Genomic DNA, 144,179 nt, shown 5'->3' with positions numbered 1-144,179 from the left:
CTTAGGTGAGGGTGAGGAGCGCAGTGGTGTGGCGGGAGCGCGGTAGTGTGTGGTGGTGTAGTATATTATGTAGTGTGTGGTGGGTGAAGGAATGTTATGGTGCGTGGTGATGAGTGGTGTGTGGTAGTGTGTGGTGGTATGTAGTGGTGTGGCGTGTGGTGTGGCTTGTGGTGGCATGTAGTGGTGTGTGGTGATGTGGAGAGATGTCGAGACGTTTGTTAAAGATTTGGTGTGTGGTGTAATATGGTGTAGACGCGTGTACTGCGGTACATGTGTATATGGTGTAAAAGTGTCATCAATAATACCACAGTAAATAAAGAAACACACACACACACACACACACACACACACACACACACACACACACACACACACACACACACACACACACACACACACACACACACACACACACACACACACACACACACACACACACACACACACACACACACACACACACACACACACACACACACTTCAAGAGTATCACGTATCTCCAGCCGTCACTCATACTCATGATGATAAGATAGTAAAAGATAATTGTGGTAAGCATGATGATAAGCAAAAGACTTCATAAATAATGATAATGATAACGCTGATGAAGATACTACTGCTACTAATAATGACAACGCTGATGACCAAATAATAATAACAATAATAAGAATAATAGTAATAATAATAATAATGGTAGTAATGACCCCATCCTGAACTCATTTCCCACCAAAGTATTAGGCAAGGATGATAGAAAAAAAAGATGATGATGATGATGATGATGGTGGTGGTGGTGGTAAGAAGAAGAAGAAGAAAAAGAGGTTGAAGATGATGATGATGATGAACCGCAATAACATAAAAAAGCGTAACAGGAAGAGAGTGGACGAGAGAAATCACACCTCAGCCTTGCACTCCTGAAAGAGTTATATTTTAATTAAGCTTTATGGCTTTTAATTCCACGCGGGCTGTCAAGTTTTTGTGGGTAGCCGGGTTATGTGGAGAGAGAGAGAGAGAGAGAGATTGTAGGTGACCAGTTTCTTTTGTGTGGTGGTATCGAGTGACGGAGAAATAAATACGTAGATCGACAGACTTATATAATGGTATGTCAAGTGGTGGGTACTTTGATAGATAGATTGAGAGAGAGAGAAACGAGGGGGGAGGTGTGAGAGAGGGGAGGATTGACAGATGTGTACGCCGGTAGACCCAGTCCTCCCCCTCCTTGTAACAGTGGCCTCACACACCAACCTGAGTTACCTAAAGGGGGTCCAAGTGGGACCACTGATAACTTATACAATTGCGCATCTAATACCTCCACTTCACAAATGCCACTTGTACCTTTTTTTTTAACCTTTTGTAATCTCTTTGCAACAGCGACAGTTCTTATTTATTTCTTTATTTATATAATTATTTTTTACTACCGCCAGACCTTTATTCAGGTAACGAGGGACCTATCGTAGTGAAATATTAGAAAGAGAGAGAGAGAAAGAGAGTGAGTGAGTCCGAGTCTGGCCTCTCCCTTAACCTGAATCCAATCATCCTGGTACGGCAAGAATAATGTTTAATAAGACGACATCATACTGAAAGGGTTAACTTGTTGATAAATATGAGATTGATTCTATTTCGTTATTTCCATATTAATTTGTAAATAAGAAGTTGTTTACGTGCTTGTTTCTTATACTTATTTGTCAATGGAAGTAAATGCAGGACCTTTTTTCTTAGATCAGTTTGCGCATTAGTTTGTAAATAAAGGATGTTTAATTATACTTGTTTGTTTACATTATTTTGCTGGATTTTTTTTTATAGGTATAGACATTTTGAACCGCCATTTTGTGTGGATCATTTTGCCTTTACGAAATGAACTTTGAAGGCTTTATTGATCAGCAGATGGGGGCGGGGGGTGTCCCGTTTTCAGTGGGAACTCTCAACTTCTGGATGATGATGATGATGATGATGATGGCTGTGTTTAGTTTCACCTCACTGTAGGTATGAGCCTGGCTGTTTCTACCCATTAATTTAAGACATGGAACGCCTGGTGGTCTAGTGGGTTAGGGTTTTCCAATCAGATTTTCTCAGTGGATTGTTGAGGTAATTGTTCACATAATGTCACTGAAGGAAGTATTGATTTCTCTCACCTTAAATATCCGGAATAAGTAACCTGTCATCAAGAAACTACACTCCTGATAAGACAACCAAGGCCTGGGGGGAGGTTGAGGGGGGAGACCGAGGATGAGATGGAGGGATGGAATGAAGAGGTATATGAAAGAGAGGGGGTGACAGATGGAGGGAGGGTAGAGTAATAGCAGGAAACAAAGCGACATGGAGACGATTTGTTTGTGGCCACCCCTTACGGGATTAAGGCGTCTGGCTGTAAATGAAATAGAGAGTAAATATAAGGTTCTTTGTAATACTTTAATTTTCGTTGCACTATTAACAGCATACCCTTTGTTGAATCCGTCTAGCTCTTGTCTTTCTTTGCACCTTATTTCATTTGCGATGGTGCTCTTGTTGGCCTTATGTGTCAACCGGATACAGCTTTGGTCTGGGTTGTATCTGTGTTTGTTTGTGTCACACGGCCGTATTATGAAAGCCGAGATCACGAAGGTGTAATAAAACCCCTAATTATGGACGGGCCACATAGGGAAGACCTGTATTTTTTTTAGCGTGATTACGATAGAGAAAATTCCAGCCTCTACTCTCATCATCATCACCTGCGTCAGTAACTAGTATCAAACGATGGGGCTTCTCCACACTACACGTCCATATCTTTCAAACCCTTCCATCCTGTGACCTAGTTTTTCTATTGGATTCTTGCTACCATCAGACGATTTTATTCACCTTAAAAGTGGGAATCAGTGAATGCTGCAACTAACTCCTCTAGATCTCCGCAGCTGAGCAAAATCGTCACATGTCATTCTTGTTTTCCCCAGACTCCTTTACTAGGCCTTAGAGAAAGTTTTTTTTTTACACAGGAGAGAGAGAGAGAGAGAGAGAGAGAGAGAGAGAGAGAGAGAGAGAGAATAAATTATTATACAGTAGGCTTTATTAACTCCTTCAGTACGAGAGATCTGCCTTACCTTGAATAAAATCGTCTGGAGGCAGCAGGAATAAATTACAAAAACACATCACCGGACTGAAGTGGATCATAATTACGTCATGGATCCCTTCCTTTCGATGACGTCTGTCGTATTTTAATCCTCCCTTCTTTTGTATCTCTTTGTATTCTGTTCCTGCCCTTGTAATCCTGTCTTTATGATTTAACTTTGTACTCCCATGTTTTTGTATTCCTCTGTGTTCTCCTTATATATTTCATACTCATTAGAAAGCTTATTGTTAATTTGTATTCCGTTTTAAGCTTAGAATAGGCGGTCCGTTCCCTCAGGGCCAGCAACCCCCCCCCCACACACACACACACGTTTCAGTCTTGATAATATGGATATACGGTTGGTGTTGTATCTTTAAAATTCAAGTCGTAAATGCCCCCAAAACAGAAATGTCTCTCTCTTTGAAGAAAAAGAAAGACATACCTGTAAATTGGCAGGCAGGTAAATAAATAAATAAATAGACAGATATTTACAGGTGGACAGGTAGATAGGGACAGTGATGAGAAATGAGTGAAAAACTGACATAAATGAGAGAGAGAGAGAGAGAGAGAGAGTGAGTGAGTGAGAGAGAGAGAGTTGATATGCTTCCTGAAGAGCCACCTTCCTCTGACCCCTCTTCCTCTCCCTCTCTCTCCCTCAGCCATCTACCTTCTTCCTCGCCGTGTCTCCCTCTCTCTATGTCTTCTTTTTCTCTCTCCCTCCATCATCTTTCCTCATCTCTCTCTCTCTCTCCTCCGTATTTCCTTCTGCTCCTTCTCTCCTTTCGTTCCCTCCCTCTCTTTCCTTTCTCCTTCCTATCCCTCTCTCTCTTTCCTTTCTCCTTCCTATCCCTCTCTCCTTCCTTCCTACTCCTCTACTCTTCACTACCTTCCCCTCTTCCCTTTCTACCCCTCTCTCCCCAGCTGTTCCCCTTTCTCCTTTTATTCATATATACCGGTACCGGTGTGTATAAATGTCTGTGTGTGTGTGTGAGTGTGTGAGTGAGTGAGTGCGTGCGTGCGTGCGTGCGTGCGTGTGTGGGGGGGGGGCAAAATATAGAAAATACAGCAAAGAATAACAAAAAAATATAGTCCTCAGCCAGCGTCTCCTTCATGTTCCTCGCTGCTATTCATACTTGGCCTCCACCTCCTTCTCCTCCTCCTCCTCCTCCTCCTCCTCCTCCTCCTCCTCTTCCTTTCTTAACATCCTCTTCCTACATATCTTCCCGTATCTCTCCTCTATCGGCCTTCCTTGTCTCTCTCTTCACACACACCCTCCTCTGATCCATATCTCCCTGGCCATTACACTGTGACGCACTGCAACACAACACTCTATTCTTTATTAGTCTATTCTTGTATACTTTGTCTCTTCTTTATTGCTCCATTATTCTCTCTCTCTCTCTCCCTCTCTCTCTCTCTCTCTCTCTCTCCTTATTCTTCTTTTTTTATGCATGGAGGGAAAGGGGGGAGGAGAATAAGGAGGGGGGAGATGTGGAGGAAAGAAAAGATAGTGCATATTCTCTTCTTTTATTACCTGTTCTTCTCATTCTTTTCTTTGTTTCTTCTATCTGTGAGCAGGGAGAGGAGGGGAGAGGGGTAGGAGAGGTTGGGGGGGATGTAGTGTTGAGGAGAGGGAGACAGAAAAGGGGGTAGGGGAAGGAGGAGGGGAGGGAACGATAAGGAAAGGGGAGGGAGGGAAGCGAGGACATTGATGGGAAGGGCAGGAAGAAGGATGGAGCGGGCAGGGAGAGGGAGGGTGAGTTGTGAAGGAGGGAGAAAGGTTAGAGAAAGGAGGGAAAGGGAGGAAGAAGGGTAGAGAAAAGGAAAGGGGCGCTACTGAAATAGAAGGGGCAAGTGGGAGGAACAAGGCCAGAAAGCTGGAAAAGACAAAAGGAAAATAGGAGGGAGTGAGGGGGAGAGACAAGGTGCGAGTAGTAAGCGAAGGGGTGAGAGTGAGAATTAGTCGCCATACGTGTTATCAGCAGCTCTTATCTCAACAGGTGTCACGCTACGGGGCCGGAATCTAGCACAACACCAACACCTGCAAGGACAACGGCTCGGCTCTGAGTAACAAGTCTCGGTCTGGTGAGTATCATGAACTACTTGTAAGATTAATTTCCCCACTCTGACAACACGAGAGCTAGTATATGTTAAAAGTTGGTGCTGTTTTGGCATAAGTAAGTCTAGGCCGAAATCAAGAGATGTATCAAACTCCCCTCACTCCCGTACGTTCATAGCAGCCCTCAAAACCCGTATTCTGGTTGGTTTTGGAACCTTCGTAGCGTCACATCCTCAGCGATTTATTTTGTCTTTATCACCGTGATATTCTCTCGTATGTTACAGGTGCCATTTATCGATAGTGAAAAGATACCAGTCGCATACATGAGAATATTCAGGCTTGTGAGCTGGAGCCAGGATTCCGTGGACTTGAATGGTGTGTGAGTGACTGTGTGGCTCATTTCACTGGGCATGCTGTTGGTAGTTCTCCCACTTTCGTACATTCTCTTTGATTTTTTTGGATCCTACCTCATCCCGTCTTCAAATGGGAATAAAGAGCAAATTAATAATGAGGAGGAGGAGGAGGAACACGTTAAATAAATCGCCTAGAAAATAGTGTTCATTCCCCAGACACAATACTGCAAAATATCGTCAGAGTTACAGGGTGGCCAAAAGTGTGCCTAATTATCGTCAGCATTCTCGCATACCAACACACTTCTTCACCCTCCCCCCATTTCATTCTTTATAGAACGAAAGACCTAAGCTGAATGAGAGTATTGTATTACCAAAAAATATAATGACTGAAAAAACTGCCATTGTGAGGAGGTTACGCGAGCCTCTCTCTCTCTCTCTCTCTCTCTCTCTCTCACACACACACACACACACACACACACACACACACACACACACACAAAAAATGCGATGTCCCCAAAGATGAATAAAATCGTCTGGCAGTAACAAGAATAAATCGAAAGACATCACTACACTGCAGGGGTTACGGGAGATACTGTTAACCAGCTCATAACGAGAGCCCTGCATAAAACTGAACAAAATCGTCTGACGGTATCAAGAAGGAAAAAAAAAAAACACTCCTTAGCTGAATAAAATCGCCAGGCGTTACCCAGAATAAATTTGTGGAAATTCCTATCGCCGAGAAAGAATTTGAGACTGTTCTTTACCATTGGTACAAATATTTGTTAATAAAAATCTTAATTATTTCTCTCACGGCAAAGGCACACTCTTCCTTCAGCTGAGTAAAATCCTCCAGCGACAGGCCGCCGTACTGTAAGGGTTAATCTCTTCACTACGATAATGATTTTGTTATTCTTGCTACCTCCAGGCGACTTTGTTCCGCTCTGGAGACACTGCTCGAACTGGAGGGGGTTATACAGAATGGGCCTTATATAACACCCCCCCCCCCTCCTGTGGGCGATTTCTTGTGTGTTGCGGGTACGGCTCAGTCAGCGTTTTCGGTGTCTATCCTGCATCATTCATTCATCTTCTACTCCCTCCCACTGCCACACCCACGCCCACACCACCAGACTGAACCGCTTCCACAACACGAAAGTTACTGCTGGATAAGTTATTCATGAGCTACCCTGTATAGTCCTAGTTAACCCCTGTAGTACAAGATGTCTTTCCTAAGCCATGTAAACTCGCTTAAAGACAGAAAGACAAAAATGCAAATAGACGTCATAATTATTAGTGCATGGGTTAATAAAACACGTAATTATTTCACTCAAGGATAACACGGCCTCAGAAACAGTGTTGCCATGTCGAGTCTTTTCCGTGTCGCTGTGTTTGCTTCCCAGAATGTCAGTAGAACGGCTGTGGACGAGATGGTAACTGTGTGTGTGTGTGTGTGTGTGTGTGTGTGTGTGTGTGTGTGTGTGTGTGTGTGTGTGTGTGTGTGTGTGTGTGTGTGTGTGTGTGTGTTTTGTTTCGTTGCGATGGAAACAAATCAGCCATGGAAGCTGCCCATAAACACCACATGAAAAAAGTCAAGTACAAATGTACTGGATGTGGGACGTTCATGGTTCTTTCGGTTAATGCCCTTGGTGTGGTGTGGTGTGGTGTGGTGTGATGTGGGAGGGTGATTTTGTGAGGTGCGGTGTGAGAAGGTTATGTGTGGTGTGGTGTGGTAGGGTGATTTTGTGTTGTGCGTGTGAGAGGCTGGTATGATGTGGTGGTGTGGGAGGGTGATTTTGTGTGGTGCGGTGTGAGAGACTGGTATGAAGTGGTATAGTGTGTTGTGTGATGTGGCTTCTAGTCGCTAAATTTTATAGGCGTGTAGCACCTCGCGTCCGAATATCGTCAATGAGAGACAGACAGATGGGGCCGCCCCTAGAGATATCCCCGAATCTAAAAACAGCTCAAACACGGAAATTTCACCAACGTTATCACATCAACGAGAAACGTATTGCGAAATAAACCCTCTTTCGTAACAGCGGATCTGTTTACGTGAGCCTAGTACGTCTTCTGGGGAAATATGTAATGAGGTGTATCGAACTATGCGTGTCCTGGTATGTGAGTAGTGTGCTCTGTTTGGCTCAGTGGGTTACGTGACGAACTGAAATCCTGCTGGTCTAGCGTTCGATTCCCTCTTTTGATTTGGACTGCTAAGCCTTGTGTTAAGTCATTACGGACCTGTATACTGCATTAATTGAAAAGAGGATGAAAACGGAAATCAGTGGCTATGTTATCAAACAAACAGCAAGCGAAGTTCTAGGTAAGCCTAGTTTTGTAACAAATCTTCAGTTTATATTAGACTAGCAAGGGTAGCCGGCGGTGCCAGGCCAAAAAGGCGAACACTCTAATCCTATCTGTTTAAGTTCAGTCTTTCTTTCTACTACAGAAAGACCATGTATGAAGAGGGATTATATGAGGTCCAGGAACTTTCTATTTCAGCTTTCGCAGACTAACGCACAGTATCTGTGCCCACTAGTATACTATTACCGGTGACCTCAAATAACCTCCGACCGGTGACCTCAAATGACCTCGGAGGTCAACCTCACATAGCCTATATCCGAACTGGAGGTCATGCGAGTCTCCATGCCAAAAAATAGGCTGCTGGGTCGTCGTTCGAGCGTGTATTACCGGTGACCTCAAATGACCTCCGACCAGTGACCTCATATGGCCTCGGAGGTCGATCTCACATACTCTGTGTCCGAACTGGAGGTCATGTGAGTCCATGCCAAAAACTGGGCTGCAAGGGTACCCGGCGTTGCCAGGGCTAAAAAAGCGATCACTCAACTGGTGACCTTGAATGACCCAGATCTGAATTTTGACATCCATAGCACCATTCTTGGGTCACAAAGATTCAGAATATATATGGGTCTGGGGGTCTCTGGCCCATGGTTTGGGCGTGATTGGAGGACAGACAAACAACGCGGTTCTTTTATACACAGGTATACATACAGTAGATTACAACGTTTCCTGTGCAGATAAGTTGTGGGTGTAAAAGCACGTGTATTACTCTGCTTGGTCTGGGGTTAATCTGTGGCCAACTGAAATCCCGCGGTGTTGGCATTGATTACCCTCCTCCCACCCCACCCCATCATCACTGAGATTGCAGTATTTACACAATCATTGCATGTGCGAGAGAGAGACTGACACTGAGGCTGTGAAGGAGCGCTGTGGTGTGGATGTGGATGTGATAGGAAGCGTTGGGAGAAACACACTGAGGCGGTTTGGTTATGTGGCAAGGATGCAGAGCGAGAGACTGACAAGGAGAGTGTATCTGAGTGAAATGGAGGGGTAGAGAGGAGGGGGAGGCCAAGGATGAGATGGAGGGATGGAATGGAGATGTACTGTATATGAGAGAGGGGGGTGTGAATTGGGAGCAGGGCAGTGAAATGGCAGTGGACAGGGCGACGTGGAGGCGATTTGTTTGTGGCCACCCCGTATGGAATTATATATATACTGTACACACACATGAATGTCTGTACTTAGCAATTAGTCCAGTTGCACAACTCTTCAGTTTACGTTAGACTACGTTATCTGAATGGGAAAAAATGAATAACGTGAGAACGTACAGCACTGCTCCACATACGCTGTTGCAACTAAAACAGACATATTCAATGGTATGCCACATATCGAAGGAAGACTTTAGTTCATGGTAGAGGTTAATAACAGAGATAATTTACTCTATAAAGCTAGCAAATGATATGCAGAATGAATATCACATGCACACTAGACATGTTTACAGTGAAGTCCAGTGTCACAGCAATTCTTCACCTCACTGTAGATTGCGAAGATACAGTTGGAGAAAGATTGAGACTATCACTACACTGCGCCGCCTTCATACTACTGTCACTCTCCAGTCTGGCGTACTCATATCATATTATAGAGTATACAGGCATTTACCTATGTGCAAGGGTATATACCATGCCTTTCAGCACTTAGAAACAGTAACCAGAAGCGGAGAATGAGAAAATGAAGTGGTGAAATGTCGGGCGAACTTTTAACTCCGACCGTACCGGAACTGATACAAATACAACGCATGTAACCTCACACTTCCACCCCGACAGTTATAATTAGTACTTAGCCCACTACTGAAATACTTTAATTTACCCCCCAAAAAAATCACTATTGTACTCGAGTGTATAACAAAAGTGAGATGATAAACGAAGTCTACGTTGACACTGTTTCGGCAAGTTTACGTTAGCTGAATTAAATCATCTGGAGATAGCTGAAGTTCTTGATTCTCAGCCAAGACGTCCCTTACTGATGCTTTAACCTCACTGTTTATGTTACTTTCTTATAATCTCTACCATATATATATTACCTTATTGACAAGGAGATATTAACTTCACAACGACGACGTCATAGTTTGGCATACATTCCGTCCAGACAATTATTATTATTATTATTATTATTATTATTATTATTATTATTATTAGAGACCACTTGCAACAGTGAGGTTAATGAAGGATATATCTACCTCCACCAGCTCAAGTCTCTCATAAGCTAACTAAACTCGTAATAAAATAACAAGAATGATAAGTATGAGATGTCCCCGGGCTGAACGGGTAAATAAATAATCGGGAAACAGCAAGAATAAAAGATAAACACATCATCGTAGTGAAGGTGAGACAGATAGTGATAATGAAACCATAAATAGGCACCATTATTAATCCTTCAGTTCGAGGACGTCATTTATATCTTATTCATTCTATCTTCAGACGATTTTATTCAGCTTGAGATTGACATTTCGAACAGGAGGGTTTAGTTATAGCCATCGTTATCTTCTCTACTCTGAGGTTGCCCTGAACTGCATAAGAATGTCTTGTAGTGGCAAAAAACAAAAAAATCTGAAGGCGGGAGCTTCAGGGTCCTTTGATCAATGGAGTTTATGTGTGGTGTGGGAAGTAGTAGTAGTAGTAGTAATAATAATAATAATAAATGATAATAATAATAATAATAATCAGTAATCATAATAGTAATAATAATAATAATAATAATAATAATACAGTCTCAGTACCGAGTATCAATGAAAATTATAACATCTGGACTCGTACAGACGGTAACTCTAGTATCGGTGCTGGAAAGGGACGCCTTCACGTGGTGGCACTGATATGACCGGCCTTTGGAGCTGCCCAAATATACAGATTTCCTCTAACCTCCACACCACCCCCTAAAAAGGAGGATGGTGGATTGCAGAAGGCAGCTTCGGTCTGCAGTCTACCGGCTTCATGTTCAATTGAGGCTGAGGTGACGACGACGACGACGACGAAGAATGCGCATCTAGATAATAACTAAACACTCTCAAATGGAAACCTGCCTTGAAGCTACAGATAATCCACGTTATTAAACCCACATTCATTTCCGATCAACCCCATTATCGTAACAGTATCCTAGTTTGTGGTAGAGCTTCTACATATTACCAAAACAGTAATAACAGTACGAAAAAACAAAATCTGCATTCAAGTGATCAGTCATTCACGATACTGAATCCACAACAAAGGTATTTTCATTTGTCAAACCCACAGCAAAGGTATTTTTATTACGCTATGAAATGCCCAGCAAAAGGGTTGATATTTACGTTGACAAATCCACAGCAAAAGCATTTATATTTACATTATTTCGGTCTATAGCAAAGGAATTTATAGTTACCCCAGTATCGTAACAATATTTTAATTATACCCAGTTAGACAAAGCTACCTGATCATTGCAAAAACTTGTGGAAATATTAATCTGCACTTGAATTATTATCAACCCATTTTATTAAATCTACATCCAACGCGTTTACGTAAAAATAGGCGATTGAATACTAACTTAAAAGTCCTCACTTTATTTACTGGTAATTTGCACTTTAAATCGCAAGCCGACGCAACACTAGTATCACAAGAATGCTCAAGATAGGCTGTAGATCCGTTACCGTCCATTAGTTGGTCATGTTTGCTAATGAAAGTGTAATATTCGAACTGGCATTGTAGGGAATCAATGTCATCACATCTGCAACGAAAGCATCACAATAACCTAGGTTATAGCTTCACATAATTACTTGATCACCTGAAAAAGTCGGGAGGGAGAGGGGGAGGCACAAAGTTATAAATCTGCAGTAAGTTATTCGCGATTCACAGTACGACATCCCCAGGAAAGGCGTTTACGAGTGACCCAAGCACAGTACAGCGACAATGCCTACACCTCACGTTACCTAGAGAGCTCTGGGCGAGAGGGAGGGCTGGATGCGTATAGCTGTCCTTCTGGCGCGGGGGTTGGTGAGAGACTGAGACGGGTCGGGGGGAGACACAGTTGATATGGGTGTCACTGGGGGACTTGGGAGGCTCACATGATAACTCGTGGTCTTAGAGTAATGGCTAGCGCGTTACGTCATCCTTACAAAGGCCTTAATGCCTTTCCGTTTCGTTGACATGGAAGTGTGGCAGATTACAGGATCAGTTTATCTAGTAACCTAAAGACCCAGTCCTGTCTCAGAAACTATCACTCACCAGATTTCATGTAATCACGACGTAGTATTCAAGCTGTGAGAGTGATTCAGTTCCGTTAGGTGAAAACAGACTATAGCTCGATTTGTCTTGGTAACACAGTGCTGCTCAAACGGACGACTAATACCCACACTTGGAAACATTGCTTATGGGGAGATGAAATTTGCATTGACAAGTTTAGCAAAGGATGTAAGTTGGGGGGAGGGGGGCAGGGAACACATATCTCCCCAGGAAACATCTCCAAAGGTCGAGGAGATTATTTGATTCAGCTTAGGATAGGCTTTTGGAACTGGAAGATTTAGATAACGCCTTCGTGAACTCTTCTCCACAATGGAGCTCTCCTAAGCTGAATAATTCGCCTGGTAGCATCAGCAATATACAGAAAATAAAAATCACGGCATTGAAAGTGTTAATAATCGCTTAATTTTTAAATGCCGGGGCATGTCTGAAGAGCGGCTTTCTCCATCTATCGTTCACTAATGTTTTTCGGACGCTAGGTGCATCATCCTCGTAGACTATAGCAGTCTTACATTGCGCCCCTAGTGGAACCGCAACTGTCTAGTCCTTTTGCCATTGTTTTCAGTATAGGAACATCTCAAAGAGCGGTCGTGTTCACTTGTCTCTTACTTTGGAACGAAGTGCTTCATTCCCGTAGAATTTTACGATTTTAGCGGGGCCACGCCACACCAAACCTGTCTCTCATACCACACCACACAAAATCACCCTCCTACACCACACCACACCACACCACATGAGATCCTTTGACGCCACACCACATCTCCCTCCCACATCATCCCACCCCACCTTCCCACACCACACCACAACACCCATAATCACCCTCACACACACACACACACACACCACACTATCCTTCCACACCACCCTTCCACATCACCCTCCCGCATGTACAGTACTGTAAAACTTTAGTACTTGTTTCATTAGTTACACAGTTTTGCAAAAATAGACACCATATGCATTACCAGGTATGCAAGAAAATCGGAAAATATTAGTGTTGCATATGTTATACTTGATGTGCTCTTAAAATACGTAGAATCTGGTAATGCGTGAGAGTAATATTAATTTACTATCATACCACAAAAATTAACGGTACAGTTGCAGACAATAATCTCTCCAATTTTTAGCTGAGCTATAATGAAACGCAAGCAATGTTCTGAAAATTTGCTTGTACGACGAAAATCGCATCACTGGATTTCAAAAGTCGTTACTCGCCCCCTCATTATATATCGTCCTTCAGTGGTGAGGAAATGGAAAATGTGAGTACGTTTAAGTACTGTGTGATCCCAATGATCCTCGTATGATCGACGGGCATAAATGTAAGTCATTTTCTTCCTTACTTTGCTCCGAGAGACGAGACCAGTAATATAAATTAGGAAACAAGAAAATATGATTTTCTCTTCATACCCAAGGGCATCTTTCAAGAGGTGAGTAAAATCGCCTGGCGTTGCCCACGAAAAAGGAGTTTTCAGAGCAAAGGTGCATCCACACTGAGGCCAGAGCCGAACATATTCAGATGCAAACTGTCCTATCTTGTAGGTCAGGAAAAAAAACAAGTAAGTACTGTGTCTCGCTTCATGGACCATGTTCTGCACACATTTTTTATTATTGGCACACGCGGTATATTTGCCACTCAGAAAAGGAATGGCCAGACAGTGAACCAATGAAATAAACTCTTCTTTGTCCATATTTTCCCCAGTCTACATGATCTGCCAGTTTGCGTCAGATAAGGTACTTTCTGGCCGCCGTGTGAATGCACCCTTAGGGCTTTAGCTGCAGTGGAGTAGTTATATGATCGTATATGTAGCTGACCATGACTAATTCGTGACGCCTTTTCCCCTGCTATTTACTTTGCATATCACATTTTAAATATCCTCTTGTCTATAACTGACGGAAAATGTTGTCGATGTTAACACCTGTGGTACCATCCGATGGCATAATGTTCTATTCTGGCAACCATTAGAGGATTTTATTCTGTTCAGGAGAGACTTGTGGAACTGGAGGGGTTAGATGCAACCTTCACCAACGCCTTCACTGAGAGAGGCTCCTTCTAAGCAAAATATCATCGTCCCTGGAAGCAAGAATAGAATATTAAATACGTCATCGGACTGAAGGGGTTAAGCAGATATACAAAACATGCAAAAGAACGTTAGGCGCTGATGAAAAATAAATCGGTAAGATGGTCTACTATGCCAGCAACACCATGGTCAGTGGCCCCGCTTGGCCGTCATAAGGAATGCACTGAAAGCCAATCAAGCGTAGCATACATTCAGAGGACGTACAGCTGCAGTGTGTGTAGTGTGTGAGATCACCTCAGTCGGCGGGTTTGTGAGGTTTTATAGAGCTTTTTATCCATTAGCAATTTTTTCCATTGACATTTAACATTTTTATTTATTTATTTTACTCTAGTGTGATTCAGCGACTTCCAGAATCAGCGACAGTGTCACCGTTACTCACCTGTACAGCTGTTGATTTGGCGAGTTAGGCAGTCAAGCGTAGTAAGGCAACGTGCAGGTGTGAGTGTGGAGATTACCATGGCTAGTGGTACGTCAGTAACAGAAACGCCTTTATCTGTTTCTGTTATCCGCACCTGTTGGCTTGTCGCGTTAAGGGATGAAGCATTTCATGTATACTGACAACGTGCAGGTGTGGCGCGTGGAATGAGGAGCGTACCTGGGCCAAATATTTGCAGTCCAAAGAGTCTCACCGTTACCTGTTACCTGTAGCTGTTCACTTAATGATTTAGGTGTTGATACGTGATATACATACAGTCAACATGCAGACTTGAAGATTACCCGAGACAACAATACGCCATCAACAGAGGCTCGTCATTACCTGTTACGTGTACCTGGGCGCATAACCTCTTCAGATGAAGCATTTTTTAAGTTCATTTTTTCTACTTTCAGACGATTTAATTTAGCATTAGGGGAGACGTCTATTAGTGAAGGGGTGTATGGAAGTTGTATTTAACACTTCCAGTTCGAAAATTTTGTCCTTCAGTGAATGACAAGTAAAAAAAATCACAGAACTGAATGAGTTAATAGTTTTGGTGTGGAGGCGATACATACTCGTATATAGTCAACGTGCAGGCTTGGAGGTTCGTACGCCAGCATCAGAGAGTCGCCGTTACCTATTCCTGTTTGGAGGACCCCGTGACTCGGCGAGTTGGGTGGCGACTTTTATACCTGCCTCTGCCATGACCCGCCAGAGTGACCACCATAAGAAGAGGAAGACACGCCATTTTCTTTGCAACACCTTAAATCCGGCGGTGTACTTATCACTTTTTTTTTTTCTCCAAACGATTTTATTAGCTTAGGAGAGACTTCTCGAACTGGGTGTGGTTACCCGTTCACTGTATGAGATCTTTCCTGAGTTGTATAAAATAATCGTTTTTCTTACCTTGAATTTTTTAAAGTATGATATGAGATCCAAGGGATTAAAAAAGAAACCTGAACCACTAACTAGGACTCGACAAAAAGTATTTCTTCTAAAGAACAGAGGACATTAACTCCTTCAGTCCGGTGACGTATTCTTGGCTTATTCCTGCTACTTCCAGACGACATCTTAAGCTTGGATGAGATTTTTCAAGCTGGAAGGGTTAGATACATTAAAGAGTTCATTTATTCTTTCACCGAAGGGCCTTCCCCAAACTGATTAAAATCATCTGGATGTCGCAAGGATCTTAAAAAAAAAAAAAAAAATCCTCGAACTGAAAGAGTTAATGTCCTGAAGGAAGTGAAATTCCTAAAGTCCGGGGTACGTCTTACCAAATCTGAATAATATCGCCATATGTTAGCCTGAGCAAAAGAGCAGGTTCGCTGACCACGTGTGCCTGACCTTCAGGAAAACATGACTACGTGAGAAATCGGTTGATGCTTGGTAACACCCGGTCTGCACGACACACTCTAGTCCCACGGTACAATAACACAGGCTGTGCGTGGTGCCCGGCTGGCTTACGTACGTTAGTCTCTCAGTAATTCAGTGACATAGGCGTTTCTAGATAGACTCCTGGGAGGGTCCGGTAAATATAGGTGACGTATTCGAGCTGAAATATTTAATGAGAATTCCAGTCACCCTGCAACCTGCTTTGCCTTGACTTCGGGAGCAGTGTTGCAAAATTTGAAACACATAATTGGTTTTGCACCAAAATTATCACACACACACACACACACACACACACACACACACACACACACACACACACACACACACACACACACACACACACACACACACACACACACACACACGCACGTGTGTGTGTGTGTGTAACGGAAAGAGAGTTTTTAATTTACGCATGTATTCAACACTTACTTACATTCACAGAATACAGATACCGCAAAGAAGAAAGGTGGACGTCTAGGTTAGAATATATTTACAGCGCATATTTATTCACTTATTTTTTTTAAAGTTGAGATTTATTTTATATGTACTTCAAAACTTTCCCGTTTAACCTAATACTACATACCTGAAGACTTTTGTTTAAATTAGAATATTGGTACTAGTTCTGAATGGGTGAATCTCTCCCTCACTCTTAATGGGTGAATCTCTCTCTCTCTCTCTCTCTCTCTCTCTCTCTCTCTCTCTCTCTCTCTCTCTCTCTCTCTCTCTCCTAGCTGTAATCCATAGTTTTTGCTAAAATCATAAAATTATCGTGCAAAGCGTACGACTAAGAGAATCGCTAACAAAGTATGGCAACACTGGGCGGGAGTTCTACCCTCTCTTTAAGGGGGTTTACGAAGATGAGGTGGAGAGAATGAGGGAGATGAAGGAGAGGGGGAAAGAGGCAGGGAAATGAAGGAAGGAGAGCCAAGGGCGTAGAAGAAAGAGGGAGAGGGGTTAGGAAAAGTGGAGAGAGCGAGATGAAGAAGGGAAGAAGGAGCAGGGAAAGGAAGAGAGGGGCGGGGCATTATGAAAGGTAGAGAAAGAGAGAGAGAGAGTATAAGACAGAATGGAATGCGGCCACTCTTACCCCTAGCATGACTTGGAAGGAGAAGTATATACTGCGATGGTGGATTGCGTAGATAGGCGGGTAAAGTGTACGTAGAGGATGGGAAAATAACAAGAAAAGAAAGGGAAGAAAACAATTGGAGAGCGAAGGTGAGTAATTGGCATGGGTGGGATGTGGGTGAAGACTTTGCTGGGTTGCAGGATAGAGACGAGCACACCCTGTAAAGATGGGCCTGTATGGGGGGCAGCTTTGGCGGTGGGAAGGTGTTAGTTACAGATATTTCCTGTACAGAGTCTCGATGTGCGAGGAAGGGTTAAAAATACTGTATGGGTGATAGTGAGTGAAAGGGACGCGTTGGGATGGTGGAGGGTGATGGGCCCCTGCAGGGATAACACGTACTTTAAAGCTGTATCTAGGTTTACTGTAGACACACACACACACACACACACACACACACACACACACACACACACACACACACACACACACACACACACACACACACACACACACACACACACACACACACACACACACACACACACACACACACACACACACACACACACACACACACACACACACACACACACACACACACACACAGGGGGAGGGAGGGAGAGGAACAGCAGGTTATAATAAATACGAGTAAATCGGGTCATAAGCGAAAATCTAACACTACCTTACTAGATTACACCACCACATTGCACGTTAATACCGGTATTTCTTCCGTGTGTGCCTCATGCAGATACCGTCAGTATCAATTTCAGGGTTTAATATACACAGAAATAACTCCAGTCAAGAGGATGCGCCACGGGCATCTTAAGCCCACTACATTACCGCTTATTGACTAAAGTTACACCACTTTTCTCTGAAGGCCTGGGGCATCCCACTTCTCAAACACTATTGCTTTATATAGCAGTGTCGGTCGGCTGAGAACCCAGTGAAAGAAGATGATAGCTTTTAAGTTCCCTCTTCCTCCTCTCCTCACTCCTACTTCTCTTTCAGCAACCAACTGTCTCCCTTCCTGCTCCCCCCCTCCCTCCTATTACCCCCTCCCAAGATGGGGGGGAGGGGTGTTCAAAGGAGGAAGAGGTGTGTGGGTGGGTGGAAGGTGTGTGGGTGTGGAGGAGGTGTGGATGAGTGAGATGTTTATACATTACACGTATGTGTGGGTGGGGGGGAGCGTGTATTAAGGGGAGGAGGAGGGAGCATCTGTGTGGGTGGTGGGAAAGCGAGGTGTATAAGTAAGTGTTTGAGATAGAAAGGAAAGAGAAAATGCGGCAGAGCGGAGCTGAATAGTTCAACTAACCAAGTAAAGGAGGTATAAGGACGGCACGTGCCATTAGGGAGGGGAGAAGAGACTGTTGAGAAAACACAGCAAACCAGGGCAAGGCAAGGAATCCCAGAGGAGGACATGGCAGAGCTGGGCAGGGCATGGTAGGACAGTGCAAAGCAGACCAAAGTATGACAAGGCAGTACAGGACAGAGCAAATCAGGACATGACAGAGCAGAGTAGGGCACACAGAGGAGGGCCTGATAGGAGAGTAGAGCACATCAGGGAAGGGTAGAGTATGGATCGGCAGGACAGAACAAAGTATAGGATTACAGGGTAGAGCATGGAAGAGCAGGTCTAGTAAGGGCTGACCACGACAGGATAGAGCAAGACAGGACAAATTTTACATACAGTGGAGCTAAAGTATCCTGCAGTAAACTGTTCTACTGAGGTGAATCAGCTGTACATTTGGACAAAGTAGAGCACTTTTCAGGTAGGGCACAATAGGGCAGAGCAAAGCAGAGCAGAAGACAAGATGGCAGCAGCATCAGGGAGAAAACAACTAAGTCTGAAGAGGGGTCGTATTGCGAGACAAGGGCAAGACGGAGTAAGTCTGACGGCGTGGGAAGCGTCAGGTCAAGGGAGGCTAGGAGTGGGGCAAGGTCAGTAAATATACGACCCTGGAACGAAAAAAGGATCAGGTTGTGAAGAAAACGGGCTGTGAGTAGCCCGGGCCGTATTCACCATTTGTTTTTGTTTTTTCTTTTTGTTTAGCTGATTTGTATCAAAGATTATCTGTTTACAGTTTGTTTACCCACACAGCTGCCAAATACTTGATAACCAAATTAGAGAGAATATTAAAGTGAAAATACGCTCAAACAAAATGAGCTTTGAAAGTAATTAGATGTTAGAGAGACTTATTTGTTGAAGAAATAGCTTAAAATCTTTTATACCTATTTCACCTGATCCAGTGGCGGGATGCGGGATGTGTAATGTAATCCGTGACTAGTCGTGACCGCAGCCTCAGATTTTTTAAATTTCCCTTGTGACTGAACTTGGGATGCAGTAAAATTATATAAAATATTTGACAGGTGAAACACTGGATGAAATTTAACAGAGATCGGACTGAAACGTGGTACGATGCAGTCTTTTGGAAAATTAGTTGTGTGGTCGTGGTTCATAGCTTCGTAGAACCGAGATATTATATATATATATACTCCAGTATATATACGTGTGTGTGTGTGTGTGTGTGTGTGTGTGTAAACAGAGCCTTATGTCAGAATTTCAGGTTGCCTACAGCCAGACCATTTTACTTAGATAATGGAAAGCCTTTCCAACAAAAAACTGCAAAACAGTCTTGATTATTCCTTGAATGGCAGGACGTCATGAACTGCACGTGTTCTGTTTTGGTTACAATTAAAAGAGATCCCAGCCTTACAGAGGGTTAAGTGAGCTGACTGATAGACTAGTTTTATATGTTTCAGAAAAGGAAAACCGAGAATGAAGCTGAAGGATAAAGTAGTGGAATGTATAAGGATAGGCGGCTTGACCTGGTGGGAGAGACGAGGTGATGAAGTGTGATAGTAAACACTGTAGATGATTTTGTCAGGGTCACTCAACATGATCTCTGTGACTGGATGTTTGGTGATAAAAGAGACATTCAGACACTAACACCTGTCCCTCCCTGCCTTCCACTCTGGACCATTGTACTTGAAATCGGAGGAGGAGGAAACTTGAGGGGAGAGGAGGCAAGAGGGATGGTGTGGGAAGAGGTGAAGGAGGGTGATGATGGCGGCATGATAGGTGGAGGGTGGTGTTAAGGTCACATTCCCGTGCACATCTCACGCCGGGCAACACGACTTAAAAGATGGAAGGCTGGGACGCAAAGATGGTACTGCTTGCTGAAATATTTTAAGTGATGTTTGGCTAGGGTAGACTTCGTTGGTTTAAAAGGAGGTTGATTAAGTTAGGTGGAAGTTAGTTAGGTGGTTTGGCTAGGTTAGATGAAATGGTGAAGTTAGGCTAGGTTAGGATAAGTAGATAAGTAGATGAATGTTAGTTACTTTGGTTACATTAGGTTAGTATAAGATAGGTTTAGTTAAGTTAGATTAGATTTGGTTAAATTAGATAAGGTAAAGTTAGACTAAGTTAAGTCAGGGAAAGTTATGCTATGCTAGGTTAGGTTAGGTTAAGTCAAGCCTAGTTTGAGGCTACGTTAGGCAATAAAGGGTTAAGTGATGTTAGTTTTTACAAAAAATCATTAAAGTAGATTAAGGGAAAATGCTAGATAATGGCTAGACAACATAATAACTTCTTCAATACTTGTCATCATGAGGGATTATCGCAGTAACACCTGAACTCATTATCATCGTAAAGGCCTCTTCCTTTCACTTCCCGGCCCCCATAGCGACGAGTCAGTGCTGGAGTTGACCCATATTTGTGTCATTTTCTGTCTCCTCACGATCTGATTCAGCTTAGGGGCTATATGCTGTAGGGGAAGAGATTTAAGGCGATTTTTTTCTGATCTCCATATATTGTGGAGTTCAGCATAAACTAAATCAGTTTACCTTGAGTTGGCCATAGTAGGAAGGCAGATAGTAAGACAAACATACAGACAGGCAGACGGATAGAGTGGCAGATAGATGGATAAATAGGTAAATAGATATATATAGACATAAATATTTAGAGAGAGAGAGAGAGATACACAAACACAAATTATAAGAACCAGGTGAAGAAGGTCCACCGGAGGGAATTGTAAGGTAAAGACATAATGTTCCTAAAGATACGGGATTTCCAGTGAGTACTACATCAGTCTGCTGACGTCTTTTGTTTACATCAGTCTGGATACTACCGGATGATTCTGTTCAGCCCGAGAGTGTCCTGGGCCCGTAGTCTCCCCAGCATCTCTTCCTTAGCGATTTATTTTGTTTATTACACGTTGCTCTCGCTTTCCGCGTTATATAAATCCTCCCATTATTGTCATAGTCTGCTTAAATAACGTACAAAATGGTGTTAACCAGCCATATCCAAAAATTAATCGCTCAGGAAGAACTGTTAGTGAGCTTCCTTAACCAAAGATAATACGAGCGCTGGAAGTGACGAGGTTAATGAAGGTTATATCCAACACCTTTAATGTTAAAGTATCTCCCTTTAAGTAAACACTGTCAAGCTCCTATGACTCACTCTTATCTGAATAAAATCATCTGGTTGTAGATGTTATAAAATAAAATAGAGTTGTTCGGAGCGTAAGAGGGTTGATGGCACCAGTATCAAACTAGTATTAAACTCTCAGGTTCCTGTGCACTTACTCGTAGCTGAATAAAGTCTTAGTTTTAGCTGGAATACAATACTAGAGTTGCCCCGACCATGGGATGATTAATGAAACCGTCTGCAGCAGGCATGAAATAAAAAGCCAAGCCTACGTCACCGGCTTCACAGCGTAACATCCTCCGTCACATCGCGTAACAGTTAGGTAATGGTGGGGTTGTGGTGGAAGATGACTATCGTAGAGGGTAAAGGAAGGTACTGTGCCTGTGGTTTGAGCCTGTTTCAACCCTTTCACCACGAGAACGTCTTATTTATCTACTTATTCACTCATTTATTCACTTATTATTCTTGCTGTAGCCACTCTAAGCAATGGCTGGAGGTTTTTGGAGCCCGTTGAGCTAGGAGGGGCTTAGGTCAGTCATCTACCCTCATCTCCTTACTGCCTGAACTGCTGCTCGTGGAACATTGTAGGCTTCGTACCGTAATCAGCGTACCGCCCTTCGCTTACGGGATAATAGTCGCAAAAAGCATTTTCTCCCCCTTGTGACCCTCTGAAAATGACCCCAAATGGCACCTACTCCTACCGTTAAGGGGTAAGGAGTTGATATGGTCTGGATTACGACAGCCTACTGTAGTCCCGGACCCCTACACTTTGTAAGGGGTAGTAGACCATTGGAACTAGGCGTTGCCCCTACACACGATAGCACAATACTGCAAACTTACGGTACAAGGTTCTCTCTCTCTCTCTCTCTCTCTCTCTCTCTCTCTCTCTCTCTCTCTCTCTCTCTCTCTCTCTCTCTCTCAACATACATGTAGGTAGACAAGTACCTGTTAATGAGTGCAAGCGGTCAAGGGCACGTGTCAGAGGTGCCATTGTTTGTGTGTGTGTGTGTGTGTGTGTGTGTGTGTGTGTGTGTGTGTGGATGGGTGGGTTGGTGGGGTGTGTACAATACATATAGATAGATAGATAGATAGTTAGATAATATTAACAATTACGGCAGACGGGACACTCTCACCTCTTATCTGTCCAACTCTAATAATGCAAGACGAAACAAGTGTTGAGTCTGAGTCGTTCATGCACACATCTGGTCAAACTCGGGAAATGTCTTCCTCAGTTTGTCTTTCCCACCTTCCATGACCTTCAGCCTTTAAAGCACACTGTCTCAGGCATCTCGAAATGAACGGATCTTAATTTATTTTACTTTTGTTCACATATGGTGGGGACTTGTATGCAGAACTTCAGCTTTTAATATTTCATGCTCTTTTTTCCATGATAAAAGATCTACGGATCTTTCCAAGAAAAAGAAGTAGAAGAGGAGAGAGAAAATGGGGAAGAGATAAGGAAAAGAAGGAGGGATAGAAGGAAAAGCGAAACGGGAGGGAGGGATGGCAGCAAGGAGAGAGGGTAGGGAGAGAAGAGAGGGATGGAGGGAAGATGAGCAAGGTGAAAAAGGGTGAGGGAGGAGTCCATGACACAGAGCAAAGGTCACGTTTGAAATTTCCAGGGACTTTACCTCTCTTATCTCTCCCACCCTCCCCATCTTCCTGCTCCTCTCTCCCTCCCTCTCCTATCCTTCATCTATCCCCTTCCCCCTTCCTTCTCCTCTCTCCGTCCCTCTCCCATCCTTCATCATCCCCCCTCCTTCCTCCTTCTCTCTCCTTCCTCTCCTATCCTCTCCTCCTCCTCGTCCCTTTAAGGAGTACAAAGGAGTGCAAAGGAAAGCAAACAGCAGATAAGTTATTGATCCGTTCCAGGCAAGTTGTCAAAGTAGACGATTTCTGTATCATCTTTTCTATGACTCTGACATAAAGACGCCAGTGCAATAATTCTCCCCCTCTCCCACCACTCACCAGTCCGTTTAGCCGAAGCCGAAAGGAAAAAGTGAGAAGGACCACCACACTACACAGAAAAACTGTCATGGAAACTTTATAAGAAAGAGTGAATGGAACACAATATCTGCAGTTTTGGATGATCTTAATATGTAAGGGAATATTAATAATAGCATCTTGACGTTGCTGTATTTCTGTATCATGCGTGAACTGGAGGAAAGAAAAACAGTTATAGCTTCCTCACCTTAACTTCGCCTAGATTTTCGTCGTTTTGTAGCTTATTTCAGGTAGCTCAGACGTAAGAATAACCTTCTAACTCTGTAACCACTTGTAATACAGTAGTATGTAAGTATTTTGTGAGTACGTTCTACCAGTAGGGCGTACATGAACTAAATCCCTTACTTAAGGTCTGGCCTAGTTCAAATTCTGCTTACATAGTTTTTTCAAGAGGGAGAGCTAGGAGCGAGCCAGCATTCTGCCCAGAGACAAGACAGGAGTGGTGGAGGCAAGATCTGTGGTTAACGTGTACAAATACATAACCGTAAACTCACCCAGGGCTTTGAATTAGCCTACAAGTGACGAGTGGGGGATCAACAATTGGTGGCAGCGGTGGGATATAATTTCTTAACCACAGCCCCCCCCCCCCAACACACACACTTGGTTGTATAATACGGAAGTTATCTCTAACCTGACGATAATTTTGCCATTCCTTCATCTTAACTGCTGACTTGTACACTCGCTGTGTACCCATCTACATCTTTTCCATACCACTTCTTCGTGACTTGCATCATACTCTAGTGCTAATCTTTTCTTACAAATCAGCAGTTAAGATGAAGGAATAGCAAAATTATGGTCAGGTTAGGGTTAAGAAAGTAAATAGTAACTTCTGTATTATGCAACCGACTGTGTGTGTGTGTGTGTGTTTGTGGGTGTGGGTGTGTGTGTGGGTGGGTGGGTGGGTGGGTGTGGCTAGAAATTTTATACTGAGTCAAGGGAATTTTTAATATTCATACAGTAGCCTTATGAATCACTCGGCCAGGTGATTCATTTCTTCAGTCCTTATTCATAATCCTCCTCTTCCTTTTTCTCGCCTTCCACAGTCCCCACCTCTCTATTCCCTCCTTCTTCTTTCTTCTCTTATCTCTCTCTCTCTCTCTCTCTCTCTCTCTGCTGCCTTCCGTCGTCTCGCTTCTTCTTTGTTCTCACTACTTTCTCCTCTTCATTTCTCCTTTCCTTTACCTCTTTTTCCCTCTGACTACTCCTTTTCTACTTCTTTTTCTTCGTTCTCTTATTCTTTTTTTTTTTTCGTCTTTATTATTATTACTGGATAATAATAATAATAATAATAATAATAATAATATTATTATTATTATTATTATTATTCGTTTCGTTTTGTTTCGTTTTTAAAGGCTTCAACGTGCTAGCGTGGGTCAACCTTGTTCATCTAATGACGGCTGTCCATGCTGCTCAATCTCTGGCAGCTTCCCTATTCAGTCCCCTATCCCTGAGGTCACACTCAGTGACCTCTTCCCAGGTCTTTTTCGGTCTACCTCTCTCAACCCTACTCCGAAGGTTAACACTTTTCTGCACCCAGTTATCATCCTTTCCACATTATTATTATTATTATTATTATTATTATTGTCGTTAGCATTTGTATCATTATTTATCTCCTGGACAGGACATCATAAACACTCTAATGAATATTAAAAAATAGTTGTGGTTTCCTTTGTTCTCCCTCCATTGTACTCCTCCCTCCTTTCTTCCTTGCTTCCTCCATTCCTCCGTCCCTCCTCCCACCCTTCTCTCATTCATTCTTTTTTTTTCCTGATCCATTTTGCCTTTCTTTATTCCCTCCTTCCTCCGTTCTTCTTTTTCTTCCTCCTCCCTCTTCTCATACCTCCTTTATAAATTCCTCTCTCCTTTCATCATTCCTTCCTCCCCTCTTTTCCTCCCTCTTTCCCTCCCTCCCTCCATTCCTTTTTCCCACACTACTTTCTTCCTTTCATTTGGCACTACCCTTTCCTTTCCCTCTTCTTTAATCTTTTCTCCTCTTCTCCTTCCTCCCTCCCTTCCTCCTTGTCCTTCCTCCACTCCTCCATCCCTTGATCACCTGTTCCCTCTTTCTCATTTACCATCCCTTTCTCCTCCCTTTCTAGTTCTCCTTCCTGCATTTCTTCCCTCTCCACCTGCTCATTACTATTTTTTCAACTTCTATGGGACATCCGGTGGTCAGATGCGTGGCGTGTTTGGTTGCTTTATGTCTAGACCTGGGTTCGACTCCACCTTGGGACGATCATTTAAGTAAGTGCAGTTGTATGTCCTTGCATGTTGTCTTACTTGCTCATTCCCTGTATAGTCTTTCGTTAACATATACAGACTCTCTCTCTCTCTCTCTCTCTCTCTCTCTCTCTGACAGCGTTAATTAGTAAGCATAATAATGATTCAAGCAAACTTAAGAATCCTCGGCCTTGACTTCGACGTGATAAATACAGAATGAATAAAATAAATGCAAGAGCTCTCTCTCTCTCTCTCTCTCTCTCTCTCTCTCTCTCTCTCTCTCTCTCGCTCTCTCGCTCTGACCATTATTGATCTCTCCTCTCCTCCTTAATCCCATAATCCGATGATACATTTCTTATTTATGTCTTTATATTGTATTTATTTACCTGTCTGCTTCTGCTGTCTCTGGGCATGTTTACAGGTTTGACCGAGCCCTCGTAATGAAGGGGTTAATGAAGGCTGTATCTAAGTTCAGTAATAATAATAATAATAATAATAATGTCAATGTGTATGTGAATAATAACTCCTCAGCTGACTAAAATCGTCTGGAGAGTGCAAGAGTTAGTTTTTAAAAAGTCATCCAGCTGAAGGGTTAATATGATTTTCTCTCCTTCCCGCTCTCTCTGCTCTCTCTCTCTCTCTCTCTCTCTCTCTCTCTCTCTCTCTCTCTCTCTCTCTCTCTCACACACACAAAATCTTCCCTCCTTAGCAGCCTCCCTCTCTTCATCAATTCTCTCTTTTTCCTCTCCTTCCAGCATACCTTCCCTATCATTCAGTTCTCTCCCTTCCTTTCTCCATCATTTATATCTTCCTTCTTTTTTCCTTGGCTAACCTTTCATTTTTCTTTCCTCTCTTTTTTTCTTTCCTCATTTCTCCGTCTCTCCATCCCTCATACTTTTTACTCCCTTAAATATCTTGTCTTCTTCATATAATATTTTCCATTCTTTCCTGGCACTCCCTCCCCCGCTTCTCCTATTTCCTTCCAATTCCTCTCTCCACCCTCCTCCTCCTTTTCCTCTTCCTTCTCCTTCCTTCTACCCACTTATTCCTCCATCTCTCTCCTTCCGTCTTCTCTCCTTCCGTCTTCTCTCCTCCTTTTCCTCCCGCCTCCACTCCTCCTTTCGTCAAGTCACAGTGTACACAGTGACTGGACCAGCCAAGTTCCCCGGGCGTTCTCACCACTACGCTACTCACCACCAGCCTGGATTGAGAAACCCACAGGCACCTTTTCCTTTGCTGTTTCTTTGTGCCTATCTTTTTAGAGGTTAATGAAAATATATAAATAGCATGCAAGTGAATGTTAGTGTTACAAATGTCGTCGTTTTATGGAAACTATATTTAAGCACGTGGCACGTTTAACCCCTCGTTGGCTACCAAAAAATGTTAAAAACTTCATTAGAATTTGAATGAATATATGATAAGTAAATTGCTGCATATATACCAGAATAAGTAAATGACGTTAGTATAATACAAGTTATTAATGCAGGCGGCACTTGATGGTCTCTTATAAGCTATTAATGCAAATTATGTTGATATTAATCTATACAGCTCAAATGATGGGTATATTTTACTCTGGCTTACGATAGTCGGTTTGACTCTCCTCTGGGTAAATTACACACACACACACACACACACACACACACACACACACACACACACACACACACACACACACACACACACACACACACGGTCTCGGTTAAACTCTTCAATCGGCAGACTTATTTCCATATTCTCTTCTTACTGCCACCAGACGATTTTAATCAACCTATGACAGACTCTGATAGTGAAGGGGTTAATGAAGCCTGTGACTAACTCATTCAGTTCATAAAGGAAAGCTATATTTAACTCCTGCAGTTTGAAATCTTTCTCCAGATCAGAGTAAAATCATCTTCAGTAGCAGTAACGAAATATAAAATGCATACTCGAAATGAAAGGATTAAGAACTTGGTGTACAAATAACGTATATAAGAATAGGTGCCTGTAATTATATCAAATGCATCATTACCTCATTAATTTGTTTTATCATAATGCACTTTAACAATCCCTTCTATCTTCGTATTACAAACTCTATAGCCATTACTAAGGTAAAAATAAGAGCGTGCAAGATAATGTCAGTGATTAATGAGTACAATCGCTATCTTATCAGTTTACCTTGACCCATGACGCGTTAACACTCCCTTATACTTTAACTCGCTCAAGCTCCCATGGCTCACTCTTAGCTGAATAAAACAGTCTGGCTGTAGCTAGGAGAGAATTCTAGAGATGTTCCGACTGTGTAAGGGTTAATGACGTCAATATTAACCTCTTCAGTCCGATAACGTCATTCACATTTCATGTTTGTTGCCCTTAGACGATACTGTTCAACTTTGAAGCGTTTCGAGCTTTACGGATGAAAATAACTTCCATTAATCTCTTCACTACAAAAAAATCCGTCCTGAGTGAAGCAATAGTTAAAACAAAAAGTCATTGCAGTGAGCAGGCAAACGCATTCGGATCCTATACTCACTCTAAAATGCATTATGTCGTGTGGGGTTAGCTGGATTTAGATACTAGAGCTGTCTTTGCCATGAAAGGGTTACAGGTATAAGAGAAACAGAAGCCACCCCATCATGCGTTTTGGGATGCGGAACCATCTACAGTAGGAGCGACTCTGTTCGTCCGTCACACACTATCATGTCACTGGGTGTTTTATTCCAGTAGACTGTAATGGCTGTAGTGACGCCATATCACACTACACCACATCACACCACACCACACCATATCACACCACATCACACAACACCATATCACACCACATCATACCACACCATATCACACCACATCACACCACACCATATAACACCACATCACACCATACTATATAACACCACATCACACCACACCATATCACACCACATCACACTACACCATATCACACCACATCACACCACACCATATCACACCACATCACACCATACTATATCACACCACATCACACCACACCATATCACACCACATCACACCAAGCCGAGAGGTTAAATGTGGCGAGTTAGATCCCAGGTCGGGGTAAGGAACACTTGATCAGCTGAATTTCGTTAAAATAGACTTTGCTGATATTCTTCAAGACTCACAGACATGTCATACAAATGTCCCCTCTAATAACCAAGCATTAGTTTCGACTGACAAAGCCCTAGCTCGTGTTCGGTATGGACGGTAGTTATTAGTGCCCAAGTGGTGACAAGTGAAAGTGTGTGGTATGTAAGAGGACTGCTATGCAAAAGTGAACTTGGCGTTGGACACATAGGCAAAACATATACTGTATAGTTAAATGATAGTTTTCTTTAGCATCTTCACTACTTAGGTCTCTTTGAGCCGAAGATATTGATCGGTAACATCAAAAATGAAACGCAAATTATGTTCTCCAGGTAAACAGACGAAAAAATATCCAAGAGAATACCAAGATGCAGAAGAGACGCCTGGAAGCCTCCTAAGTACACGAGATCACGGCCACGGGTCGTTTCTCTCTTCCTTTTCCTCCTCCTCCTTCTCCTCCTCCTCCTCCTTCTCCTTCTCCTCTTCTTCTTCTTCTTCCTCCTCCTCCTCCTCCTTATTAGTCTCAGTGTGTCCTTGCAGCGCATCTATTTTTTTAAACAATTTGAAATGTTTCTCTAAGTAATTCAGTGACTTCTCTTTAGGCATGTTATGTACCAGTCTGCATTTATTCACTTGTTTTCTAGGCTCTGGGTCGGAAAATATCCCTGCGTAAGTACCAGGTCATTATCTGTGTAATTTTCTAAGTACTGTCTAAGTATTTGGCAAGTTTTTCGTATCTCTCTTCGTATCATTTTTCCCTTTGTTGTGTTTTCTATTACCCTTCGTCAAAATTATCTCCATGCAACGTTTCTTGACATTTTTCTCATTAAACACCCATGTAGTTTTCTGATTGGCAGCTGCAAACACCATGACCTTCTTAGTCTGCTTTTCTCCGTTTTCTTTGCGTTGTTCTTTGTCTGGCATCTTAATTTCTTTGCAGCATGTAGGTTCATGTATAGAAATTTCTGTTAATCATAATTTATGGACTCCAGTAACTGCTTTTTGGTCGTGTTTTTACAGTTATACTATTATTTTGCTAGTTTTCCTTACCTCATACCTAAATATCTCCCCTTTCTTAGTAAATTTCAGACTGATTTTATAGCGAGGTCCCTTTACACTACCATTTTCCTGTTTCATTTGCTATATTGTCCTTACTCTGGCTTATACATTTTTCTGTGCTGGACGTTTAAGTTTATTTCCTTGTAAATTTCGAAGGATAATAGTGTTCTAAAGTTTTGGTAATATTAACCAAATCATTAATATTTTCGTTGTCGCTACCAGACAAGTTTATTTCTTTTGAAAGGGCCCCGTGCAAGAGGACGAATTCTTTGACTATTGTATATTTAACGCCTGGAATAAGCTATCAGAAGATGTTTAAAATTGAATAGAGATAACACGAATACACAAAGTACAATATGCCTTAGGTGTGGTATGGTGTAATGTGGGAGGGTGCTGTGTGGTGAGGTGTAATGTGGGAGGGTGCTGTGTGATGAGGTGTAATGTGAGAGGGTGCTGTGTGGTGAGGTGTAGTGTGGAAAGGTGCTGTGTGGTGAGGTGTAATGTGGGAGGATGCTGTGTGGTGAGGTGTAATGTGGGAGGGTGCTGTGTGGTGAGGTGTAATGTGGGAGGGTGCTGTGTGGTGAGGTGTAATGTGGGAGGGTGCTGTGTGGTGAGGTGTAATGTGGGAGGGTGCTGTGTGGTGAAGTGTAATGTAGGAGGGTGCTGTATGGTGAGGTGTAATGTAGGAGGGTGCTGTGTGGTATGGTGTAATGTGGGAGGGTGCTGTGTGGTGAGGTGTGATGTGGGAGGGTGCTGTGTGGTGAGGTGTAATGTGGGAGGGTGCTGTGTGGTATGGTGTAATGTGGGAGGGTGATATGGTGTATTGTGATGTGTGGTGTCATATGTCTTTGCTAAAGTCGCTAAAGTCTACGGGAATTAAGAACCTCTCATCCGAGAATCGTTGGTGAGAGACAGACGGGCAGAGCCGCTGGTAGAGACAGTCCCGCATCAAATAATGATTACGTACTCTGGCAGAAGGGGTCAGATTCACCCTCCTTCATTTTTTTTCTTCTTCTGGCCTTTGTTTTTTATTACTCTTCTGAACTTATCTTCCTGAGGAGCACCTACTATCCATTCACTCGCTGTAGAGCTGCTTTAAGGTGTGTTGACAACAGTGAGTGACTAGACACATGACTTCCATTAAACCAGAAAAAAAAAAAAACAATAAGTGATAATCATATAAGCAATGGCTGGAGGCCTGGTAGTCTAGTGGGACAGGGTGCTGCTAGGGGTGGGTGGGTGGGGGTTGTAGTCTTGGAGTTCATTACACAACTTTCCCCTCAGCGATGAATGACTGGTCTTAAATGTATGGATTAAAGCCTCGTTCCAGGCCCCAGGTTTCCCTATGGCACAACACTGGCTTGGGTGACAGATGAATGATGTTCTCTCTCTCTCTCTCTCTCTGCATACATACAGTATATATATATATATATATATATATATATATATATATATATATATATATATATATATATATATATATATATAGACAGGCTGATAGATCGTGTGTGTGTATGTATGTATCTATGTGTGTAATGTATGTATGTATAATGTGTGTTTGTTTATCTGTCTCGCTCAGCATTCCTCCTTCCCACCATCATTCCATTTTCTCCTTCCTCATCCTCTTCCTTTCATCACTCATCCCCTGTCACCCTCACGCCGTGGGAGCCGGGGGCCAGGATTACTATGCTTGTTTGCTTAGGTTAACGACGCACGTGTTGTCGGGAAAGAGCAAGGAAGGGAGCACATAGCCTCACAGATCTGGAAGGGCTAGTTGCCGCCTCATGCCACATTTTGGAGTACTGGTAATATAAAAGGGATGAAACTAATGAAAATAAGGCTTTTAGATAGATGCATTATTTCTACCTTCATGTGCGTGTTGAGCCTCTGCTAACGAGAAGGGTGTTGGAGGAAAGGAGAGAAGAGGGTGCACGCAGCTTCTCACTGATCCTGGAGTTACGGTTCGACGCAATGTACAGCATTTTGGAGTGATGTAAATGATATTGGAGGCAGAATTATGAAACTTCTGGTTTGCTATGAATATTGTGCTTATGGTAACAGTCTCTGGTTTCAGAATACTGTCCCGAGTATTGGATGTGTGCGTGTTGCGCAAATCTTAACAAGAGTATAAAGTCTCGAGGTCTGGGTTTAGGGTATGTGCAGTCACGGATACAATACTGATCCACCTCACCACGATAAGTAAGGAGTCAGTGAGCAATGAATATCGAAATCCAGTTTTGCCAGCTACGGACTCCGTTAGACATCTCGATATATTACGTAAGAGTTTCGTAGATAAACTAAAAAACTGAGCGAAGTTACTGTCCACAAATCATACACTTTGCTCCACTCCTGCGAGCACTATTTAACATTGCCAGTCGTATTAATCTAGATATGTGAACTCCAAATCAATCGCACGACGCGTGAAAACATTCGAACCTACTACTGATAACGGAGGAAGAGAGGGGGAAATGTGTGTGTGTGTGTGTGTGTGTGTGTGTGTGTGTGTGTGTGTGTGTGTGTGTGTGTGTGTGTGTGTGTGTGTGTGTGTGTGTGTGTGTGTAGAATTTTTCACGTCTAAGCTGCCTTCCGACTTATTAATTTGATTTTTATTTACTTATTTTTTCTAATTTTAGTTACGTAATTATTAAAATCTTTTTAAATTATTCATTCAGTACTGGAAGCGGAAGGTCATCATCATCATCATCATCATCATCATCATCATCATCTGTACAGTCAACTGGGTGCGTGAAACGTTAGGTCAGGAAGCTAGTTAACGATAACGTGCCAAACACTGATCCGGATTTCCTGTTATTCCACTTTTTTTGGTATCCATGTGCTGATAACTGTGGTCGGCGAAGTGTGGGAGACTGATAACATTGACTTGGGCTGTGGGAAGAATCATGACAGTATTAGAAAACCTGGGTACGCGATGGGATAGGTCAAAGTTGGTCAATTGTATAATACCTGGGAGGGTAGGAGAGGTATTAAGACTATTCCATGTCACATAAAGCAATTAGCGGCGCTGTGGTTAGGCCGAATTTCTTATATTTTCTATCATATGTTTCATTAAGGATATCAAAAATCAGAGAGCCACCTTCCCTTTCCCGATCCAGAATTTAAAACCGAAACTTCTGTTTCCACATGTGAAAATGGTGTTTTTTGAGAAGGTAAAACAATTTCAGCTCGACCTTGACCATCAGGTATGAAAAGAAACGTAATACTGTATATGTATGTTTAGGACAGTGTATGTGAGTAAGGTGGAGAGGAGGAGGGGAAGGAGGGAGATCAAGGATGAGGTGTGGCGTACGTATGAGGGTGGTGTAGGCTGGAGGGAAGGCGACCTGAGGAGAACAGGGTGATATGGAGGCGAAATGGCCTCCCCCCCTGAGATTCAGTCGCCTGGCTATAGACAGACAGATCTAGAGGGAAGTGAGAGCAGGTAGAGTGAGGTAAGTTAGGGAAGGTAAGGTGGAGAAAGGAAGAAGAGAAAGACTATAAGGTCACCCCTAAGCAGAAATAGCCTGTGGTATAACAGGAACATATTAAAAAAAAAAAAAAATCAAGTATTGAAGGGATACAGACAAGAACTACCGTGAAATCTATTATAAGGAAATAATGCGATGCGGGATCCACTCCACCCCGATACGCAGCCCTTCCCGGAAAACATTTTGTACCTTAAAGATTAAATCTGAAGCAATCACACTGTCTTTCACTACGGTGGATTCTGTTTATGTTTTATTCTTCCTACCTGCATGTGGTCTGATTCTGCTAAGGGAAGGCTTTTCGTGGTATGGCAATAGATCTTACCGGGGTTCGATCTGTTTCTTTTTCGAGAAGAGCTAATGTAGTGTAGATTTTAGAGCAGTCTTCATCTACGCTTTCAGTACAATTAATTGCTTTTGCGTTATTGCCTTACTCTTGCAGCCAAGTTGTTTTGTTTAGTTAGAGGATACCTCTTATAGTGATGAAGTTAGGAACACTCTATCATGGGCATCATTGGTGTAGATCTTTGCAAGAGGGAGAGGGGGGGTAAATCCCTACCTAGAATTGGACTGGGGGAGGTTTTCTGTTTTATCATCCTACCCCCCTCCCTAAATCTGCGTGATCCTGGAAAATTAAAGTTAAACATACAGTTGCTGTCAGAGCATTTAGTTTCTCACCGAAAGAGAAGTTATTTGAAAATTAACAAAACTGAAGTGGCAGAAAGTGTGATAACATAAGGAAATTTGAGTTGATTCAAACGTAGGGCTAGAATGAGCGCCAGTGTACATATGCAGTGGTACCAGATTTAGCTACAAGTGAAGAACTGAGCCACACCTCTCATGACGTTTTGTCGCTGATACATGTTTTATACAAGCAAGGGTATCAGATCACTTCATTCTGTGGTGGCCTTATCATCTCTCAGCATCTAACGACACTTTAGTCTCAGGAGTCATTCCTCCCAGAAAATACGCTCCATTAACTCTTGGTGATATCTTTGTTATATTTTTTGCTAATTCCGGATGTTTTTATGCAACTTAGTCCTCCCCTTCCCTACGAAAGACGATGGAAACTTTCTCTGCGAGCTCGTTTGTTCCTGTTACAGCCACATGGTTTTACTTAGCTTACGGGAATCCTTGTTGTAATGTGGCCAGAAACAATTACCATTAACCTTTGCAACAAAATAACTAGTTTGTTTGTTTTTCCTTTTTGTTTACCGTCAGGCGATTTTATACATTTAAGACCCGATATTTTTTCTCTCTTTGTATTCTTGCCATCTCCTAATGATTTTACTCAGCTTAAGATAGACTTTCCAACTGGAGTGATTAGTTGTAGCCTTGTACAGTATAAACATCTTTGCAAAGGTAAATACAATTGTTTGGTGGCATTAAGCTGAGAATGACGTCAGCCGAATTCAGGGCACGTAGGGCAGTAGTAGTAATAGTAGTAGTAGGAGGGCGCAGTAGTCGTAGTAGTAATAGTAGTAGTAGTTGTTGTTGTTATTGTTGTTGTTGTTGCCCCAGGTTCATATTGAAATGTGAACCTAGTGGACTATAGGCTTAAACTTCCCTTCCGCACTCCACCATCCCTCTTTCGGAGGATAAGGAAATAGCCGAGGGATTTCAGTGTAACCAGACAGTTGAGCTTCCAGGTTATATCGGTGCCATCACATGAAGGCGTCCCTATTCATCGCCTCTCGTAGAGTGGAGGTTTATAAACAGTCTTCATTAACCGATTTTTTTTTTTCTTTTTCTTTTTACATCAAATGATTTTAGTCGATGTTTTAAAAAGTCAGGTGACAAACTATCTAGTTCAGTAATTTGGCGGAGAATTAAAAACTTTCCATTCATAACCCAGCCAACTCTACACGATTTTATTCAGCTCACAGAGACATCGTAGCCAAATAGTCAACCACTTCAGTGCGATGACGTCTTTCCTGCTTTGCTCTGGCTACCCCCAGACGAATCGCTTCAGTTCAGAAGAGAATTCGAACTGAAAAGGTTGATACGTCCTTCATTAATCCCATGAAGGCGAGATATTTTCTTAAGATTTAAAACGGAGAGGGGGAGGGGATGCAAGAATAAGCAAGCATGCCAACATTTCCAAGGGGATGCAACATGGTCTCCACACAGAATGAATTCACTAGCAGATTTCTGTGCAAAGTACCATAATGATTAATGAACATACAAAAACATAGGATCTCAAAATGTGTGTTTATATGGCATGTCGTTTGATCCCATCAATCCATTTAAACACGTAAATTTAAACAATGAAAAAGATTTCTGGGGTCTGGTGGCCCAGGGAACAGCTGTGCCACATTTGAAGCGAATTGGTAAATAATTAATGGAATGGTACCAATCTGCAAAACTGTGTGCAAAAAGAACGAAGGAAATACAGTATGTCTATGTACTTTGATGCGGAGACAATAATTCCACGGGACTGATAGTGATTGTGGTCGGTACTCATTGTTCTGTTATTCACTGTTCATTACGCTTCGAGGCAGTTGGGATGGTGCAGCTAACAGCCAAGGGACAGTATTCTGGGAGGCATAGAAGTCTTCATACCGCCTCTTTTCTTGCCGATATAGTATGCTCATCACACCTTAGTATTCTCTTGCATGTTACTGATTCAATGTCGAGGTTAAAGTAATAAATATATATAACATACAGGAGAATGTTGAGATGCAATATGTACAAAACAAATCGCTAAGGAAGTGGTGTTACGAAATTTAAAGTTACTTAGAATTCAGGTCAGTGTCTCATTGAGGTACCCTGCATCATAGAATCACCGCCGAGTAAGGTAAGATCAGACTCTCAATTGCCTTCTGTCTTCATATAGCTTTGTAATATCACATCCTGGATTCCTAGTGCTTAATTCTGTGTCACTGGGTGATTTGATGATGGGGGTAGTTGTAGTGACGGGGGTAGTTGTGGTAGATGTGATGATGGAGGTAGTTGTGATAGTGGTGATGGTGGTGGTAGTAGATGTGGATTTTTTTTTTTTTTTTTTTTTTTTTTTTTTTTTTTTGCATACTGAAATCTTGTGCCTTTGCTTGATATGCTGTTGTTGTGACTGGATTGGTAAGGGTAGTTGTAGATGTGGTAGTGGTAGAAATAGTGGTAGAGATGGTGGCGGTGGTAGTGTTTTTGAGTTATTAATACAGGTAGGTTTTTAAATCATATTTAGGAATCTCATGCCCTTCTTTGGCAGTGTATACAATTGTGGTGATAGAGGTGCCGCGGTTAGTGACAGCTGTAGTTATGGTTATGGTGGTAGGGGTAATTATGGTGGTAACGGTGGCGGTGATAGCGACGGCGATTGCAGTGATGGTGGAAATGATAGTAGTGGTGGTGGTGGGAGCGATTTAACAGTCATTAAAACATATTTTCTCGTCAGATTTGAATTCCTGCGGTATATTGTGCTGGTGGCAGGTGTGGTGAGGTATTGGTTGGGATGGTGGAGGTAGTGGTGGTGGTGGTGGTGGCAATATTTTCATAGGTCTGAATACAAAAGGGATTTTTAGATATCATATAGTACAGTATTTTTATTCCTGTAACTTCGGTGTGTTTTAAGTGCTGGAGAGAGACACCTACACGTGGTGGCCCCTAAATAACTGAGTGGTTTGACTGTCCGGTTTATACTGACATCCCTCAATTCCCTCCCTATCACCCAAAAGGAGGATGGTGGACTGCAGGAGGACAGCTTCTGCCTGCAGTCCACTGATTTTACGTTCCAGATGAACCTGGGGCTGCTACTACTACTGCTACTACTACTGCTACTGCTACTGCTACTACTACTGCTACTGCTACTACTACTGCTACTGCTACTACTACTGCTACCGCTACTACTACTTCCACTACTACTACTTCCACTACTACTACTACTACCACCACTACCACTACTACTAATACTGCTTGATATGTTATGATGGTAATAGGATTTGTGGGGGTAAACGTAGCTGTTGTAGTGGTAAAAGAAGTGTTATAGTCGCGGCGCGCGACTCTGAGGTTGTTATTATCGTGCCCTGGCAACTACCATTCAAAAGTGCGTCTGATTTCGTGTATAATGAGACGCATGTGATTCGTGTATAATATGTTTGTGTATAATAGTATTCGTGTATAATATATTCGTGCATAATAATGATTCGTGTATAATATGATAAGAAATCGGACGCACTATTGAATGGTAGGTTGGCAGGGTACGATAATGACAACCTCAGACTCGTGCGCCGCGACTAGAATAGTCTTAATACAGATCGACTGTGGTATGTATAAGATTTTCCTTTCTTGTGACTTTGGTATGCTGTAGTGGCGATTAAACTGGCGGGGGCTGTGGTAGTGAAGGTGGTGGTGGTAGTAGTGGTGTTGGTGCGAAGGGTAGTGACAGCTGTGGCGGTGAGGGGAGGGTAATAGTAGTTGTTCTAGTAGTGGTGGAGGTCCTTTTATCCTCATAGCCATTGTCTGGTACGTTATGACGACGGTGAGGGTCGCGGTAGTGATGATGGTAGTAGTGATGCCATGGTTGCAATAGTGACTATTGTGTCAGTGATGGCTCTGATAGTGGTGGGGGTAGTAATGATGATGACAGTGATGGTGGTGACAGTAGTAATTTTGATGATTGTAGTGGTGATGGAGGACCTAGTGGTAATAGTGGTGGTTGGTGATATTGGTGTCAGTGATGACAATAATAGTATTCACAGCAGCGATTATGATGTTGCAATGGTAGTAATGATGGGGATGTTGGACGATGGTGGTAATGGTAATGGTGGTAGTAGTGGTAGTAGGCTGGTTGTTCTTGATGTTGATCTGACCGAGTAGACCCATTAACCGCAGGCAAGCAGTCGCCCCTGCGGGACCGTTCCGTTCAGTGAACTAATCTCTTGCGGCTGACAACGGCTTGTTGTTGCAAGGCGTAGGTAATAGTGTCGAGGTTTCGTTCCTGGACGGAAGCCGCATTTGCGTCTCTCCACCCAGTAAACAGGGGCACCATAACAGGCTCCACTTCACCCCATAATTTGGTTATTTTGTTACCACCCAGCGTTGTATATGATTTCCTTGGTCACTTAGTGCACGGCCACCTGAAATGGAAAGAATAATAGAAACTGACAGGAAGGAAAGGGAGAAGTAGGAAGAGGAAAGGCAGACAGAGAATGAGAAAGGGGAAGAAGCAAGCAGCACTACATTATGTGAGTGGATGATGGTCGTCACCACCTACCACCTGATAGGTATGGTCGCAGTGAACAGTGTTGGCAGTAGTAATAGTGAATGTTGTGAGAGTAAAGGTAGTGGTAGCAGTGGATGGGAGAGATGATGGAAGTGGTGATGGTGTGGCGGTGATAACAATAGTATTGACAATGCAAGCGGTAGTGAATAGTGATGGTAGTTATGGTAGTACAGGCAGTGATGATGGTATAGAGTGGTGGTGGTGGTAGTAGTGGCAGTAGTAAGAGTAGTAGTAGCAGTAGTAGTAAAGGTTGTGAAAATTGATGGTAGGCTAGTATTGGCCATGGTGGTGTGTAAGAGAGGGCCGCTGTCATTATCAGCAGTAGTGATGATGGACACCCGAACTACGTAACAGCACATCATCACTCAGCTGCGACACCTCGGATCACCTCCCCTCTGCCCGCCAGTGCATGCCAGTTACTGCCCTGTCCTGTCACTGTCACGGTGGCTGCGGGTACCCACTGCGCAGGACAAATAGGCACCATGAGCAACATCCTCAGTACCTGCACTTAGTTGAATCAGTAACGCGCAGGATCCATTGAATGTCTACTATAGCTGCGTCATGAATACTGTACCCCCACACTGAACTGAGTCTGTAACACTTTTTCCATAGGAGTTGAATAACACCATCTGGTGGTTGGAAGATGATGTCACTGCATCTGGCTGTCTCCAAAGGACTATTACTGTACATGAGGGGACAGCAGAAAGAAAAGCTTTGACAATCGCAGCCACTGTAGCGGTATTATAAGGGGAAGAAAATGATTATTTACTTGTTTAAGTCCTTAATGGCATTCTTCTGGCTCACAGGTTATCCCAGTACATCTAGCCGCCCAGAGTTCTGCCCTGCCCCTCCTTGCAATATTTACGGATTCCGGCACAACTCCTTGCACACCATGCACCCCAGACACGCCCCGGCAGCACACCAGACGCACTGCCAGCACCTACAACCCATCAACACACATTCCATCCTTCGAAAACTACAAGGGCCTAATGAGTAAGCATCTGACAGACAGGCACTGGATTTGGCCGCCCACATGGGTGCGGAAAAAAATGACAGAACTGCTGAAGCGGCTAAACAAGATACAGTACATATTTAACAGAGATAAATTCACACACTTCCTTTGTCATCTTTCAAGTATGTGTTTAGAATGAGGAATACTGTTAGTCATTATTGTTATTCTAGCACTCCTGTTTAAAATACAGAGATAAGCAGATTACACCGGAAAAAAAAAAAAAAAATGCTGAATGGAAGATGATGATGCGTCCTTCTTTAATCCTGCAGGTGATTCGTGGAGAGGGCTGAGGTGTGGCTCTGTGGACCAATGAGGTGTGAGGAAGGACAGATAACAACAATACGGCACCGTGAACCAGCTTTTTTGACCAGGCAGTATTGCCAACTCCAACAAGCCACCAGTAGGGGCCTGTCGCACGTGTACACATAAGGTAAGGTTGGGGATGGTACTGGCAACGCTAAGGCAAGGGATGATGTTGCAGTTCCATTTTAATGACGTTCTATGTTTTGCCTACCCCTATTTTTTTTATATTTAAATCTTTTGTCCCATCTACAGGTGGGAGGGGGCTTCCAAACCCTGTGTGTGTCCCTACCTGTGTCACTTACTCACTCACCCACTCATACACACTCACACACTCACTCACTACCGTTTTGAAGGATGGGTTCCAGGCCTTATAGAGGAGGGTGTTGAGGGGTGGAGGGTAGTGGTGGCGTGTCTGGAGTGTCAGAAGTGTGTTGTACAGCTCACCTGGTCGACTACGAACCTGCACCATGCAAGTCTTTAGATATTGGAATAGCCATAAATATTACACAAAGGAGCACGGCAAAGAACTGGACCGTTTGCTGTACTGAGACAAGCTGTGTGTCAGAAGTTTATAATTTGAAGCGTTTAACCTGTAAATAATTCCTTCCTTTAAGAAAACTGCAAGGGTAGGTGTGGCTGTCTAATTGTTCTTGTTGGATATTAACCACTTTTTGCTACCCACGTTGCGAAGCGAGCGGAGTGGTAATGTTTTTATCTGTGAGGTTGGCTGGCTGGCTGGCTTTGTTTGTGTGTGTTTTACATCCTGAATTTGCGTCAAATCAGAAATGGAGGTGCAAAATAATGTGCCGAGGAAAAACTCCGGCTTCTAGTTTTTATTTATTCTGGTTTCTGTTTTGTTTTCAGTACTTTTTAAGGTACTTTCGTTCGTATTAATCTTTTGTATATTAAACTCGTTATTTCTTTGTGTTAAGTGATTTTATTTACTAATTTTCACTTCGATCCTAGTGACTTTCGAGATCTTTGTTTGTATTTAATCTCCTGCTTCTTGAGTACAATTTTTTCATGTCTGTTCTACTATTTAGTCATTGTCTTCGCCTTGGCAAATTTCTCAAACTTTAATGCCACCTACACCCACAAACACATTCCATTATCCACACACACACGCACACGCACACGCACACGCACACGCACACGCACACACACGCACACCGCTCGCTGGTGCAGTGGTAACGTTCTGGCTTGCCAACTGGTGGACGGGAGTTCGCGCCTCGCTCAGGTTGCGAAAAGTTTCACTGACGAAGTGGGTGGTTACTGTCCCCCTTGAGCAAGGGGACGGGTGTGTGCGTGTGTGAAGGTCACAGCCTTGCCCTTAGATCGGACTATATGAGCTCTCAGCTCCCTTCCGGGAGGGTAAAAGCTGACGATCACGACTATCAAGTGATCCTGACCGACCCGGTGAATTACACACACAGTCACCCATACCCCCACTCACACCACACCTACACCCAGTAACCCGTACCCACAATCACACCCAGTCACCCATACCCCACCCACACTCACACCCACACTCACACCCACACAACACCCCCACAACACCCCCACCCAGTCATTCATACCACATCCAGCCACTCTTCTTATGTTAGAACTACTCTTACCTCGATCCTGGAGAGCATGGGGTGGAGTCTGGGTACCGAAAGGTTTACGAGGATTACCATCAGTAGAGTCTGGTGTATCATAGGGTATTTTACTACGAAGTTTTAAGTTAAGAACATAATCATCCGCCAGAGTAGCTGCCTCAGAGAGTTCACTGACCCCTTTGTCTCAAATGATTTGCTACATGAGGTTCTATTTTCCACAAAAAGTTTTCCATTAACATTAAGTCTTTAAGAAAATCAAAGTCACTAACAGCCTTACTTTTCAGCCAATAATGGAAAGTAGTAGTCATGTCGCTAAGAAACTCCACATGAGTCTGATCAGCCCGTTTGTGTGTTTCGCGAAATTTCTGTCTATAAGCTTCAGGCCGTAACTGTTATGCGGTTAAAACTGCTAACTTTAAGCGATCATAATCCCGCCTCTCAGCAGGGTCCACAGACACGTAGATACGAGCGCGAGCACGACCAACCAGAGCAGTTTGAAGCATAACAGGCCACTGCACTTTCGGCCAACTCATGCCATTAGCAACCTCCTCAAATAAGAGGAAGAAATCATCGACTATCTTCCGTGAATCGTGGAATTAGATTACTAGTGGTGATGGACATGGATGATGCAGCAGTGGTAACAGGTTGGTTAAGTTGAGCCATTCGGTATTCATGGTCAAGCTCAAGACGCCGTTGTTCGAGTTTACGATCTAGGCGACGTTGCTCTAGTTGGATTTTGAGCCTTTCTTGATCAAGGTCCTCGTCAGAAAGAACAGGATTCACCTCAGTGAAGTCTCGACCAGTAGCCCCCTCGCCGAGATCTTCATTTCCTTGACGTCCATCTTGTTCCATTTGCTCCACTTCTCTCACGTTACCCCCGCTGCATGTGTTTGCTATCCCCACGACTTCCTTTTTCACCATGTTAACTAGAGCGGTTTTACTCATTGTCGAGAGTGCAGGCAAATTTAAGTAGGATGCAATCACAAGCAGTTCATGAGCAATTAAATTATCAGATTCAGTTGGGTCACTGTCGATAAAACTTTTCGCATCTTCATTATTTATAATATGCATCGTTACCAAATTAAGCAGCTACATACACGAGACGATCCTGGTCACGGCACCACTCTGTTACGTGTGAGAGATGTCCTTTAACAATTCTGTCCCCAAACACCCTACACAGTAACACTTAATACCCAGGTTCAAGGTTAACAAAAAGTAAACTCACAAAAAAATTCAGTGCGTGTAATTATGACTAAATAAAATAAAATAAACAATGCAAGAAGAACACACAAATTAACTCAAGATCGTCCCGAATATAACTGCATAATTTATCACCAACAACACTCCAAAATATAACAGAAATATCACAACAGTAAATTATCCACAAAGTTAAAATCCTAACTTAGTTTCCAATACAAGGGTTAACAAGCACTGGCACTCTCTGGTGGATGATTAAAAACCCAGCTCCTCACTCTGCCCCGTCCAAAATCACACTCTCGATCAATCTGTCGACTTGTGTGAAGCCACGACCGGTAGGACTTGACGTCACCTTGGTAAATGGTGCCTCGTCCAATCACACGTGAGAGATCCTTCAACCAATCATCACGTTCCAGCGTTGACAGTTGTATGAAAGTGAGAAAGGAATCTCAGAGTGCCACAGGCTCTGAACTGACGTCCCACTCCGATTAACTGAAGCCTCAGGTGAGCGTAGGTGATGAATGAAGCAGAAGTTGAGGTACCTGATGCTTCAGGTGAATTCGTATTGGCAATTCACGTCACAATATATATATATAGATATATATATATATATATATATATATATATATATATATATATATATATATATATATAATTACATCACCGTAACGAGAGGGTTAATGTTTTTTAATGATCAAGTATTTACATAGCATCTTCCCTTCATATTTGCCAAGCCAGGTAGTTTGTAGACTTATGTTTTTGGTCACGCCTATTTCTTCTCCCCTCCCCATTTCATTTCCTAATTTCCTTTCCCCTTACACTCCTTCCTCTTCCCTTCTTCCCCTCCTCCCCTCCCCCCCTATCTCCATTTCCTCCATTCCCCTCATTTCCCATACCATCAGCTTGTCTCCTCCCCTTCCCTCCCCTCTCCACTTCCTCATCACCCTTCCCCTTACCCCCTCTCATCCCTACTCCCTTTGCTTCCTCTCCTTTCATCTCGTTGCCTCCCCTGCCCATCCTATCCTCTCCTCTCCTTTAACTTTCCTTCCCCTCTCATGCCCTCTCCTCCCTCCTTTCCTATCCTCTTTTCTCCTCTCCTCAGCCCTTCTTTACCCTCCCTTCCCTCCCTCTTCCCCTCTCCCCTCCCTTCCCTTCCTCTTCCCCCTTCCCATCCCTTCCTTTCCTTTTTCCCCCTTCCCCTCCCTTCCCTTCTGCTTCCCCCCCTCCTCTCCTTTCCCTTCCTCTCCCCCTTTCCCTTTCCTTCTCTTCCTCTTCCCCCTTCCCCTCCCTTCCCTTCCTCTTCCCCCTTCCCCTCCCTTCCCTTCCTCTTCCCCCCTCCCCTCCCTTCCCTTCCTCTTCCCCTCCCCTCCCTTCCCTTCCTCTTCCCCCCTCCCCTCCCTTCCCTTCCTCTTTCCCCCTCCCCTCCCTTCCCATTGCCTCGGTAGCAGTATGAATGACACACAAGTGATGATTGACATGAGTAACTGACAGCCAAAAGTCTCTCTCTCTCTCTCTCTCTCTCTCTCTCTCTCTCTCTCTCTCCATTTACATGTACTTTTGCTATAATTTCTGCTGTTCTTAGTGTGTTGTGAATGTATGTACATTTGTATGTATGTATGTATGTATGTATGAGTCAATAACATGTACATAGATATGTATGCATGCACATATGTATGTTTCTATGTATGTATGTATGTACGTACGTATGTATGCATGTATGTGTGTATGATGTATGTGTGTATGTATGTATGTCTATGGGTCAGTGTTCAAGTCTATGTGCTTGTATTTGTGTGCACAGGTTGTATTTGAGTGTATGTGTACGAATGTATGAGTGTGTACGTGTGTGTGTGTGTGTGTGTGTGTGTGTGTGTGTATGTACCGGTAGAGGACAATGCCATCAATGTCAGCTTAACGACCCTGATAGCCTTTTAACTATGTTCCTCTCTCTCTCTCTCTCTCTCTCTCTCTCTCTCTCTCTCTCTCTCTCATGTAGTCAAGTCATAGCCAGGTACCAAGTCATTGAGAAATATGATGTATTAGTAAATAAAATGCACTGAGGTCAGGATGGATATATCCCTTCAAAAGCGTTTAGAAGTAATATAGGACCGACCCACATGGTTAAACAGAGGGAGTATTTATACCTAGATCATCTCAGCCTCTTTACCCACCTATTGATGGGACTGAGGCAGGGTTCAGAAAAAAATGGAAAACTAAACAACATTTCCTTCGTTTGTTTGCAAAGTCTCAAATATGCTTGTATGCGTCGGCCTTGATCAGTCAATGGCACCTCTTCATCCTACTTGATTCCTAGCAAGGGGAAGGCGGTTGCGCAATCGGTAGAGAGGTGGCCTGCAGTCTTAGCGGACCCAGGTTCAAAGCCCCGCTGAGGCTGGGGACAGTTTAAGGATTTGAATTTCATTAAATCAGACTTTACTGATCTACCAGAAGACCCGCCACATGTAAAAATTCCCCCGCTAATACCAATACACCAGTCCTGTATGAGACAGCCCTAGCATGTATTCAATATGGACGGTTGGTGCTAGTGCCGAAGTGGTGACATGTACAGGTGTATGGTATGTAGGAGGACTACTGGGCCTTGGTAGCAGGCTGTGAAGACTATGCCCAGAGTCGGACACACACACACAAAAAAAATCGATCCAGTCCCTTGTCAGTGAAGTCATACTCTATTATTTTTTTTTCAGGTATCTTTTCAGTCTGCTTCTTGCAACTCTACCCTCAACATTCACAGCTCACCCTTCCCACTCACTTATCCTACATCCTCTCCACATGCCCAGTGAAACTTGCCACATTAAATTTTTATGGCAACATCTACGCTGGATGAAACTGTTGGGCCTCAAAGTTTCAATGACAACCTTTTTCTGACATTATCTGAATAGTCTATTGTATGCTTCAACTTGAGCTAACATCAGTATTTTAAAGCTTTTGATACTCATAGAAGTGTTATGGCAAAGATGTATAGGCGAGGTAGTCATTCTGTCATTATGTTAAAGGAGCAACAAAAGGACAAAAATCTGGACCAAGTTAAGGTGGATAAAAAAAAAAAAAAAAAAATGCACCCCCATCTCATTCTAATTTCTCAACCCAAGAAAAAATTCTCTTACCACTTGAGAGTTCTTAGTGCTTAGCTGTACTGTAGTTTGCTACCCACCTAATGGAAACAGGCCACTCCGAGAACTTTGGATTAAACACAGTTTTATTAGCTTTATCGTTATGAGGTGGGAATAAATTTCCTTGGTTACTATAGACAATTTCTTTTAACTGAACAACTAACACTGACATCATTACTTGTGGTTGCATTAATGAGAGACTGCCTTACAAAGGGTATGTGATTGAAGTTGAAGGAGAGAGGAAGAAGAGAGCTAGGATGAGATGAAGGGATGGAGTAGGGAGAGAATTGAGAGAGAAGTATGATTTGGAGAGAGTGCAACCATATGGCAGAGGACAGGGCAATGTATAAGCGATTTATGTGTGGCCACCCATTACTAATTGGGAGTCTGACGATAGACTTAAATCTGTCCTCTCCCTCAGGCCAGTCCGCCTTGCTGAGCAAGGGGCGTCTGACTAAGAATATTCAAATATTTGGTTACGTAATTTATGAAATTTTATATCGTTCATTTCCTGTAATAAAGTTGCACCTTTATTAGCTATTTCCCTACTATACAGATAGCTCAAACCGATATTAAGATTCATACCTATTCATAGCTGCTACATTTACACATTTGATTCTAAAAAAATCGATTGGGTAAAACAAAAGGAATTGAAAATTATTTTAATACATTTAAAAGAAAAATATTTAACTTTAGGCATGTTCATGCACACTGCACCTTCTGCACGTTGAATTTGTTTGTTGACGCTCTCGTGGAAAAGGAGTCGGGTACTGCGTTTGGCCATGGTAAGTAATACATACCGTACGGCTTGATTGTCGCCTTGTCATCAGTTGTAATAACCTTTGGGCAGCATAATAGCCACAAAGAACATGAACTAGTCACTTAAAGATAAAGGAGGTTGTGGCAATTACTAGGAACAACATGTAACTGGATGAGTTTGAATGCTGTGTAATAAGATATATAGTAGAGCCAAAAATATGTCATTATATAGAAACTTACAGGGTAATCATGAAGGAGACATGTATATATATATATATATATATATATATATATATATATATATATATATATATTTATGTATGTATATATATGTATGTATGTATATATATGTATGTATGTATATATATGTATATGTATATATATGTATATGTATATGTATATATGTATATATATAAGCACACACTTACACCTAGACAGCTATATCAGGATGTTTTTTATTTCTTATAAAATGGTTACATACTAATAAAAATGACTGGAAAAAACAGGACTTACTATATCAATACATTTAAAAAGAGCAGTAATTACACCTCCATTCACTTTTACACTTACATATCAGGCAGTTCACTTTACTTCATGAGGATGACTCGTCAGCATCAAGACTGAAACTGAATGCAGGTGAAAGTTAACCTTTAACTACCCACAAGTCACAAGCAAGTCAAAATTGCATTTAACTTACGGAATATCCAACCCGATATGAGAGATAGAGGTGTGAGTTGGAGACATCCTGGTGGCAAATGACAAAGCTATATGGAGGCAATTCGTTTTGCTTGTAGCAACTCCTTAATGGATGAAGGTGTCTAATGAAAAACAGACAGATCAATAAAAGTGGCATGCAGTTACTACCAGGCTGGGTTCTACTCACACAGTACAATTTCAGATTCACTGACTATCCATGGTGTTCATTTTAAGTTATGTTGTTATGTGACTCATATAACTATACAGTTTTACAGCACCATTGACTTATCTGATGGAAAGTTGTAGCCTAATCAATGTTTTCAAAACACACAACAGGAATACTGGACAAAGGATTAAGTACAAATCATTATATTTACTGTATTATATTTCAAATAAAAAGTACAATACACATAAAAGAAAAATCAGAATAATGTAGCCTTATATATATATATACCTGCACTAATATATTGACCAAAGCAGAGCTTAATTTTGTTAATTATATAAATGGGAAGTAAAACAATGGTATGTTCTATCGCTATCCTGCATAGCTATATTTTATAAGAAAATAAGGTTACAAACACAATACAAAAGTTGGGCATTTTTCAGGGTACAGAAAATTAGCTGTCAGTAACTTTTACATTGACAAATTACTCTTGATAGCTTTGTAAGAGCAATGACTAATGCATTTACATCAAAATAAAACCAATGGTCCAATATAATACGGTACTTATAATGCCAGAAAAAAAAAGTAATTTTCCAGGAAGCAGCATATGCTACTTAATCTGCCTCATGATTGCCTTCCTCTTCATCATTAGTTGAGGAATGCCAAGTAAGGCGCTCCTCATAAAACTTTATCACGACTTGTGGACAGCGGATATTGGCTTGTCGTGCAGGTACCAAGTCGGCTTCATCTGTGCCCCGCCTGGAAAAAAGAACAAAAGTTTAAAGACTGTTGCTGGGCGGAGGCAATAACCATCCACTCATTTGATGCGAGTGACTACACCAAATAACAAACCAAATTAAGATCTTGCTCTCAATATACTCTTCTCCTTTCATCAGCAATCCTTCTTTTCTTCCACTGCTCTTTCAATGTCCTTGTCTCAACAAACTGTCCCTTTCATATTAGTAGATACCCTTGTAAGACCACACAGTTTCAGTATTTCTCACACTACACTCTCTCTATGCACTCTACAATTTTCCTGACCAGTTTCCTCCAAATTCAATGACCCAAACTCCACTGCTACCTCAACCCCCTATTTGCTCAGCAGGGTGTATGAAGACCATTTTCATACTCACATTTCATTTCAATATACCATACTCTCCCCTACTTTCATCATTACTCATTTCTTTCATCCATGCTCCTCATAATTATCCTTTCTTCTATTGCTCTTTCAATCTCCCCATCTCACGAGACTGTCCCTATCATACTAGCAGATACCCTTGCAATAGCAGACAGGTTCTAAGCTGGATATTTTGAGTACTGGTACCATCCCAAACTGAGTACAAGGGACACCAAGATTCCTACAGTTCTGTCTTTGCTTCTTGTTGCTGCTGCTTACCCACAGTCATCTTGGCCCAGTTTTGTTTTGTTTTCCTTATACAGGCTCAACATGCTTGCATGCTTTGGCCTTGGTCACCTAATGGCAGCTCTCCATGCTGCTCTATCTCTGGCAGCCTCCCTATTCCGTCCCTTTATTCCTGAGGCCACACCATATCACCTCATTCCAGGTCTTTTCTACCACTAATGTTCACGCTTCTCACATTCTGCATCCAATTATCAGCCCCTATCCTCTCAACATTCCCAAACAGTCTCAATCTACCTCTCCTCATCACAACACTAATACACTCCAATCCCATCCTTCCTCTTACCTCTTCCATCCTAAAACTAGCCTGGCCTTGCACACTATAGTCGCGGCGCCCGATTCTTAGGTTGTTATTATCGTGCCCTGGCAACCTACCTCTAAACAGTGCATCTGATTTCGTGTATAACATGAGATGCATGTGATTCGTGTATAATAATATTTGTGTATAATATATACGTGCATAATAACATGATTCGTGCATAATATGATACAAAATCGGACACACTTTTGAGTGGTAGGTTCCCAAAGTACGATAATAACAACCTCAGAGTCATGCGCTGCGACTACAGGATGTACTGCACATCCATGTAACCAATGTCTTCCTTGTTGTACCCTTTCAAGCACTTCACCCTCCAAACTTCCATCCTTACTCATCACACTACCCAAGTATTTAAATGTACTCACATTTTCCATTTCCTCATCATCCAACCTGACTGTACATTCACTGACTTCACCTCTCTCAAAGACTATAACTTTACTCTTCCCCACATTCACCTTTAAATTCCGTTTCTAACACACTCCCTCTCTCATCAGGGCCACTCCAACATCCACTGCCCTACCTTGTATCTCTTTTATAACCCCATCCATATACAGATTGAACAACCTTGGAGACATGACACATCCCTGTTTCAACCCAACCTTCAAATAGAAAAACTCACGCAATTCACCACCCACATGCACTGCAGCCTTAGCACCCTCATACATACTCTTCACAGCATTCAACAACTTCCCATCTACTCCATATATTCTTAATACTTTCCACAATCCTTGTCTATCCACCCTGTCATATGTTTACTCCAAATCCATGGCACCCCACCAGACTAAAGATCTAAGAATGAATATCTGATCTACACAACCTCTTCCATTTCTAAAGCCTCCAAGTTCTTCTCCAACTAATTCCTCTGTTATTTCCCTGACTCTGTCAATAAGTATCCTACTGTATACTTTCCCATTACACTAAGAAGACAAACGCCCCTATGATTACCACACACTTCTTTTTCCCCTTTCCCTTTGTATAAGGGAATAATTATACCCGACTTTCAGTCATACGGGACTTTACCTTCCTCCCAGGCCAATCTGCACATCTTCCACACCCATTCTACTACTACCTCTCCCCCATGCTTCAGCAATTCACCACACACTCCATCAATTCCTGGGGCTTTCCCCATTTTGACTTTCTTCATTGCTTCCACAACTTCCATCCTACTGATTTCTTCCTGTCTTCTCATCTCCCTCCTTCGTCCTGCCATTCCCCAGCCACTTATACTCGCATTACTTTCATTCTCTATGTTCAACAATTTATTACAGTGTTCTCTCCATCTGTTTACTTTTTCTCCCTTCTCAACTGATAATCTACCATTTTTAGCTTTCAGTCCCCTACTAACTTCATTGCCACCCTGTCTGACTCTCTTCACCTTCTCCCAGAACATTTTCTTACATTCCCTCCACTTGACACTGAAATTCCTTCCAAATTCCTCATCCACTCTCTTCTTACTCTCTCTCACTAATCTTTTCATCTCTCTCTTCTATTCTACATGTAACTCTCTCTTCTGTCTCTCAACTTGTTCCACGCCTCTCTTTCTCATCCACTCATTATATGCTTTTTTCTTTTGTGCCACAGCCTGTCTCACCTCTCCATTCCACCATGCTGTTCCTTGCACTCCCTTTCGTCGTCTCTTTACCCCACACTCCACCTCACATGCTGCACATATTTCCTGTGTGAATATCTTGGATACACCTTCCACGGCCCACATCTGCTCTAATTCAGCTGATAAGCTGACTGACCAAAACATTAAAGATGATGGAGGCTGCCTGGTGCAGCACTGATTGAAGAAGTTTGTTTGATGAAGTTTGTATGCTTGTGTCAACAAAACTCACATTTAACATATTAATCATTCTTATATACAGTACGTGATGATGATGGAAGGCATTATATTTTGTCTTAGAGATAGCTGCTTCATCACTAACCAGTTCATACCGGTTCTACAAATGACCATATTATGCCCAAGTAGGCACAAGGCTGATCACCCTCCCGTTTTTTGTACCTGTTGTTATGTGCAATACGTGCACTGACTGACTGCTTGATTGTGTGCCTGTGTAAAGTGAGGGCAAATGGGGAAAAGTGGGGTGATAAGGAGGATTTTGGGAGAACGTCCAGAACCAAATTCCATTTTTCCCATGAGCTTACTTATTTCGATGGCACGGTTTTCTATGGCGCGGGAGTGTTCCAGAACCAATTACCCATGCCTTAGGCGACTTGACTGAAGTTTCTGGACTGAAGTTTTTTTTTTTTTTTTTTTTTTTTTTAATGCAAGGAGGAAGGAACCAAAGGCCATGAGCCCGGAATAACAGTTCCCTCCAAGAGAAAAACAAAATACAAGAGAGCCAAATTCAAGATCCATTCATTTCCACTCTCTGTACTCCACACACATTCCTCAGCAGTCTCATCTCCACTGCTCTCACTCTTGACATTTCATTTTCATGCCACATCATAGTCTCATTTCATATCACACCACAGCCTCATTTCATAACAGACCATATTCTCACATCAATGTGTTAAAGATGGCATTAAAACTCCTTCATGTAGGCCTTGTGCAGCTGTAACAAGCAAGACTATGTTTCTTATCAAGGCCTTCATAGCACCAGCTGCTTTTCTTCCATGTCACTCTACTTTCCACTTTCTTTGCACATTTTCCTCTCTTTTCAATCACTGTACCCAGGTATTTGAACTCACCAATTCCAGTCTCTCTCCATTCACTGTAGTATCACACTGGGCGACATTCTTTCTCGATTACCATTACTTTACTCTTTTTACATTTACTCTCAAGGCATGACACTTAAAGACATCAGCAAAACTCAGCACTAATCTACCAAGCTCTTGTCCGGTATCTGCAAGTAGCACTGCATCACCAGCATACAATAAAACTGATATATTCCATCCATCACCATTAATTACCAACTCTGTCCCTCTCTCCAATACTCATGTTTTTACTTCTCTCATCACCCCATCCATATATACATTGAACAATCATGGGGACATCACACAACCTTGTTGCACGCCCACACTGATCGTGAACCATTCACTTAGATGCCCATTTACCCTAATACATACTTCACTACCATCATAAAAACTCCTGACGGCCTAGCAGCTTACAATCTACATCATACATGTGCAAAACCTTCCACAACCCTTCTCTCTACTTTGTCATATGCTTTTTCCAGATCCATAAATGCCATAAACACTTTATAGCCCTTCTCACAAGCCTTCTCCACTATCTGTCTCACTGCAAATATTTGATTCACAAATCCTCCGTCACTCCTAAAGCCACCCTGTTCACCACTCGCTAAGACTTCTCTCTCTCTTACTTTGTCTATAAAAATTCTTCCATATACCTTCCCTACCACACTCAGTAAACTTATGCCACGATAATTCTTGCGCTCATGTCACTCACCGTTGTTTTTGTACAGGGGTACAATCACCTTTTTCCACTCTGCTGGCAGAGTTTCACTCATCCATGCCTTCTTACATATCTCAAACAAGCACTTCATTCCACTCTCTCCACTACACTTAATCATCTCTACATACACCTCATCAACCCCAGCTGCTTTCCCATTTTTCAGCCACTTCACAATGTATTTCACCTGTGTGTCACATATGACATCACTGCGTTCCTCCTCTACACACCCTTAAACCCGATCATGTTTACAGCAGCTCTGCTCTCTCTATCCCCATTCATCAGGCTTTCAAAATATTTTTTCCATCTGGTCCTTACTTCATCCCTACTATCACTTCTACATTTTCGCACTGCTTTCCAGAATAACTTTCTATTTTCAGAGTAATTTGCATTAATTTTTCTTCCTAGATCATTATTTACCTCCTTTTTCGTCTTTACTAGTCTCTTTACATGCTGCTTGCTCTCAATATATTCAGTTCTTATTTCAATTGAACCCCTGTCCAGTAACCACTCTAGCAACTTCCTCCTCTTTACCTCCACTACTCTCTCAACTTCTTCATCTCACCATGCCATACCTTTCTTCTTTGTTGTTACTCTTGCCACACCACACACCGCTTTAGCTTTCCTAACTAAGCAATCCCTATATGTATTCCACAAGCTGCCCACATCCATTTCATTCCGATTCACTGATTCAAACTCCTCCCCAACTATGATCCTGTATTCATCTGCCATTCCTTTGATCCTTAGTTTCTCGACTTTCAGTCTTTCTCCCTGACTGCTCCTTTCTCTCCTGGTCTACTTCAATTTAAAAACAATCCCCACATTTAAAACTAGCAAAAATAATAACAGAAGATAACACTACTCACCATTTCATGAGGAACATTAGTTCACCACTGGAATCTGTAGCACCAATGATTCTTTCTGCATCCAATCCTCTTTCAAATCCTCTTGGGCGGCTATCCTCCTGTATGTCAGAAAAAATAAATAAATGTGGATGATGATGATGATGATGATGATGGTGATTGTTGCCATCACCATTCCAACTCTGTTTACAACTAAGTCAGTAATTCCCTGTTTATCCAACAGTATGCAGTCACAGCCCTGTCAGATAATGCATGTTTTAGGAAAATGTCACAAATGAGTGTGCTATTCTAGATGACTGGCAGAAGAGCGTGATTATAAATGTGAACAAGGGGAAGGGAGATGCCCTGGAAAGAGGAATTTATTGAGGCATAAAGCTTTTAGACCAGTTAATGAAGGTAATGGAGAAAGTTCTAGATGGTATGATTAGAGAAAGTGAATACTGATGAGATGCAGTTAAGGTTTATGCCAGGCAAAGAGACCCATGATGCCATAATCAATGTCATACAATTTTAGGAAAAATATATAGGAAAGAAATGGGATCTGTACACTGTTTTTGTTGATTTGGAGAACACTGACAGAGTCCCTAGGGAGGTGGTGAAGTGGGCAAAGAGAAAGGTTCGGATCGAGGAGTAACTGTTTAGAATGATTATGGCTATGTATGTGGGTGTCTTGTACCATGGTGAGAGTGAACGAAGATTTGAGTGATGAGTTTTCGGTGCATGCTGGCATGCACTGAGGGTCAGTCTTCAGCCTCTTATTCTGTCATGGTGCTTGAAGCTCTCTATATGACTTCAAAAATGGATTCCCATGGGAGATGTTGTATGCTGATAACTTGGTGTTGACTGCAGAGAATTAAAGGGAGGCAAAAAAACAACTTAGGAAATGGAACAATGGAATGGGGTACAAGGGTTTGAAAATTAATGTGGATAAAACAAAAGTGATGATATTTAGGACTGGTGGCAGCACTGTCAAAGAAAGATAAGAGGCTATTTGCGGTCTGTTCCCTACTACTTGATTTTTGAACTTGCATATCTTCCTCCTGTGTATGGCACTCTCACTTACCTTATTTTTTTCTTGTATATATTATTTGGTATAAGAATAGGGCATAGGGCTTATTTCAATGGATGAAATCAGTGAAAAATTCCAGGGAAGATTTACTTAGCGTAGCACGGCCAGGCAGGCGAGAGGATAGGGTAATGGAGGGGCGGTAGGGAGGGGAGTCAAGAACGGGGAGAAATGGCTAAATTGTCAACAACGGATGGGAGTACAGATGAGATTAGGAGTGCTGACTAGTGTTGGACATTGGCAGTACTGATAGATGATACAAGCCCCCACTTGGAAGCCCGGGTGAATTCAAAATAACACAATCACAAAAGCGACGCCCCACGGTATGATCCCTTGCTCCCAAGCGTCACGAAAGTGACGCCCTGCGGTTAAGGGGTTAAAGGGTGGATGTGACTTGTGTGTACTGGTTACTTAATGATGGGCAGACTGAGATGGTTTGGGCATGTTGAGAGGATGGAGCATGACAACTAGCCTAGGTGTGGAAGGTGAGAAGCGTGTGACTGTCAAGAGGCAGGATTGTAAGAAGCAGACCGAAAAAGACCTGGGATGAGATCAAAGTGTGTGATCTCAGGGATATGGGACTTAATAGGGAGGCCACCGGGGATCAACCAGCGTGCAAAGCCGCCATCAGGTGATTAAGGCAGACATATGCATAGAAGTTTGAGCCTTTATAAATAATACAATGAAACAAAACAATTAATTATCTACAATGGTGGATTCTAATGCATAATGGGAGAAAAACCATCCATGGCTTAGCAACAAGGATGATGATATGACAATGTCTACACTTATCAGGATTGCCAACAGCACCAGCAAGTTCCATGAATACTATACTCATTTTTTTTTATTGAGGCGAAGATGCAGTTGACAGGTTGGTAATGAGTGGCTGAATGCAACATGTCCGAATAACATTTACTAACCCAAATTTTCCCCTCAGATACATGCTGTCAATTAATAGAGCTAATGAGTAAAGAGATAATGAGGTAATGTTTCATTCAGCCAGTTATCACCAATCTGTCAAGTGCATCACTGCCACGATAAAAACTGAGTGTAGTATACATTTGCAAGTCTGAGCTCCTTGATAATACTGTACTTGTCACAAGTTGTGGGACTGAACAGTTTTTCTTTGGCTGCAGACTACAAATGAGTGAGATCCCACTAACAGATTCCGTCAGGCTTAACTGTAATCAAGTTGTTAACTACTATAAGGGTTAAACCACAGGTCAGATCTTCTGTACTTACCTCTACAGCTTTTTTTGTTTTTCTCTTGGAAGCATCATCTGTCGTTTGTGACTTTCGTTTTTTTTCTTCCTTCTTTTTTGCATCTTCCTTCTTCCTCCTCTCTTCAAACTCAGCAATAAGTTCTGGACAATCAAGGTGAGACTCAGGTTCCCATGTGTTGTCCTCACTGTATCGGAAACTATTATCAGACACCAGAAAATATTAAAAATTTTATAATCTTCCTAGCTAAAGATTCACTTATATAGGATCGAGTAACAAGACAGAAGGTACCAAAGCAGCAGAACTATCAACAGTATACCTGCTGAAATGGCTCAGCCAATTATTTACATGTCATTCAAGTTAATCCTGGCTCCATCTTGCAAACACACACATCTGGACACATATTTTTCCTTATAGGTGACTTAAAATACACTTATATTTACTTAAAAAACTGTCCTATGTTTCTACCTATATACAGTATTTCTTGTCAGTTCCTCTGAGTCATCAGCTTCTATACTTTGCTTTCTCACACACTCATTTATGTACCATTTTCAACTATCTTCTTTTCTGGCCTTTCTTAAACCTCCAACTTTCAAACTTGCTGAAAATTTTATACCTTTGCAGCACACCAAGTTACTTACATACATACAAACATCATCCAATCCTGTGTTGCCCCATGAGGAACACAGGAGCCAAGGGCTATGCAAGTTGGTCCTGACATTAAAGATGTGTGACAAGCCTCACTCATCCCTAAGTGGCATTATGTGAGCAATAAAACCCCAACCACTCCTTGGATATAAACCATCACAGGATCAATCCGATGGGAGCGCCTTAATTACCCACTAAACCACCAGGCACCATAATTTGGTTATATGGTTACCACCCTGCTACCATATTGGAACCTTTTAAACAAAACTAAATGTAACAAGCTCGAGAAATAAAAACACATTAGCCTTCGGCCCCCATCTCAAAGGGGGTAAACTGGGACTACTACTATAATCATTATTACTCAATGTACTATAGTATGTTCCATAAGTTACTAACATACACTAATTAATGTCAGGCCATTCCATTAAAAAAAATAAGTAAAATAAAATATAATAAAATATAATAATAACTTACTCTCCATATCCTTTCCATTTGAGGTAGTACTCGACCCGTCCATTGCGCACACGTTTATCTAATATTTTCTCTACAGAGTATTCCTCCTCCTCTTCCTCTTCTTGGGGTTCAGGAGTGTTGTCTTTGCCCTTCTTACCCATTGTGTCTGTTTCACCTGGAAAGGAAGTTCTGTTAAGAAACTCTCACAGAATAAAAATGAAAACTTATCCGACCTGAAACTTGAAACTACAATACAGTACAGTACTGGTAAATTTACTTGGCATGACCCATTTTTCCTGCCTATCCCATGAAGCAGCTGTCATGGGATAACACTTCACCATAAGATTGTTTCTGACGAACTGTCATGCCACTTAGTTACTACCCAGATGCATCAATGATGTTCTATTCTCAGCCAGGCCAAACTATGAACTCATCATACCATTCTCCTTTGTAATTTTATATAACTGGGGCTAAACGCTCACCCCTTTCAGTTGCTTGACAAATTCGTCAGGCCTCAGGCAAGCCACACGTGCTGCTGCGTGCTGACTGGGTGAATCTCAGCCGGGCCACACTTACTCAGCTGTAGCAAGTTCCTGGATGAGAATTTGCCATTTTTATTTATTCATTTTTCACCCAAAACACTTAGTTTCTAAGGTACTGTAAAATCATATATGAGTGAATTACCATACCACTAACCTACTTCAAACAATATTTTAATATTCTTTGAACTGGATTGTATGTAAATCTACGTAAGTCCTTAACCCGCAGATTGCGCAATTACCTTTTTTTTTTATCCCACCCCGTGGTGCGCAAAAAATGAATTTTTTTTTTGTTTGTTTCTTTTTATTATAAACTTGAAGATAAACATCCAAGGCATTACCTGGTGAAAAAAAAAAAATTCTCTCTCTCTCTCTCCGTCTTTGCATAGGGCCATGCGTAAATTTTAAGGAGGGGAGTGGTGGGGGGAAAAAAAAAAAAAAAAAAAATCCAGGGCATAATCTGGAGAAAAGAAAAAAAATCTCTCTCTCTCTCCGTCTTTGTGTAGAGCCATGCATAAGTTTGAGTAGGGGTGGAGTAGTTAGCAGTGATACATGGCCAGCACAGCCTGAGCTGTGGCTCGCAACGCCACGCTACCCAGTCTGAGCTGTGGCTCACAATCCTTGGGTTAATGATTTGCTACTACGTGTAATTTTCAATTATTTTAATGAACACTGCTAAAACTAATCATTATTAGTTACCATGATATCTCAGGTACAGAATTTGGGTCCAATGAGTATATAATTAATGGAGAAAGGTACTATATTTACAATATTTCCAGGGAGCTTACAAGTATTTTCCATCCTACATGCTGTAAAATAAAGTCTAAAGATAAAATGGTATATACAGATAAAGCAAAAAATGATCAGAACACTGAATATATTTCAAAAGTTTGAAGCTGAGATTTTAGTAAAATACTATGCATACTCATTATATTTTGTTCATAGCTATATCGAGATTATAAAAAGTTAAATTACCACACACAATTACAGCTCTAAAAAATAAAATTTTTCTTCTATATTGAATTATTGAAGGCAAGCCAAGGAAGCAGGCTTTACCACAATACTGGAGCATATTGTATTGACTGTAGGACTGCACAAAGATTCTGACTGGGAGAGAAAGCAGTGGGGTTTGAAATTTATGATTTGTCACCCAGTTATATATATATATATATATATATATATATATATGGTAGGTGATGGCGACCATCATCCTTTCACTTGATGTGGTGGTGCCTACTTCTTCCTTAGCCTTTATCATTCTTTTTCTGTGCTTGCCCTCCTCTCTTCCTATTTCTTCCATCTTTCCTGTCACTTCTTATTGCTTTCCTTTCCTTTACAGGTGGCTTTACATTGAGTGACAAGCCAAATGGTTTCCTGTAAACCAAGAAACCATTTACAACCATATAACCAAGCCATACATGCTCCCTACGTGTCAACAAGTGGGTTGGTGAAAGGTTAGTGCCCCTCCCTGTAAAATAAATAACTCAAAGTCAAATGGCCACCCCTTACCGGATTACGGCATCTGGCAATAGATATAGATAGATACTGTGTGTGTGTGTGGTGTGTGTGTGTGGGGGGATGCTTAACATCCACTCACTCGATGTTGTGCTGCTTTCGGGTGTCTGCCCTTTCCTCTCCTCCATCCTTCTTTCTTTCCATCTTCTTTCTGTCTTTCTTTCCTTCATTCTTTTCTCGTCTTTCTGCCTACAGGTGACTTTACACTCCCTCTTCTGTCTTTCTTTCCTTCATTTTGTCCTCTTCCTTCTGCCTGTGGGTGACCCTACACCGAGTGACAAGCCAAATGGTTTCCTGTACATCAAGAAACCATTTACTATGCTAGGTGGTAACCATGTAACCAAATTTTGGCACCTGGTGGTTTAGTGGGTAATTACAGTGCTCTAACTGGATTGAGCCTGTGCAGGTTTATATCCACAGGGTGGCTGGGATTTATTGCTCACGTATATGTATATATATATATATATATATATATATATATATATACAGTAATCCCGCATTATATGATGCCTCTTTATACGATATTTCGCTTATACAATGTCAAAATTTTAGTACCCTATGCCCACTATACAATGGGAACGATTTGCTACAACGATGGATCATCCGCAGCTCAGTGAACAGCAAATGTGCAAACGCAACACAAACGTCCTCACATTGTCAGCAATGGACCACACACACGTGTCCACCGGTCCAGCCTCATTAGCTAGCCCTGCCCAGCCAGCCAGCCCTACCCAGTCAGCCAGTTCTGACAGTGATGAGTGAGGGCTGTGACTGTGAGGCCGAGTCGGGACAATTCGCCGTCAAGTCAATTTGCCGTCAGGATGATTCCCCATCATTTATTTACGTATCAGTTTATTTAGCAAGTGCACTAGTTTTTGAATTATGTTAAGTTATAAAAGTGATGGTGGTTTATTGTTTATATAGTAAATGTAAAATATGGCATCAAATCATGGGTATTAAATGAAAAAATAATATACTGAAACATGAATCAGCTGATTTACGATCGTTCCTTCATCTTAGCATAAGACTACATACGAGACATTGGCATTTATATTAATGCCTAATGACCTTAAGTGAACGATCGACATACTTTGGAATTATACAAATAATCTTCATATTACGTCTACATAAACGTTTCGGGACAATTCGTCATCAAGTCAATTCGCTATCACAACAATAACAAGACAATTCGCCATTGGGACTTTTCGTCATCAGGATGATTCCCCGTCGTTTATTTTCATATCAGTTTATTTAGCAAGTACACTAGTTTTTTAGTACTGTACTTGTACCTCTTCAGAGTCGTTTTAAAATATGCCCAGGATGTTGTAGTACCAATGGAAATTAATGAAAACAGCTATGGGTGATGCTAGAACATAATTCAAAGTCAACTACAGCAAGGTAGAAACAAGTTAAATATTGTCTAGAAGAGAAACTTACAAATGATATCCAAAGCCTACGGTATTGAATGAAAATAGACTTTGATAGATCCCCCTGAAAATTAGTTATTAAAGTATCAGTTAATCAGTAATAAGTATATTTATAGAATGACGGGAAATTGTCCTGACGGGGAATCGTCCATATTATGACAGCGAAGTCGACTTCATGGCAAATTGTCTAGGAACCACATAAACAACCCTTGCTTGCTTCAGTAAAGGTAAGATCTACTGTATACTGTAGTTTTCATGTTTTTTTCTCTTTATTCAATATTAATGTGTTACTTTAAATGTTTAAACATAAGGACATTTCATGTATGTGAGTGCCAAGGTGTGTGTATGTGAGTTTAGGCAGGTCTGGGAACGTATCCCCATTGACTCCATGTTATAATGGGATTGCTATACGATGGATCACTTTACGATGGGGTTTTCAGGAACGGAACCCCATCGTATAATGAGGGATTACTGTATATGTATATCTTTGCCACTAGGAGGAGTCAGCAGCACCCCTTGTGCACCAGTGTGGCCCTGGCCATGTCTGTGAGCGGATATGTTGTTGAGCTACGCTTACTATTGTAATGTGGTGTGTAGGTGGTTTGGCAGTTTTGCAATGGCGGATCTCATGGAACAAAGAGCCTGCATCCAGTTCTGCTTCAAGATCAACAAGACAGCTGCAGAAACTCACCAGTTGCTTCAGCAAGCCTTTGGTGACAATCCCATGTCCCAAAGCAAAACATTTTTCTGGTACAAGTGGTTCAAGGAAGGATGAAAGTCCGTCAAAGACGATGACTGTTCTGGACGACCGTCAACAACAACAGAAAACGTATCAAATGTTCGTCAGGCTTTCCTTGCAAATCACAGACAAACTATCCATGATATTTGTGATATAGTTGGACTGTGGAATCAGAGGGTGCAATCCATTTTGTCAGATGTGTTGGGCATGAGACGCTTCACTGCAAAATTTCTGCAAAGACTGCTGAGTAACGAGCAGAAGGCACATCGTGTTGCAGTTTGCAGGGAGCTCAAGTATCAGGTCAGAGATGCTGCCACCTTCATCTCCAAGGTCATAACTGGTGATGAATCATGAGTTTATGGTTATGACCGCAGACAAAGCAGCAGTCATCACAATGGAATTCTCCCAATTCACCGAGGCCGAAAAAAGCACGTCAAGTTCGCAGGAGTGTTAAGTCGATGTTGATTGTTTTCTGTTCAAATAAAACACACATTAATTATACCAGGTGTAGCTTTTTCTGACCTAACTTCATTTAATATAAACAGAATAGTTTGGGCCTGGATTGACCTGCTATCTAAATAAACATGATCAAGGGAAGTGGACAGTTGTCCTAACTCATTCTGAACTGTGGCTAGTTTTTAGCTAATCATACAAAACTGAGTGGTGACAATTACTATTTACTCTGGAAGAAACACACACAGCCAGGTTCACTGTGCTACGTGTGTTCAGATGTAGCTTAATGAGTGAATCATGTGGTGACTCCAAGCCTGGTGGCAACAGAACTGAATGAAATCTGAAATTTATGTCTAGGTAGCCTAGTAAGAAATGAGACCACCAGTTTGGGTACACTGATACAAAACGTCTATCTTAACATAAACTACCTAGAAGTAGCAAAACTAACCCACACAAATATGATCAGAAAAAACGAGCTACCATGGCAAATGATCTGGATAATGTTTACAAAATCATAACACCAGATTCCTAAGAAATAACAACAGGAATCAATATGTTGCACAGGTCTAAGACAACTTCCTTCTGTGATGCTTCTTTTGCAAATTAAAATTAAGAAAGATATTGTGGGGTCATTAATGTATAACTGTGGTGTATTTTTGTTTGTTTCATTATGGTCATAGGCAGTATGCTTGTTTTTTCCTGGTGCATTATGGTCCAGATTCAGCCAATCAGAGGGCTGGAAGTGGGTCTCTCTCTGTTTTTGTGACAAATAAGTCAAGATGGACTCAGCCAACAACAATGGATGAGACTGGAAATTGTTCTCGGTTAGGCTTGAATGACACGGATCTAGGTTAGGTTGGGTGGCATTTGGGTAGGTTATTGCCTAAAATGGATTGAAATTCATATGTATCTATTTTCACCATTAAGAAAAAACAATAAGAGGTGAAATTATAGTTTCAGCCAAAAACATACCATACTATAATTATGAAATTCTGATTCAATTTAAGGTATTTTAGACAATATATAATATTCAAAGACACTTTTCTTCTATGGAATTTTTGTCACAAATTATTTTTATTGGTCAATACAGTATTTGGAAAACTACATTTCTCGATCTAGGAAATCTAACACAACCACGTTGCAGACCATGTTATTGTGAATCTATTCCACTATATACATTTGTTTTCAGAAATGTACAGTATATTTAACATAAAATCCCATCTAATATGACCTTAGATCTCCCCTCAGTTTCAAACTTTCGCATCTGTCTTTCTCTCTGTCAAGGGAGCTCCTGGGCATGACGTCATGCCACCACAGAGCATGCTCGGACATCACAGACAATGAAATTAAATTCAGCCAAAAGGCAGGCCAATCAAATCATTGATAGTGTTAGGAGATTTTCAAATTTCAAACATCTCTTACTTTAGTCAGTTCCAAGATGGCTTACACTTGTAGTGGGTGTGTTGTGACTGAATATGAGGCCATCGTTCATTTTTTAAAGAATAATCAGGAAAGTGTGAATTTCCTGCGCAGTCACGGTATTCTGCCTTCCCCTCCGATGTGTAAGGAAGTGTGGAAGTGACTTACATTATAGACAGGACCTTCATCGGTGGTAGTGTAAGAATATTAAGTTATGCAAATTCTTCCACCTCATCCTCCAACGACATTTAAGGTACCGTAAGGTTACGTTAGGTTGGGTTTGGTTATGGTTAGGTTAGGTTAGGTTAATAATATGGGGAAGAGTCTGAGGGGGCAAAGCCCCCCCAGTTAGGGTATGCAGTTCAACCCATACATTTTGAAACCAAAAATATTTTTTCTGGTCAATTTTAGTGTGATCTGAATGAATTTGACCTTTGTTTTTGTTGGAAATCACTCGTTCTGGAGACAGGCTTGGGAAGGCCTGTCTCCAAAACTAGTGATTTCTGACAAAAATGAAGGTCAAATTCATTCAAATCACACTAAAATTGACCAGAAAAAATATTTTTGGTTTTGAAATGGAGAACTGTAGTTTTCCAAAAATTGACCTTTTTAATTTCCTCTTAAAGATTACCTAATCTAACCTCACCTTCAAGAGTAAAATAAAAATTTGCGATGAAAATGCCATAGGAAAGTTTCTTAGAATTGTCTAATACCAAAAAAAATATAGATCAAAATCTTGTAATTCTGTTTTAGGCTGAAACTATAATCCATCCATCCAGCCATCATCCAATCCTACGTTGCACCATGAGAAGCGTAGGAGCCCGGGGCTAGGCGGTTGGTCTTGACATTTAAGATAAGTGACCAGCCTCACTCATCCCTGAGTGGCATTACATGAGCAATAAACCCCAACCACCCCTTGGATATAAACCTTCACCAGCTCAATCCAGTTGGAGTGCAATAATTACCCACTAAACCACCAGGTGCCAAAATCTGGTTATATGGTTACCATCCACTGTAGTACATGGGTTCCTGGTGTACAGGAAACCATTTGGCTTGTCATTCAGTGTAGAGTCACCCACAGGCAGAAGGAAGAAGAAAGAATGAAGGAACGAAAGATAATACTCAAAATGGCAAAGTGAGGTAAATGTTTACAAAACCATAACACCATATTAAAAACCCCACGATATCTCGCTTATTTTTTATTTGCGAGAGAAATGCCACTGAAGAAAGTTGACTTAGAACTGTGCAATGTATTGATTCCCCTTATTATTTCATATGCATCCAGTGTCATGGCTTGGTAAACATTTACCAAGGATCTTGCCGATATTCACTTATGGTTAACCCTTGCCAAGCTGCTGACCTCCTTAGGAACAATGAATGTCTGCATGTGCCATGATGCAAGCCTCATATACAATTTCCATTATTTACAAAACAATGACTCGGGGAGGTTAACTTCCTTGAAAAGAATCAGCATGGCAAGGGTTGAATAGAGTCAACCAAAGTAACCTAATTATACAACCTACTAATTACCCTCTTAATATGAACTAACAAATATCGCACTAGAACTTCTAGGCACCTTCAGTAAGTGAAAATAAGGTTTAAATTTAACGAGGTAAACAAAGACATCCTGTCACTACATTGTTGTAACAGGACACATGAAAACCTGACAGCCGTCTTAAATTCAAGTATTAAATAGCATGCACAGCCTAACAGTCATGTAATGCTATCAAACAATGCCATGAAGTACCATATACAAATACTGGTGTGCTAATGGTTGGCGGTTACCCATGCTTCCCTCCCTCGCCAAGGTAACACATGCAGGCCCAGTCTTGCACCCTTCACCAAGCTTGTAATACTCTGTAACAAGGAAGTTCTAGGCTTGGATGATTTAGTAAAGGCTACAAACTTTTGAAAGGGAGAGGACTGACGTACCCATGTTCAGGAACGCCAGGAAGAGCTCCTAGTAACTACCAGCGTTATTAGTGCTGAGGAGAGCACAAGCAATGTCGCCCGTGTCGTGTGTCCGCCCAGGGAGGTGTTAGGGTAAATTAGATGTCGCAGGTCAGATCTTTTCACTAGGCTGCAGTTATGACTCTAGATCAAAGACGTACGTTTATATATAGACTTGCCTGAAGGGACCTTTGACTGGCGAGGCTTTGAAAGCAACTCTCGGTAATGGCGTAAAACAACCAAGCGGCTTTAATATTAGTCAAATGACCATTATTATCATAAAACTAGTTGCTATAAATCAATGGAACAAGGAAATAAATAAAATTGCGTTTAAAATTCTAAAAAATACCCACTCTAACTCGAAAACTTTCTTAATTATAATTATATACACTTTGAAATTAAACGTTTGGAAGTATTTTGACTATAGCAGCCTTTCCTTGCCCGCGAAATGGTTTTGGATAAAACAAAGCTAAATATACGAATTATACTTCTACACGTTTTGCTTAACGTTTATTCGCTGTGGAAATGTTTGCTATTTCATAGTGTTAAATATTTTTAACTTTTATGAACAATATCCCCAAACATATATCAGCTTGTTTGATCAATATAATTCCAGTAACAACTGATCTGATTAGAGACACTGAAATAATGAAAGGTACATATATTAGTGTCAAAATACACTGAACTTCTAATAACCCTTGTTCGAAAAGGCTGTGACGGTCTATTGGCTAACCGGCGCGCAGTTTGAATGACCATCTTGGAGAGTATAAGTTGTGACAGTATTTATTACTGTCTGGTGGGTAATCTTCGAGAAGACATAATAGTACCACCTCTAAATGTTGACATTATTATTATTATTATTTTTTTTACCTACCTGTGAACTGACTCATCGACTGCGATGAGGCTTTATCAATGAACAATCAATCAATCAATCATTCATTTTCTGTGGCACCCCACGGGAAGGAAACACTAATAAATAGGAAATGCCAGCTTCTATCTATCTATTGCCAGATGCCTTAATCCCGTAAGGGGTGACCACAAACAAATCACCTCCATGTCGCCATGCCCCCCACTAGGATAGGTTAGCACAAAACAGTTTAGGGAAATAATAGGAACTAGTTGGAGAAGAGCAGAGAGGTTTTAGGAAGGGAAGAGGTTGTGTAGATCAGATATTCATTCTTAGATCTTTAGTGGAAAAGTTTCTAGAGAAGGGAATGAAGCTGTCTGCAGCCTTCATGGATTTGGAGAAAGCACATGATAGGGTGGATAGACAAGGATTGCGGAAAGTATTAAGAATATATGGAGTCGATGGGAAGTTATTGAAGGCCATGAAGAGTACGTATGAGGGTGCTAAGGCTGCAGTGTGTGTGGATAGTGAACTGAGTGAATTTTTCTATTTGAAGGCTGGATTGAAACAAGGATGTGTCATGTCTCCATGGTTGTTCATTCTGTATATGGATGGGGTTATAAAAGAGATACAGTACAAGATAGAGCAGTGGATGACTCCCCACATACAGCTCTTCTCAATAGGGTGGAGTCAAAGGCTTTTCGTCTCATTAACTTTCCTCCTCTTACTGGCTCCCTTCAACCTTTGTATCTTCACCGCACTGTTGCATCTTTATCTCCTTTCTATCGCTACTTCAATGGTCACTGCTCCTCTGAACTGTCTGCATGCATCCCTCCACCTCATCCCTTTTCTGTCCAACTCTCTAATGCAAGAGTTAACCGTTACTGTACTCCCAGTCCTTCATTTATGCAACAGGTCAACTCTGGAACTGTCTCCCTCTGTCTGTATTTCCTTCTTCCTATGTTCTCAAGTCTATCAAACGCGGTGTGTCCAGGCATCTTGAAATGAACAGATCTTGAATTGGGCTCACTTTTGTATTTTGCTTTATTTTTTCTTGGAAGGAACAGTTTGTGGGCTCCTGGCCTTTCGTTCCTTCTTCTTCACATTAAGGAAAAAAAAAACATGTATATACTGTACTGTACAGTAATACCTCAATATACAATATCCCTAGATGCGATACCCTGGCTTAACGATGGGGGTAGAAATACCACCATACCCCGCCTAACGATGGCCAAACTCCAGTTTAATGATGGGTTTTGATTTTTTTTACTGATTTTGATGACATTTTGGACTAAAACTGTGTTTAGGTTGATTAATAAACTGTTTTTAGACTTAGATTAATGTGTTTTAGCCACAAGTGGGGTGAACATTGTCATTTCGGGATACAGTTTACTAAGCCTGATTTTTTTCCACACTTATATTTGATGATTTTCAGTTTTATTTGTTGGTTTTAATGAGTTATTTACAGATGTTTCGCTTAGGTTAGCTTCCTTGACAGCTGTTAGGCCATTTAGACTGGTTTTAAACTTGTTCTGGGGCTCATTTGGGGCCCATTTGGGTGGGTTTTGGGCTTGGTTTGGGGGTAAACCCAAGGCTGGTAAACGCTCCACATTACATGTTAAAAGTATCCCGATATAAGATAACCCACCTAACAATGGGGTTTTACCTAACCAGTTACATCATTAAACCAGGGTATGCCTGTAGTTACAAAAGCATATCGCTCACTGCCTGCCTCTTGCGTCATACCACACATCACACACATTTTCTTCTTTCAACTAAGTTTATTTTGTTCTGACAAATGATCATAAATTACCACTAATAAAACTATGGAATGTAAAATGATCTGTTTACACTCAAACAGCTACACCCCTCCCACACACACTGCCTACCTCTCACCTCATTGCCACCAGTCACTATGTACCTTTTCTTCTTTCAAATAAGTTTTTCATTGAAACAAATGGTCATAAATTGACATTAATGAAATTATTGGATGTGAAATGATCTGTTGCTGACCACCCACACACACATCACTTGCTCTCTGCTCCTTGTCCCTGTCACTTCATTGCCGCCATTCACTATGTACTCTTTCTTCTTTCAACTAAGTTTTTCATTTCTTTCTGCTTAATAGTTTTTCACCCAACTCTAGATAGACAAGTTCTCATCTGAAGATATTCCCTTCTCTGACAACTAAACATTGCTCTGTAATCATCACTTATTTACCATCTGCACACTCTCATTAATCCTTTTTTATGCACATATGGTGGTATTCCTAGAGGTTGCATGTGCTCTACGATGAATGTCTGATATGATCAGAAGAGGGTAAAAATTTTTTAAAAGGGCAAAAGAGGGAGACTGGAAAAATTTGGGGGGATTTCTCCATACCAGTTAACCATATAACATGGGTTTCAATGTCATGCTTTGCAAGTTTCAGTTTGCAGAGTAAATTCCCAGATACATTAGACCTGCAAATTGAGGGTGTACTACGTAAACTTTATAAAATATCCAACTTTATTTGAGCTACATCAGAAACAGTGAAAAACAATACAAAATTAAAAGGCATGTGTAATGAAAAATAAAACTGTACTTTTACAGTAAACCCATTTTAAGCACCTATACACATATAAAGTTATAGGTAGTACAGTAAAGGAATGTTCTGAAGCATACCTTAATTCTTAAAATTTAAGAGAATCAACATTGGAAAGGAAGTTGAGGGATAGAGGATGTGAGGGATGGAAACGACAATTATAAATACACAAGAAGAGACAGGTGAAAAGGCTATTACAACAGAGTAAGAAAAGAGTGGAAATTTTTTTGAATGTAAAGAACGTATGACAGGGTGATCAGGGATGTACCGCAGTGGAGGAGCAAAAGGTGAAAATGGCCAAATGCTGGTGAAGGAGGGAGAGAATGTGAGCAAATTGAGGGAACACTTTTAAGGAACTGTTAAACATAGAGAATGAAAGTAGTGCAAGTATAAGTGGTTGGGGAATGGCTGGAAGCAGAAGAGAGATGAGAATGGAGGAAGAGATCAGGAGGACAGAAGCAGCTGATGCAATAAAGTCCAAATGACGAAAGCCTAAGAAATTCAAGTAATGTGGGGTGAAATACTGACATATGCGGGAAAGAAAGTGATACAAAGGATATGGAAAATATGTATACTGGCCTGGGAGGAAAGCAGGGTCCCAGAGGGCTGGAAGCCAGCCAGGTATAATAATTCCCTTATACAAAGGAAAAGGGGAAAGGGAAGTACAGTATATGGTAACCACAGAAGCACCACTGTATTTTTCTTAGTGTAATACGAAAAATATACGACAGGATACTTGTTGACAGAGTTAGGGAAATATACAAAGTATAAGTTTAAGAGGAACAAGGAGGTTTTAAGGAGGCAAGAGGTTGCATAGATCAGACTTCTGTTTTGAAATGTTTTAAGGAAAAGTATCTTGAGAAGGGAAAGAAGCTGTATGCTGTCTTCTTGCATCTGGAGAATGCATATGATATGAGCAGATACACAAGAAATACAGAAGGTTCTGAATATACTGAATATATGGAGTAGATGGGAAGTTGGTGAATGCTGTCAAGATCATGTAATATGGTGCTAGAGCTGCAGTGCATGTGGAGAGTGAACCTAGTTAGTGCTTTGATCTGAAGCTTGGATTAAAACAAGGATTTGTCATGTACAGGTACATAATTTTACATTTAATAATAATAATAATAACAATAATAATAATAATAATAATAATAATCTGGTCTTTTGTTTCTCAAAAGCGCCAGTTCTCCCATTAGGAATTCACTGGTGCTCGACACACATATATGAGTTGATCAAGTATGGCCCGCTCAATAATTGTGGATAAGAAAGACAGGTAAGAGACAGCACAGTGATTTGTCAAGCTCTCGACATCAAGGCCAGGTTTCCTGAATAGAAGCCTATGCAAGGCACGTAAGTTATTTTGTGCAGTTTGAATTTCTCAGACTCCACAAAATTACTTTCTAAGAGGCATCTATTTATTATGTTGCTGATAAAGTCTGCTGTATAGTTGTAACACATCAGGCAGTTGTGACAATTACATGGATCAAGTGGGGAAAATGTTTTGTTAAATTCTCTGATGTAATATTTGACTTTATGTGCATCTGGCGGATGAAATGTTGAAAGCTAATGACCCCCTGTGTGCCATGACTTGAAGCCAACTGAGTACACTTCACTAAAGGAACTGTTGTCTAAATAATTTCTCATGCAAGATATCTTACTTGTAAAGAATAAAGCAAAATTGAAAGCCAATTGGGCATCGGATACATAAGTCGGTTTAACAATTACATTCCTCTGGCCAACCAAACTGTTCACAACTGTAGCCAGTTTATTTATCACCACCACATGAATCAACTCTGTTTTGATAATACCCTACCTTTTCGGCTTTTACAGCGTGAACAACTGCTCTTCTCGCAGAAACATAATGTAAACAAATCAATTCAGTCTGCCGCACGTGCCACTCACGTTCTGCCTTTCTACACTGTCTACACAAAGAAATAATGGATGGACCATACCACAGAGAATTATCGTGTACAAAAATTGTTTTTACTACCTCAGGACAATAATGGTCAAAAATTGACCTAAGCTCATTGTTATATACTGTACATCAACAAATCATCAGAAGAAAGATTTGAAGAATCAATGTAGTTTAAACGCTGATCAGTTTCATGACACATTGAATGGTGGTCAACGTTCCTGTAATTTCTGAACATGATGACCTTTTTACAGGAGGAGGGTTTTGATATCAAAACTAAAAGCGATCAGAGCATGGTCAGAGATGAGGGGGTCAACTGAGTCAACCTCCGAATCAGATATGCACCTGCAACCAACAGGGGACAATATTAAGTCACCGACATGTCCCGAGACATAAGTTGGATCACTCACATGACTGAAGAAATTATTCTGGTTGATCAACTCAAGGAATTCTGAAGAATGTGGCTTTGACTGCGGATTGTCAACCCAATAGTTGATTACCACAAACAAGAAGTTCTATACATTTAAGAAAATACCTCAAGAAACTGCCCACACTCCTCCATAAAACCTTGATCTGTGCCCAGATGACCAGGATGATAAACAACTGCAGTTCTAATGGTATGAGATGAGCATGGTGAGATACATAGATACATATATACAGAGAGAGAGAGAGAGAGATGAGGATGTGAAAGAGCATTGTGTTGATGTGAATGTGATTAAAAGTGTTGAGAAATATTCTGGGATGGTTTGGCCACATGGAGAGGATGGAGAATGAGATACTGGCTATAATGTGAGTGAGGTGGAGGTGGAGAGGGGGTGACCAAGGATAAGATACATGGATGGTGTGGAGAGCTAAATGAGAGGGAGGTGGGTGAGGTGAAGGGAAGGAAGCTATATAGCAGAGGACAGGATGACATGGAGGCAATTTGTCTGTGGCCACCCCTTTAAGGTGTTTGGGTATACTCTGATAAAGAATATCATGAAAGCTTTCCAGTTCCACAACCAGTATGTGTTAACAGAGGGATTACTGATGAAGTCAATGATTATTATTTAGTCCTTGTACAGTGGACCACAATCTACATCCTCCATTTCAACATACACTGTGCGGGTCTGTGTGAAGTGGTCCACCACAGCCAAACCATTTTCCCTTCCTACACCACTGTGCTTGTAGCCTCCAAAGGGAACTTCGGTTGGGTACAGATTGTAGGTGTTGATCCAAACTGTTCCTGCCTCAATTGCACTGGCTACTCGGTGTCCCCGCTGGATGTCTCTGTAATTAATGTAAAGCTGAGGCAATTCTATACTTTACTTCACCGGTAATAAGAAATGTTGTTTTACATAATTTTTTAAACTCTGGGTGTCCAATATTTTTGCACTGAATTTCATTCTGCAGTCTGGATCTGGTGATAGAAAACAGTCCACACACTTCAAAATGGGGCATCACACCAAAACAGATGAGAGCTGTCCATTCTATCTTTATCAGATCCCCTCTTGGGTAAAATTTACATTCCTTACTGTCAAAGGGACAAATCTCATCCTGATCTATGAAGGTGAGGTACAAAATGGGACATACTGTATCTAAGGACTGAGCTAAAAGTGCAAATCTGAACTACTTTTAACCCCTCCAAGAAGCTCCTGAGACCCTCTCAGTTCCTAGTCTTACCTATCAATAAGCTGAGAATTTCTACTGAAACCATGGACTATGGTAGAAAAACGCACAGAACTGGACACGAGAGAGAGAGAGAGAGAGAGAGAGAATCTTTTTTCTCTCTATGGGTCAGGAACCATATTCATCATATTCTGTATGATTTTTCACAAGTAACCATGCACAGCTTCCCAAATAACTCACAGTTGTAACAAGTTCCTATAAGTTATTCATCAATGCTCCAGAGAATTTTACAACTATGAACAGAAGCACTCTTAGGACCTGCATTTGGGTGTGAAAACATGTTACAGTTAGGGAAAGTGCTTGTCAACTGACTGCCAATTTGTCTTGTCTGACTGCTGTTTGGGAAAAATACTGACTTTTAAATATAAATAAATGTAGTTATAGGAAAATCTAAGCTTAAATATAAATTTTTTAGTAACTTTCTGCATTTTATTTTCCAAAGTCAAATTCTGGGAAGTTGCTGCATCTGTCTTTTGGGCTATTTTTTAAAGTAGTTGTGGGGCACTATATTGTTACATTATGTTCCTTGTAATATATATTTTCAAGCAGTTTATGATAATAAACCTATGTTTAGAATAGGGATGGATAATATATGTAGTGGTGGTAACGGTGGCAGATGAGGAAAAGTCAAGTTGGCCCACAAAATCTGGTTAAGTCAGCCAGGATATCAGGAGACTTGTCTTGCTTCATCTCAACTCACTCACTGACTCCCCCAAAAGATACAATACACACGCATGCATACATAGGAAACGTTTTTTAGAAATCATTTATTCCAGAGTCAGCAATGCAATCATTCTTGTATTTCCATGGTGGCTAACTATTTCAATTTCAATGCAACTTCCATCACTGAAGCTGCTATTTAACTTCTCTTAGTGTAGCTGCCTACCATTTCCCATACCAGATCGGTAACACACACAATGTCAGAAAAATTCAATACACACATACATACACATGCACAAATGCATGCACACAGACATACAGACAGACACACACACACACACACACACACACACACACACACACACACACACACACACACACACACACACACACATTTAAAAATGATTTTTTTAAAAATGATTTTTAGGGCCATGGTGATTCCATGCCCATGGATGAAGGGTCTGGTTGATCATAATTATTGCCTGGCTGTGGTTTACAGGTCTGCTTGATCAGATATAGTGTAAAAGACCAGGAATAAGTGTTGTATGATGTACTGCAGTGGCCTTTCACAATGGCTTTCAAAGTAAAGATATACACAAAGGGGGGGGGCAGGGGAGAAGTCCACCATCTGGACAGAGTCACTAGCAGGAAATGCTTTTGGCTCTACTATGTCAAATAATCGAGGGATTACCGTATTTAGGTTATCCAGTATAAATCTCCAATACTCAGACTGTGTCCTGGATACAGTACCCTGTATACAGTACCGTGGATTGCGGGCCACAGCTCAGGCTGAGTAGCATTGTCCTGCGAGCCACAGCTCAGGCTGTGCTAATCTTCCAGTGACCGTGAATAAACCGCTAACTACTCCACCCCTAAGCTAACTTACGCATGGCACTATGCAAAGATGGAGAGAGAGAGATTTTTTCTTTTTCACCAAATGATGCCCAGGATGTTTATCTTCAAGTTTATAATAAACAAAAATGAAAACAAAATTTTTTTTTTTTTTTTTCATGTTTTCACTACACCCCTACAAAAACTTATGCATTGCACTATGAAAAAATGGAGAGATTTTTTTTTTCACCAGATGATACCCTGGATGTTTATCTTCAAGTTTATAATAAACGAAAACAAAACCAAAAAAATTGTCATTTTTTTTTTTTGCACCACGGGGTGGAATAAAAAAAAAAGGTTATTGAGCAATCCAAGGGTTAATTTACTTTAATTAAACAAAAAATTATTAAGAATACTGCATCCAGGAAATCTGTGTGACAGGTCAAAGACTGCAGGGCCTGGGAGAATAACTGCTCATGGAAAAAAAAAAGATGTAAAAGATGTAAAGGAAAACACAGAAATCAACTAAGGCAATGTGTTAGAGGTTCATTAACAAATTAGTTAGAAAATATATACTGGCTATTAATGATACAGGTAGTAAAATCCCAACTACATGTTGAACTCACTTTGTAAATACAGCTCCAGCCAAGCCGAAGTCAGTATTATTGGCTCTCATGATTGCTTCCTCTTCTGTCTCAAACTCTAGCACACAAGCCAATGACCCAAATACTTCTTCTCTCACTACCTGTTAAATAGTAATAATAATAAATTGTGATAGCAATATGTAAATACTTCATTATGAAAAATTACTGATCACTGTTGAGTCACAGAAAAATTCTTTTAGATCTGTATGACTGGATATTAAAGAATTCTAAATTAATACTAGCACCATCCTCTGAACTACTGTATTTACAATCAATGTGAGACAAAAAAAGTAAAACTATTAACAATGACCAATGAAACCGACCATACATCCATTCACTCATCATTCTCATCTTCAACTCACAGGCAATCTCCATTCACACACTGTGCTTCATTTATTTAAGCTGCTTTTGCAGCATATAAGGTCATTCCACACCAAATGCTTGGTAGCACAGGCAGTTGTGTCCAAGGGTTTTGCATCACTGTAACCAATACAGTTGGCCTAACTGCAGTCAACGCCAAGTCAACAGCATACAACATCTCCCATGGAAGTCCACTTCTGAAGTCACATGCGAAAGCTAGCACCACGGCAAACAATACACGGCTCTACACTGACCCCATGATAATGCCAACATGCTCAGAAAACTCATCACTCAAACCTCCATTTACTCTCACCTGGGTGTGAGCACCCAAAAACATAGCCACAACCATTCTAACCAGGCACTCTTCAATCCCATGCTTTCTCATGGCCCACTTCACCACCTCCCTGCGGGACATTATCAAAGTCCTCCAAATCAACAAAAATGAGGTACAGCTCCCTTTTCTTTCCTCTTTATTTTTCCTGATGCTGGCAGACAATGCATATGGTATCAGTGGTCCCTCTGCCTGGCATAAACCCAAACTGCATCTCAACAATATTCACCTTTTCCCTTATCATACCTCCTAGGACTCTCCATTACCTTCATTATCTGGTCAAAAAGTTTCTGCCTCTACAATGTCCTGTTCTCAGGGCATTACCCCCTTAAACACACTTGCAATCACACTCTTCAACCAGTCATTTAGGACAACTCATTCACATATACTCAAATTTATGAAATCAGTAGGTAAACCCACTCTTATATTTCCTGAGACCTTCAACATTTCAGCAGTCAACCCAGACACATCTGTCACCTTCCCAAACTGCATCCCGCTTATTGTTCTGCTCACAATAGCAGTACTGAAGGTGAAGGGCCAAACACTAGATCCAAAACAAATGAACTAGGTAAAATGTCCATTACCTTCATATTATCCATACAGTTGACCACAACAGCTGGGGACAAGTACCATCCACCTGCTAGCTTGCCAGGCATCAGCACCCGCTCTCCTCCACACAGTATGGTAGCTCCCTACAAACAATACGTCGATTAAGGAATATTGTAGTATGACAGCTCTGAAAATCATACATATATGACAATGAACAACTTTTTAATTATGATACATTACAGAGCAGCACAAGTGAATGAAGGTCACAGGTAGAAGGAAGGTCAATATATTCTGGTAATGAATCACTTAAGTCCCTGTCAGCCTGCACTCTTGTACTGATTGAAAAATGACATTTTCTACTACGTATACATATACATTCCGTGTATATCACAATTAGGTATATTAGGTAAATACATAAATATTTGGAACGACTTAGACAAAGAGATGGTGCATGAGAAAAACATTCATGTGTGTAAAGGTAGACTTGATAAATGTGGATATGGAGACAGGACAACATGAGCATTGCTCAATTCCTGTATACTACAAATAGGTAAATACAAATAGGTAAATACACACACACACACACACACACACACACACACACACACACACACACACACACACACACAAATTCTGACTTCAAAACAGTTTTATAACAAATCACGAGAAACTTCCTCCTCAAGTATAATTATTCCCCTGTACAATGGAAAAGGGGAAAAAGAAGTGTGTGGTAATCACAGGGGCATTTGTCTTCTTAGTGTAATAGGAAAAGTATATGGCAGGATATTTAATGACAAAGTTAGGGAAATAACAGAGGAATTAGTTGGAGAAGAACAGGGAGGTTTTTGGAAGGGAAGAGGTTATGTATATAAGATATTCATTCTTAGATCTTTAGTGGAAAAGTTTCTAGAGAAGGGAAAGATGCGGCCTTCATGGATTTGGAGGGCGCATATGACAGGGTGGATAGACAAGGATTGTGGAAATTATTAATAATATATGGAGTATATGGGAGGTTGTTGAAGGCTGTGAAGAGTATGTATGAGGGTGTTAAGGTTGCAGCACATGAGGATAGTGAACGAAGTGAATATTTCTGTATGATGGTTGGATTAAACAAGAAGGTGTCACGTCTCCATGGTTGTTCAATCTGTATATGGATGGGGTAATTAAAGAGTTACAAGGTAGGGCAGTGGATATTGGAGCAGCCCTAGTGAGAAAGGGCAGTGTTTGGGAACTCCCTGTACTGTTGTTCGCAGATGATACTCTGTTGTTAAGTGAAGATGAAGGGGAGCTGCAAGACTTGGTGGATGAGTTTGGGAGAATGTAAGAAACGGAATCTAAAGGTGAATGTCGGGAAGAGTAAAGTTATGGTCTTCGAGAGAAGTGAAGTCAGTGAATGTACAGTGACGCTGGATGAGGAGGAGATGGAAAATGTGAGTGCATTGATGTACTTGGGTAGTCTGATGAGTAAGGATGCACATTTAGAGGGTGAAGTGCTTGAAAGGGTACAACAAGGAAAAAAAGTTGCTGGTTCCTTGAAAGCAGTGATAAGAAACAGGGAAGCGAGCATGGATGTGAAAAAGCTACTACATGACAGTACTGTGATACCAACTGCAATGTATGGAAGTGAAGCTTGGACCTTCAGAACAGAAGTCAAGAGTGAGAGCAGTGGAAATGAGCTATTTGAGGGGAGCATGTGGAGTCACACGGAGAGACAGACTGACAAATGAGGAAGTGAAGGAGCGTTGTAGTGTGGATATGGATGTGGATGTGATAGGATGCATTAGGAGAAACATACTGAGGTGGTTTGGCCACATGGAGAGGATGGAGAGTGACAGACTGATTAGGAGAGTGTACGTGAGTAGGTGGAGGGGGAGAGAGGGAGGGGGAGGCCAAGGATGAGATGGAGGGATGGAATGGAGAGGTATATGAGAGAGGGGAGGGGGGGTGAGCTGGGAGCAGAGCAATGAAATAGGGGACAGGGTAACATGAAGGCAATTTGTTTGTGGCCACCCCTTACGGGATTATGGCGTCTAGCAATAGATAGACAGATAGATAGATGAGAAACTTTATGGAAAGAATAGGCTTGAAATCTAAACATGAAAAAGCTATTAAAAAACAACTTTATCATAGACCAACTGTATAAGTTAATTACATTACTTTCTTCCAGTTCACACTATACCTCATCCTTGGCAGCAGTAAGGTAGCTGAGAACCTTTTTAGCATGGTCCTCATGTATCGTTGCTCCAACAGTTGTATCCTCAGCAAAGGGGTCTCCAATCTTCAATTTTTTTGTTGCATCTACCAACAGCTCAAGAAATTTCTTAGCAATACTGCGCTGTACAAAGACTCTGGTTCCATTGGAACAAACCTGAAAAAAAGTTAATTTGATTTTTAAAAGAAATTATGGGAATATACTGGTACTTTCCACATTCTATGGGAAAATAACTAGAGTAACATGGGGTGTAAATTTTTGTAGTAAATAATGAAGTCTGTCCTTCAGAATACAGTTTAGCCGATACAGTACACCCTCCTTTTACGATGAGGATGTTTGAAAAAATCCATCAAATAATGGTTTATTGAATACTGACTTAGTTATAACATGGGTTCAATAGGGATATGCTTTTGGTCAAGGGTCACCACTCAACAGTCTAAATACTTATTTCCAACTCACCTATAATGGTTGTTATTTCTCTTTACTGCACTTAATTTGCTGCATACCATGAAAACTAAGTATAAAAACCAAATTTCCAACTCAAAAACAGGTAGTCATTTCACTTCATTGCATTTCAAGTGTAGCCTGAACTCCAACACTACACCACTGTCCCATCACTAACATACTTGGCAGTGACTGAGTTCAAAGATCATTTTGTAAATACAAGTGACTCTAATGGAGAGATGTGAGTGTGAGAGGCAGGAATATATATTGGGCATATGTAAGAGAGAAGGTGAAAATAAAAGGGCACAGGAGGATATATGTATTGCTGTGTGCATGAGATGGACGGAAAGTGTAGGAGAGTATGGATCAGTTGGATCGAGGATTGTGTGGGTAAGATTGAAAGAAGGAATACAAGCGTGGACGATTGTATGTGTATATGTGCCAACGGAAGACCATGCGAACAGTGAAACAAGAGTTCTGGGCAAATGTGGAAACAGGCATGGAAAAGTCTGAGAGGAATGAGAGAGAGTTTTTTATAGGAGATATGAAAGGAAAAGTAAGGAATGTGAAGATGGATGGAGTAGTTGGTGAGTGGGGTATACCTGGATGAGAATGGTAGTGCTCTAGTGGACATTTGTGTGGGGATGGGGTTCGTGACAGCCAATACCCTTTTTAGGCACAAACTGATCCACCAGTATACATGGTGAGTGATGAGAAGGATGGGTGGTAAAGTAAATGAACAAATGGCAATGACTAAATATGTGTGCGTGGATGAGAGAATGAAATTATGCACTGGATGCGAGAGTATACAGAGGTTGTTGGAATGGACTTTCTGAATACCACTTGGTCATGGTGAATGTAAAGGTATAAATGCGATGAATAAACAGAAACAGAGAAAGGAAGGAGGAAGTAGTCTGTACAAAGTGGGTAGAAATGTTGCAAGAGGATGGAAAAGAAGGCACAATACAAAAGAGAAGTGGAGGAGCGATTGGGTAAATATGACCTGGACCAGATGGCAGGGGTGGAAGGTGTGTTCAAGATATTCACAGAAAAAATCCGTGCAGCACTTAAGGTGGTGTGTGAGATGGAGAAAAGATGAAAAAGGGTGCATGGAACACCATGGTGGAATGAAGAAGTGAGACAAGCTGTGGTGCAAAAGAAGAAGGCATAGAGTGAGTGGATGGGAGGCAGAGGCATGGAGGAAGTTGAGAGACGGAGTTGAGAGTTATATGCAGAGAAGAAGAGAGAGTAACAGGAGAATGGGTGAGGAATTTGGAAGAATTTCAGTGTAATGTGGAGGAAATGTATGAAAATGTTCTGGAAGGAGGTAAAGAGAGTTTGACAGGGTGACAGACAAGGTGGTATAGGAGTAAAAGATGAAAATGGTAGACTGCTAGTGGAGAAGGGAGAAAACGTGAGCAGATGGAGAGAATACTTTAAGGAATTATTAAACGTAGAGAATGAAAGTAGTGTGAGTATAAGTTGCTAGGAAACTGCTGGGAGGAAGCAGGAGTGAGAAAGAAGGTAGAGATCAGTATGATGGAAGTAGCAGAAGCAATGGCGAAAGTCAAAATGGGCAATGACCCAAGAACTGATGGAGTGTATGGTGGAATGCTGAAGCACAAGGTATAGATAATGGTGGATTGGATATGCAAGATGTGCAAATTGGCCTGGGAGGAAGGCAGAGTCCCAGAGGATTGGAACGCTATAATGAACTCTTTTTTACACCCACTGATGTTCCCTGAGGTTGTGTGTATCCTACAGTCAATGACAGGTATGACCTGGAAAAAAAAAAAAAAAGGGGGGAACTTTGGGATAATTTTGCAATTTAACCATACCATTACCAATACCAATCAGCCATATAACATGGGTTTCAATGGCAAAATTTGCAAGTTTTTATTTGCATGGTAAAATTCCTGGAAACATTAGCTGTGCAAATTGAGGGTCTACAGTATAGCACCAAGTCTACCTGGTATCTACAATTTTTTTTACTGAAATAAAGATATACCTGGCCTTGTGATAAAAAATTAGCCATCAGTGTGGCTTTGATGGCATTTTTCATGTCGGAATCTTCGAAGATAATAATGGGTGACTTTCCTCCCAGCTCAAGCGTTACAGACTTGACACCTTTTGCTCCAGCTGACATTACCTGTAGGAAAATAGAATCAAAATATAATCACTGAAGAGACAATAGAGTTAACACTATAGGTATTAATATTCATCAGTTTAACACAACTTCCAAGGACCAATATAGTACAGGAAAATGAAGCTGATGCAAAGATATGCATTATTTTGAAAAGCCAAGTCAGAACATCCCTTCATATACTGCCTAGTTTTAGCAAAATGATTTTGTTGCACATATGGCAGAACTGTATGAAAATCGCGATTCTTAGGTAGCACTGCCAACTCAGCCACAATTTGCCTGGAGCTATCCTACGAGGTGGTGCTATATATGCTAGGAGTTGCGGTCATTAACCGCCGTTTTCTCAGTCGCCTCGGACTGCACACATGAGGTCGTCTGCTAGCTCCCGAGAACGATTTGGTTTTCACAGTGGCGTTTCCGAGGCCTGTGACACGGCCATTATTGGAACAATCAGGTGGAAGCACCCGACTGTTAATCGGGCAGAGTACACCGTCCGAGCTGGGCAGGCTACTGTAAAATTTATGTTTATTTTTAAAAATAATATATGAAAATACGTGTGGTATGTACTGGGTAACGTCAGTACAGTACATATTATTTCGATGTTTTGGTGCAGAGTTGTTAAAAATTTGTACACTCTCAAATGTTTTACAAGAGTACAGTACAGATACAATAATACTAGCTATCGTCAACAAACCAGCTCCATCGTCTGCCTTGGCTGCAAGTCACCACTGCAGGCGGTTGGAAAAAGTAATATGTAACTATTGTACATTCAGATATACGCTTAAAACAATACCAAACCATGTTTCCTGCCTTAATTAAGATACCTTAAACCATTGGTAATGTGGGTAAATGTTTCGTAAGTAAGTGACCTTGGCTCCTCTTGCTGACCAATCATTCAAAGCACACTTTTAAAATGATGTTGGCCACGCAAAAAACTACCCAAAATATAATATACCTATATTTATGCAAATGTGACTGGCCACTATTTGGTAGTAAAGTACTGCTAACTACCACAGGGGGGCCTGGTCAGTATTGCCAACTCAGTGCTGGTCACTCAGGTGCTAGGTTCCGAGGCTCAGGCGCTCGCACCCGAGAAATTCATTGACTGAGAAAACCAATCTCAGTCATTGGGTGCTGGCGTTCGAGGCTCGGAAGCGGATGCCCGATTCGGGTGCTTAGGCGACTGAGAAAACGGCTGTAAGGCATCATACATTTGGTAACCCACAGTTGTGTCACTACGACTGGGAATGATAACTTTACCTGTGACCAGGCTGCACTTACTATATCTGTGGTTTGTCTTAGGACAGTGCATATACAGTGGAATCTCCTAACTCGTGCAATCCCCTTATGGAATTATGGCATCTGACAATAGATAGATAGATAGATCTACTGGTACGCTTGGTAACACTGCTGCCCCCAGCTGCTACAAACACGCGCTCGCACAAGTATACAGACAAGCAAAAATTCACTTGTCTCTAAGCTTAAACTAATTGTACTGTATCAGTCACAGTTCTGGGGCAATGGTGATTTCATTATCTGGCAAAGATATTAAAACATGTTTGGTTGTAAGGTATCACTCCTGGCCACACAAATGTAAATCATCACATGAATGGCAATAAACATTCCTTATACAGTACAGTGCAAATGGCAAAATTGCTATACAAACTGTAATTAATAGTCCTGTAATGCTCTCTTACAATAACAAATTTCCATACAAAGACATAAGCCATACCTTAGTGCCTGTGGGAACAGAACCAGTGAATGATAATTTGGCAACATCTGGATGGTTGCACAGCTGGGCTCCTGTGTCTCCTTCACCCTGAAAAGTACTGAAAATGTTGATCATGCAATGTTTGATTGGCGCTCCTGGTTGGGAGGGTTGATAGCAGGTTTGTCAAGTATGTTAAAGTAGGGAGCAGAGAGTCTATTAACCTATTTATCTATTTGTATTTACCTAAATGTGTTCTACAGGATTTCAGGTAAGCTCATGTTGTCCCATCTTCAATTATATAATTATCCAAGCCTGCTTTGAAATCATGGATATTCTTTGCACAAACATTTTCATCCATACTGTTCCATGTACAGTAGTTATGCATCTGTTTAGAAAGCTATATTTCCTTACATCACCCAAGCAAGGTGGTATTTTTAATATATAACTATGAATGCACAGTGAAGCTGGGGGTGAGGAAATGAAAACTGTGTGTGTAATTAAGTACTGGGTTGTATGTTGAGTAAGGATGGAAGTTTGGAGGATGAAGTGCTTAAAGAGGTACAACAGGGAAGAAAGATCGCTGGTTTACTAAAAGCAGTGATGAGATAAAAAGAAGTGAGCATTAAATAAATAAATAAATAAATAAAAAATAAGCTACATGACTGCACTGTGATCCCCGCTCTTGTATATGTATATGAAGTTTTGCCCTTGTTGGAAGGAAACAAGTCAAGAGTGAGAGCAGTGGAAATGAGCTATCAGAAAGGTGCATGAGGAGTTACATGGAGAGACAGACTGACAAATGAGGAAGTGAAAGACTTATGTGGAGTGAATGCGACGCTGTTGATGTGGACGATGTGCATGAGTGGTTGGATGACGACGAGGGCGATCCTGGGTATCAGACATTGTCTGATATCGAGATCGCGTCTTCAGTTGCAGGTGTCAGTACCGAGCTTGAAGATTTCGACGAGGAAGGTGATGATGATGCAGACTCCTCTCAGCAGGACACTACTCCAGCCATCCCTAAGCTGAGCGCACTCCGGGAACACCTAGAGTTCGTCCTTGACTACCTGGAACACCCGGACTGCGACAGGGAGATGGGTCCTTGGGACTTGTGGAGGAAGTGCGTGCTTTCAGGCAGCGCATCATCAATTGTCAGAATCGTCGGTCCTTGCGTCAATCAACGATTGACAGTTTTTTCAGGCCCGTGACCCCCACTGTGCCCAGCCCTGGCTCCACTCCGTTGCCTCCCCAAGACAGGCCCTCATGCTCCGAGCCACAGCCCAGCACATCAGCCACGGTGGAGTTACCGCTCGACGTGAGTTTGCGTCTGTCTTCAGAGTCGTCTGCAGTGGGTACGCCATCACCACGACCCAGCGACGCACCCCTAGGTCACCTGCCAGTGATAGTCTCGGACTCTGACAGTGATTAAACAGCAAGAACTTCTCCACTAGACCACACGGGAATTTACAGTGTTGTGCAGTGAAAAAAACAGTGCATTGTGTTAAGGATTTACAGTTGTGAGTGAAATGACTAATTTGGAACAAAATTTAACATAAATAGACTTGTTTGTTTTTGCTTTAGAAAATTATTAGAAGAATGGGAAAAGTTAAAGTGCAGAGTGCAACACTTAGCAAGTTACAATGGAGCATTAGTTAGACAAGAGTGCGCACTGTGAAGAGAATGGACTTCTGAGTGCGACTGACTAAGTTCAGTGCAAGACTTCATGAACAGTGTACTGGAAGTGCTTCAGGAAATCCTTCTTACTGTCAGAGTCCAAGAGGAGGCGGTTATTCATCGAGATGGCCATGGACTTGCTGTAAGTAGGCAGAATGTTTCATACTGTACTTTTTTCCATACTATACTTACCTCAGACACCTCATTTCACTCTTTAATGTCCTTTATTGGTGTGAATGGGGTGTTAGGAGCTATGCATGTGCAGTAGGAAGGTGTTTTTCTGAGTTAGGCTAGGTTAGGGTCCATAAGTACCAGTCCAGGAGCCAGGAACCAAAATATTTAATACTGTATGAACCTACCTCTAAACCCCCATTTTATGCTTCTTTTGCATTTTTTTCAGTCATTTATGTGCCTTACTGGTGTGATTTGGGTCTTAAATAGGTGCTATGCATGTCCAGAGGGAGTTGTATAGGTGTTTCTCTGAGTTAGGGTCCATAAGTACAAGTCCATAAGCTGGGGTCCAATATCCGGACAGGACCAGTATCCAGACCTGCCTATAGCCCTATTACGTCGGATATTGAAGGGATTACTGTATATATATATAAAATATCACAGTGAAATTGATTCAGAATGATCTGTTTCAATAAAATATATCCCAAACAGAAAGACAGAGATGTAGGAACCTAAGGTTACATTAGTTGTCCTGCTAAGTACATTTAAAAGCAGAAGGCCATTCTGACTGTGCCATTCAAACCACTGGTCCACAATGACTCTGATGAAAAATAAACCTATGGGAAAAAAAAAAAAAGTCTCAACCACCATATACAGTAGGGTCTTTCTGAGGCAGGGTGTAACCCATTAGCACCTGGTTGTTTTGATCAGTTGAATAAAACTGCCAGGTACAGGTACAGTAATCTGTGAAACAAATATAATTGTACCTCAGCTGTGCTTTAGGGAATAAGATACAGAATGAAGAACACTTACTTGAATGACATTAAAGACACCATCTGGTACTCCGGCACTTGTGAGAATTTCCCCAAGTGTGACTGCTGTGACTGGTGTGAACTGGGAAGGTTTGTAAACAAATGTGTTGCCACAGGCCAATGCCGGAGCCACCTGTTGAAACAAAAAAGGAATATATATTACAAACATAAATATTTAAATAATAAAGATACTAAGCTGCTAGGTGCAATCATGAGTTTTTATGTTGGTAGTGAGGCATGTGTAAGGGTGAATGGGTATCCAAGTGAATGGTTCACGACCACTGTGGGCGTGCAACAAGGTTGAGATGTCCCCATGATTGTTCAATATATATATGGATGGGGTGATGAGAGAAGTACACTCGACCCTCAATCTGCCGGACTAAAAGGGGGGGAAGTACAGTCTGGGAATCACAAAAGTCCGGGGGCCACGGCTCATTCCCCTAAGTTTACCATACTCAGCCTGGCAATTGCCAATATTCAGTACCCACCCCAGACTTTTACCACACTTTGTCCAGCACTCAGTATTACATGTACCAACATAAGTTACAAACAAAACATGGTATATTATAATAACAACATATGACTACATACAAGGAAAAATAAATATATTTAACATACTGTATTGTATTGTAGAGAGGATGTAGGTTTAAGTTTACTGTCGTCTTTCAAGGTGAAACCACATAGAATTAGCACCCGTCCAATTCCGCCGCTTTTTAGCCCCATGCAAAGGGCCCTGTGACCTCTACCCCTACTAAACCTCGTGTGGGAAGGGGTAAAGGACTAAGTGACTCTGCTGTGGAATGTGAACTGGCTAATATCAATGATAATGATGGACAGTGACTACGATCTTTCTGATGACTCTAAAACAGTGCAAGTGGAAAAGTAAATAATGTGTAAAGAGCGAGTGAAAGCAATGGATGTAAATATGATTGAACAGTGGAATATAGTTTTATAAGTTACTGCAAGTGACAGTGCATAACATAGTGTAAATAAAACAGAAATGTAAATATTGAAAATACATTACGTAGTTTACTGAACGTGAAAATGAATGCCTGGAGTGAAAATAAACTACTATTACTGAAAGAAACTTATGGATAAATACTGTAGATATATATATGTGTAATAAAGTAATAGGAATATAAAGTGTGAGTGTGTTTATGAACAATAAATGACAGAATACCAGCGAGGAATGATCACGGGTGGGAAGCTCGTACGGGCTCATAATTTACATTGCTTTCACTTTTCTTTTTTTTTTTTTGAGTATGGATTCCAAACTACTTGAAAACCATAGAATAGTGTTTCTAGTCATAATATCAGGCTGTGGTAATCATATTACGGGGTGTCGGGAAGTGTAAAGTGGAGACTTCGTTACCCAACTTCAGAAGTCTCCACAAGTCCTACAGTTGTCGACGAAGGCTCAATAAACATCCCAGGAGAAAGCTGAAGGTATGTGCCATATGTATATATAATATAATATTCTAGGACTAATAACTGATTTTTGGCAAATATTTTTAAAAAGTCAGTCGGAGAGCGAATATCCACGCGGGAGGTGCAAGGAGTGGCGAAAACATCCCCGCGGTGTAGGGGTTAAGGAAGGTAACATCTAACTCATATTTTGAAATTTCTTTCCTACAAAAGCATCTAAAAAAATTCAAGAATAAAATACAACACTGTATAAAAGACATCACCCAATTCAAGGGGTTAAGGAATGAGTAGTAGGCAAGGACTGGACCGAGTCTATACTGTGTAGAAGACATTATGTCGATAGTTAACAGGGAATGGCACTGGACAGGATGAATGAACACTACAGTCTGGCTGTGGTATCTATACCATATTACCCCCTTTGCAGCATAGGATCCTAGAGTCTGCTTACGAATATTCAGATCACTTAAAGATGGAAAGCCATCCAAAGCCCATGGCAGCATTTTACATGACTGAAAAACCTCTGGATACCTTTGAAATTCAAACTGTACAGCAAAAGCCACAGCCTTTCTGATCTGAGAGTTCTACCACCAGAAGAGACATAAAAGTAGAGATATGTATACCAACCTTCCACACACAGGTCTGCATGGGGAAGTTCCAGGCTCCCACACCCCCAATGATGCCTAGAGGTTCCCGCTGCACCATGGCAAAGGAGCCTCCAGGGAGTGGTACATGCTGACCTGAAACACAGATGGTCTTCAGAAGTAAGGATTTTTAGTTCTACTGTCAACCCCTTCAGTTCTATTATGTGTTTTATTGATTTAATCCTCTCATCTCCAAATAACTTTATCCAGCTTAGATAAAACTTCTTGATATGTAGATGCAAATGAAGCTCTTTCTAACCTCTTCAGTTCAAAACTTTCTTGAAAGTTAAATAAAGCTGTGTGGAGACACTGAACATAAAATAAAAAATCTCTCAACAGACTCAAGAGATGGCATGAGAAACAGTTATATCCATTTCTGTTTATGCACGACGGGGTTCTAAGTGAATACTTCCTTACAGTCCTATTCTACATTCAGCAGTCTCTTAATTGCTGTAAGAAACCCCATACTCGAACTCCATCAAGAATAGCTACAACTAAATGCCCCCACCATATCCTTCATGTTACTGTATATTAATCTTATTTAAATCACTCAGTCTTCCATCTAATCCTTCTGCCTCTACACTTACATTAGTAACATCTTTCCCAATTTTAAACCTAAGCATGATCTTCTGAATACAACCAGAGTACAGTACAGTAGGTACCCAAAGTATGCGAGTATATGGGCAGAAGAGGACTCTGCATACTAGGAATTCGCGTACTCTGAATAAACTTATGGGAAAAAGTACATATGGGTGGCACCCCCTTTCATGGGCAACCCTTGAGACTCCTTTTAGGCCTAAGTATTGTACTGTACAGGGAAAATATCTAAGACATATTACCTAAGATAAAGTAAACCAACAAGATTATGGCTTTACTAAGTCAACAAGGATAACGCTTAACTAAACCAACAAGAATATGGCTGCTCACCTTAACCCACGTGGACAACAGGCAAACTGTCTCCTGCAACACTCGGTTTTGGGACAATTTGACATAAAGTCAATTCACCGTCATGACAATAACAAGACAATTTGCCGTCATTAATGAAGACAGCTATGGGTGACGCTAGAATAATTCAAAGGCAACTACAGCAAAGAAGAAACAAGTTAATTAAACTACCAGTGATGGAGAGTGGAGACTTGTCTATGAGCCATTTCCTGGGGAGGATCAAGAGGATGATGCAATGTCTGAGATGTCAGAAATAGACTTTGAAGGGTTTATGAACGAAGTGAGTGCATTAGCTAGTGAAAGTATCAAAAGTGCTGGTGATGAGAGTGGTGAGGAAAGTGCTGTGTCTGCCATTTACAACTGGGCCAGTGCATGGAAGGAAGTCCCTGTCAAGACTCTAGAAAATGGTTGGTCTCGTCTGCTTCTCGGAACGGATGTGGAGCGCAATTCCCTAGGTTTTGACATGGATGACTTCCATGCAACCCTATGTGCACATGGGGACAATGTTGATGTGGACGGAGTGTGTGAGTGGTTGGATGATGACGAGGGCGATCCTGGGTATCAGACCATGTCTGATATCGAGATCGCATCTTCAGTTGCAGGTGTCAGTACCCAGCTTGAAGATTCCAACGAGGACGGCGACGATGATGCGGACTCCTCTCGGCGTTACACCACTCCAGCCATCCCCAAGCTGATCGCACTCCAGGAACACGCAGAGTTCGTTCTCGACCACCTGGAACACCCAGACTGCGACAGGGAGATGGGGACCTTGGGACTTGTGGAGGAAGTCCGCGCTTTCAGGCAGCGCATCATTAATCATCAAAATTGTCGTTCCTTGCGTCAATCAACCATTGACAGCTTTTTCAGACCCGTGACCCCCCTGTGCCCAGCCCTGGCTCCACTCCATTGCCCCTCCAAGACAGGCCCTCATCCTCCAAGCCAAAGCCCAGTACATCAGGAACGGTGGAGTCACCACTTGATGTGAGTTTGTGCCTCTCTTCAGAGTCGTCTGCAGTGGGTACTCCATCACCACGACCCAGTGACGCACCCCTAGGCCACCTGCATCAGCTACTCTCAGACTCTGACAGTGATTAAATGGCAAGAACTTCTCCATTAGACCACACGGGAATTTACAGTGTTGTGCAGTGAAAAAAAAACAGTGCATAGTGTTAAGAAATTAGAGTTTTTCCATACTTACCCCTAAAACCTCATTTCACTCTTTTATGTCCCTTATTGGTGTGAATAGGGTCTTAGGTGCTATGCATGTGCAGTAGGGAGGTGTTTTTCTGAGTTAGGCTAGGTTACGGTCCATAACTACCAGTCCAGGAGCCAGGGACTTCTTGTAAGTACCTAGAATGTTATATATTGTATAAACTCACCTCTAAAACCTCAGTTTGTGGTTCTTTTGCATTTATTTTCAGTCTTTTATTGGTGTGATATGGGTCTTAAATAGGTGCTATGCATGTCCAGAGCGAGTTGTATTGGTGTTTTTCTGAGTTAGGGTCCATAAGTACAAGTCTTATAATTAACAGCATGTTGATTATTATCACGCTTTATAGGCTACCAAATTAATCAAAGAGAGCAAACAATCCACCATCTCCATCCTGTGTATCCTCATACATGTGAAAAATCCATTTGGTATTGTATTATTCTGATTCATTACCAAACGAATTTTTCATTACCAAATTGGCCCACATTTGGTAATGAAAAATACCAAACGGCAACCCTGACAGGGGAGGGGGGAGAAAGGAAGGAACGGGTGAAGGGACCATGGTGTAACAGCTGTTCGGCGCCGCGCGGCAATTTCAAATTACGGGTGGGAAAAAAGTCGGATTTTTTTCGAATTTTTTGCGATTTTTGGCCTATTTTGGAAATATTGGATCCCGGGACCAAAATATCCGGTAAGTGAGGATGTCCGGAAAGCGGGCGTCCGAAAAGTATGGGGATTACTGTATACTGACGGGGAATCATCCATGTTTTGACGGGGAAGTGTCTGATAGTGAATTGACGACGGCGAATTGTCTCAGAACCCTAGCGTGTAACTCCTGCACCACTCGACACACCAGCTTCCTCACCACTCTAGTCACCAGCACTTCTGACACTTTCACCAGCTGATGCACTCACTTCATTCAAAAACCCTTCAAAGTCTATTTCTGACACCTCAGACACTGCATCATCATCTTGATCCTCCCTAGGAAATAGCTCATAGACTAGTAACCACTCTCCATCACTGGTGGTTGGCGCTTCTTGGGGTGGCAATGTTGCATGCTCGGGGTAGCCCCGGATTTGGGCCACTCCTTGCTGCCCATCTCCCTTACAACAAGTTCAATTCGCATACTATTAAAAAATACACTAAAAAAAAAAAAAAAAAAAAAAAGGTCATCACGTACAATGAGGACTGCGTACTCTGAACTCGCAAACTGTGGGTATCTACTGTACTTGTATGTAACACAAACAAGTGCTTAGCAACTTTTCAGTTAGTACCTGTATATCTTATAGTTTAATATTGACTACCACACTAATTGAACATGATGAAGGTTTCTGCTACTACCAGTCGTAATTCACAATACTATACTGAATCTGTGTGTGTGTAATAATGCACCCACCAACAACTGCAGGTGCCAGGCCACCATAGTACTCTAGGGCATCAGCACATGATGCTATGTCCACTCGGGCCTCCCAGATAGGCTTGCCAGTGTCTTGTACCTGGAGTCAACATGCAGGAATATTTGAAATTAAAGCAAGTCTGTCAATCTATCTCACTGATCCCTTCCTGGAACCTTCTAAAAGAGGAGGAACCCAGACAGGAGTGTCACTGGGCTGCAAAGCCTTTACACAAACCTCTTATCTGTAATATTTCTCCATATTTTTACTACTCTAGCAAACATCTTTCCCTAAGCATTTACAACTGTCACTTCTAAATTTATCAACACTCCTGTTGCAGGTAGCTAGTTATCTTCCAATCAACAGCAATTACTACTCATATCAATTTCAAACACCATTTCAGTCAACATTCTTACATTATATTCACTAATATTGCCTCAGAAGTTTTGTCATCATCTATTCCTCCATTTTTCAGGTTACTTTCACATAGGTATAACTAAAAATGGCTAAGTGTGATCAATAATTCTTAATCCAGATGATGCACCACTGATGGGAAGCCTACACGTGGTGGTGGAGCAGCTGCAATATCCACACTGATAAGCCTCCCCATACTTCCCTGCATTTTGCTCTGGGAATGGCCCTGTTCTGAACCTGGTGAGGTGCTTTCTACCATAAGGTGGTGCAAGATCCCTACACAGTGCAAGTGAAGCAATGTACCGGTAGGATGGGTCTCAAAGATGCAGTTGTTTACCCATGGTTGATGGGTCTGCTCAGCCTGACAGACCGGGGTTAAGCAACAACAACAACAACTCCAGTTGCTGCACCTGAAAACTCATTCCGACCACAGAAATCCATGGCATTTCTTCCTCACTCAACACCTGGTACAAGTACACTGTTTTTAAGTGTCTTCACCTCCCAGCTAACTTTTTTCTCCAACATAATTACTGTACACTGCCTAAGCATACTCCCTACTGTCTCCAATTACCCCACAGAGGTAGTCTGTTTTTCACATGATTTCTCCTGATTTGCTTTCTTGATTCCTTGCTTGCTTATACTGGAAGTAGCTTATACATGCTTTGAACTAAAAGTTTGAAATCTGGACACAAAATAGAAAAATTAGTGAATATCTATACAGGGTCATGGTAATGGAGTATGTGTAAGGGAAGATGAATGTCTGGGTGAGCTATTCAATGTCAATATTGTGGTGAGACAAGGGTGTGAGATGTTCCCATGGTTATTCAATACATACTGTACATGGACTGGGTTGTGAGATCTAAGCACATGAATTATGGATGGAAAGGTGATTCTCATATTTCGTATACAATACTCCCTCATTTTATACAGTCTTGGCTTGCAAGACTGTGCTTCACATGGTGACAGGCATAGCCCTAACCCTTGACACAGTGACAAAAAGCATCACAAGTGTAGTAAACATGATGACAATAAATCGGACTGACAATCTGAAACAACTGTGGTGACATCAAGCTACTCCCAGCATGATCCAGCTGACTCATATTGCTCTCTATTGCATGTCTCCATGCTATTTGACTTGTTTATCCTTGGAACCTTAGCACCTATGTATTATATGCTATCAGCGTGCTAACAGTCCCTAATACAGTGAGTCCTTGATATACAATAGGGATAGGGACCAAAAAAAAACTTTCATAATTTGGAATTTTGTATATCAGAACCATTTTCCCCACTGAAATATACATATAAATGGGGGGATGCATCCCAGGACTCCCTCGGACCTCCACCTAAATTTCACCACCCCATATTAAGAAGTAAGCAATACCTGTATACAGTTGTAGAGAAGGAGGTGGCCATATTCTTGTACATCTCCTTCTTCTTCGTCACAGTCCAAATGATGGAAACACCTAGGCCTAAAGCACGCCCAATCTCTGAGACTCCCTGCCCCTCCTCATGGAGTTTTATAATTTCCAATTTCCTTTCCAAAATTAGAGTACGGTGTTGCTGCTTCTTTGCAGCGGGCTCCCCCAATGTTGGAGATGATGCAGGGCGCTTGGGAGGCATGGCAAAACAATACGAAAAGATGAAGGGCTGCGAAAATATCCTCACGTACAGCGAGGCTGTGAGGAGAGAAGGGATGCGGACTCAACTAAGAAGCGCGCGAAAATTTGTTTACCAGAGAGGGGTTAGTTCGTTTTCTCTCGGCAGCCCAGTGCAGCGCTATGCACCGCACCTATTTTGAATTTTTCATACAGTATTCCATTAACCCCTTCATAGCTGCCAGCCTTGAAAAACAGCACAGACATATTTACTCACAGAACGACAGGAAGGACAAAACCAGAGAGTACAAAATTGGAAGAATCATGTTCAGGAACACGAGAGGAAGATATGTCATTGCATACTCATACACAACAGCCACTTCTGGCTTTGTAATGAGCATAGAGATACGAGTAGCAGGAGGATACAGAGAAGGGTTTGCTATCAGTTGCCTCAGACAGCTATGTCTCAGTTAGGAAGAGAAGGTGAGGTTTAGAGGAGGAGAGGTGGTGCTCAACAGAGAGAAAGGTACACGAAAGGCTGCGAATGCTGCAGAAATGAAGAAGTGAGTCAGACAGTGGTCCCACACATCTCGCTGGGTCGTCACTGGGAGAGGCAGATGGTGGGGGCATTTGTGGTCTTGTGGTCCTCTCCCCCCACCCCGCTGGGACTCCGAGGCTTGGTTAAACGATGCCATTTTGGTTGAATTTTGAATAGGAAGTGTAAACGATGCCATTGTGGTTGAATTTTGAATAGGAAGTGTAAACGATGCCATTGTGGTTGAATTTTGAATAGGAAGTGTAGAATGTAATGTGCATGTAGTCTGGTGCTGACAGTTGGAGAAACTTGTATTGGTGAGTATGCTGGCCTAGACTCTGTGTCACTGAAAGAATGACAAAGTTCTGCAAAGGGGGATGGTCAGGAACTAGTTCCGAGGGCCGATGAAATGGGAGCTCCAGCTCTCCCAGTCATCAGCTTTCCATCCACCTTGGAAGAACTGCCCTGCTCAACTGGTGCTACAGTCTACTCCCTACTGAAAATGGAAGCCTACTGTTTTTCATCAAAATCAGTGAAAGGCCCTCAACTGGGTGGAGGGTTGAAACCTATCACTGGTACAATTTCTGCCAAAGACCTAAAGAGTAATTTCAACAGGACAATAAGTAATAGTCCTAAGAGAGAGAGAGAGAGAGAGAGAGAGAGAGAGAACAGCATGGTGCATGAGGGGGAAGAACATGAGGGGAGAAGATGGAGGTAAAAAGTGGGAGGGAAGAAGGGAGGAATGAAGGGGGATAAAGAAGGGGGGGAAGTGGGGGGAGGAAGAGGGTGGGGGGGAAGAGAGGGTGGGAGGAAAGAGGGCAGAGGGTAAGAGGGTGGGGGAGAAGAGAGGGTGGGAGGAAAGAGGGCAGAGGGAAAGAGGGTGGGGGAAAAGAAAGGAGGGGTAAAGAAGAGGAGGGAGAAAGAATGAGACATAGGAATGAAGGGGAAGTGAATCAAGGGGAGGGGAAAAGAAGGGGAGGAAGAGGGGGAGTGGTGGAAGAGGAATAGGGAAAGAAAGGGAAGGAGGGAAGAGAGAGGAGGGGGTAAAAGAGGGGAAGGGAGAAGAGGGGGAAGGGAGGGGAAGGGGGAAGAGGGGAAGGGGGAAGAGAGGGGAGGTGAGAAGAGGGGAAATAGGGGAAAGAGAGGGGAGGGAGGAAGGAAGGGGAGGGGGAAAGGGAGGGGAGAAAGGAAGGGAAGGGGGGGAAGGAGGGGGAGAGGGGAAAGGAAGGGAAGGGGGATGGGAAGGAGGGGGAGAGGGGAAAGGAAGGGAAGGGGGATGGGAAGGAGGGGGTGAGAAAAGGGAACAATCCATCCAGCAAGCTCTCTGCCTATGGCAGTTTCATTTGTTTGTCCACAAGATGTCTCAAAAACTTTTTGATGGATTGAATTGATTTTTTGGGGGAGATATGTGGGTCATGAGGTAACGAAGAGTTGATAAAGTTTTAGATGTGATCTGGGTTGTCTGGTATAGGTGTTAGTGGAGGTATGTAGTATGCACTCTCTGAGTGCTACTTAGTTTTTCAAGTGTCAATTACGTCCTACGTTGTTTTGCAGGAGGGCTTAAATTAGGCTATACTGTTTTGCTAGATTAAGTTAATATTTAGGTTAAAATACCATACTATGCTTCAGTCTGGCTAGGTTTGGCAAACAGGCAAGTAGCTACAAGTCTGGGTAGCTTTGAACAAGGTTTATTAAAATGTACCATTATATTTGAGCTGGCCTGACCATAATCAACCTGCTGCAAGATTTCTCATTTTCATTCAAGTGTCAGTACTGTACAGTACCTTTCTAGGCCTTTTGCAGGAGGGCTTGGGTTAGGTTATAATGTTTTGTTAGGTTAGATTAATATTTGACTTAGGTTAGATTACTATACTTTAGGCTAGGTTAGGTCTGACAATGTTATGGTTACATATGATTTGGTAAGTAATGATAAGTTTGGTTAGGTTTGAGCACATTTTATAACATCTGTACCTATACAGTAGAGTTGAGCTGGCCTTGCAATCATCAATTTTTTGTAAGATTTCTCATTTTGTTTAGACCAGTGACAAGATTGGGCCACCTGATGAAAACATTGCCTCAAGGCACGTGGTGCTTAGGCATACTACATTGCCTGTGCTATTTATTTTTTATGTATTGTATTTTTTCACCACACCATCAGGATACAGGCATATTCCACATATGGTACTTAGTATGGTAATTTGGTAATAAAAGCATAAAGCTAAAAGAAAGCTTCTTAACAGCCATTTATAATACTGAAAACTATACTTAAACTAACCTCTAATTTTGAGATATCTTCCAGATTACCCCTAATAGTTCGACAAGCCTCCATCAACTTCTGACCACGTTCTCGGCCACTTAACTGCAAAGTAAAATCAGAAAAGAAAGTGTGTGTGCAGCATAAATATACAATACAGTACTGTGAAAGCTGAGATCAGTGATATGATAAAATTGAAAAACTTTTATATGATCATAAACACACAAACAGATACAGACATATACTGTATATATACAGTAATCCCTTAATTCACGCGAGGGTTACGTTCCCAGACTCTTCGCGTATCACATCCAGGGGTATCGTACATCGAGGTATTACAGTATAATACATGTAGAGGTGTGTGGTACATAGGAGGACTACTGAGCCTTGAAAGCAGGCTGTGAAGCCTATGCCCAGAGTCGGATACAAAAAAAATATATATACAGGTTATCCCTTAATTCACGCGAACTTTTTTCACGCGATTTCAGTTATCCATAAATTTTTCATACAATAATTAAAACAAAATTATAATATTCAAATAAGAACAGTAATTTCAATATACAAGAGAAATAAATAAAATATAAAAAATGCCTACCTGCTGCCCATGTGCACACATATATGTATGTGTGTGTGTGTGTATGTGTGTGTGGGAGCCTGGGAGGTCGGTCTACCACGCACCACACAGTCAGTTTGAATCCGACGGTCGAATCATGCGTGACTCGAGATCGAGAATCATTATTTGTGGCTTATTTTTCTGCCTTCCAGTGATTGCTTGCCTTGTCTGCCAACATGGGGCCTAAGCGTAGTGCTAGTGATGCATGTGGTAACACACCAAAGCGGGCTGGTAAAGTGGTGTCACTGACAAAGTTAAAGTGTTGGACAAACTTCAGGGAGGAATGTCGGCGACAATTCTCCGTCAGGACGATTCCCCGTCATTTATTTACATACCAGTTTATTTAGCAAGTACAGTACACTAGTTTTTTACTTATATGAGTTATAAAATCCCCCTGAAAATTAGTTATTAAAGTATTAATTAATAAATAATACGTATATTAATAGAATGATGGGGAATTGTCCATGTTTTGATGGTGCCTGTCTCAGAACCGTATGTTTGGGGTGAGTCAACTGTTCATACAATAAAGAAGGCAGAACGTAGCATACGGGAGACAGTGAGGGCTAGTGCACCAGACTGTGCTAAAGTGTCTCCACCTACGCCTGTGAATTGTCTTGGAACCTCATGTTTGGGGTGAATGAGTCAACTGTTCATACAATAACGAAGGCAGAATGTAGCATACGGGAGGCAGTGAGGGCTAGTGCACCAGACTGCTGAAGTGTCTCCACCTACGCCTGTGCTTGTCAGGTTTCAGTTTTAAATTTCTTACAATTTTGTTGTTTTTAATACTTTATGCTAGTTTATAAGGTGTATGTAGTGCATAAACAGTATTATTCAGATGTAATATACGTATAGACATGCGTAATTATGTGCACACAAGGGCAGAACATATACGCGAATTTACCACATACGCGACGGGTCTGGGAACCTAACCTTCGCGTGAATTAAGGGCTTACCTGTATATATATATATATATATATATATATATATATACTGTATATATATATATATATATATATACATATATACAGGAAAGGAGAAAGAGGGGAGACATAAGTGCAGTGTTCTGGACCATGATAGGAATAGATAAAATTGACTGGGAAGATCTGTTTGTGTGGGATAAATGAGCAACAAGAGGATACGGAATGAAATTGAAGAAGTCAAGCTGCTTGAGGGATATCAAGAAATATAGTTTTCCTTATAGAAGTAAAGACCTATGGAATAGCCTGGACAAAGAGATCGTCTAGTCTAAAAGCTTAAACAAGTTTAAGGCTAAATTTGACTTACTGAGAAACAGACGGGATCCCACGAGTGCAGCTCATTTTCTGTGTATCACAAATAGGTAAATTTTATTAGGTAAAAACTAAATATTTGGAACAACTTAGATGAAGAGGTGATGCAGGCGAAAAACATTCATGTGTGTAAAAGTAGACTAGATGAATGTGGATATGGAGACAGGACAACACAAGCATTGCTCAATTCCTGTATACTGTACTACAAATAGGTAAATACACACACACACACACACACACACACACACACACACACAATTATAGTGTATACTGGATTTTCATTATGGTACATACTTTGCTCCAGGAAAGGAACGCATCCTTGGCAGCTGCAACAGCTCTGTTAACCTCCGCTGGACTAGAGACTGGCACCTCACACAACACACCGCCTGTTGCTGGCTCGGTTACCTGGAAATTGAAATTAACTTTACGGTTTCACATGGATCACACATTTCTCTGTCAAAGTGCAAAGTTAAATCTTATTGATGGCCATGTGCATTATCTGCTTGTATCATTTAGCCACATAGTTCAATATCTGGAGCTGATCCTACCTAAGTTCCGTGCAACTGATATTTACCAGATCTGTCTTGTGTATCAGCTAAGCCAGCAACAACTTATGAGCCACTTATATTCATTCATTCATTTATCATCCAATCCTACGTTGCCCCATAAGGTGCATAGGAGCCTGGGGCTAGGCAAGTTGGTCCTGACATTTAAGATGAGAGTGACCAGCAACACACATCTGAGTGGTATTACGCGAGCAATAAACCCCAACTTCCCCTTGGATATAAACCTTCACCAGCTCAATCCGACTGGAGCGCCATAATTACCCACTGAACCACCTGGTGCCAAAATTTGGTTACATGGTTACCATCCAGCGTAGTACCAGACATGGAGTCTATTACTGGGTTTCTATTACTATTACTATTAATTTCAACTGCTATCTATTATAGTACCATTATAATTACTTTAGTGGTCATCTATTACTATTACTCGGTCATCTATTAGTATTACTATTAATATATTATTTATGATAATGGTATTAATTAAATTGAAAAAGGTTTTTATTTTCATTATTGTTGAGAGGCTGTTCCACTGAATGCACAAGTGTGTCTAGATCACCTGATGGCCTGTGACCACTCTCCATTCTGCACGGTCTCCTGTGGTGTACCTGCAGCTTGGAGAGCAGCAAACAGGTAACCAAGGCGAGAAGGCTGTTTTTATTGATTATGGTAAATGGTATTAAAGAAGTGTTTGTAATAGGAAAGTAATATACAATTATCTGTTACTTTGCCTTCTATTACTATTACAATTACTATTACAGCCAGGAACTTGTGATCTATTACTCTTATTATTACTTTGGAAACCCTGTAATAGTCTATTACTATTACTATTACCCCATGTCTGCGTAGTACATGGTTGCCTGGCGTACAGCAAACCATTTGACTTGTCAGTCACTGTAAAGTCACCCACAGGCAGAAGGACACGGAAAGTATGAAGGAAAGAAAGACAGAAGAGGGAGTATTAAGTCACCTGTAGGCAGAAGGATGAGGAAAGAATGAAGGAAAGAATGACAGAAGAGTGTGGATGGAAAGAAGGATGGAAGACAGGAAAGGGCAGACACCTGAGAGCAGCACTACATCGAGTGAGTGGATGGTGAGCGCCCCCACATACCACAAGCCATTTATAAAAGCTTTTAAATCATAAATGTACAGTTCTCAAGTTTTCTGTTTACAGTGGAAAGTTAGAGTTACCAGCTGAGAGAGAGAGAGAGAGAGAGAGAATTTAATTTGATTATATTGTTTAAAGGATCCAGATGAGTGGAAAAAGCAGACAAAATGATCTTTTAACGAATGATAAATGAAGGGTAAGACGATGTGAATATAAATTGATACATGCAGTAATCCCCTGTTTACAATAATTCAGCCATGGCCCTGTTGGATAATGCATTTTGCTGGGTACTGCAATAATACCCCCAGCCCCTCTCTAAGGGGTATAACTCCTGTAGGACCTTATACTGTACTGTATGACTATATATAAAAAAATCTATCTACCTATCTATCAATAGCCCGACACCCTAATCCCGCAAAGGGTGGCCGCAGACAAAACGTCTCCAAGTTGCTCTGTCACCCACCATTTGACTACCCTCCCCTCAACTCACCCCCCCCCCTCCCTCATATACCTCTCAACTCCATCCCTCCACCTCATCCTCGGTCTACCTCTCCCTCTCCCTCCCTCCACCTCACCTACATACACCCTCTTAGTCAGTCTTTCATTCTCCATTCTCTTCACATGTCCAAACCACCTCAATGTATTTCTCCTAATCTTCTCAACCACATCCACATCCACCCCACAGCGTTCCTTCACTTCTTCATTCGTCAACCTGTCCCTCCACGTCACTCCACATGCTCCTCTCAAGTAACTCATTTCCACTGCTCTCACTCTTGACTTGTTCCCCTCTTGCAAGGTCCATACCTCGCTTCCATACGTCAGGGTAGGGATCACAATACTATCATGCAGTGACTTCTTAACTTCCAAACTCACCTCCCTATTTCTCATCACTGCTTTCAGTGTACCAACAACCTTCCTTCCCTGCTGTACCCTTTCACGCACTTCATCCCCCAAAGTTCCATCTTTACTCATCACACTACCCAAGTACCTGAATGCACTCACATTCTCCATATCCTCACCATCCAACCTCACTGTACATTCTGTGACTTCATTCCTCTCAAACACCATAACTTTACTTTTGTCTACATTAACTTTCAGATTCCTCCTCCTACACACTGTCCCAAATTCTTTCACCAAACCTTGCAACTCCCATTCATCTTCACTCAACAGTACTGTGTCATGCAAACAGCAACACCGGAAGCTTCCAAATCTCACCCTCATTCATTAGAGCCACCCCCACATCCACTGCCCTACCCTGCACCTCCTTTACAACCCCATCCATTTATATATTAAACAGCCATGGAGACATCACACAACCATGTTTCAGTCCCACATTGAGATCAAAGAACTCACTCAGCTCACCCTCCACTCGCACCGTAGCCCTAGCTCCCTTGTACATACTCTTCACAGCACTCAACAATTTCCCCTCCACTCCATATATTCTTAATACGGTACCTTCCACATACCTTGCCTATCTATTCTGTCATAAGCTTTCTCCAAGACCATGAAGGCACCATACACTTTCCTTCCCTTCTCTAGATACTTCTTCACTAAACATCTTAGAACAAATATCTGATCTACACACCCTTTTCCCTTCCTAAATCCCCCTTGTTCTTCTCCAACTAGCTCCTCTGTCATATGCCTAACCCTATCAATGAGTATTCTACCATATATTTTACCAGTCACACTAAGTAGGCAAATACCCCTATGGTTACCACATACTTCTCTCTCTCCTTTTCCTTTGTATAAAGGAACAATTATACCTGATTTCCAGTCCTCTGGAACCCTTCCCTCTTCCCAAGCCAATCTACACAACTTCCATATCCACTCCACAACAATCTCACCCCCATACCTAAGCATTTCACCACACACTCCACTGTGTCCCATTGACTGATGAGGCCTTGAATTTCTGATGTGAAGTTGGGGTTGTGTCTCTTTCTGTTGCCTCTAAGGATGTGTCTTTTGTCTGTGTTTTGTATAACTGTATTGAAAGTGTGCACAGCGGTGTTGATGTTTGTGATGGGTGTACTGTTTAGTGTTTCGAAATGTTGTGCTGTTTCAGTTACAAAGGCCTCCCAGTTGGCTCTTATAATTAGTGTATGTGTGTTTGTGGCCAGCTGGGGTGATTCTGGTTTTGGTAGTGATGATGACTGGGAGGTGATCAGAACCTAGGGTTTTGACCACTCTTCATGATGTAATGGGGGCGAGGTTTGGGGAGCAGAAGGTGATGTCTGAAAATGATGGGAGGAAGAGGGCTTGGTGTGGGAGTAGGTATTGTTGTTATTGTTGCTGTACCCACCTGTCTGGCCAAGCAGACCCACCGACCTCAAACAAATAGCTGCACTCCTGTGGCAGACAACATTTCAACAAGGTCAAAACAGGGTTCATTCACATGGCAAGATGCAGGAAAAATGGAGGACGTATAGCCCCCATGGGGATGAGCTGTGTAGAAGATAGGTAGACGTTGTCTCAGCCCAGACTTTGACTACTTGGTAACTGTGGTTGAGCTTCCTGCCACAGAGTGTTCTCAAACACCAGCTACCAGAGCTTGGCCTCATGTCACTCCTATGGTAGTTCCTCTTGGGTGGATGTCACATACTAGTGGGCTAACAGGTCCTACACCTTGCCCAAGGGTAACCTGGGACCATGCAGGGCAGCAGTATCCATCTTCCCGAGCCAGGCAGAGGCTCTGGCTGTATACTCCAGATAATGTGTAAAATCTTCTGCATCAGAGGGACAAATCAGATTCTAAAAACTGCGTCTACCAATCCATATTTTGCGTTACGACAGCAAAAGTGTGACCTGAGTACTATAATTGAAAAAAAATTTATATATATACTGTATAACTTACATATATATCATACCAAGGTCACCGGTTTGTTACCTTCATTAAGCCAAGTGCTTGACAAGGTTCACATCGCTGCCCACCCACATAATTCCATGGCCCTGCAACTGCTCTGGAGAATCCACGTACAAATGCTCTGCTCACCATCTGAAGATTTAGAATCAGTTGTTATCCAAAATATAAAGAATATGAAGTATGGTTTTGCTGTACACAGTAATTAATACATATACCACATAAATGAATACTATTCTTAACTTGGACTGAATATACTAATTTTTCTTTTCTTTTTTTTACAACTTTAACACTGCAATAACCTGGGTTCACAAGATCCACTTATAAGAAAAGTGTAATAAAAGCATGGCAAAAAATAAATAAATAAATAAACTGTCTGACAATAAAAGCAATACAGCAATTCTCTCATCATTCAAGACTTTGATAATTCTGGCCCTACTCCTACATGCAATGCCTTTTACAGTATACAGTATTTTTTTCATTAACCAAAATGAAGTCCCAGGTACAAGGTAGGGTAGTGGATGTTGGAGTGGCCCTGGTGAGAGAGGATAGTGTTTGGAAACTCCCTGTACTGTTGTTTGCAGATGATACTGTGTTGTTGAGTGAAGACGAAGGGGAGCCGCAAGGCTTGGTGGATGAGTTTGAGAGTGTGTAAGAAACGGAATCTAAAGGTGAATGTAGGGAAGAGTAAAGTGATGGTCTTTGAGAGAGGTGAAGTCAGTGAATGTACAGCGAGGTTGGATGGTGAGGAATTGGAAAATGTGAGTACGTTTAAGTATTTGGGTAGTGTGATGAGTAAGGATGGAGGTTTGGAGGGTGAAGTGCTTGAAAGGGTACAGCAGGGAAGAAAGGTTGCTGGTTCTTTGAAAGCAGTGATAAGAAACAGGGAAGTGAACATAGAAGTGAAAAAGTTACTACATGACAGTATTGTGAGACCAACTCTAACGTACGGAAGTGAAGCTTGGACGTTGTTGGAAGGACACAAGTCAAGAGTGAGAGCAGTGGAAATGAGTTATTTAAGAGGAGCATGTGGAGTCACATGGAGAGACAGGCTGACAAATGAGGATATAAAGGAGCGTTGTGGTGTTGATGTGGATGTGATAGGAAGCGTTATGAGCAACACACTTAGGTGGTTTGGCCATGTGAAGAGGATGGAGGGTGAAAGACTGACAAAGAGAGTGTATGTGAGTGAGGTGGAGGGGGGAAGAGGGAGGGGGAGGCTGAGGATGAGATGGAGGGATGGGGTGGGGAGGTATATGAGAGAGGGGGGTGTGAGCTGGGAGCAGGGCAGTGAAATGGCGGGGGACAGGGTGACTTGGAGGCGATTTGTTTGTGGCCACCCCAAACGGGATTGAGGCGTCTGGCAATAGATAGATAGAAGTTTGAAAATGTGACCCTACCATCCTGTACTGACCTCTACACTAAAGCAAGACACCAGCCATGATGAATATTACTGCAGCTTATGAACCAAAGCAAATGTGATTAATCCATCCATCCATCATCCAATTCTACGTTGCCCCATGAGAAGCGTAGAAGCCCGGGGCTAGGCAATTTGGTCCTGACATTTAAGATGAGAGAGACCAGCCTCACTCATCCCTAAGTGGCATTACATGAGCAATGACCCCAACCATCCCTTGGATATAAACCTTCACCAGCTCAATCCAATTGGAGTGCTGTAATTACCCACTATACCACCAGGAGCCATAATTTGGTCATATGGTTACCACCCAGTGTAGTAAATTGATTCCTGGTGTACAGGAAACCATTAGGCTTGTCACTCAGTGTAGAGTCACCCATATGCAGAAGGAAGAGGAAAGAAAGAAAGACACATGGGAGTGTAAAGTCACCCGTAGGCAGAAGGACGAGGAAAGAATGAAGTACAGAAAGACAGAAGAGGAAGAAAGGAATGGAGAGAGGAGAGGAAAGGGCAGACACCCAAGAGCAACCGTTCTAAAAATGAGTTAGTACTGGGCTTTGGGGTCAGTTAACTTCTGAAACAGGGTTGGATCTCAGTTGTATGGCAAGACAGAAACTGGGATCAGACACATGTCACAGAGTATGAGGCACTATGTGTTAGTGCATATTGCTGCTAGTGTGTGTGTGCGCACACACTTGTCATGTTGCGAGTGGTGACATCATTGGAAGAGTATTGCGGTATGCAGGGGGAGCCCGCTTAGTTGGAGGTGTGAGGCCCATGAGAGCGGTTGTTTTGCATTCCAATACTGGTAGCAGAGCGTAGTTCGTGCCACTTCAGCTATGTTCACCACAATAAGGTAAATAAAAGACATGTTTATCAGTGTACAGTAAAGTATTTTTATATAACAATATACTATTTGATTAATGTAGTGAAGTTATAACACAGTACAGTACCACAATGGTAGTCAAAACAATTTAAAAACCGTACATGCAATCTGGACTAATGTCTGATATATTGGAAAAAGTCCAGATTAGCGGGGAAAAGTCCGGATGTCGCTTTTGTCGGAATTTCGCATATTTTGGAATGGTTTGGGAAACAGCCTGTTATAGTGAGATCTTACTGTACTTATATTTACTTATATTACTTTCATTATATACACTATTTATGCATCACTATCAGTTAGTTCATCACTTGGAAGTTCTCCAACTTTGACAGGAAGTCGGAAGTAAGCACAATATCCTTGGCAGTGCTGCATGACCCACATTTGTGCCAGATGACTACTTTCAGATACTGTCAGTAGCCGATGTGGACATCAGTCCATTTTGATGTTGAGTAGTTGGATGCATGGAGTATGTGTAGTAAGGAAACGCAACCTGGTGTATGTAAGGCAGCCACAGTCGAATCTATGATGATGGGAAGTTGGAGTTCTTGCTAATTTTACATATTTTCATACTATTTTCTTATATATATATATTCTACTGGTATAAGGCATGGAAGGGGAGGAGGGTGTCCATCATTCCATTTATTGTCACACACTAAGGGCCGACTCAGTTTCCCCCAAATGTGTGAAAAACCATGACCGTATACACTATATACGGACTCGGCAATTTAGGGTACAATGAGTCTGTCCGTATATATACAGACTCGGTAATTCTGACACTATTGGTTTGTCCATATATACACACAGACACGTCACAGAACGGATTACATAATAAACACACAGTAATAAGGTTTACTTTAAGCAGCAAAAATACTTTTTTGGTTCACTTCATCTCTGCTGGTTCTTTTCTATATTTTCTAAACATTTTTATGGTCGCAAAATGAATACTTACTACTCCTGTTGTTTTTATCAATGTTCATTTTGAATCATTTTTGCTTACTTCTCAAGCATACTGGCAGACTTTCTAAAACAAACTGAAATCAACCAACACTTACTACTACATGTGTATTTGCCTATCTTTATATATTCATAACATAGCCTAACTAACCTAATCACAGCAAAACAATATATCCTAAAATAACCAAAAATAACCTAACTAAACAAAACCTAACAACCTAACCTAATGGTAAGTTAGCTATACACCACAAAATGGAAAGCTTAATTGATTTTAATGCAGATGCGTGGCTTTAATTAAGCGTCCACCATTGCATAAGCCCAGGAAATAATATGCATGGGGCAAACAATCCAAGGATAAAAATAAGATAGAAATAAAATCACATCAAAGCAATAATTTATCACCATAAAAATAATAAGAAAAGCAACGTTGGGTCTGGTTAGTACTTGGATGGGTGACCGCCTGGGAACACCAGATGCTGTTGGCATGACGTTCTCCCTACGTGTCAAGTGGGGTTGGTGGAGGATTAGTGCCCCTCCCTGTAAAACAATTAACTCGAAGCCTTGGCCACCCCGTTTGGGATACATGGCGTCTGGCAATGAATGATTGAAAAAAAATAATAAGAAAAAGGATAATGTTTACAAAACCATAACACCAGTTTCCTAAGAAATAATGTGAATCAATTCACTGCCTTGCAGCTCCCCTTCGTCTTGTTGTTGAGTGAAGACGAAGGGGAGCTGCAAGGCTTGGTGGATGAGTTTGAGAGAGTGTGTAAGAAACGGAACCTAAAGGTGAATGTAGGGAAGAGTAAAGTGATGGTCTTTGAGAGAGGTGAAGTCAGTGAATGTACAGCGAGGTTGGATGGTGAGGAATTGGAAAATGTGAGTACGTTTAAGTATTTGGGTAGTGTGATGAGTAAGGATGGAGGTTTGGAGGATGAAGTGCTTGAAAGGGTACAGCAGGGAAGAAAGGTTGCTGGTTCCTTAAAAGCAGTGATAAGAAACAGGGAAGTGAGCATGGAAGTAAAAAAGTTACTACATGACAGTATTGTGAGACCAACTCTAACGTACGGAAGTGAAGCTTGGACATTGTTGGAAGGACACAAGTCAAGAGTGAGAGCAGTGGAAATGAGTTATTTAAGAGGAGCCTGTGGAGTCACGTGGAGAGACAGGCTGACGAATGAGGATATAAAGGAGCGTTGTGGTGTGGATGTGGATGTGATAGGAAGCGTTGTGAGGAACACACTGAGGTGGTTTGGCCATGTGGAGAGGATGGAGGGTGAAAGATTGACGAAGAGAGTGTATGTGAGTGAGGTGGAGGGTGGAAGAGGGAGGGGGAGACCGAGGATGAGATGGAGGGATGGGGTGGAGAGGTATATGAGAGAGGGGGGTGTGAGTTGGGAGCAGGGCAGTGAAATGGCGGGGGACAGGGCGACTTGGAGGCGATTTGTTTGTGGCCACCCCAAACGGGATTGAGGCGTCTGGCAATAGATAGATAGAATTCACTGCACAGCTCTAAGTCAACTTTCCTCTGTGACATTTCTCCTGCAACTACAAAATAGGCAAAATATTGTGGGGTCTCTAATGTGTACAGTACTTGTGCTGGAGCTTTGACTTAAGTTTTGTCCATTAAAAGCAATGCGTTTTGTTTCTTGTTGGTATATTATGGTCACAGGCAGTATCTATCTATTGCCAGACACCATAATCCCATAAGGGGTGGCCACTTGACATTGAGTTATTGGTTTGACGGGGAGGGACACTAACCCTGCACCGACCCACTTGTTGACACGTAAGGAGCACGTACTGGTATGGGTTGGTTTTATGGTTACCACCCAGCGTTGTAAATGGTTTCTTGGCTGACAGGAAACCATTTGGCTTGTCAATCAATGTAAAGCCACCTGTAAAGAAATGCTTTTGTTATTACTGATGTATTAGGATTCTGATTCTGCCATTTGGAGGTCTGGAAGTGGGTCTGTCACACATTTTCACATCTAAAATCAACCAAGATAGACTCTGTCGACAACTTGGGATAAGACTGGAAATTGGTCTCGGTTAGGCTTAAATGAAACAGATCTAGGTTAGGTTAAGTAGAGTTTGGGTACATTAATGCCTCAAATGGCTTGATTTTCATTCAATTCTGGTTGTTTTCATCATTAGGGGAAAAAAAAAAAAAAAAGACTGGGGTTAATGTTTCCAAAGGCTTATTGTAAATCCACATTAAAGACCCCATAATACCTTGCTTATTTTTATATTTGCAGAAGAATTGTCACAGAAGAATGATGACTTAGAAGTGTGCAACTAGTTTGTTCACAGTACATATTATTTCTTAGAAATCCGGAGTTATGGTTTTGTAAACATTTACCCAGAAAAATATGAACTACAAACTGTAAGACCTTCCTGCTGCCTCTAGACCTCCCCTGGCCTGCCCCAGTGGGACCTCTCCCCTCTGTTCCCCCTTGGATGGATTTGTCTGCACTTGTTTCCCCCCATCTCCCAGTGCCGTTCCTGAAGTCAGCTGATGCAGTCTTGGCACAGCAGCTTTTCCTTAGCATGGATTCCGCTTTTTGTAATTACTCCTTTAGAAATTACACACATGGGTCCCACTCCCCTCCATTTTCCTCTGCCTCAACGATCTACTTTGAAGACCTTTCCTTATGCCAAACTTGGTCTTTCAGTGGGTGGTAATATTTCTTAACTGCAGAACTCCTGGCCATCCTCCAGGCCCTTGAGTTTGTATCAGCCTTCCTCCACTCCCAACCAGTGGTTCTATAATGTATATTGACTGAGTCTTCACTTACCCTCCTCCTCACAGATCACCCAGTGACTCATGTCAAGCTTGTCCATGCAATGCCGGAGTACCTCGTTCTCTTTACCTCTCCTCCCTGACACCTTCACCTTCAATGGATCTCTTCACACACTGGCATCTGTGGCAGTGAAACTGCAGACACAGCAGCAGAGCAGGTGCTGACATCCAGCATGTTGGTTTCTGTGGCACCTGATCCCACTGCAGTCCCTAACCACGCATGTGATGCCTTCATGTTGTACTGGAATGCAAACCTTGAAACTGACCTCTCTGCCTGGGAGGTTTTTGTTCTGACTGCACATCTTTGGGCTTGCCATCTTTGCTGGGGCATTGATGTTGCCATCAGAGGGTTATGGTTGGGCCACACAAGTCACTTGTACCATCTGGGTATGATAGAGCAGTCTTGGTGGCAGCGATGTTCCAGGGATGAAACCACAGAACATTTCATGTCATGGTGCCCTAGGTTCCACTTCCTTCACACACTTTTGGGAAATTGTCTGACATCTCTGTGAGTTTTCAACTTGTCTCCTCACATCCTCCTGGGAGGAGGTAATGGGGACCCTCGGTTGCAATAATGCATTGTGTGGTACAAGTATGACTTCATCCGTAAATCTAGGCAGCTCTCCTGCACATAACATGAGACCCTAATCAGTCTGCATTGGGCTACTGTTTTGGCCACATCCCTCAAATCCACAAGTAGTCTTTCTGCTGTTTAAAATAAACCACTGAACATATTCATTTCAATAAATTAGGTGTAATTCCAAAAATTAACCCACCTACCTTAACATTTAAACTGTATATAGTAACTTCACGACCATTAAAATTTAGTCTGCTTACACCTCATTGCTCTTCATTTTAATACTATGACTGTTTAGCTCTTATTGCTACTGCCTTTATTCAAAACAACTAACCTAACCTGATACTGACAGCTGATGGAGCTATAAAAGATCCTCCCTCTTTTACGTGCCACAGAACAAAAGAATTTCCGACAGCAAGGTTACACCTCTAATTTGAGTCAAAAACACTTAAAAACGAAAAGGGGGTGTTTATTCAAACTGCAATACTGCACTGTAATACCAAATAACTGGAATGACACTATCGGTACGGTATTATTTACGTAACAGTTCATAACTCTCTCTTATAAAATACTGAACTTTTTCTCAATTTAACTCAATAATTAAGTCTTTAGCTTTCGAAATGTACAAGTATGATATGAAGTACCGAATAGCTCAACACGCACACCTAACCAATTAGCACCTGTGGATGCAATAGTAATTCTTCGCTGCCTTTTTATTCGTACTGTTGTAGTTCCCGACGATAATTCTGCCTAAAAAAATAGCGTAAAAACCACTGCACCTCAATAATTTCCAGGCGACTGCAGTCAAGGTTTGCCAGTTGTTTTATTACCTTTGACAACAGACCAGCTGATGATATCTGCTGCGATCCTACAGGAGTGCGAACGATGCCCGTCCGTTCTTATCAATGTGGAAATATTCTGCCACTGTTATTTACATGTTTGACAATGTTTTCTAATATATTTTAACATTTTTTAAAATTCTATGGAAACAAAATATTTACTTTCACGTAAATTATCGGTGAAAATTGAATCTATGTGAATCTCATCTCCATTCGTTATGTAATGACAAGATTTCACCTTTCCCTCTGACCCTTTATCTGTTAACAAGATGTGTTGCCAGGCATATGTAAGCAGTTGTTTCTCGTGATGGATGATATTACATTTACCCTACTACTTCGATTTAAAAAAAAAAATGATATGACAGAGTTTTGGCGATTTAAACCCGCCGCGTCCCGGCAATTTTTCACCGATGACCGCCTACCCTCCCGTCCCAGCAGATTTTGGAAAAATTCTTTTTGACTCAAACCACCGCTTTTAATGAGAAACAATGGAAAATCACAGAGAAAGTGCTCACCTGGGCCTAGAAGTGGAGTACCATACACTTAGTTGATAGCAAGGAATATTTTTAGGCTTACCTTCAACTTTTGTATCCATTTCATTTTCTATGAAGTAAGGATTTCTATATTTGTTTTCTACGACAACTTTTGGAGTAACTCACAGGCTGTTAACCTCCCAAAAATTACTGCAACAACTTTGTACCATGTACCGGTATGTTTCACTGTATGTCTTTGTTCATTATTGTGTTTGTAATATCACAGATTTTTGTTAACCTTTCCTTCGTGTACCTTTTTCTTATCCAAAGTAGCGGGAGTGGGACGGGAGCGCCGCAACATTTCGTATCAAGTAGCGAAACAACGCCACAACTTTTTCGAGCTAGTAACGGGAATGGGAGCTCCGCTACATTTTATTAGTAGCTTTCCCAGCTTTGCTGACCATAGGGAATTATAAGAAAGTTCTCTCTGAGGATGGTGTGGTTAACATCTCACTGAACACAGCCTGGAATAATCGTCATGAGATTTACCCGACTCAGATCAATAAAGTGGCATTATGCGGGAAAGATGATGAGATCCTGAACGATAATATCAGGACACTAGCTCTCGATCACTGCAGGAGAGGTTAAGATGACTAACTCCTCAAAGATTAAAAAAAAAAAAGAAGTTCATGCATTAGGTTCAGATTACTAACACTTTCTGACTTCAACTGATGCCCTTAACTGGGTGATGGTGGGTGGGACCTGCTGACCTGAGACTGTTTAGGTCAAGATGACTAACCCCTCAGAATACAAAAAAAGTGCATGCATTAAGTTAAGGTTACTTACCCTGGGTATTAGGTTATGGTTTTTACCTCTATAACTGGGAAATAGATGTCCAAACTGAAGGTGTGGAATGCGTCCGAGCTCGCCCGGTGCGAATTTTGACACACTAGTAATATTTCACATCTTGATGCTGTAAGAGATCTCCGCAAATCGCGATAGTAGCCTATACGGATCTTCCCAAATGGTGAGGGATATTTCTTTATCCCCCAGCCTGTACTACAGTAACCTACAGAGATCTCCCCAAATGGTGAGGGATAGGTTTTTAACACCCCAACCTGTATTATAGTAGCATACAGATATCTCCCCAAATGGTGAGGGATACTTTTTTTTACAGTCCAAGCTGTACTATGGTAGTTTACAAAGATCACCCCATATGGTGAGGGATACTTTTTTTTTACAGCGCAAGGTGAGCATTTCTTAACACTGGCAACTGAATTTCGGCTTCAGTAAGTTATGCTCGCTCTCGCTCGAACAATAAATGTAGGCCGAATCCAAAAGTATCGTGCTGACCAGCAACTTTATGTGGGACTTGAATCCATCCATTCACCTCGATGGTCAAGGAAGACACTGCATTTCGCAGCTTAGATATGTACCACACAGTTCCGAACATCGACGACTACAACAACCAGTGGATCTGTGAGTATGGAATGAAATGACACCTTTCTGATTGGTGCTTATGAGATTCAGGCAATTAATAACAAAAACAACACTCGCACTACGGTCATGAATATGCATTTGATATTCCAGCGAATACTATTACCTCATATGTGTAATTCATTAAGAAACCCCACGTCAAAATATTCTCTGATCGCCCTCTTTCAGTGCGACACCTATGGAGGGTATGTTCTCGACACCGATGGTGAAGGAGATAAGTTGGTGGACATCTTACCTGTGTAGGCTGCGTTCACACCAAGCGATTCGATTCGATTCAATTCATGGAGAATCATTTGATTCGATTCATTTTGAATCAGCGCCGTTCATACCGACAGAATCAAACTGTCAGAATCAACAGGGAGTAGTGCAAAGGCTGACTTGAACGAGGATGGACGTAGACGCTCTTGCTGAAATAGAGGTGTTGCTGTGGCTGAGGCGGCGTAGGCGTAGGCGTCCAAGAAGAATATGGGTGCATGAAATTAATGCAAAAAGACCTGATTTTGGGAGTTTCGGACACTTGTTCCCAGATTTGATAAACAATTCAGACAAGTTTTATTATTATTTTAGGATGACCACTGAACAGTTTAAAATGCTAGTGGAGTTGACTGCACCCAACATAAGAAAACAGAATAGGCCTACTAATTACCGACGTGCAGTTGGAGTTGAAGAAAGGATTGCCATTTACCTTAGGTAAGAAGTGAACTGTTAAAAAGTCTGAAAGTTGGGAGAAGTAGTGTTTCATGCAGTATAAAAGACATCTTTTATTTCTGGTTATGAATACAGAATACATTAAGAAAACATATCTTTTATTTCTGGTTGTGCATAGAGTAAAAATAAGTATAAATTCTTTGTTTCTGGTTGTGAATATATTAAGAAAATAGACATCCTTTATTTATGGCTGTGAATACAGTAAAAAAATAGACATCCTTCATTTATGACTGAATAGAGTAAAAAAATAGACATAATATGTTTATCGTTGTGAATGCACCAAAATCATTGTTCCACTTTTTAGCATCATAAATAGCACGTCGCTCTCTCACTAAATTTATCAGGATGTCCGGTAGCATGGTGCTCACTCCTCCACTGAATCGCCGTGACTGATGAAAAAATGGACCCTCGCGCATCAGTGATTCTGAATCGCCTTGAATCGCCATGATTTGAATTGAATTGATTCGCTTGGTGTGAACAGTTCCTATAGGAATTAACATGTCGCATCAAGACGAATCATGAATCGATATGATTCTCCATGAATTGAATTGAATCGAATCGCTTGGTGTGAACGCAGCCGTAGCACTCCGTCCATGTCAACTGAGATACCATTGAGGGAATGAATCGCTATATCCTGTTCCTACAGTTTCTCCGATGGCCGTCTTGGCTGTAATATTACTGAACAAACAATCTCCATGATTTATTGACCTATTAAATTTTCTGTGATTAACTGCATTCAGTATGACTAAAGGATCAGAATAAAGAAACTCAAACTTCGAGGTGAAAAAATTATCCTTCGACTGCATTTCAAATTAATATTTTCCCCTTAAATAAATGGCGTACCATATCTCAACTGGCATCATGGTTTGGAAGTAGATGACTTAGTCAAAAATTCGAGTACCAGGGGCATAAAATCTGGTTACATTCACATATTTATCCAAAATCAGACCTTATACAGTACTTTCTCTCACTAAGAAGTTGCCTTTATACTGAAGGTAAGTTAACAACGCAATCTGGTCTAAATAATGATGAAATCTCCCTCACCAATAACGGTGTTATGTATTTCTTCAGCCGGATCGATTACAAATTACTAAACGAAACTGCTAAAGGCTATTCCTGTCCTTGGATAGGCATCTGCCATGAAGTCGCTAATATCCATGGGAGTATCCCGAGGGAATGAGATTTGTGTTAACACAGTGACACGAACGAGAGTCTGATAGTTGCTGAAATCATGGGGTTTACAGTGCGATACAATTATCTATTAAAGCATGCCTATCCCAGTATGGGGAATTTTAGCTGTGCCATACCACTTACCCACTTTTTCTGTTCTGTGAGAACCATGATAATGCTAACGCTACTTAGGGAAAGCATCTATCACGAAGCCACAGTCAAATCTAGCGTTCAGGTTAGTGGCGCAGACAAAGTTCCTAATGGGAAAATCACTATCAGAAGTCAGTTGGTGAATTCCAGAAGTACAGTCAACGGGTATGAGATTCAGCGGGCTAAAGACATCATAAATAAAACTGTAATAGACGTTAGTTTCCTCGACACACACTGTAAATGCATGGAGGTCACTGCTGGACGGACAGTTTGACTTGATATTAAATATCACAGTTGGAGACGAATAGCCGAGATATGTCATCCTTGGATTTCAAACGAATAATTAGGACAAAGATAAGCAAGATGCCGCCACTTTCACTGTAGCTTTACCCACGACAATGTGTGCCTGAAAAGTGAGAGGTACCCTGAAATGGATTTAGACGTCGATTTCGTGCAGAATATCTTCACTAATGTATACGCATAACCACGTGTATCTACAAAGGGGGGGGGATCCCATCTCACTGACCGAATATAAGAAACTGTATCCGGTTTCAGCCTTTGATGTTAGCAGGCACTCGGAGAAGTTTAAGAATACTGCCACCAACACTGGGATAAAGGCAAAATTCAAAAACAATATCACATCACAAACGAGGGCTTATGCTCTCATCCTGTCTGACCGGGCAGTGAAATTAGAATCGAATGGCGAAAAGATGAACATCATCCAGTAATTTACGAGCCACCACCGTCCATCCATGTTAATTACCGCCTGAGTCCACACCGGCCTAATTCCTCCTGATATCAGTAGCTGGGCTTAGACTAACACCCTCTACTGAATATCATCCATTACTAACCAGAACTGTTGTACATTGACGGTGATATACAGTACCTTCAATCTCTTTAAAATATCACGACGTCACCAGGTGGGCTCTCATCGCTTAAAATAAGTGATAATAACTGCATTCACAAGCACCAAGTACTGTACACATACTGTATTAAAGACTCATCACGCTGACAACCATCGCTGCCCGCACCACCAAAATCCCGCACCAGGGTACGAGCACAGCAGCAGCTAAAACGAGGTGCTTGGATTCTCGTTTTGTCTACCATTATCCTCCTTAAGCCGGCAAGAAGACAACTCACAAACCTTTTTTTTTTCTTCTTCTTTCTTTTTCTGTCTTTCCTTTTTCTTTCATCTTTCTTTCCTTCTTTTTTTTTTTTGTCCATCCAGTTTAAGATGTTATCAATGATATTACAATGCCGGGGTTTGTGTGCTGTAAGTGCTAAGGAACGCATTTTTCCTTTATCAGATATTGTACTTGCGGATTGCGGCTTACTCATACGGTCACGAATTCACTTGGTGTGTGTGTGTGTGTGTGTGTGTGTGTGTGTGTGTGTGTGTGTGAGAGAGAGAGAGAGAGAGAGAGAGAGAGTCATGTACTCCAGCTAGAATGAGAGATTAGAGGAAGGGACGCGATGTGAAGGGAAAAGATGGATGTCGATCGCTGGAGGAAAACATTAATTGGCTGGAAGGAAGTAAAATTCGGGGGAAAGAGAGTCCGACGTTGATGGAGGAGTCAGACTAGGGAGGAAAGAGAGGGAGGAGGGGATAGGAAGGGAGGAGAGAGTCTGAGAGGAAGGAGAGGGAGGGGGACGTTTGTTGAGACATAACCTGGAAGAGAGGGGAAAGAGGAAGAGAGGAGGAGGAGAAGGAGGAGGAGGAGGAGGCGGAAAAAGAAGATAATGAAGAAGACGGAGGAGGAGGAAAAGGAAGGTGATGGATAGGAGGGAAGGGGAATGGAAGGAAGAAGGAGAAAGAAAGAGAGGGAGAGAGAGAGAGAGAGAATGGGGGAGGTAAGGGATGGAGGAAAGAGGAGGGTATGGGAACGATGGGAGGAGTGAGGGACTGGGGAAGGCATAACCGGAAAGGAGGGTAGAGAAAGGTGAAGGAAAAAGGAATAGAAGGTAGGGAGGGAATGAAAGAAGGAGCGGAGAGAAAGGAGGGAGAAAGGGAGGAGGAGAGAGGGGACATGATACCAGGAGGAAATAGCAAGAGGGAAAGCAAGAAGAGAAAGATATGGAGAAGAGGAAGAGGAGAAAGCTATAGATAGGAGGGAGAGGAGAGAAGTGATATAGAGGGAGCTGGAAGGAGAGAGGGAAGAAGGAGGGAGAAGGAGGCAGAGGAAGGGAGATATGACCTGAAGGGACTGGAGTGCAGAAAGGAAGAAGGAGGAAGGGAATGGATAGGAAGAAGGAAGGGAAGAGAGAGGCGGAAGGAAAAAGATGGGAGGAGGAAGAGTCTGGGATGGAAGGGAGGAGATGGGAGAGGGAGGAAACATACAACCTGAGAGAAAGAGCAAGAGGAAAGGAAGAAGAGGAAGAAAAAAGAAAAGGAGAAAAGAAGAGAGGGGGAGGATTAAGTAAATGAGGGGGGGAGGGAGAGGGAATGAAACCTATGGGAAATGGTGGGAGGAAAGGAAGGGAAGGGAGGAGGAAAACAATGAAAACGAAAGGGAGAGAGAGGAGGAAGGAAGGAGGGAGAAAGGGAAGAGGGAGGAGGAAGGGAGGGCAAAGGAGGAAGAAGAGAAGGAAGAGGAGGAGGAGAAGAAGAAGAAGAAGCAGAGGAGGAGGAGGAGGAGGAGGAAAGAGAGTCTGGGAGGAGAGAGGGAGGAAGAAGAGGAAGGAAGCCTGAAGGTATGGAAAAGGAAGGTGGGAAGGGAAGGGAAAGGAAGAAGGCAATCCAAAGGAGGAACGGAATACAAAAAGGGAGGGAAATGGAGAAAAACGCAGAGCATTAAGGGAGAAGGATGAATGGGAGAAGAAAGGAAGAAAGGGAGAGAAAAAATCAAAGAACAGAAGGGAGGAAGAGAAGAGAAAGGAGAAGTATGGAGAATCATGAATGCGGAGAAAGGAGAAGTATGGAGAAACATGAATGCGGAGAAAGGAGGAAGGGAAAGATTAAGAGTGTCGAGGGGAGAATGGAAGAGAAAGAGAGGTAGGGAAAGAAATGAGGAAGGAAAGAAACGGAGGAAGGAATGAGAAAGAGGGAAGGGAAGAGGAAGGAGGAAGGGAAGGAAAGAGAAATGATGAACTGAACTGAAAGGAGGAAGGAAGAAAGGAACAGAATGATGGTGGGAACAGAAAAAAGGGAATAAAAGAGAACGCAAAAGCGGAAAAACACAAAACATGAAGGAAAGACTATGACTTAAGAGAGAAGTGACATAAGGTTCAGTTTTGGGTCCCATTCTTTTTCTAATTTATATTAACATTCGGCTTCAAAGACACTCCCTGCTGAATATAGAACTGCGTCAATCATCATGAGCGGGTTAATAGTGACACCAACACTTTCATATCACCTCGGCTCACTCTCGTGTGAACCAAGTAACCTGGTGTTACCTGGAAGATAGTAGGCCAATTACAGTTGTTACCACCATGAGACGATAAATGGGATCCGCAATAGAATGTTCTGTAAAATACTAGAATTTGCTAATGATGCGAAAATTGGTAAGAGTGCATATACCTGCAAAATGACATGATTCGGCGAGATATTGACAGTCTGTTCAATTGACTCGAACAGAGGAAATGGATTTTGATACTGACAAATGCAATTTCCTCAATAACGGAAGCAAAATAAGAAAAAGTCACCTACATTACTAATGACACTGAACTTGAAATTATTAGAAGAATTTTAAAGAATAAAACAAAAGAATTAAAACATAGTCACAGTCCCCAGCGACAGTAAAGAGAATTTACAAACTTGCTGGATTTACAAGCAAAATCGAATGAGAGAGAGAGAGAGAGAGAGAAAGATTATCCTTACAATATACTGGTATAATTAACAACCATCCCGTGAATGTTACACTCAGTTTTGATCACCATCATTACAATTACAAAACTACTAGACAGATGAGGGAGCTTCAGGGCCCAGATACGGGGCTTCGCTGAAGTCGCTAGAGTCAATGGGAATAAGTACCTCGTATCCTAAAATCGTTATAGAGACGTGGCAGTGAAGCACCTTGTGTTCGAAAATCGCTATAGAGACTTGGTGAAGCATCTTATATTCGTAGATCGCTGTAGAGACGTGACAGTGAAACACCTCGTATCCGAATATTTTTATATAGACATATGAACAGGGCCACACCTAGAGAGGTTCCCACATTTAAAAATACATAATGCGGAAAATAGAGGAGGCTACAGAGTATGATGACAAAATTGATACCTAGAATGAGGAATGCACCTTAAAAGGAACGTTCATAAGAGCATTTTTTTTATATGATAACAAAGCACGAAGTAAAAGAGATATGATATAGGCATTTGTGTGGACATGTTAATGTGGAATAAGTACTTCACTGTAGTCCAGTCGAATGACACTAGCCCAGATAATTTTATCAGATATATTGTCAGTGTTCGCAGTCAAATGAAGCAAAGCATTTCTCTTTCAGTAGGGTTGTAAACATACTGGCAAATCGTGTAGAGATAAGACAGTGTGCGATACAATATGGCATTTTAATTTCACCTGGATATACATCGTTTTTTTTTTTTTTTTCATTCCAGCTAAACACTTTCACGTCTGAAAAAAAAAAAATGACTAGCTGTTTTCTTCTCATATATACCAAAAAGACTACAGAAGGAGCGCAGTATCGCTGTGCATTCAGTTTTATTATTCCCTCACAGCTCAAGGTGCTGCAGAATACTGTGTTCCATTCATCGTTTCCTATGAATGTTCCATGACAGTTTTTCCATACTGCATTGGGGTCTGTTTCACTTACTCCTGCCGGCTTTTGCTGAAGGCTTTAGTGGTGTGGGGGTCGTCTTCTTGCTTTATTCTTCTTATTGTTGCTAGCACAGTCATAGTCTTCTCTGCAACAAACATCAGTAAGAATATGAGCTTTGTCGCTGTCTGCTTTTTTCTTATTCTTTATTGTACTCCTTTGAGGGGATAGGAGACAGGAGGAGAGAGTAGGAAGTAAGGGAAGAGAAAAGAAGGGAAAGAATGAGGTAGGGAACTGAAAAAGGGAAGATATGAGAAAGGAGGGAGGAAGGTAATAACAAGGATTAAGGAAAGAGACAGGGGGAGGTGAAGCGAAGTGAGGAAAGGAGGATAAAGAAGAAGCGCAAGAGAGAGAGAGAGAGAGAGAGAGGAGAAAAGAAAAGAAAAGGCAAAGGGTTAAAGAATAAAAACTAGAAAGCGCTCAGAGAGCGCTTACCTCCGCCACTGCAACTACTATTAAAAAGGATCAGGGTCAAGAACATGATCCGGATCCGCCTCCAAAATTTAATCAATTCCTTCTCGGCCCACGCCACACCTTTCCACAAAATTTTGAAATTCTTTGAAAACTTTTGGAAATATTATGCGGGATACTCCGGATCCAGATCCCCCCCCCCTTCCACAAAATTTAATCAAAATCCGTCAATAACTTTTTGATTAATCCCAGATCCTGATCCATGGATTTAGGATCCAGATCCGGATCCGCCCTCAAATTTAATCAATGCTTTCTTCGTCTATGGCCCAACTTTCCACAACATTTCATTGAAATTCATTGAGAACTTTGGGAGATATTGTGCTGGATACTCCGGAACCGGCCAAAAATTTAATCATTTCTTCTTTAGCCCATGGCCCACCCTTCCACAAAATTTCATCAAAATCCGTTCATAATTTTCGACTAATCCTGTTAACAGACGAACAGACATACAAACCAACGCGGGTTAAGACATAACCTCTTTGGAGGAGATAAGAAAGAGAATAGAAGGATGTCAGGGATGAGTTGGGTTGTTAGGTTATATTAGATTAGGTTGAGTTAGACTGATTTAGCCTAGTCTCGATTAAGTTTGGGTTAGATTAGATGCAGGTGGATTAAGTTAGGTTAGGTTGCCAATGGGACGATGGTGGGAGGACAGACAGGGTGGAGGACAGAAATGGAGGAAGATAGAAACGGGATAGCTATTAATGTTGATGGACAATGAGGTGGATGAAAGACAGCGTAGATAAAAACGCTGCATAGGGTGGTGGAAGAGGGATGCAGGGTAGATAGAAACTGTGCCGGGGGAGGCAGGGAGGACAGTGATAAGCACCTTCTCTCGCTGCGATCGCTGCTGTTTGCCCTGCTCTGGGCGTGACGGCCAAAGCGATCCTCCAGTAGACATCAACTTGAGCTAAACTTGGAATGTCAGCTATTGAGCCCCTAATCGTTGCGTGTGTAGAATTTCGTTAAAAACGTTCGTCAGGGCTCGGGATTTTGCTACATACGTACATACAAATATACAACATTCATATACACAAACATACACACATATAGATATAAAAACTCAGCGTCAAGAGTATAGTAGATGGTAGATGGAGAGGTGGAATGTGGGTAAGATGGTTGGGAATGGTGGTGAATGGGGAAATGGATGAGGGAGGCGGTATGGATGGGAGTGGTGGAGGGGGAGGTGGAAGAGGGCGGTAGGATGGATAGCGGTGAAGAAGAGGAAGGACTGAGGTAACATGGATGCGAATGGTAGAGAGTAGAGTGGTGGAAGAAAAGAAGACAAATCGGGACAGGTGTTGATTCTAGAATGTGAGAAGGGAAGAGAAAGGCAGGATAGAAGAGGAGAGAGTTATTAAGGCGTGAGGAAAGAGCAAATTAGGTGGGAGATATCCAGGTTGATGGAACATGGGAAAAAGAATGGGCAAAGTGAGAGGAGTGTTGGTCAGCGGGACGTATGAGAAGAAACAGAGAGAGAGAAAAAAAAGGAGGTAGAGGTTTGGGTGAGGGGAATGAAGGAACTGGAATGGATAAGGTGGGAGTGATGGTGGGCCAAAGAAGGTGGAAGAAGTGTAGGACGTAAGAAAGGAAAGATAGGTATGGAAGGAGATATGTTGTTCAGTGAGACAAGGAAGATGGGATAGACAGGGTGAGAAAGATGTGGGGCGTGAGGAAGGTACTAGTAAGATGGGGAGGAGAGATATGGATAGTGGGGCGAAATGAAAGGAATGTGTAAAGTGGGAGGGGTGTGGGACAAAAAGAGAAGGAATGGGGCTAGTGGGAGAGGTGTGGGTTAGTAGGACGTGACGAAGGAAAGGAGAGGCGATGTGTGGGAGGTGTGGCTGGATAAAGAAGAAACAGAAAAGAAGCTAGCGAGAGGTGCAGGTCAATGAGGCCGAAACGAAAGGAATGGGTAAGGAGGATGGGATGTTTGTCAGTGGGACGTGAGAAGGGAAGGTATAGAAAGGTTATGAGGGTCTGGCTCAGTGGAAAGAAAGGAAATGAATGGGTAAGAGGTGTAGGTCAGTGGGAAGAAGGGAAATGAATGGGTAAGAGTGTGGTTCAGTGGGATGTGAGAAGGGAAGGGACTACTAGCGAGGGAGAGGTTCTGGGTACTTGGATGAATGAGAAGGAATGGATAAGGTGAGAAAGATGTTGGCTAATCGGACAAGAAAGAAGTGGGAAGGTAAGGTAGGAGAAGGTGTGGGTCGTGGGTTGGGTGGGAACAGACAGTCAAGAAGTAAGGTAGAAGTATGGGTGAGGGGCGACAGAATGAGAAAGGCCAAGGTGGGAGGGGTGGTGATCAGTGGAGCGTTAGAAAGGGAACAGATTAGGGGAGAGAGAGAGAGAGAGAGAGAGCTCAATGGTACGAAGGAATGGGATGGGCAAGGTTGGAGAGATATTAGACAGTGAGGGAAGACGGTGGAAGAGATGTGGAGGGCGAGGAAAGAAGGGATAGGTAAGGCGAGAGATATTAGCCAGTGGGACGGTGAGCGAAGGTGGAACAGAGTGGTGTAAGAAGCATGTGGAGAGAAGGAGGGGTAGAAAGAGAAAGGGAGACATGTGACGTGCTGAGGGAAAAGATAGGCAGTGTAGAAATACAATTTCGTGGGATGCGACGAGAGGGGGAGGGAGGACACGTTACTGGAGTGCAGTGAGGAACAGGAGAGGTAAGGTGGGAGAGTTGTGGGCGTTGAGGATAAGGAATAAACAGGAGGGATGAGGTGTTGGTCAGTGGAACATGGGATAAAGATAGGGACAGTAGGCCAAGGAAGAAGGAGTTCGAGAGAGGCTACTGGTTGTAAGCAAGGAAGGCTAGGCAAGGTGAGAGAGATATGGGCCGTTCAATAGGGGATAGGCACAGAGATAAGGACTGTGGGACAAGACGCTGGAAGAGTGGCCAAGGTTAATGGGTAGTGTGGAGGGAAGGGATAGGCGAGATGGGAGAGATAAGAGTCGTAGGAATGGTATGTGGGAAGGGGTGGGGTAGGCAGGATGGGACATATGTGGGTGAATGGGGTGAGGGAGAAATGACAGACAAGGAGGAGAGGTATAGTTTAGTGGGACGGGAGGAGGAAGCCACAGGAAGGGAAGGAGAGGTGTAGGCCAGTGGGACGGCGGGCTAGGGTGGAAGAGAGGGCTTTGGGAGACTTGTAGATCTCTGGAGAGGGGAAAGGGTCAAGAAAAAGGGAAGGAGAGGTATGGGTCACTGGAGCAAATGAGAAGGAACAGACAGGGAAGGAAAGATGTGGGTCAAGTTGGTGGGACAAGAGAAGGGATGGGATAGGAAAGTTAGAAGAGATGTTGGTCAGTGGGACAAGGGAGAGGGCACATGCTGGGTGGATGGGATGTGGGACATGAGGAGGGAAGGAACAGGAGATGAAAGAGAGGTATGGGTCAGTGGGACAGCGAGGAAGGGTGGAAGAGAGGAGTGTAGAAGGCTTGTGGAGGGATGGAGGAAAGCAGGGAGGGAGGGAGGGAGGAAGGGGGCAGAGAGATGCGATAGGAGGCAGGGGGAGACAAGGGGGGACGTGAGTCAGGCCAGGAAAGAGCTGACTGTCTGGCGGCACCGACCAGACGTCTCGCCTGGATTGTCTCGCCACACCCTCTCCCTTCCTCTACCACCCTCTCCCTTCTTCTGCCACTCTCTCTCTCTTCCTTCTTCTGCCACACGCTCTCTCTCTCTCCTCCTCTCCCATTCTCCATTAGTCACTCTCTTCGCTTCCTCTTCCCTTGCTTTATTCATCCTTTGCTTCGGTATGTAGGCCAGTTATGCAGACAGGTTCAAATATGATATGCATCGACATCACTTAGGTGGAGTTTCGGTGATCCTGGAGTGAATGGCTTCTCTGATCCAGTGCAGGGTTGCTGAGCTATGTGGTAATCTGTAAGAAGTCTGTCTGTATATACGTTAACTTTTTAACCTCATGATGGCGAGAGCTCCCCCATAAGCTAAGTAAAGCAGTCTGGCTATAGGAAGAATAAAATAAGTTGATGTCGTTGGACTGGGGTGTTCATGAAGATTGTTTCTAAACCATTTACTACGAGAGGCCTCCCCAAGCTATTTAAAATGGTCTGTGGGTAGAACGAACATGGGAAAACAGATGTCATCGTATCGAAGGGCATACGTCTGCTGTGTTTCCTTCAGCTGAATAAAATCGTCCCACGAAATCCATAATAAAGTTCGGTCTGGCTATGCCATCTTTCAGAGATCAAGGCATGTAACTTCCAAATTTAACATGGCGGAAGCAAGGTCAGCATTCGAGTTACTTTCAAAGGAATAACGTGTATGAAAAAAGTTATCAGCTGAGACGGATGTGACATCATAAAGTTCTTCTCGTATGCACTGGTGTCCTCCAGCGCTGTTGTTACCGACCCTTTGCCAAATTCCTAAATAATTCGGGTAGTTTGGGCGTGGCTACGAGAGAGGGGCAAGGCCAGGGCGGTGGAGGGTGGGAGAGGGAGAGAGAGGGACAGTTGGCAAGTAACAATACCTTCCCACACAGCCTCCCTCCTCTCCTCTGGCCTCCCCTGCAAGCATCACCACTCGCAAACGCTTGGATTACGTCACACTTCCCTTCCAGACTGGAGTGGCGGCAAATGTTTTTGTCGAAAACAGATTCTCATTTTTCGCCAAATTTGTTGTTGCTGTGAGCCGACCACCACCACCACCACCACCACCACCGACCTTTCGCTATGGATGAGCAAATTTATGGTTGTCGTCTGATTTTGCCAAAGGTCTCTTTTGTGCCCTCGCTGTCCACAAGAAGTGATTACAATGAAACATAATCGGCCATTACCACACATCTCCCCCAGTCTAATGTTGATAGAGACCCCAGAACTTCCCTCGTCCATCAAGAGTCTGCAACAAGAACGGTGCGGCAACCGATCCTTGGCGGGAAAACTCTACGGTTGTGGCAAGGGAAGTTTCACTCACTAATAATAATTATTTCACCTGACTTTGCACGAGGGTGATAAATACGGGTGCTAACTGAGGGGGGAGAGAGAGAGAGAGAGAGAGAAGGAGAGAGAGAACTGGGGCGGAAACGTTGTTCAGAGGGCGAGGTATTTTAGATTTCTTGTGTTTCCCCTCGCCTTTTACTCTACCTTGCAGGCGTTGAAGGAAAAGGAAGGAGGGAAAAGAGAGAGAAGGAAAGGAAGAAGAGAAAGGAGAGGGAAGGAGTTGAAAGAGAGGGAAGGATAGAAAGCAGGGGAAGGAAAAGTAAAGAAGGAAGAACAGGAAGGAAGGGGAAGGAAAGGAAAGAGGGGGAAGGAGAGGAAAAAGAAGGAAGAATAGAAAGAGGAGAAAGGAAAGGCAAAGAAAGACGAGGAAAAAGAGGAAGGAAGGGAAAGGAGGGGGAAGGAGAGAAAGGATGGGGAAGGAGGGGGGGAAAGAGGAAGGAGGAGGAATGAGAGGAAGGAGGGGGAAGGAGGTAGATACTGGCTTGGCAACAGGGCCTGAGGGAGGGTATGTGGTGCGAGGGTCACGTCCTGGTGGGCCTTGGAGGCTCCCCGATTCTTTTTACATAGCCAACACGGAGGCATGTATATTTGTAGGCTTAGCAGGCTCCCTACCTCCTCCTCCTTGCCAGTATATTCCGTATATGGCACGTGTGTGTTTGCCTGCATGTCATTGAGGCCATTTACAGTACGTCATTATTAATGGGACATAAAACTCAAACAAGATAATATTAATGTGAAACAGGGAAAATAAATCGCTAAGAAAGAGGTTTGAAACACCCTTCTAAGCCGACGACAATGTGGATCTTTGCGTATTGACTCTTATGTTTGGTTCACCTCCTGCATTGCCCTCCAGCTAACGCCAGAAAAGCTCATTCGGCTGAGAGTGATTATCGGTACCCTGAGAGCCGCCGTTAACTCGCTCATGGTCGGGACAACCCTAGCCCTTGACTGCAGCAACGCCACACGAGTTCATTGAGGTGAGAGCAATTAACAGCAGCCCAAAAGTGTTAATACTGTACTGGCACCATTAAATCTTTCCTGGTGGGGACATCTCCAGTAATATATGTCTGCTAAAAGGCCACACGAGTTGATTCAGCTGAGATTGAGTCAGAGGAGCCTCATGCCAGCCCCTACAACACAGTGACTTTTTTGTGTGTATTTTTGCTATGACCAGATGATTTTATTCAATTCAGAAGAGCAGAGAGAGGTATATGAGAGAGGGGGGGTGTAACTTGGGGGCAGGGCAGCAAAATGGCAGAGGACAGAGCGAAATGGAGGTGATATGTCTGCGGCCACATCTTACAGGATTAAGGATTCTGGCTATAGATGAATTGATAAATAGATAAATGATTTTTTTTTTCACCTGTATGGATCAGCTGGTTTCATATACCCCTTAATCACTTGGTCTGCCTCCTAAGCCGAAGGGAATAGTGTGACAGGAAACAGACTGGAGTATAAATGACGTTCTCGGCATGAAGGGGTTAATGTTTCCTGTTCTCTGGGATGAGTCTGTCAAGTCCCTTCAGCCGGAGGTTCTTATCCATTGTTGTTATTATTCAGAACTCCACAAAATGAGGAGTTCTTGGTGATATAGTGTTTTTTTTTTTTAGGTGGGGGGGGGGGGAGATCTAGAAGGCTGACATTTCGAGATTGTTCGAGACAGAGACTTGAAATTTTCAGGAGTGATGAATCTTGGTTGCAAGCTTCTTTTGGCACATTTTTTCCCCCTAGCACTAGCGCCACACTAGCACCGTCTGTTATTTTTTTCAATTTTTGCCCTCCTGCGCAGCAAAAACTACTGAATCAATTGCTTTTCAAAAGTACCAGTATGTAGTCGTCAACTTATACTAGTGCACCTTGGTATTGATACTGAGATCCAACAAATACTTTCTGAGATATTGAGGAAAGTCAAAATGGCCACCTCATGCCCGAATGCTAAATTGGAAAGTATTTGGCCGATTTTGACCAAACTCGGTGGAAATATAGCGGGTCATGAGTGAAAATGATTTGCTTAGTCACACGTCAAAATCCCTAAAAATCCGTAATTTTTTTTTTGTCAAACCAAGTCCCATAATACTAGGTCTACAATGATAAAAGTATTTTCATCTGGAATGTGGAATTCTTTTTAATATTGTTTCAGCAATTTCAGAATTCTAGTTGCTATCCTTCTTCTTCTTCTTCTTCTTATTATTATTATTATTATTATTATTAAACGTGTAGCGACTAAAAGCATGAAATAAAAAAGGCATTACTGTAGTTAGGTGGATAATTTCACCATACCGCTCTTGCACAAACAAAACGTAAGTGATTTCAGTGTACTAATGGGTCGGTTGCACACCTCTGTTGTGGAGGACTGCCAGCTACCTTTCACTGCAGGTCAAGGGAATGTGAAACCAACACACACTATGATATTTCCTTTCCCATCCACACATCCCAAGCTGTTAACACGGGTGCAGTATTCTCGTCGATTAAAGAAGCTCCCTAACACCTTTTCCTAAGTGATTTATCTTGCTTGTTATATCTTGCTGCCCTCTTCTGCTTTACGCAAATCCTTCCAATATCGTCATACTATGCATAAATAATGTACAACAAGATATTAACCAGCCATATCCAAAGATAAATCGCTAAGGAAGAGGTGCTAGGGGGTTTTCCTACCCGACGAGAATACCGACCTAAGTCAACGCGGCCACAATGATTTCCTTCCCGATGTGAGACCGTGAAAGGACGAGGTGGTTTCCAGGGATCCATTAAAGAGGTGCTTCCCGACCCAATGGCATCGTGCGAGTTGTTATTCTGGATATATTTAAGGAATTATTAACCAGTTCAGTCCTGTGACCTACATTTTACCATATCCTTTCCTTCCCACGGAGATTTTGTTCGGTGTGAGGTGTTTGGAAATGGTTCGGTTAGACGTAGCCATAATTAAAGCCTTCACCTTCACATACCTTTTCTAAGTCGCATAAAATCGTCTACTGGAAACCTGATTAAAATGAAAAAATAAATCTATCACCGTACTGAAGGGGTCAGCTCCTTGGCCGATGTGTGTTTAAGGCTGAATAAAGTCCTCTGGCTTCGGGAAGGGGGGGGGGGGGAAATACAAAGTTCCTCAATTCTCTGCCAAAACGTTTCGATGCTCTAGATTTATCTGGATCTGAAGAAAGTCGATTGGCAATTGCGATATACAGTTGAAATATGATCCCTTCAGTCCAAGAACGTCATTTTAAGTATGCTTTTCCTGCCACCAGATTTTTATTCAACATAGGGAAGACCACTCATACTGAAGAGGTTGATGAAGGCCGTATCTAACCCCTTCAGTTCGAAAAATCTCCCCTAAGCTGACTCTTCCTGTCTGAAAATATCGAGAATAAGCTGTAAAAGGCGTCATCGTAGTGAAGGGGTACTAGTTGGTGGGCGAAGGGGTTAACTCGCCATGCACAGAAATTAACTCCTTCACCACCATGGCGCATAGTATTCCGTTCTTCTTAACCACGATCCTCATTTTACTTTTTGTGAAGACTTTTGTAGTGATGGATTTAGAAACAGTCTTCCCACTAAGCCAAGGGACGTCATTTAAATCTTATTCTCGCCGTTTACTAGCGATTGTATTCTGCGTAAGAGAGGCGCTTCGACCTGGAAGGGTTAGACTTGGCCTTAAGTTATCCCTTCAGTACGAAAGATCTTCCCTACTCTTAATAAAACAGTCTGGTGGACGGAAGAGGAACGTCACCAGGATTCAGTCATTTACTGTCCCACTAACAAAGATCTTCCTCATCCAGGTCTAAATATTATCGTAAAGTGGCAGCAAGATTACACACACACACACACACACACACACACACACACACACACACACACACACACACACACACACACACACACACACACACACACACACACACACACACACACACACACACGTCGTTGGTCCCAGGACGTCATCTGAATACTATTATTTCTTATACTACAGCGCATTTCCTTTCAGATTACTGAATGATCAGGTGCTGTCAGATTGGAGCGATGATTTTAGTAGTAACCATGGAGTCTCTTTTTTCCTCATAACTAAGGATTCATATAATTCCACGCAACCACGACTTGGTATTTGACCTGTGGGAGGGGCCTAGTTCCGTTAGGTGAAAGCAAATCAACTATACGTGATTTTATTCAGCCAGTCTCCTCTTAATGCAATGCTTTTTGAAGGCTGCATCTAACGCCTCAGTTACAAAAATCTCTAATGGAATGGACCTTGCTTTTAAGTGTGAAGATTACTTTTCTCTTGTATGCTGCTTATACCTTCCTAGTAATAACGTAGTTTACACAAGTATTATTCAGGAGACTATCAGAGTGTCATATACAGAATCATGTGGTGGGGGTCAGGTGCCAGCGAGCATCAGAACCCCGCTAGAACGCAACAGTCAAAGCCTCTCATGGTGGGGACAACTCTTGTATTCCATGCCAGGTAACGCCAAACGATTTTGTTGTGCTCAGAAGGTTACAGCTGGTGCCATTAACCCTTGCACGGTAGGAACAGCTCGGTTTTGTATTCTAGGTAACGCCAGGTGATTTTATTTTTGCTGAAAGTGAGTTAAATGAACCTGAAAGAGAGAGAGAGAGAGAGAGAGAGAGAGAGAGAGAGAGAGAGAGAGAGAGAGAGAGAGAGAATAAATGCGTCAAATACCGAAATGAAGGAAGGGGTAACGGGCAGCCTCCTAACCCATCAGGAACATAGCATGAACAAAGAGAGGAAGGCTGAAACTAATGCCTATTGACCATACGGGGAACACTGATTAAAACAAACCATTTTCACCAAGTCTCAATTTTCCAAGTCTTAAATCTACGGATAAGAGAGGAGAGGGAAGGGAACAGAGACGTGGCCATTCGAGATAATATTAACACGTCACCCACAGAAATGAGGTAGTGAAGGCAGGGTGTCAGGGAGCTTCTCATCCCCTAACTCCAAGAGCCGTAGTCCAGTATTCTTTCTCTCACACCTCTCCCTTACTACCTTATATTTGGCATACAGTACGTTAATAACCTCATCTGTTATACCTATCTACCTATCTATCTATCTATATCTACTTACCTATGTTCCTACCGATCTATCTATTTATCTATCTAAATTTATACAGAAACAAGGTATGCCAAAAATTATATAAGAAATATACAAAAGAATATTTATATCTATTAAGTAAAATAAATAGCTATAAATCAGTATCAAAGAGCTTCCTAATTATATGGGAACTTTGGCCTGTGCTCTCGTCAGTTTAGCAGCCTCCCTATCACCTTCTTCTCAGCGATTTGTTTTGAATATTTATCTTTAGTATTCTCATTTATGCTACGTTTATCTATTTATTTGCTATGTAGACAGCATAAATAACGGTGAAGTAAAAATCGAAGTTCCACATGCGGAAATATATTGGTAAGGAAGAGGTGCTTGAAAGTCACTTAATCTGATGACACTGCAGTCCTTACCCCCTTAAGACCCTGCTGAGACTACGACCCCTACCCCCTTAAGACCCTCCAAAGACTACGACCCCTACCCCCTTAAGACCCTCCAAAGACTACGACCCCTACCCCCTTAAGACCCTCCAAAGACTACGACCCGTATCCCCTCAAGACCCTGCTAAGACTACGACCCCCTACTCCCTTAAGACCCTGCTAAGAGCCCTACCCCCTTAAAACGCTGCTGAGACTACGTCCCTTACCCTCTTAAGACCCTGCTGGGACTACTACCTCTACCCCCTTAAGACCGTGCTAAGACTACGACCCCTACCCCTTAATACCCTACTGAAACTACGATCCCAACCCCTTAATACCCTGCTGAGACTACGACCCTTACCCTCTTAAGACCCTGCTGAAACTACTACCTCTACCCCCTTAAGACCGTGCTAAGACTACGACCCCTACCCCTTAATACCCTGCTGAGACTACGACCCTTACCCTCTTAAGACCCTGCTGAGAGTACGACCCCTAACCCCTTAAGACACGCTCCCCCTCCCCCTCTCCTTGTCTGTGACCCAATGGTGACCCCACAACTCTCAGTACGAGTAATGAGCGCCCGCACCCCGCCACCGTTCAGAGACACCCCCTTCCCCCACCCCCTCCCTTCCCCTACACGCCCACACCCTACTGCCCTCCCCCCACCCACCACACAGCTTATACACCCACGCAATACACACACCACCACCACCACTGAAAACGTCGCCACAACTATTTTCCGCTCGTGGTTTTTATTTGCCGTTAAAAATCAAAATTATGTTTTTCTTAGAGTTCTATTTTTTTTTTCTGAAGCGTAAACACACATTATTACAGCGAAAAAGTCAGCACAACTGTTTATTTTTCAAGGGTTAATATATGCAATTCAAGACCAGAATTAATGTGGTTTATTTTTTTTTCTTTTTTAAGCCTGGAGGCCATACTATCGCAGAGATACTTAACTTCTTCCACACATTGACTTACTCTTATATTTGCTCTTGCTACCTTCAGGTGATTTATATTAAGCTCAGGGGAATCAAATCAATCTGTAAACGAGATGATGAAAACTTTCTACCCATTATATCTGTGGTTCCCGCCAGTTTGATAGAATCGTCCGGAGATACGGAAAAAAAAAGTCACCGAAGTGAAGGGGTTAATATTTTTTAGGACAAGGCTTTCCCCCAGCTGCATGAAATCGTCTGGTGGGAGGCGAAATGAAACACCTAATGGCTACCTACCTTTTATAGGTTTATAAGAACCCCAGCCCCCCCCACACACACAAAAAATGCAGATGATTAAACCTGTGAGGTGGAGCCAGGACTGATGTGTAGATGAGTGTCTGGCCCATATCTCTGTCCATAATGTCGATAGTTCTCCCTCTTTCGTGACTCATTTTTGCTTCTTTTCTGGATCCTACCACTTCCCAATCTCAGGTAGAAAAAAAATAATCTTAATGGTGGTGTTGGTGGTGGTGATGATGGCGGTGGTGGTGCTGTTGCTGGTGGTGATGATGGCGATGGTGGTGGTGATGATGGCGATGGTGGTGGTGTTGGTGGTGGTGATGATGGCGATGATGGTGGTGTTGGTGGTGGTGGTGGTGATCGTGTTGGTGGTGGTGGTGATTCTGTTGGTGGTGTTACTGGTAGCTGTGGTGGTGTCGGTGGTGGTGGTGGTGGTGGTGATTTAAGTTTATTACACAGTGCTTACATAATATTTGATGAATAATTGTAAACGGAATACTATACATTCTTCTATGCTTATGGTGATGATACGAGTAAATGACATACGATAATGATACGTTAGGACGATTTATAAGAAGAAACTCTGTGTCATCGTAACCTTTGCCTCTCTGACCATATCCATTTTCCTGTAATATGCAGTTGGAATGAGAGGGAGGTGATGCAGACACTCTTTAAAATCAGCCTACTGCATTGCTATTTCAGAGTGGCCAGAAAGCACTTTGTTCCTTGGTGATGAGAGTGAATCCCATTATCATTTTCTCTCTTTAGTTTATATCCCCTCTTTTCTTTTCCCATTACTCTCTTCCATATTGCCTTTCCTCTCACTAGCTTGTTTCCTCCCCTCCCTCCATTGCTTTTCCTCCATTGTGCCTTACTTCGTTACAACTTTCCTTTCATCTCCCTTTTTCCTGTCTTCCATCGTGCTTTCTCTCGTCTCAGCTTCTTTCCTCTCGTCTTTATCTTCACTCTTTTCCATCCTTCCTTCCCTCTCTCTAGCTTCTTTCCTCTCTCTCATCCTGCCTTCCCTTACCCTAACCTCTTTCCTCTCCTCTCTTTCCCTCTCCCATCCCGCCTTCCATGCTTGTCTGCCTGCCTGCCTCATTCCATGAACGTGGGCGTGACAACTAGACAGCGTGGGTGGCAAGGCTCGTCAATCACCGTCATAAGCAGCCCACGCCCCCCACCCCCATCCCCTCGCCTTTCAACAAACGCCCTGAGCGACGGCGGCCATGACGAAGAGCTGAATACAATCTGTCTGCTTCAGGTGCACCGCTCTCAGGTTTTCGTGTGTTCACTTCTGCAGCCTTTGTACAAGATTCGTATGTGAAGATTTTTGTGGTGTGAGCGGCGTGGTTTTAGTCTGCATCAAAGAAGCTGGAGGAACATCTGGGCCAGACTGTTCCAACCCACGCTGAGTGCCGCGCCACTTAGCACTGTTTATCACCACATACACGTTTACACCACACCATCATGTATGCTGACATGTATGAGGAGGTATACATCTTTGTGTAATAAAGCACACACACACACACACACACACACACACACACACACACACACACACACACACACACACGACATCTCGAGTGTGAACTCTGTGAACTTACCCCTCCTGATGAGTTCGCCCTTTACCACTTCAGTCCGATAACGTATTTATCTCAATGTAACTCCTTCTTTACACTGAAGTGTTTACTGTGCTCTTCATGCTTTTCATTTAACATAGTTAGTCATGTTCGGGGAGATGTTTCAAATCTGAGAAGTTAGGTATATCCTTCCTTAACCCCTTCACCACACACAGATCTTTCCTAAGTTGAAAAAAAAGTAATGGTAGTGAAGGGTAAATCTTGCCATCTCCACTTCATTCAGCTTAGCAGACCTTCTGAAATAGAAGGGTTAGATGCAGCCTTGAGTTACCCCTTCACAGCTAGAGGTTCTGCCCACGTCTAATAAAACTGACTGGTGGTAGATAAATAAAGCAACTGCCACACGATAATAAGGGCGTTAACTCTCCAGTACGTTAACGCCTTTTATTGTATCGTTGTTGCTGTCTGAGGATTAAGTCACTGTAGTAAAGCCCCTGTTATTGACGGAGTTAATGAACGCTGTATCTAACCTTTCCAGCTCGAAGAGTCTGTCAGAAGCTGAGTTTAATCATGTGTATACAGAAACAAAGAAATATAAAATGTATTACAAGGCGGATTACGATGACATCCTATTCAGGTTCTCTTCGGCCACTCGAGTTTACCCATTCTCTACAGTTACTCATTTATTTAATTCTGTTTAATTCTCGCTATTGCAAGACGACTCAACCCTTTCGGTTTGGTGGCGAATTTTTCACTCACATGAAGCAACCACCAGACGGTTTTATGAATCTTTAAGAGGGATCTCTAGGAATGAACTGGTTAATGAAGGCTGTAACTCAGGTGGTTCGACAAGACAATCCTGAGGTGAAAAAGAAAATCGTCCTGGAACAGCCAAGAATATAAGAGAATATACGTCGTGGGATCGGAGTGAAGAGGTTAATGTGGCTTAATATTTGGTTTATTATAACAATGTAAAGAACTTTTTACGATAATGCCTGCCCAGCCCACCTTTTTTCCAAAACCGTTTAGAGTGAAAAGTATACCCCTAGATCCGGTATTCTGCCAGAAATTCGCGTGTCTCTGTATGCAGCCACGTTTCACTAATTACGGAAATATCAATTTTCTCCGTAGCAATTATGGTCTTAAGTTTGTCCAGTTTGCTTTGCATGCACTTGGAAATTATTAATAGCACTTAAGCTATTACGCCGGAAAGAACTTTACTTTTTATTCTAAATGGAAAACCACTTTCTCTACAAATTTATCTATTTTCTATGCCACGACCGCCTATTTGTATTTGGGCTGCCATAGTAGTTGTATCGACACTAATGGCTGTATTTTCCTTCTTGTTTTTGCACAGATTCGTTGTATCTATTTAAACCTGATGTTAAGGACTTCTGGGTGGATTCGCCACATCTTACTATACGTCTAGCACTAAACTCCGAGAAAAAACTCCCCCAACTCTCTGTCTACTGACTAAGCTAAAGTAGAATCCCTCTGCCTACTAAGATGTGTCCCATCCTTGCTGTACTTGACACTGTGACCCAGTTGTCGATGTATGGTAAAGCATGATCCTTGCAATACGTATCCAGGTGACAGTTAAGTCCTAATGCTCTGGACATCCACCCCCTAGCAACTCCTCCTTATACTGCTGCCACAGTACCTCAGTTTTACGCCTACCAACACAGATGCAGATAATGGGATTAGCCCACAAACTTTTATGATGTTCAACCCAGTGTTCCAAATAAAGAGTTTTCTCTTTATTGACGTTCTCTTTCCACTCAGTAAAAGTGCTTGGCTTGATTTTAAATAATATTCCCGGTGACCCCTCGACTACTATATTTATTTTGAGTTAGGGGGAAAAAAAAACGCGAGCAGTTATCCAGTACAGCATGACCACGGGATTAGTGTCGGTGGGAGAGGATCTTTTTTTTTTGTTTACGTATATGCTCCTTTAAATTTAAAAGTCTGGTAATTCCTCAAATGCAGCATATAACTGACAGGGGTTGAGGTTTGTAAGCATGAAGTTCCATTTAAAATAGTCCAAAAATAGCGGCTATGCTGGTGCTGTTGTGGGACCTGAGAGATGTGACTCACCCTGTAGAATATACCGCAGGTCACCTCACTGAAGGGGTTACCTCTTATCACTTCATGATGTTCACTTCCGGATACCCACTAACGTACCTTCCTCCCTCCCTCTCCACCCTTACTTCCTCTGTCCTTCCTTCACATGCTTCCTTTCTTTCCTTTATTTCTTTCCTTCCCAGTGTGCTCTTTCACTGCTACTCTTCGCTTCTTTCCCCCTCTCTCATTCATCTTCTCCTCTCTCTCTCTCTCTCTCTTTCTCTCTGTCTCCCTCGGGATGAAAAGGAAGTTTCAGGATGAAGGGAAGTAAAATCATGAGGGGAAATGATGATGCAAATACCAGAGGAAGCAAATATTGTATAAGCATATTGCTATATTGTCTGCCTATCTATCTATCTGTACATAAACATTATACATACACACATATATAGATAGACAGACAGATAGATAGAAAGAGAGAGAGAGAGAGAGAGAGAGAGAGAGAGAGAGTCTTCAGTAAGCAGGACACTAGTATTCCAGCACTCCCACACATTTCCCTGTTATAGAGCTGACCAGACTCTCCGTGATTCTGTGACGGATGGAGGACGAGATGGAGGTAACTGAGAGAGATGGAGATGGCCAGAGATAGGAGGAGGGCAGGCAGAGGAGGGAGGTAGGAGGGAGACCGCTGGGGTTGGGGGAGAGAGAGAGAGAGAGAGAGAGAGAGAGAGAGAGAGAGAGAGAGAGGGAAATGAGAGAGATAAAAGAAGACAGGAGAGAAAGGAGAGAGATAAGAGAGAGACTAGATGGATACAAGAAGACGGGAGGAGGGCAGGGAAAAGATATGCAGAGACAGGAGAACGATAAAAAGTGAAGAGAAATGAAAGAACCGGGAGGGGGAGAGCATGGAGACAGGAGGAGGGGAGGGAGGTAACGGGGAGACAGAGGAGCTTGAGTCAGAGACATAAGAGATTGGAGACAGAAAGGAATTAACAGGGAGACAGGACAGAGATAAGGAGAGACGAGACAAAGATTAAGGGAGATGGGAGAGTTAGGAATGAGATAAGAGAAGGGAAGAGAGGTGAGGCGGAGACAAGAGACAGGATAAAATAGGAGAGAGAGGAGGAAATGCCGATAACAGGCACACAGGAGAGAGAAAGGGTGATGGGAGAGAGACAGTGGGAGATGGGGAGAGGGGAAGAAGGCAACTGAGAGACAGGAAAGAGAGGTAAAGGAATGAAAGGAAGGTAAGTGAAAGACAGGAGAGGAATAGGAGGACAACAAACAGCTGAGAAGTAGGGGAGAATTAGCGAAGAGAGAGAGAGAGAGAGAGAGAGAGAGAGAGAGAGAGAGAGAGAGAGAGATGGTAGGTGGGGGTAGAGTGAGAGAGATGAGACGGCCAGATAACGCTTCCTCTCCCTCGCTTTTATCGCCGGCATCTCCTGACTGCAAGCTCCCCGCCTCCGCCAAAGGAAGTAAAGCATGGCTACTCGAGGACATTGAAATATAAAGGAATCTGGCGGGAAATCAGCTGAAGCCTCCAAATGTGTAGGGTTATGAAGGCCAAGGGGAAGGTTTGCTCCAAGATTATTCAGGCTTCTTCGTGAACTCTTGGCCTAGCAACTCGTTTCAGTGGAAGCTCTGTTGCCAGGGGAGAAAACTTAGTCACCAGCAGGCATTCTCGTTGCATTTCACACAATTCCATTCAATTCAGGTATGATCTAGCGGAGGAAATAAGTATGAATTTGTTCTTCCGTAGCCTGTTCGGTGACTCTCTCTCCCTCTCTTTCTCTCCCCCCCCTCTCTCTCTCTCTAACGATCTTTTTTAAAATAAAGAAGGACCTGTCGTCGTAATGATGGGATTAAATTCAGAAACATTTTCATTACTATCATCCTAACCCTTTTTCCCAGTTAAGTGAAAAAGATTTAGAAGTAGATTCCATTAGTTTCTTCAATAGAGCAACACCAGTTTGTTTTAGATCTTGTTACCACCACCTGATTCTGCTAGTTTTAGGAAAGACCTTTTATAATGAAGGATATTATTGGGGAACCTCACTACAGTCAGGTCAAAATTACCATGTCCATTACGTAGAGGGGTAAGGTAAAAATATTAGCACCATCCCCCCCAAAAAAAAAAAAAAAAAAAACATAATGAGAGGTGATCTATCATTCCGAAATTTTGCATGTAGGCAGTAAAGGCTTGGATTCGAGTCCAACCAGGCCAATTCGAGTTAGTGGAGCCTTACCAAACAGTTCAGATTTTTCACACGGGGGTTAAAGAAATAGACCTTAATGACAAAGATGGCTCTAATTTAGCCTGTCTGAGTAAACTGAAGTCAGTCCGAGGTAGGTCACGTATATTTTTATTTATAAATGACTGAAACAACTCTGAACAAGAAGGGTTAGGTTCTTCAAGCGGAATACTTTGCTAGCAGCGCCGGATTCCACGTTGCTACCTTCACGGCGGACGACATTACCCTGCATTTAGAAATCATCCCTATTAACCCCTTCAGTGCAAGAACACCTTCTACGTCTTGCACCAACCACACATTTCATTTAGGATGGCGAAGGGAATCATAGTGAAGTGGGTAAGTCCACCGCAAAATTTTGCCTGGCTAAGAACTTATTCCAGCTCCGTAACTCCCTGCCGACGAGTCCACATCTTCGAGCAATGATGTAAGCCAGAACTCTCGTGGCCATATAAAGCCTGATATTTGTAATCGATTACTTCGATTACTCGCCAGAAAAATGTTGTAATCGATTATTTTTCCAGTAATCGATTATTTTATTGAGTACTTTTGGTGGATTTTTGTCATACTTCTAGCCATTAGCATGCCAGGTTATGGTTTGTTAAACATCTTATGTTTGGCAATGCACTTGCAGACCTTCGCGACTCGAAAAATTGGAGGCATTTTTGTACAGCAAGTTGTAAATGAATCCCTCGTCTCAGTGGCATAGATAGACGATTTAGCTGCCAACTCCTAGGTATGTATTTTATTTGTGAGAACATTGATATTGATCACTGGTATTTCATTTTGTAAGCATGATATTTGGCGGAAATACCAATAAAGTGACGACTTCCAAATAACCTATCTTCGTTTTGGGGATTGGACATCAGAAACTTTAAGATGACCCATATGATTTTCCTTAACATTAAGCTTATTATTCATGTTACATTACAGTTTTGTAAGATTTCTTTTTGAAGCGGATTTTATAGACATGCATAAGAACAGTACACAAGACGAGATTGTCTCCCGCGGAACGCACAGCTGACTCGTAAACAAAACAATGACAGCCAACTGATCCCCGGGAATGAAGACTTCTTGGTATGTCGCTTGCTTTCTATATTTATAGTTTTGGAAATAATACAAATAATAGAGCAGTCTCCAAAAGTCCACACACATACACACACACACACACAAACTACCAGGTACCAGGAAACTATCTGCAGTGTGCACTTTGTAACTGACTGCACTCAAACCATCAAATTATAATGATTATACTGTACTTTTATATTGATAGTAATCGAAATAGTAATCGATTCCTAATCGATTACTTTCATAAAAGTAATCAGTAATCATGATTACCATTTTTTGCTGGTATCGCCCACCCCTAGTGGATGTCACTTCGAATCTGGTAGGTTTGAGACAACCTTTGCTTTTGTTTTTTAACCTCAGGCTTAGTTTCCTCAGCAGTTTTGTAGGCTAAATTAGCTTGTAGTCAGTGAAGCAGTGTTCTCTTGACATTGGCCAAATCAGCTAAGTTGTTATTTTCTTCAGATCATATATATATTTTTTTCTTTGAAGTTAGACAGCCTACATCTTACTTTTGAAAGCATTTTTTTTTTTTTTCCCGCAGCGTGTAGCACTTCCTCGGGTGGTTGATGATAGATGAGATATAGCACTTGCATAAGTAAACTGAATGGCTTTTTGCCACCGTAGGGTGTTCACCGTACCCAATCATTGAAAACGCCACGATTAATAGTGCTTCCCGATAATAATACCAATTGGGTTGGGTTATTTGCATAACATGGGCCAAGTTTACTCTGCTGGTTGGCTACCCCTTAATGCATGGTCATGGTCGGAGAGAAAAATGCAACGAAAGAAGGAGCAGCCATAAACTGTTAGCACACCATCCTCACATATAAGTACTTCAAGAGTAACGCTGTATGAAAGAGCCTGATTTGATTGCTATTGCAGCATGTTAGAGATCACTTGGTGTGAAGAACAAAATTTGTACTGTCCATCATATACATAGGCTGCATCGCCCCAAGAAGGGGAGGTAGCCGAGACATGACGACACACTCCCAATTTACGGTAACCCATTCACACACACATTCATTCGTATCTTAGCCCCAAGGGGAGAAGGGACAGATCCTCACTGCACCATACTGACCAAAATTAACAGTTTGTGGTGAGATGAGGTTGGTAGCCTACAATGCTTACATATCCTGTTCAAGATAGGCCAAGAATTGTTTAATATTTGCATATAACATTAACATTTGATGGCCACCATTGTGCTCGAAGACTTCGTTATGTCCTGCTGTATTTGTAATGACTCATTACCCGTCCTCGCCCCGGAGGGTAGGGTAGTGGATGTTGGAGTGGCCCTGGTGAGAGAGGATAGTGTTTGGAAACTCCCTGTACTGTTGTTTGCAGATGATACTGTGTTGTTGAGTGAAGACGAAGGGGAGCTGCAAGGCTTGGTGAATGAGTTTGGGAGAGTGTGTAAGAAACGGAATCTAAAGGTGAATGTAGGGAAGAGTAAGGTGATGGTCTTTGAGAGAGGTGAAGTCAGTGAAGGTACAGCGAGGTTGGATGGTGAGGAATTGGAAAATGTGAGTACGTTTAAGTACTTGGGTAGTGTGATGAGTAAGGATGAAGGTTTGGAGAATGAAATGCTTGATAGGGTACAGCAGGGAAGAAAGGTTGCTGGTTCCTTGAAAGCAGTGATAAGAAGCAGGGAAGTGAGCATGGAAGTGAAAAAGTTACTACATGACAGTATTGTGATACCAACTCTAACGCATGGAAGTGAAGCTTGGACGTTGCTGGAAGGACACAAGTCAAGAGTGAGAGCAGTGGAAATGAGTTATTTAAGAGGAGCCTGTGAAGTCACATGGAGAGACAGACTGACAAATGATGATATAAATGAGCGTTGTAGTGTGGATGTGGATGTGATAGGAAGCGTTAGGAGGAATACATTGAGGTGGTTTGGCCATGTGGAAAGGATGGAGGGTGAAAGACTGACGAAGAGAGTGTATGTGAGTGAGGTGGAGGGGGGGAGAGGGAGGGGGAGGCCGAGGATGAGATGGAGGGATGGGGTGGAGAGGTACCATATATGAGAGAGGGGAGTGTGAATTGGGAGCGGGGCAGTGAAATGGCGGGGGACAGGGCGACGTGGAGGCGATTTGTTTGTGGCCACCCCGAACGGGATTGAGGCGTCTGGCAATAGGTAGATAGATAGATAGATTGTTTGCATGTCTGCTGTCTGTTAAAAATTTTATGCGAAAGCTTCTGGTGTGTTTTGACTAAAATTGCTGGGGTGGTGGGCTATGACCTGATCACCTGATTAAATTTTGGGCCAAATTGGGCCTAGGGTCAGACTGTTGGGCTAAAAAAAAAAAGAAAAAGAAAGAAAAAAGAAGAGAAAAAAAAAGGGACTGGTAAAAATAGTTTTTTCGCCATAACTTCTTTCCAATTCGTCATATCGACATGAAACCAAAACCTAAAGGTGCATCTTTCAAATCTGCATCCTATAACATGCCTCATTACATCAGGGGGGACACCCCCCCAGTTAGCGGTGGGGGGTCAGTGTCAGGTGGGCCAGGCCTAAAATTTCAAATTGGCATAAAATTGTCAGTTTTCACCCCATTTACTCCAAATTTGATATGTGACATCTTTGACTATAGATATCCTGCTGTTTATACGTTAGCACTAAAATGACTGCAGGGGACGGGTTTGCTGTGCCTTGGCACCGCTTCTTGTTGTCTTGTTGGCTGTTTATATTGCAGGCAATTCAAAAATATAAATATATATGTGTTAAAATAAGAAGGGCTGTAAATTTACATTATCGCCGGCAAATCAGCAGCCCCAAATCAAACACACCCTACTCTCCCCATACATCTCAGCTGCACAGGTCATTCAAATAGGGTATAGTAATAGTAGTAGTAGTAGTAGTAGGCTAGTAGTAGAAGTAGTATGCTAGTTGTGGACTCAGATTCATCTGACACGTGAACCTGGTGGACTGCAGGCATAAGCTACCCTTCTCCCATTCCTCCTTTTGGGGATCTTCTGTTGACCTAGATTCAGTTGACGAGTTAGGTGAGGCGCCCAATGATATCAGTGCCACCGCATGAAGGCGTCCCTCTCTAGCATCAAGTTGTGTATAAGACTATTTGTTAGCTAATATTTTTATCTTCAGTCGTACAACTAGAGTGAAAATTTGGATGCTATACAGAAAAACAAAAACTAATTGATTTCTGATAAACAGTAAACTGCTATGGAGACAGTTTTATCCTGCAGACTGGATGACCCTTGAACTGGGAAATACCTGTTTTATATTTTATTCCGGCTAACGTTATGCTATTTTTCTCTTCTCATGAAACACAAATGACACCAAAACGTCAAAAGCCATCACGATTAAAGTTGTAGCCGAGAATAGATCACTTTTTTTTTTTTTTGCGGGGTACGACGGACGATTTTATTCTGCTCCTAGAAGCACCGAAGTCACGATTAGGGCCACCAGATTGATGACGTAGATTTGCTTCCTTCTTGCTATCTCCAGACGATTTTATTCTTTTTAGCTGTTCAGTTTTGTCGTGAGAGGGGTTTATTGAAGGTTGTATCTTACCCCTCCAGTTTGAAAGTCTCTCGTGAGCTGGATAAAACCGTCTGAAGGTAGGGAGAGCATTAGGCTTGGTTAACCCCTTCAGTCCGGTGACATAACGGGTAATTTCCACTTTATTCTCGCTACTGATACACGATTTTATTTAGCCCAGGTGAGGCTTCTCAGAATGGAGGAGGAGTAAAGACGCCACTATCTCCATTGCAAGGCTGCTCTCTCTCTCTCTCTCTCTCTCTCTCTCAAACCAAGTGAAATCGTCTGAAGGAGGCAAAAATAAAATACGTCCTGGGAATGAAGCAGTTATATCTTCATTGCAGAGATGGTCTCCCGGAAGGAATTAAAAAGGAGAGAGAGAGAGAGAGAGAGAGAGAGAGAGAGAGAGAGAGTAAAAAGTAAGCATGTCGTCAGATTGAAATGCCTAAGATCCTTATTAAATGCGGACCCAGACACGCCTCCTACAAAGCTGGTCTAGTGTGGGTGTTTTAGTGGGCGTTGTGACTTTTGCACTGCCTCTGCTTGCACGAGGAGTAGCCCGTTTGTTATATCAGCCACGACGGGGGAAAAAAAAAAAAACGAAGCTCTGCAGTGAGTGTGGAAGAAAAAAATCCTACCGTTTTCATTGGCTACTATAAAAAATGGGAAATGGGTTAGAAGCACACGAAACTTCGCATGAGTGTGTAATTATCCTTCTCCCACACTGACTCGCTCCCCCTCCTCCTACCCCTCCCCTCCCTCTCTCTTTCTCTCAGCCCTCCTTTCTCCTCCATACCATCCTACTGCCCTCTTTCTTCTCCATTTTCTTATATCACATATTTAGTGTGTATGGAAGGGGTTAGAGATGAAGGGTAAAGTACTATAGATGTCAAGGACGACAGCATTACGTATATGGTGTAAATTGTTTGCAGGATGTATACGAAAATTTAAAGTTTTCGTGGAACTCTTTAAAAATACTCTTTAGAAAGAGAAAGAGAGAGAGAGAGAGAGAGAGAATAATTTAATCCCTTCCTTATCTTTTTATCTTATCTTACGCCTTCTTTCCATTGAAGCATCCCTTCCCTTCTTTTCAAACTCCCACACCATATCTTCCCTATTCTTCCCACTCCTTTCGTTCCTCTGAACTCTTCCCATTATCGTTCTTTCCTCTCTCTGGCAGTCTTTCCTTCCCTCTTCCCTCTCTCTTTCCTTTCTCCATTCCTCTATCAAACTTCCTTCACTTTCCCATCTACTATTAACTTCTCCATTCCTTCCTTCCCATCGTTTTTGCCTTCACTCCCCTCTTCCCTTGCCATTCCTTCCTTCCTTGCTAACCTTCCGTCCTCTCATTCTTCCCTGTCATTCCACTTTCTCTAATGTCTCCTTTTCTTTCCCTCTTTCCTTCATCTTCCCCTTTCTGTTTATCCCTGGTTCCCTCCTTCCCGTCCCCTCAACTCTCCACATTTCCTTTCCTCCCGCCTCTTACATTCTATTTGCTCCTTCCTCTTACTCTCCCCCTTCCCATATCCTCTCACATTCTTCCCTTATTTACCCCTTTCCCCATTCCTCTCCCTCCTCCTATTTCCTTTTCTCCTACCTCTTACCTTCCCTCCTCTGCCCCCTCCTTCCATCTCTCTTTTTTTCCATTCCCATGTTCCTTCCTCCTCCTCCTCCACCAACCACACCTCTTCTCAATTTCTTCCTCACCTCTTCTCCACAGTCCTCTTACTTCCTTCCGTCACTATTCCTTCCATCTTGCTCCTTCCTTTTCCCTCCTCCCATTATCCTTCTACCTCATTTTTCCTCCTCTTCTCTTCCCGGTTCTCACACTTCCCTCCATCACGAATCTTTCCATCTCTCCCTGAAGGAATTAGACGGGTGCCACTGACCTAATCAAAATGACCAGACTTAAATGGCATGAATGGCTCTGATTGGATCTCAGTGCACCTAATATTACCCGCATGATACTGAAAAAAAAAAAAATCCTTAGCTGACCTAACTGAGCCTAACTGGATGGGCCTAAGTAGACCAAAGATGACTGCGGTGACGTCATTTTCCTACACTGCAGTGACGTCTTTTTCCTACACTGCGATGGGGTCTTTTTCCTACACTGCAGTGACGTCTTTTTCCTACACTGCGATGGGGACTTTTTCCTACACTGCGATGACGTCTTTTTCCTACACTGCAATGGCGTCTTTTCCCTTTCATTTTATTCCTGCTCCCACCAGACATAATTAAGCGTAGAGTAGACCTTCCGTGGTGAAGAGGTCAGACACAGACTCTAGACCTCTCCTTTACATGATAAGGCGTTTCTTTATTTTTTACTTGTTATGACAAACCATCTAACTCAACTAAGGAGACACCTCATTTATTAGAGGCTAAAAAATATCTCCGCTAACACTTGCAATATGTTGATGTCTTTCTGTTATTTAATTCTCTCTGGCGTCGGGCGAATTTGCGAAGCTGAGGGAAAATCTTTCGTAGTGGAAGTATTGAAAACAATCGTCATCAACTCAGACAACACGACGGGTCATTCTTTTTTTTTATTCTCTCTAATATCAGGCGATTTTTGTTAATCTTGGTGGATAGAGTACAATGGAACACAAAGCAAATCAGACAACAACACATGTAATGGTCCATTCGAGGCCGATGGCTGTCTAGAAGACTGGATGTGATATTTTTTCTGAGTCGAAGATAAGAACAGTGAAGCAAGGAATCACCCTGCCCATTAATTTCATTAGTATCTTCCCCCACAAACCTTTTGCTGTGGCGAGTTTTGTTTGTGTAAGTAAAGTAATTTACTGGCGACAAAAATGAGGTTCAGAGGAGATAATTAGCAGCCTAAAAGTTAGTGCAGGTATCCGTTAACTCGTTTTCCTGAGTCAAACAAAATCGCTCGGAGAATTGTAAAACAAACGCATTGCTGGCTGTGCTCGCGAAGGAACTTGCCTTGCCGGAGCCTTCCCGTGGCAAGAGTACAAAAGTGACTCAAGTAGCTCTTTAGGAAACATCACCTCCCCCCCTCTCTCTCTCTCTCTCTCCCTTCTCCATTCCTCATTCTTTCTCCTTTCTTTCCTTTTTTTCCACCCCTTCATTCCATGTCCTTCCCCTTGCAGTTCTCTTTCTCCCTCCTTTATTCCATTTTCTCACTCCTCCACTCCCTCGTCTTTTCACTTCACTCCCCCTTATTTCTTCCACATTCCTCCATCTCCATAAATCCTCCTCCCTTCTCCATTCTCGCACCTCCTTTAATGTACCACTTCCTCCTCCTCCAATCCCTCTCGTCTCCTCTCTTCTTCCTCCATCGCCCTCATCTCTACCATTTTCCATCTCTCATCTTCCATCTCCCCCCTTCCCCCGTCTCCCGTCTCTTTGCTTCTTTTTCCCTCCACCTAATCTCTCCTCCATTCTTTCTCTCTCCCCCATTCCCCCTTCCCCCTCCCTCATCCCTTTTTCCCCTCCCCAGTCCCTTCTCCCCCTCCCCGTCCATAACAGCTTCTCCCAGACAGCGGAAATGATGCATAAACGCAACAAAAAAAGTAAAGAAACCAAAGGAAAGAACGAAAAAAGTCTTGGCGGAACGGGCGACTCTGTGTGTGTCGTGAATAACATTATACACGCAGCTCCTCGCAACGCCTTCACTGCATAATGAAGAGAATGCAGTTTGGAGTCTTAAGTAAGGTGTGTGTGTGTGTGTATGTGTGTGTGTGTGTGTGTGTGTGTGTGTGTGTGTGTGTGTGTGTGTGTGTGTGTGTGTGTGTGCAGGCTTGAGCGTAGGAGGGTGTGGGTGTGTTCGTGTGGGTTAATGTGTGAGGATGGGGGTGAGGTTGTATGTGGGTGTATGTGTCAGTGTGGATAAGATGAATTGGGAGAAAAAGGAACAGTTGAGGGGAAGAAGAAGACAGAGAGAGAGAGAGAGAGAGAGAGAAGTATTTATCGCTGCCAGAACGGGTGAGACAGCATGACTGCCGTGAATAACATTATATACACAGCTCCTCGCAACGCCTTCACTGCATAACGAAAGGGATGCAGTTCTGAGTCTAAGTTAGGGGATGTGGGCCAGGGTTTTTGTGTGCGAGGGTATGGGTGTGTAGGTGTGGGTGTATGCGTGGGCGTAGGAGTGTGAGAGTGTGGGTGTGGGTGAAGACGAGGGAGGT

General features: G+C 42.2%; 2 protein-coding genes across 6 annotated transcripts; both read right to left on the bottom strand.

Moving 5' to 3' along the window:
* Positions 1-47,534: 47,534 nt before the first annotated feature.
* On the bottom strand, positions 47,535-65,022 carry LOC145398908 (chromobox protein homolog 1-like). 5 transcript variants are annotated; one of them, XM_080271631.1, is made up of 6 exons: positions 64,760-65,022; positions 57,218-57,328; positions 56,757-56,910; positions 55,656-55,821; positions 53,351-53,448; positions 47,535-48,089 (listed from the first exon to the last, which is right to left on the bottom strand). In XM_080271631.1, the coding sequence occupies exons 3-6, from the start codon at positions 56,894-56,896 to the stop codon at positions 47,945-47,947; spliced, it is 549 nt and encodes a 182-aa protein (XP_080127757.1). In that variant the 5' UTR covers positions 56,897-56,910; positions 57,218-57,328; positions 64,760-65,022; the 3' UTR covers positions 47,535-47,944. The 5 variants fall into 5 exon arrangements, with proteins under 5 accessions (XP_080127757.1, XP_080127759.1, XP_080127756.1 ...); XM_080271633.1 differs by having other exon boundaries at positions 64,939-64,953; XM_080271630.1 differs by lacking the exon at positions 57,218-57,328.
* A 6,150-nt stretch (positions 65,023-71,172) lies between these two features.
* Positions 71,173-107,465, bottom strand: LOC145398966 (4-trimethylaminobutyraldehyde dehydrogenase-like). Its single transcript, XM_080271698.1, has 13 exons — positions 107,346-107,465; positions 101,204-101,311; positions 96,946-97,056; positions 94,768-94,851; positions 89,951-90,050; positions 86,383-86,495; positions 84,335-84,466; positions 81,698-81,784; positions 79,831-79,971; positions 77,346-77,534; positions 75,202-75,309; positions 73,909-74,027; positions 71,173-71,392 (listed from the first exon to the last, which is right to left on the bottom strand). Exons 1-13 carry the CDS (start codon positions 107,463-107,465, stop codon positions 71,173-71,175), a joined length of 1,632 nt encoding a protein of 543 aa, XP_080127824.1.
* Between the last annotated feature and the right edge of the window lie 36,714 nt (positions 107,466-144,179).

The sequence above is a fragment of the Coenobita brevimanus genome, chromosome 47 (assembly GCF_032717465.1).
Source record: "Coenobita brevimanus isolate Jiangsu-jjx chromosome 47, ASM3271746v2, whole genome shotgun sequence".
Lineage (NCBI taxonomy): Eukaryota > Metazoa > Arthropoda > Malacostraca > Decapoda > Coenobitidae > Coenobita > Coenobita brevimanus.
The sequence above is the reverse complement of the archived record's forward strand: the minus strand, read 5'-3'. Positions and strand labels throughout refer to the sequence as shown.

What these genes read in the sequence shown, in the direction of transcription:
- LOC145398966 (XM_080271698.1), bottom strand. Translation starts at nt 107,465, where the DNA reads ATGAAGGCATCACATGCGTGGTTAGGGACTGCAGTGGGATCAGGTGCC. An exon ending in TGCAGACCTGTGTGTGGAAG is followed by an intron (nt 84,467 to 86,382) that starts GTTGGTATACAT and finishes TTGTTTCAACAG; the next exon opens with GTGGCTCCGGCATTGGCCTG. An exon ending in GCTGGAGCTGTATTTACAAA is followed by an intron (nt 71,393 to 73,908) that starts GTGAGTTCAACA and finishes CATTAATTACAG; the next exon opens with AGACATCCAGCGGGGACACC.
- LOC145398908 (XM_080271630.1), bottom strand. An exon ending in AAATGGAAAGGATATGGAGA is followed by an intron (nt 55,822 to 56,756) that starts GTAAGTTATTAT and finishes TTTCCGATACAG; the next exon opens with TGAGGACAACACATGGGAAC. An exon ending in CTAATGTTCCTCATGAAATG is followed by an intron (nt 48,090 to 53,350) that starts GTGAGTAGTGTT and finishes TCTTTTTTCCAG; the next exon opens with GCGGGGCACAGATGAAGCCG.